We start from the raw sequence: 144,179 nt of genomic DNA, 5'->3' as shown, positions 1-144,179 counted from the left end.
ATCAATGTTCTAAAAACTCATTGGTTGACCTTGAAATAATTATTTTTTAGGAATAAACAATTTTTAACAATTATGGACACACCTTATAGTATCAAGCAACCTTTCCTCCCAAAAGAAAGATAAAAAAGGCCCAAAATTCGTTGGTAGTTAGACAATTTTTCCCAACTTTATAATTAATATTTAATCATTCTTGGGAATCGTTCACAGCTAGGAAAGAGCGAATTATTGTTCAACCAATCAACGTTCTATACACTGATTACAGGGGCGTCCACAAAATTTATTTATTATTTTTTGGTGGGGGGTAATTTTTTTTTTAATTAAAAAATCCTATTAAAAAAAAATGAAATTTTTGGAGAAAAATTTAAAAGATCTATAGCTATGGACAGAAAATTAACTTCTTTTTAAAAAAATGTCAAAAATTAAATTTCGAATATTTATTTTTTTGAGAAAAAAAATTCAAATTTATTTACAGGAAATTAAAACTTTAAAAAAAAAAAAAATCCATTGCTATTCACATAAACTTAAATTTTTTTGGAAAAAAATTTGAAAACTAAGTTAAATTTCAAATATTAAACTTTTTGAAAAAAAAAATCAAATATTAAATTTTCTAGTAAAAGCAGAAATTCCTTAATTTGGGTTGGGGCTACAGCCCCTCTAGTCCTCCTCTGCAGACGCCCCTGGATTAGGGGAAAAGAAATAAAAACATCTATAGGTGACAACAAGATATACTGTATATTTTGTTTTAGCGATATGTCATCTGTTTTTGGCTATCAGCTGTCAATGTTTCATTTTCTTTTCCTCTAATCAGTATTTTAAATATTGATTGATTGAATACAAATTAATTCTTACTAAGAAATGAACTACTATCATCTCTTATTAAATAACCATTCCATAGTTCGAAGAATTGTCCAACTTTCAACTTGTAACGAGCTAACGCCGTGTTTTTTGGTGTTGTGACTAATTCCGAACAATTAATGAATAATAATTCGGTATTTAGGAATAAGTGACCCAGAATTTAAAACAATAAAAGACAATAAAAGTAGCAATGTGTCAAATCAATTAAAGAATTGAAATCAGTTTACGTCATTCAGTACGTTCGAAGTAGGAAAAATCTCTATTTAATTCATATTATATAGATAATTAACTTATTGATATAGTAATAGATAGAGTTATTGTATATTCACTTATCACATTTCATTAGTCACCTCAACGTGTTCTCTATCGATCTATAGCTAGGATAAAACAAACATTATCTCATTAATAAGCATACTAGGAAATAAATGACTCTATAACCCAATCAATATTATGTATAATCTTTGGATTTGATTAATAGCATGTATCATTTTAAATCTTATCTCCAATACTTTGATACGGACTTGTCAAAAAAAAAATGTGATAAAGGACATTCGGAATTCAATACAAGGATAAAATGTTTTTCTTGACCTAATTTCTAAATAACTCACTTCCCATTAATTTCAACTGTATTATGTATGTATTTGGGTTCTGTACAAGGTATGGCTATTTTTATATACCATACAGTCCCTATAGGTCAATGTTACTATTTTTTAAACAACTAGCTATAGACTCTCACAGCACCTTGGAGATAATATATATTTTTTAATTTGCTAATACCTTATTACTGATGTATTTATGACAAGATGACTTCATCCTATGTCGCTTTGTTTACAAACCAATATAAGTATAAAACAATCATGCCACATTGATTGATGATTTTATATTATTGAATCACATATGTATCAATTATAAGTTTAGACGTAGTGTTGTGTCGACTTGATATAAGTCAAGTCGATAAGGGTTGACCCGAGTCAACAAATTAGAAAAGAAAAGAGAAGAAGAAAAAAAAATTAGCAACACATGCCCACTGTGTATTTATTCATTTACATTCAATGAAATACTTTGATTAAAACATATGAGATCTTACAATTCCTTATCAAAACATCCATATACACTATACAGTGGGTCCCCACATAACGCGGTTTCAAACACCACGGATTTCCCATAATGCCCCATAGTGTTTGAAATTATTGTGACTCTCCGTAGAGTAGGGTATATTCCCCTCATATCGCGTTTTTTTATATTATCAAATACATTGAGATAAACAAGAATTTTTGTGGTTGTTGATGACTTCATTCATATTATGCCTATCCTACATATTATTAAAATAATTTATGTATGTGTTTGATGTACGTCCTGCGTGGGAAAACAATGATAAAAACACAATTATTTCAAAAAAGGAGACAAATGCAGACTTTATACAAAAAATAAAAGTTGTTCAGAATTCTGAGTTACGTGCGTAAGTGTATCTTTCATCATTCTGATCAAACAAGACTCCTGAGCTCTGGAGGGCAAGTTTGTTTTTTTGCAAATAACTTTCTTCTTTTTTTTTTTCATAAAACAAGATCGATTCCCCGTGCATCAAAGTTGTTTTTTTTTAACCAATGACGATAGACGATTCGAAAATGAACCAAAAAATTAGTATAAAAAACAAATTATTGTACTAACAGAAAATAAGAGGGTGAAGAGGATTAGCGAGTTAGTCTTAGTATGTATCTTTATTATGGTTGAAGAAAGAACATCTTATATTATAATTGTATTTATTCCAAGAATCACCCTTACTTCTGGTGGCGATGAGATTCTATTTTCACTTTTAAGTTCCCAATTAAGTTAGCAATAGCAAAGACAATAAATAAATCACAAGGTCAAACATTTGAAAGATATTTATCAAAATTAGTATTTTGATATGGTCAATTATATGTTGCATTTTCAAGAGTGTCAGAAAGGGGGTGCAGATTTGATTATATTTATATCAAGTGGACCCAAAAGTATACAAAGAGGTTTTACAATAGAAATTTACCTATATTGTTTTTATTGTTTAAAGTATTTAAGCTTATAATTTTAATATAAGAATACAAAATATAAATAAAATCTTTTTAATTTTTCATTGGATATCTTTAATTTAGCGTGTTCGAGCTGGTATATTCATATAATACTAGTGTATAACTTTGCATAAGGGAGAGTGTCCTTTAAGTATTGGATATGCTAACTAGAACTTTTGCTTAACTTTTTATTACGCTAACTTGCAATTAAATAGTTACTGGATAAATATTGGTTAAGTTCCGATTATGTACATTTTACAGTATTGAAATGACCGGATTAAAAATCAAATAAATGCCCAATCACTATTAAATTTCACAACTATTGTACAAGTATCTCGTCTGGCATAGATTATTTTAAATCATTTATGATTAATAAAATTTTTTTGTTCTCTTAACCATAATAAACAAACAAAGGAAAAATAGTAAAAAGTAGACTTTGAAAAAATAACTACTACAAATTTTATGAGTTCTTGTACTAAAAAAAAGTCCCCGTACCACGCAGATTTCATATAATGAGATTTTCCTTGTTCCTTAAAACCGCAATAAGTGGGGAACACCTGTATGTCCATATTGTACGCTCAGTTATTAGAATAATCTCACTAATAATTAGGAATTGCAATTGACTAGAAAATCACTAAGGACAGCAGATCAATCCAAAAAAATAAAAATAAAAAACGAGGTTTCGTGATAAAAATCAAGCTGACTCAATAAAATATCAAATCAACTCACTATTTGAGTCGAGTAAAAAAAAACATCGTCTAAAGTCGAGTCAATGATTGTTGGAGTTGGCGCGACATCATTTAAGAATCATATCTATATTAATAACGTAAAGTTTGTTTATTTGCCTGAGGAGGAATCTTTTTTTTTTAAAGCGAGTGTGTGTAGATTTAGCTGAGCGACTCATTTTAAAAAGAAAAGAAAAGGGAAGAGCATATGCTTAGAGTTGTATATCCTAATCATTTTTAACGTGTGCTTTAAAAAAAAATCAACCTGAACCATGTTTTTATATAATTTATCAAGCTGGTTTTATTATTATTTCGTTCATATAGAGAGAATATCTAAATATTGAGTAACTAAAAGTGAGTGTGCTCATGAAAAACAGAGGGTACATTTACAATTGTAGCAACTACAAAAAGACGGGCTCTTTTCCATTATAGTATCATTTTCATATATGATGAGGACAGCTTTTTTAAATAACAAATATGTTCATGTAGAATATATAAAAAGAGCGTGATATTCAAATTTTATATTTTTTTAACCTTTGTCTCTGGGGTAATGTGAAAGGGTTGGGTGATACATCTGCCAAGGAAGTTGCACAGAGATTATGTTTTTGCCTCTGTTTGTTTGTTAGATACCAGGATTACGCACAAAAGTTAACGATCAATTTTGACCAAACTTGGTACGAAGATTATATATGGTCACAGTAAGAGACTATTAAATTTTGAGAGGTAAAGGTAACACAAAACTTAAAAAATGCCTAATCGACAATAACTTTGGAGAATTGATTTTAGGCGGAGGTTTTGCACTCCACCAAGTGGCCCTTCTAGTTGAACTATTTGCTAATTACTAAATTGAATACTGTTATGCAAGGCGTTAGTGAGCACCACTCAAAATTCTTGAGCGAGAGTGGGAGCGCACTCATTGTTTTGAATAACGAGCGAGAGCGCACTCATTGTTTTGAATAACGAGCGAGAGCAGGAGTACGCTCACTATTTTAGAAGAACAAAAAAAATATGCTTCAATTTTGGCTCATTTAAATAAATTAGTATTACTTTTTCCGTTTTCTGCATGCTATGAGATAATATCAAAAAATTGCAGAGTTATCGAACCATTTTAAAGATTGGAAAGACAGTTAAATGTCTCAAGAAAAACTAAAATATTTTTTCTATGCTCTATTTGTGGCTCTTGCTGTCTTCGGTTAATGAGTTTGCATCTCATGTAGCTGGTGGCATGTAGTCTAAGAAGACTCAGGCATCACACATATTTTAATTAAACCAATTATTTGGATTATAATAAGCTATTCCAAATAATGTATGGTACTCACAAATCGTACGGCACACTTGAACTGACCTCAAGACACTCTGTTTGGGAACCTCTCTCCATTAGCACTTAAAATTATCTTATTTCCATGTGGTAATATGAATTGTATCAATTGAATAATTGTTATTCAAAGGTATTTTAATATTTGGCAGACTTGTCGTTAGATCTAATCAAGCGTGAATGTTACCATCTGATTCATCCATTGCTGTCCCCAGCTACCGTTGAGAAAGTATTTTCTACAGGGGGTCAATTATTTAAGGATAGATACCAGAGTTTAAAAGATGAAAACTTTGACAATAAATAACTTTTGTCAATGAGTCAAATATTGAATTGATCATTGTAGATCTTTAAGTTTTATTAATTTCTCTTCATTTTGTGGAATAAATAATATATATATATATTTAGGGAAATTAATTGCAATCATAAAGAGTTGCCAAATTTAAATACTCCTATACGAGCTAAAAATGAGCACCGCTCATTTTTAATTGAGCAGGAGCGCGCTCATTGCTTTAAAAAACTAGCAGGAGCGAGAGAGCGCTCACAATATTAGTATCTGAGTGGGAGAGAGTGCAGGATTTCTTGACCGGACTTATGCTCTGTTGTTATGACACCTTTCAGAACACCACAGAACCCGAAGACAGGGAGATAAAAAAGTTCATTTATTTGTCATTTCTACATTTTAGGACGGATCAAGATCGATTATTTTGTGTAGACGGAATTTAATAGCTCAGAAAGATCTAAGATTTTCAGATTTTTACAAATTATAAATAGCCTAAAGAGCTACTTGATACAAAGTACAAACCAATTGATTGATCTAGTACTTCATATTGATTTTTAGTTGGGTCATAGTTGTTTATTTTAAAAGCAATTGCTAGAAACGACGATTAACAAAACAAATGTTAACCTATGGTATAAAGAGAACGGAATTCAGATATCTTAATATCATATTTTGTATAAATAAATTTGCATAGAAATAAGGAAGAAAAACATATAATACTAACGTCCCACCATCACAATGAGAGTTGTACAAAAAAGCTGTCAATAGACAATAATAATAAATACTACAACTCACCATCAGTCAGTACATTGTAAGGTAAGGCGGATTATTTGGCGTGCAGTGACTGAAGGAGAGGGGAGAGAGGAAAAAAGAGAGAGAGGCGGAGGAGGAATAAATTTAATATAAAGAAAGATACAAAAGAAAAGGAATTCAAATCTTTCGAGTGCAGCCAGAAACTTCTTTCCTTCAGTACGATATCACAAGTGATTGGGGTAGGGCCTACCTCCTTCCTTCTTTCATTTAGAACTATTTTTTTCCCTCTCTATTCGCGTGTTCTGCATGCTATTTTTGGGATAAAATTCAACATGGTGACTAGGTGAAACCCATTTACTTCAATTGACTTTTATTTTTTGGCCGAGGAGTGTTAATTCCAATTTTTAACATCGATATATTTTGGATCCTTCAAACATAAAAACATTCATTTAATATCCTCATAATAATCATCACTATGAATTCTTCGAGCGATAACGACAAAAGTGGGTCCAAATGCGGCAACATCAACACCATTGACGGAAAGTCTCAAAGTTGGTCTCGACTCTCACGATCTGACAATTGGTTCTTTTCTCATCAGCCCTCTAACACCTTTTCTTCATCATCACCCATGAGGATCTCCTCCAAATTGTCCCTTCAGAGTGAAAATTCAAAATTCTTTAGAGAGCTCAATATATGGGCCCCAACTCAGTATTAATTCATTTTTTATTATTATATATCTGAATATATATAAAATATTCAATTGTTTGTTTTATTATTTATTTTACTATAAGAAAAAAAATCTCTTAATCTGTGATTTCATCATTTTAAACATACAGAACGTATATATCAAAATACTTATTCTCACAATGTATTATTTTATTTGCTATTTAAGAAGAAGACTCCCTCAAAAAAAAGGGAGTCTTAATTTTTTACTATTACATATTTGAAGAAAAAAAAACCACCAATTCAATACACCTAATATAATCATGTAAAGTATCACTTTTTAAAAAATACGTGTATCCGAAAACAACACAGAATTAAAAATCCTTTCCTTTCGACATTTTAATCAATTGTATTATTTATTTATTTTCTAGCGACTTCCATTAGTTCTCCTGTTAAAAGTTCATATCTCACTTCATCAAGTATGGAATACTCTCGTTTTATTTTATTTCAGAAATTGCTCATTCATACATCCACGAGCAAGGACAGCGCATCAGCGGGTATAGGTTAAAAAAATATGTAAATGCAGACTTTGTAATTGCAAATCTGAAGATGATTTTTTGTTTCCAAAGCGTGTATTGTCTGTCCTTATTAATTCGGTCCAGTTCATCCTTATAGCGTCCCATTAGTCCTTGGGATGGGTCGATAGGACTATTAGTACTAGAACTGATATAAGGAAAAAAAGTTGCGTGACGTTATCAACGACCGAACTTTATTAGTTCTATAACTGGTAGGACTGTCGACTTCAGTCTTAAACAAGGACCTATCCAACACTATATATCAATCATTATTCTTGAAGAGATAACAAATTGCATATTGTAATTACTACTGCGTTAAAGACGAAGTGTAACTAAGGATTTGTTGGACTCTTATTTAAATTCGGGATTGGGATCGGAGTAATAGGAACCTATATCATGGCTGACTGGATTTGTCTTTATTTCTCTCACCTTATAGCTATTCGCAGTTAATCCAATGAAACGTCATGACAGCTATGCTGATCTCCTTCCAAACATTCTTCATATAGAATTTTTGGGTTCGGGTTAGATTCTGTTCTGTACATAATTTTTTTTCTTTTTTTTATTACATTTTCTTTTTTCAGGTTACATTAAGCCCTCTCAGTGATTTAAGAAAATGTCTTTTTTTCACCTTGGTTTCCTTAACCTACATAGATCAGAAAGAATAAAAGAATAGAGACGTTATTTTTATTGAGAAGGTTGTTATTGATTCGAGATGACGTCAGCTGTTGTCGGGGTATTTATGCTACAATAATCAATATTTGTTTTCCTTAATTTTCAGTGAATATACCGGGTGGTACAATGAAATTTGAACACTTACCAATTCAAAAATTTATTAAGGGTGAAGATTGAAATTAATTCATATTTCGATATATTATAGAATTATAGTATAGTATTATTGTACTATATAGCTTGCAACTTATTTTTGACTCACAAAACCTATATACCCTAGTACGTTCGACTTTGAATTCCATAACGCAGCTGTCAGCAGAAGGAGAGAGGTTTTGGGAAGTGATGAGTTGGAACTGCATGGAAAAACATTTCATTCATGGTCATTTGGATGGATCTCTCATATGTAGCAATTGGATATATGGATCAACATCCATCTATCCTTTCCGTTTATAGGAATATCCAATTCACATGCCTTCTGATCTCGACTCTTAAGGGGAGATCTCTTGACTAAACAATTGCTTCACTCCTTGGATTTCATCTGATGTAATGGAAGGATCGTTAATTGTGCAAGTGCATCTTAATGTCATGGTCAATGATAGTGACTTCTGATCTTGTGAATCATTGTCTGTATACATAAATTCCTCAAGATCTTCTACGAAATGATCGTATACTTCTACATATAAGAACTAAGGAGTTCCATAAAACGACAGAAATACCTAGTTAGGATCCAAGAGAGAGAGAGAGTTATCTTCCTCAATCCACATCTCCTTTCAAATTCTTGAAAGTCAACTCTGCTTCGTCTCCTACTCTAAGAAAACTATTTCATTAATAAGAATCCTTAAGTGCTTTTGATTTATATAACGGAGAAATCACTCATCTCAATCACATTTATATCAATTTCATTTTTAAACTGGACTTTGTGATATATGGTCTATACTGATAATTATATAAGCTGGACACTTCAATCTCACGCCTGATTTCTGTATTACTACTGAGTCTCTTTTGTCATTGGAAAACAAGTGCAAGAAGATTTTAGACTCGTAAAGATAATGTGCTTCTCTTTTCTCGATATTTTGTTCCACAAAGCATATTCCATTCTGATATTACACATAAATAGTTTTTTTGGAACTGGAGTGGTCTACTAAAATAAATAATTCCCTAATTAATTAATCAGTGATGAAAAAAAGAGTTATCATTTCTAATCAACTTCTCCTTCGTTGAAATTCTTGAAGTCTGTTCCTTTCAAAGTCGTCTTTTGTTTCGTCTCTTATTCAGGGAAAAATATTTTCTGTCCGTTTCCTTCATGTATATATGGCAAAAATCCCTTGGGCAGGACAGGGCTACTTCTCTTCTCAACACATAGAAGATTATTCAACCTCTCATTTTAATAATAGGATTATTCCAAATAATATAAAAACAGCCAAGACAGAAAGGAGACTGTGTATTATTATATTTATCAAAATCCAAAAATCATGGTACTGTATATGATTTGTTTATTTTATTTTTCATTAAATGGGATATTAATTAAAGCATTCAGAACCTCATATTATTTATAATATATCCAGGATCAATATTGAAATCTTATGCAACTATTTTGATTATAGTCCAGTTCTCCTCGTCCTAGCAGTAGAAACATGAAGGATGTGCAAAAGGTGTGGTTTTGTCCAACTAAATTATATACTAATGCCACATAACTCAAAATTACATTTCATCTCAATTTTAAAACTGGTAAATGGATGACATTGTTTAGAATATGATCTTAATGAAATTATATATATATATATCACATGTCGACAAAGATAACAACAGCAAAGATGACGATAGTAGTGATAAAAATAATGAGGAAATGTAAAAAAAGGGTCTACAAAAGTAATTGCTAATTTGATCTACTGAAGTGTAGTAGTAACATCATTTCTTCTCAAGGAAACAAAGATACTGTACATTTTCATCTATTGATTTTACAATATTTACAAAAACGAATCAGCCTCAATTCATTTACCAGAGTCATGGAATATTACAGTTAATTTAAATGCAATATTTGTGGATAGTACTATAAATTTGCACAAATGAAATGGATCAAATTGACACACTTTTTGGGCACTACTTAGGAGTCGTATTATTGGGACCATGGAATATAAAAGCCCATTTAATTTATGCATAACCGTTTAAAAGGAATTAAACTTTGAACGATGAAATAGATCAAACCAGCATGTTATTTGTGCGCTATGTTCAGAAGACTACCATGATTACAATTGTAGTAACACAAATCATCTTGCAGCCTCAGTTTTCAGATAATCACTTTTTATGCATGTATCATAATAAACAAGTGCTTCTGTAGCGAACATGCTCCATCACCAAATATTGTCTTCCTCCCTTCGTTTTTTTTATCAATTAAACCCTTTTATTATTAAGACGGGAGGATTTTAAAGAACTGTATAAATATAAAGAATTACTATAAAAGGTCATATGTAAATAAATTAAGAAACATAAATAAATACATTATCAAACTTATTAGATTCACCACTATTGGTTTATTTCCTTGTCCTCACACGTACTAAACTTCTATTGTATTTTTTAGTTTTTGATGATCACTAATTGTCAAAACTGATTCAGGAAACAAAATTTTCCATCTAAAAAATATTTAGTGATTGATGGAATTTAATGAAACATTGGCAGTGAATATACAAAACACTAAAGTTTACTAGATCCAGCCTGTTAATGACTGTGGATATCCAGAACTTGGAGAAAATCAACTTTTTGGAAAGAAAAGAAAAATCCGCTTAATACAGTGGTACTCAAATGGGCGTATGTGTACCCCTTGAGATACTTCAGGGGGTAAAAGATTTTGAAAACATATTTTACAACTGATACATTACTAAAGCTAAAAATATTTTTCACTGATTAGGAGGTACATATGAAATCATGGAAATATAAAATATTTTAAAAGGGGTACATCACTGAAAGAAGTTTGAGAATCCCTGCTCTAATACAATCATAATCGACTTTTTAAACAGAGTTTTGTGCTTACAAAAAAGTGTATTCGTAGATAAATGTATTATTTATTATCATCAACTATCTAAATTTGTAATTAAGAAACAAAACTTTGCAACTCCAATAATGTTTGCTATAATTTTATAAAATTTTGCCAGTTTATAAACAAAAGCCTATAGTTTCCCAGATCCTACACGTAATTTTTTATTTTTCTATCTTGTTAAAAGATATAAGTAAAATGCTATAAAAATAAAATTCATTTGTCGATAGAGTTCATGAAACGCACTATCAACTCCTCCAATTCAACTAGAATCGTGATTTCTTTAAATCTGCAGTTGTAGATTAGCCAAATAATTTTAGCAAGTGTTGCCTCCACTTTATATTCGGGTTTCACTCCAATCGAGGGAGAGACAAACAGTCTGTGGACGAGAGTTTCTTTCCATACTTTTCTGAGATGAGATTGTCAACCATTTTTATACTAGGAATCATTTTTTGACAATAGTAGTGAAGATGAAATGAGGTTTTTATGAGGTCTTGCAAAAGAATCTGAGAATGTTTTCACTGTTTGATTTGCTCGTATATAGAGAGGAGGTTGCAACTTTGCTTGACTATGTCTAACACATTTTTGTGGTCAAGTTGTGTAGGGGTTGACATGAATGATTTGAAGACATATTTCTTGTGAAATATAACTGAGCTTTTCCAGTCGTCTCTTCACTAATCTTGCAGGTACCATCCTTATCTTTGTTCGAATTAAGAAATGATCTTACCCTTTATTTACCGAAGATGTCCAAAAGGTGACAAAAATTAACTTCTTTTTTTTAAATTCGAACTTTCAAAAGTCGATTTTAAATGTATTAGAGTGATTGAAACTAAACAATTTACATAGAGCTGTAGCTGGGTTAATGAAGAATTGTTAGCTAAGAAAAATAATTATTAAATTTGCAGAGTAAGTAGCGGTAGAATACGTCTCTTCATATAATTTTTTTAGAAAAACTTATTAAAGTAAGTATGATAACTTTATTGTATCTGTGTTTGTAACACGATTTCCACGGTTTATTAAAAAGATGCATACATGTTTATACTTAAATGTGAGTTTTTTTGTTTAATGAAAACTGGAATTACTGGAGGTGTGACGGAGATAAAAAAATGTGTGTAAGTTGCTCGGGTCATATGACATATTTATCAAAAAAATTAATGATGTTTTACGCCTCTTGTCTAATAAATGTAGATCTTCTTTATTTTTTGGTCATTATCTTCAAGTTGTGTGCGTAATAATAAAGTCCCATGATGAGATGCGACATCAACAACTTGTTTATAAAAGTAAATTTTGTAAACAAAACATATCAACTTTGTTTCGCGTACTCTTGCAAGATTTTTTTAGTATGATGCAATACGCATAAACTGTTGAAAATGAAAGAGATATGAAAATTGCTAATGTGATTTTTAATTCATTAAATAAGTAAATAAGAGAGATATATTTTTGATTCCCATTTGACAGTAAGCAAGTCCTTATTTTTACCTAAATCTTTGGCTGGCTCTCAGGAGAGTCTATATCTGCCTGTTACCATTGCCTCTACAGAAACGAGCTTTTCCATGCTCAAATAGATTAAAACAGGAAGAGAAAACGTTGTTTCAAAAAAGGATTGCTTTTGTACATAAACAGTCACCTTTAGTATATCTACGTACCAGGAAAATTATTTGATTTGATAAAAGATTATAGGTAATAATCTAATTAATTATTGAACTTACCGACTTTTTATTTGTGAATCTATTTCAATCAATGTATAGAATTATCAAAGAACAATCTAACTTTGATAGTACATAGAATCAAAATGTGAAAACGGTCAGAATTTTAACAATTTCTCGGACATTATATCTTACAAAATGTTTAACTTGTTTGTGAAAAATTGTATATCAGAAATTAACAGCAAAGCGCATTCTTCAAAGAAAATAATCTTTTTAAAAAAATATGGCAAAAAATAAAAAAGCTAAAATCAAATTAACAGTGAATATTTATTGAGTTTCTTATACTTATAGTTATAAACGAAATACAAATATTAAAATCATATGATAATAAAAACATACTAATAATTTAATTATGTTTTAAAATGACCCAGTATTTAGAAATATATATAATGACTACAATTTTTGTATGTTGCACGAATATTATTCTCTTTATGTATTTTTTTTTTTTTTTAATAATATTAAGAACATAATCCTGGCACATATCCTTAAATGAAGAAAAAAGTTATTATGCAGTTGGGACTTTATCGAACATACCTTTAATTCATCATCCATCAGTATCACAGTAAGGTCATTGATTAATTCATGAATAGTTTCAAGTCTATATTATATTCATTCACTTGAGACTTGAAAGATCACGATACAAAACGATATGAGCTCTTCTATATCTTCGTGACTCAGTCCATGGTTACTAAAGAGGAATACTCCGAGGGTTGAGCTTCTTTACAATCATCATCTACAACATTAAATGGGGAGGAGAGCCAGTTGAACGTAATTTAGGAGTTCTTCATGAATAAAGAAGCAAACAGAGATGAGGAGATGGATTCCTCTGGGGAAACGAACATGAATCCATGAGATAGATTCACAAATTAAATATGGATATGTTTAATAATTAATAAGATAATTACGTATAATATTTTATAAAATAAAAAAGTGTTCCTTGCACGTAGATATACTAAAGATGATTGTTTATATCAACCTATTTTATAAAAAAAAGTACATTCTCAATGTATATAATGCTAGTGCTCCCTGGCTTGTAGCATGAATTGGATTGAAGTTTTGACATATCCCAAATGTCATAATTTTATCATATTGTAGTGACAAGTGATGAAGTCAAAAGAAGTCCGGTACATCAGTAATATCCAGGCTTGTGAACGGAACACAAAATTGAACAGCGTTCTATGGTACGTGCGTTCAGTGAAGCGAACTGATTTTTTTTATAACGCTAAAAAGGAGATTTTAGCGTTCCTTTCCAATAGGTCATAGTAATTTCGGAAGGGGTATATCCTAGAAATACAACTATGCAAATTTTTGAAATTGTGGAGGGGTCTAAAGCATCCTCCGCTGCAGACGCCCCTGATATTAATATTTATGTAGATGTAAATTAACCACTCTAAAAAGTACATAATTATTATTTATGTCTCCTTTTATGCAGTAATTATTTTATTAATCTTATACTCAATGAAACAAATTATCACGCTCATAATTTCAGAGTACTTTTACAGCCCTAAATAATCAAACGCACACAACATTTTTGTATGGATTTAAAGTACATTGAGTGGATATTTGAGTTAGATATTTTGTTTAACATTACTAGCTGCAATCAATTTTAGAAGTATTTCTAATAATCTTTGCTGCATTGTATTTTTTCTATGTCGCCTTCAAGGTCGGGGCTTAGTTAAAAAAACTATTTATTTTTATGAAAAATACACAAATTATATAGTCATATATTCAAAGGTTCAATAATTTATATTTATAAAATGACAGGCAATTTTTAGAGCTATATTACAGTAAGTTATAGGCATTGAATTCAAATTTCTGGGATGAATTGATATACCTGAGAGTATTAACTGTAGCTTAAAACCTTTGGTTTACCTATTTGACTTAATTTGGCCCCAAGATTGTCTTAGAAATGTAATTGAATAATTAATTAATTCTATAAATGTGGGAGTGAATTTTGGCCACTTTAAGTACAATTTGTGGTGTTTCCAAAAAGATTAATTAGAATCATTTGTTCATTGAAATGAACTAAAATTTGTTAAAAATTGTATTCCATGTTCAATTTTGAGAAAAATTATTCCAGCTTCCTTTTGCGTTGACGTGATACAAATATGCAATTTTATTACAATGACTCAGTACTATTAAGAGTTGGTCATAAGTTATATAATAGACTCTAATAATTAATTATGACTTAATTCATCTATATTTACATAAGGGATTAAAAGGAACTCGATATGAATCAAAACGAACAAAGCTATTCTACTTCTGTAAAAAATAAAATTTTGTTATTTTTAGTATACTATTGATGTTTTGAACCTTAGAGTTTCATTAATTTACTTTATGACTCACATAGACATTTCAGACAAAAAAAAAGGCTTGGTGCCCCAGACATACATGAAAACATGTTCATTTTTCTACGTTCAATGTAATTTAGCAATCTCATTGGAGTATCTGACTTATTATGCCTCAAAAGCTATACAACTTCATTCAACGAGCGCATTAGTGTATGATTTATGAATGTATAATGTAATATACAAGCTTGGTACTACCTTATGATTGGAACGCTGAATGAAAAAAAAAATTGAACGATACGCTTACAAGCCTGGTAATACATAAACAATTAAGTTGATTCAATGGATTCTTTCATTGGTTGAACTAATAATTATGTTTGTATGGTTATTAAAAGATTGAATGTTTGGTTATATGGTTGCTATTTATTGTACTAGGGGGTAAAATGCAGGGGATAGATGGCTCAGGGAGTGAAATTTTAGGGTATAAAAGGATGGAGGAGCAAGAGCCCCAGGGTAATGGGTGGAAGATGGAATGATTGATGGACGACCTGGTATTATGGTGTTTATGGATGAAAAATGACTTCATCATAAGTATTTAATACTTAGTGGGAATTGAATCCGTGGATTATTCATTAGTATATTAGAAAGAAGAAGTAAATCTCGGTATTGCCCTTCAAAATGGGAATGAAACGTCTGGGAATGAATTTTGGAGGAAATTAATTTACTAGGAATGTATTTAGCCGTCATGGTTTTATGATTTATTTGTAATGATGAATAATTATGACTAAAAAAGAGCCAGATGGAAGCGAAAAGTGGCTTTTAAATCCCATCAGTTAGTTGACCTTCAGAGTCCTAGTATTGTACATAGTACATATAATAATGAATCCAACTTGATGCAACAACCTTCCTTTTCTAACTTATGAAAGAGAAAATTACCTAATGGAAGGAACAGGAGTTACCATATATTTCGTTCCATATTTTCTCTTTCTTTACCTGCTTTCTAATATTTAACAGGGCCTCTCTAAGAGGCCCTGTTAAATATTAAGCTTAAGAACAAAATGATTCGAGAGAAATAAAATTTAAACTATTAATAATTCTAATAATCATAATATACCTGATGAGAGCTTAAATACATGTATGTATATAAAAAAGGCAATACATAACATATAACATGCCTGGCTAATAGTGATGCCCGGGTGTATATTTTCAACCCATAGTTTTAACAGTAACCAGATCGTTCTTCACTTAGTCGTTAAGTTTTTTAAAGTTTTAGATGTTATGTTTCTTATTGAACTAAATTGTCCCCATTCTAAAGCTCATAAGTTTCACACAATATGCTCACGCAAAAATATCCTCTTTCATGCTTTTTTAGCACACATTTTTTTAAACATAGAAAATGTTAACTTTTTTGTGAAACTAACATTGAATTTGAAGTGAAATTATTAGTATATTACAAAATTTCGTGCTATAATATCTTCAAAAATTTTAAAGCAAATGATCCTTTTCCACCAGCAAAATACGTATCCTTCTCTCTTGTCTGTCCTTGGGGACGTGTTCACGTGGACTTCTTACCCTTCATAGGGAAGGATTTCCTAATGATTTTCGATGCTGGCTCCAAATGGATCTTGGTCGCATCCATGTCGAATACCTCTACGTCTCACACACTGCAACAACCATTATACTGGTTCTCTAGATTTGGATTTACTAAATGGTTGCACTCTGACAAGGGTCATCAGTTACGAACAACAGCTTCAAATCTAAGATGGGGGGGGGGTGAAGGTGTCTCTTTCTACCATCTGGAATCTAACAGACAAGCAGAAAGGGCTAGTTCAGATTTTGAAAGACTTGATGAAGAATAATCATGGAATCTCTGTAGATTAACTACTTTTTTTTTGTTCTGCTTCTTAAAGGACTTGCTAAACTCCCTTTTGTTCATAATATAGGTACTCGTCTTAATGGTTTACTTCCTAACAAAAGCACCCCCAATGAAAGAGCCAATCAGATAAAGCACCATTGTTTGGTGTAAAACTTTTTAAGTCTCGCCAGCCTAAATGGATCCCAGGCGTTAATGTCGTGAAAATCTCTACTTCTATCAAGGGTGCTCACATTGATGGTGAACTTCAAGCCAGACATCTGAATCAACTTGGCTCTCGCGGAATGGTTGATGGGGATGATGTTGTGACTGGTCTATCCCTACCGGTTTATATGTTTGTACATACTCTTTGTGTAAAATTATATTATTTGTAGTTTGTTAGTTGCACATTAATAAAGACCCTGAATACACCTTTCCACTCACTTGGTACTACGCTCCTGTCGAATCTAGTGGTCGATTCGGGCAACGAGTCTGGATATCTAATTACACATTATATAAGTAGGTATCTATAAATAACATTAAGATCCGTAGGATCAAGAACAACTAAATAAATAACAATGTTCAAGAAGTCTCGCATCTTTGTGCCTCTCTCCATAGATATCATTTCCGTCAATGGAAGGATCCTTCATGGAGCAAATAATCCTTCACATCAAGGTTTCAGACAATATCAATTATTGTATCTATGTTAAAGAGTAGATATATTCCCACAGATCTTATACAGAATCGTAGTATATATCTTAAATGAGAAATAATCATTTCCATAAAAAGATCGAATAATCCGGTGAAACAGAAAGAGGTCTCATCCTCCATCGACAGCTCATTAATTGAAATTTTTAGTCAACTTCTCTAAATCTGAATGTTGTCGTGAATGATTTCCGAAAGATAACCTTCTGATATCCTAGATGAAGAATATATTCTTACATTCTGGTGTCAAGAAACGAAAAGTCAATGCATATTGCAAAATTCCCTATCTCCAGCACCAATTGCTACGCGTTAGGGAATTTGGTTATAAGCGAGGTACGAGGGTCGTAGTATGGGTTATCATAATACTCGTTAGTGGACCTTTCATGTTGTAAAAGGAGCGTTTGCATTGAAAAAATTTGAAGAAAAAAAGTGGCAATGTATGTTCTCCAAATTATTAAAAACTATCGCAAAAGTAACACGTAATTGTAACACCCCTTAATTTTAGCTGTAGCACTATTATTTTATCGTATGTAATTGAGACTTCAGAGAGGAAATGTACTTGATTTCTATACTGAGTTACAAGTAAAATCCGTGTTTGAGTATCAAAGGGATAGTATGAAATTTGAAAAAAATAATTTAAATTAATGCTATGGTGAAAGGAATAGGAGCTATTAGTATTGGAGCCATTAATATAGGCTTTAGCATACAATTCCTCAATTACTACATCTATGTCATCACTAGAAAAATTCTGTTTCAACAAAGACATTTCCTCCACCAAGAGGAATAAAGGTGGCATCCTCCACAGTCACTCTTTTGAAAATCATTTGAGGGATCCATAGTTTTTTTTTGTTTTTGTTTTTTCGAATATATATTTGACTTGCTGCAATATTAAATTGAACTCTAGTCCCGGATCATACCTTGTTAGGGTTATTCCAAAATTAGTAGTTGATTGAATTCAAGTGAAACATTAATCGAAGGCTTGTCTTTGAATTTACTTCATAGGCTGAGGGAGGAAATTCTTTCTGGTACAAGGATGTTTCAACTTTTGTACATTTTTTTTTTTTTCAACTTCATAATTTAAGCAGTACGTGTTTCCATCACAGATTTTATTGGAAGATTTTTATTTTTTTATCTTTCATTATCACATTTAAACTTTTTGCTCTTACACTGAAAACACAATTGTGAGTGTGATTTAAAGGTGACAGAAATGTGTCGTTAATTTCGTTCAACAAATTATTATTATGAGTTCTAAATTGCAATTAAAAGTAGCAAAAATCAATTTTCACTATAAAATAATCATTGATAAATTTTATTTAAAAGAGCCATATTGGTGAACAATTAATGGGGGAGGAGTGCTGTTTACTTCTCCAGGCCCCTCCGTCTAAAATGCAACACTTTTTAAATGGTGTGCCTTGATCCTATTTTTTATATTTCGATATTTAACCCTAAATGACTCTATGGAAAGAGCGGTTAAGGGAAAAATAAACAATTCAATCTAAAAATAAGGAAGACTATATTCCTAACACCGACCTATAATATCTTTTTATTGTTGCGACGTAGTCGCCCTTATTCTTCCCTATTCACTAGGGGGAGACAGCCTGTTCAAACTGCCTGGCTTGCCTGGAGGAACATTTAGCAGCTTCTAATTTTAAGCCAATCAGAATTGAGAACTACTAAATTGTAACTTTTTTGCATTGAGCGTCCACTCTTTCACTAGAGTCCTTTAGTTAACCCTAATAACTGGTTGTAAACAATTGTCTAAAGAAAACTTCTATACAAAGTTCTGCACCAGGGTGGAACTGGAAATTACGGTAAAAGGCGGCTATATTGATTGATAAAGTAAATAAGGTGTAAATAAGTTTGTATTTATGAATCCGTTCAACTTCGCTGCGAAGGGTATAAAAGTAGTCCCTATACGGGTATCGAGTTCGTCGTTGGTTTTCACATATATCTAAACTTTTTATCGATTTATAATATTATTACTATGCCAAGGAGTGTGTTAGAAAAATGTTTTTTATAGGTATGTCGCGACCCAAAAGTGGGCCGCAGATCATTTATAGGTAGGTCATAGAGAGCTAATGAAGAATGTAAATAATATGTCTTATGATCCCCCCAAAAAATGATGACTTTATTAATCTAATTTGGATTTTTGAAGGATTCTATGAATTTTATTTTGTATTTATGTGATTCTGAAGTTTCTATTAAAATAATCATTTTTTAATTTATACACAAATTAAAATATATAAGCTAATAACATAATTTTGTAATAATTTTATGGGTGACGTCATTTGATCAAATCACTATGAAAGTCAGATTTTATTCAAGCTGTGCGAAAAAACATTTGTTACCTCAAACAACGAAGTTGAACCAAGGTTTTATTTTTGCTTCTGTTTGTTTGTTTGTTAGTCATAAAGATTATGGTAAAAGTTACATATTGATTTTGATCAAATTTAGTACGAAGATTATACAGATGTGCGCGTCTAAAACTGAACTCTCTTTTAAATTTTACGCCATGCACATATTCGTGATTTTATTGAGTTGAAACCGATTTATACTTCGAGGTAAGGGTCTTGACTAGTTATAAACAAAACTCCACCAAAATCTAAGTAGCAACAGTGAAACAACAGCCGATAATATGTAGAGACGTTGAGTCGCAATTTTGGAACTTTCCGCGCGGGGAAAAACTCCCACTGAAATTGCAAGGTTCTGAACTGCAGCCGCACCACCGTTTACGATGCAGCAAGTTCCGGTCCAGGCTGGAGTTGGTAGTGGAGAACATGGGCGGCCATATTTAATAGACATGTGTCTAAGACTCTCATCTTTCATGTTAAATATATTAATTCGTCGACCACTTTCAAAATTATATAATTATTTAACTATTTTTTTAAATTTCAGAGTGTTCAGTTTTAGACACGCTGATGATGGTGTGACTTGCATTGGACCTCTTGAGCCTAGAGAGTATAGTCTTGCAATGGGCCAACCTGACCTCCTTCTGCTTCTCAGTTAACAGATGACGTACATACAACTTGTAAGAGGTCATACCAAGCTCCTCCCAATGCCTTTTGGATGGTGCTGCGAGCCTCGCCCTTCCTCCTGGCCAGTGCTGTCTAATTCAAGGATGGATCTGAGGTCACTGTCCTCTTCAGTCCTACCAGAAACCTAGGAGGGACTTTACCATCACTTCTGGCGCTAAGTGGGGATCTTTCCTGAAAAAATGATGATGCGTCCAGATGAGCTCTTGATATCATTCAAGATTTTCTGGCACGCTCAAGTCTGACTTCTCGCTGACGTTCAGTTAGCAGAGGGCGTTCAGTACGCCTCAGGGACGTTCCTCCAGCCCTTTTCAATGCCCTTGAAACAGTTGATCTCGACGTTCCCATCTTTCTGGCCATGTCGGCAATGGACCTGTTGGGAGTCCTCTTGAACACTGCCTTTACTTGCCTTGTTGAGACAGTGGGCTTCCTGCCAGCCCCAGGGGAAGGCTTGAGATCACCCCCAGCCTCCAAGCGCTTGGAAACGTTGTAAATTGTCTTCAATGAGGCCCCAACCTGTTCCTTAATGTTGTTATGAGGCTCTCCCGCTCGGAGGAGGGCTGCAATTTCGAAATTCTTTGTTTCCTGATTGGACATGGTCTCACGTGTGGAAGTTGTTACGCTCTCACAGGAAGGATTTACGTTTATTTTAACAGTAAAAATACGAAACAATCAGATTGGTTGCCACAAAACCTCTTAAAAAGAATATTTACATCATCGGTAAATAATTTTGCACGGCCAGGTATATAGCTATATAATTTATTCTATTATACATACAGGGAGTACTATAGAGATGGAGAACGTACTTTTTTTTGTTTACTACGTTAGCAGATCCACGTTGTTTTTCCTTTTTATTTAGTTATTAAAAGTATCCTGAGGTTTTCAATTGAAGTGATTCGATTATAATTGAAGGAGAGGGGTAAGATTTTAATTATTATGTCAAGTTCTTTCGCATCAGACAATAGGTCAACTTCAAGCTCCAGGACCGGATAACCGGCGTCCAGGATCCCCATAGTGTAGGGGGAGAAGAATGCTAGAGCTTTTCAGAAATTCCTCTGTGGAGTTTGGGGGGACGTTGGACCTATTAAGCACTTTTTGTAGTAAGTACAGCGTTGGCTCTAGGGTTTCATCCTTTTTAGTCATTATGATCAATCCTGTCATGGTGTCCTTTTATTTACTACTACAATTACGAAGTATCATCGAATGTTTGCAATGATAACTATTTTTGATAATTGAGTCACACTTTACTAGTTATTACATGGCTGTTGAGTCTTATGATGTTTTTATAACAACGACTACACAACCCTAAATGTATTATATTTATTCATGATATATATTAGTTATTACTATCAATTTTTACTTTTTAGATCTAGCAAAATGTACTGCTGCTGTCCGGGTTTCATTCTTAGTAATACCATATAAACTGTACGACAGCAAATCGCAACTTTCACTTTGATAGTGTCAGGGAGCCCTCATTTGAGAACTAGGTTTCACGATTTTTTAACATAATAATATAGTAAATATTAGCGTTCAAATGAGCTACAACTGATTGAAATCGGAGCCTCAGACGGAAGAGGATGCCCCCGTACTGGTTTCCGAAAGCCCTGAAAATCGCAGGTGGTTTTGCCCTGGGTGAAGTCCACCTACCTAGAAGAAAACTATGTGTTTTAGCAGGATTCTGCTCAGCGGGTACAAGTTCGGGACAATGCAGCAATGGCTCGAGGAAGATTTTTCCGATTTCTGGGCTCCCTCCTCACCCGACATGAATCATCTTGACTATGGTGTCTGGAGCTATGTCGAAATTAGGTAATGTGCCGTCCCTCATCCCAGCTATGACGCACTAAAGACCTTCGCCGAGAAGCAGTGGGCGTCCATGTCCAAGGGCCGCGTTGTCAAGGTGTGTGCAGCCTTCAGGCCCAGACTGAAGCCAATGTAGGTGCAGAGAGCGGCCATTTCGAGAAATAAGTTTGTAATTATTGTTCTTTTGAATAATATATAGCCCACTCGTTCAACAGTATGTTGTTCTTGATGAACTACGCATAAAGTAGGTATTTTACAGAAAAAAATCAAATTCAACCTGTTTTATCTAATAGATAATGGTAAAAAAAGACATTCTATCTTTTGATATCAAAATCATGTCTCTAGCTTCAATATTAAGGAAGTTATGACCAGTTTGTCATCGAAATTTAACGCCTTTTTCGTACTGTTTATGTTATAACCTACACTAAAATCTGTCATCTAAGATAATATAATATTTAAATAAAACAATACAACTTTCTTAAACATCAAGAGAATTGAATGAAATTTTCAGGAATTACGGAGTACAGTATTGTGCAAAAGTTGCATAATACTTTTAAATACCTATAATATAAATTTCGAGTATATTTACCCACACTCTCCAGAGAATCAATAATTATTATAGAAAAAAAGAGAGGTTAAATGTCCGTGTTATGGCAAACAACAAATCCGACTTTATATTGACAAATAATTTTGCCCTGCTCAATTGTTTTGCCTTCAGAAAAAAAAATCAAAAGACTCACCAGCATTTTATCCATGGAAGCAGGAATAGATAACTCAACATCTTATTATTTGAGTTGTAAAATAGCTTCGCTCGATGCTAAGGACAGAATGTCTCTATCATCACATAGACGAAGTGTATTCTCCTCAAAGTGTTGAATTTTTGGGCGGAAAGTTTTACGGATGTGAGGATAATGGATCGGCCTAAACAATCTTGTGTTTTATGGTTAAAAGTATCCTAGGTAGGTACAACGACGTAGTTGCAATGGATCTTCTATCGAGAATCGATTCAAAAGTCATGAAAAAATGTTTTTTTAAAGTTCTCAAACTTTTTACTAACGCTGGATTTAGAACAGTCTTGACTGATGGACATTCGGTCAACCATAAATTTTTTTAAGAACGAATTAAGAAATGGGTTTACCCTACTGTATATTGAAAATCCGTTCTCCATCTCTCAAGAAAAGATATTATTATTATTTGATTCCGTCCATATTTTCAAAAATTTCTACAATTACTTTGTATATAGGAAACATTTATTTTTTCCATCTTTTCAGAACCAGGATGAACACTTGGAAGCTCATTATCACCATGTTGTCAAAATTTATCAACAAGAAATGGGCCTAGGAATAAAATATGGACATCAATTCTCTCACCAAGTCTTATTTCCTCAACCTATTGAAAAAAATAAAGTCAGTTTATCATTGAAGTTATATCATGATTCTACTATAGAAGCCTTGAAACATTATGAAAGTAGCAATGACTTCAAGAAAGCCTATTTGGAAACTGCAATGCTCTTTAAAATATTCCGTAAATTTTGGAATTGCGTCAATGTTAATTCTTTGATTTCTAGCATCAAGTTGAGAGACGAAAGAATGCCCCCAATCACTCATGAGAATAGGGAACAGATCGATTTCTTATTATCGTTGTATAATTGGCTTAAATCACAGCAAGATATGTCTCTTCACAAGAAAGGACTGTCTTCCGAAACATTTTTGGCTGCCTTACAAACATCAAGGGGACTGGATGAACTATCCAATTATCTTTTAAATGAGACAGAAGCCAAGTATATTTTATTACGGAAGATCTATTCTGACCCACTTTAGAGGCGCTTTGAATGGTATAATCAGCTTGGGGGGAGGGAACTATTTCTTAAGTTGTCGACAATTTCTTGAAAGTGAATAGAAAATCAGAATCAACTCTTTATTGGTGACTAGCATCCATTCCTTCACTTCTCTCCGCAATACTTTATTGAACAACAAAATGGTGGTAGACTCAAATAATATTCAAGTTGATAAAACAGAATTTCTTCGCATGATATCAAATTTTGAATTGTCAAATTGTAGTCAAGTTGAAGGTGTGGAAAATATACTCTGCTATATTGGTGGATATATCTCATATGCGATATTCAAAAAAGGAGTAAATGAATGTTGTAGGGATTTGCTTAGCTCTTCTATTGATCTTACTATCTTAATCTATGAAAATGGTAGCTCTTAAATTATTGATTCTTTTTTTAATGAACTTAATAGCGGTGGACTTGTGAGACCGAGTGATTTTATGTTTCTGACTGTAGTTCATATTTATAACTTACAAAAGTTTATATTTGATTGTGATATTATAAAAAATTGTCTTTTTTCTTATAAACATCCAAGAAATGTATTTATATCTTGTCTAAAAGAATTGCTGATGTGTCAAGACCATGCGACATGGATAATCCAGAGCATGTGTGCCAATGGACAGGAATTTTTAACTTTTTTGAATTTTGTTGCTTCTAAATTGTTTGAAAAAACCAAGAAATAATTAATCTGGGAAAAGAATTAAAAAAGTAAGTGCATTGTTGTAATTTTTGTATTTTGTATGGGTTTCTATGTAATGTATGGACATAAATAAAGTTATAATTACAATGGTGTATTGTGTTTTTATCTTTATTGATTCAGGGGTTGGGGTATCGAATGAATTGAATCAATCTTAGAATTCGAAAACTATCTATATCGTAAGGTTTAACAGTTAGTATGTTTCTACAGCAGAAATTTTACTAATTATTCAAATGGGCATAAAATTTGAAAATAATTTTATTTTGTGACATGGTGGATTTTTAAACGGCGTATATATAATGGGAATGTCTACTTGTGTATAAAAAAAGCATGTAGAAAAAAGTGCACTCTCCATCTCTATGTATTCCCCTGGAGATTCCCATCTCCCTGGAATAAGTAACTTATTACTAAAAGTTATTATATAGTTTATTTATCAAAAAGAATAAATTATAAAATAGCCATGACGTATCAACCGAGACGAGGGAATCAACAGGTGACAACAAAATACATGGGGTATTTTTGTGTTAGTGAGGTAACGCCGTGATTTTAGAGCTCCGCTTTTTATTTAATAAAAATAATTTAGTTTTAAACAAAAGGGCTCACACCAAGGAATACTGAAACAAGTTTGATTATTCCTTGCCTCACACATGTATCTTTGTCCCAGACTCCGCCCATGCTAAAACCGACCCTGGGGAAATAGATGGTTCTATTTAATAACGTTCTATTTAGAAGGTGATTTCATCATAAAACAACTTTTATAAACATGAGTTACAAGGTTTATGGCAATTTTGTAAATAAACTTAAAAATTACAATGAAATACATTAAATTAAAATGCATTGGATTGTATGAATAGATATGCAGGGGGAAATATAATTACATAATATGTGTTTTTTGACATTTTCTTTGTAGTCAAATTAGATACAATATTGTGGGTTAGGTTACAGAATTAAAAAACGTTGAACTCGTGGGCTTTAAAAAGTCATATACTGGGTATTTTACAAAATGCCGATCATCGTTTACAAAATACCGTATTCTGTAATTACTGAAAATTTCATTCAATTCTCTTTATGTTTAAGAAAGTTGTGTTACTGGCATATATCATTAGAATACCGATTTTGATATAAGTTATAACACGTACACGGACATATTGACGAAAACCACTTTGCCGAACAGTCAGTTTCCCGAATGACCACTTTGCCGAATTATATAATAAATATATTTGTTGATGATTCATGTTCCAATACTATGTAATTATGATTCTCATTCTTGCTAGTCCAAAATGAAAAGATAAAATGTTTAATTCTTTGTCACAAATTGCAAAAATTAAGTGTTCATTAATTGATTCCCTTAATAATGATGATGCTTCAAAAGTTGGTTCAAACCACAATTAGAACCGTTTTATCAAAAATCATGACGACCGTCCAATAAATGAATTAGAAAGAGAAAATATGTTTAAAGAAAAGAGGGAGTTCAGTGTGGATTAAGATTAATCAGAAAATATATCAACTAAAGGCATATTCATATTTCCAGTCTAGTTTCCTATGCTAAATCCTTTTTTAATCTGTAAAGTCTATCCGAACTGACTCACTTCAAATATCTCTTTATAAAGTATTGGCATCTCTTGGAGGGTTATACCTTACGAAATAAAAACATTACTCTTTTCTTGGTTAATTATATTTACTGCTCCTTAGTCCAGGGTCTCTCAAACTGTCAGAGAACCCATAAAAACCGCGTGGAGTATCCCTAGGGGAAGGGGATATTGAAATAATCAAAAGTGTACCACATTTAAGTACCTAGTAATTCTGAGTCCGAAATCCAGCATTATTTATCTACATTTCCGAAAAAACCAATACCTGCTGAAACTAAATTATTCCAACAAATGATATATTTACATGATTTATTTTTATAACCTTTTTTTAAATATAATGAAAGCAAAAAAGTACTTAACAAAATATAATATTTAACATAAATAATGCTTAACGATGAATAAATCTTAAAGGTATGAAAATTCCAAGCTATGTTTAAGATATTCCATCTTTTCATCTGGATTACAATTAAGAGTAATGTTGTAGATCCTTTTATTTATACTTGAATATTTTTTAGATATCGGGATTACTTAACTCCAGTCTAAATCACTTTTTCCTTCTTGCTAAGCTCTCTTCCTTCTTAAGAGCGTATATTACTTTCCATATGTTGGGATGAATGCGACTAACTGAGCTTTTTAAAGCTTTGTGAAATCCTTTTACACTATTATTCGTTCAAATCGGCATAGCTTGAGTCCTTTCGTATATGATTCAAATTTGAATAGGAAATTATGGTTGTACTCACCGTCGGTTTTCTCTTCAACTTTGTTCTTCTCCAATTCGTTTCAAAGTAGAAACAAATTCTTGCGGTATATCATCGTCGTTGGTTAGTTCTATAAACCTATTAATTACATCAATGACTGGGAGAAATTCCAATGCTGTAAAGTACTTGACTTTATTATTAAAATTTGAATCGGTTAGATATCTAACTTTTAAGTCCACATCTACAATGTGCCGATACAAATTTTTGGACATATAAAAAAGACAACCACTGATGTTAGAAGTCGGGGAAAGTTTCACTGAATGCATATAATATTGCCTTTTCGAAATAAACCATTAATGTTTGTGGATTCTATATTGGGGGAAGACTCTTTAAGATGTTAAAAAACTTGTAGATAAATATCTTTAGCAATAAAACGAACAAACGTGGTATACTAGTCTCATTAATGACAATATGCAGGGTGAACAATTCATAAAATATTTATGGACTAAATTTGAATGTCCCATAACATCCCAGTTTTTTCACTCTTGCAAGGTCTTCTAGGCCACTTTGTGTTCCAAATACAATAATTCTATTGACATACATTTTATTGCTGTACATATCTACTGCAATTGACCAAATTAGATATTTACAAGAAGTGTCGAATATTTTTTTTAAAGACGTTTCTATAGTAATTAAATATGTTTATATGTACATTTATTCGATTAATTAGTAAACTGATGGAAATTAACACTCATAAAGGACAATTATTGAACCCTACTAAGAAAATACACTCAAAAATTTGCTGAAAGAGCCTATAAGTTATAACTTATAAGTCACTTGTTATGGTTCTCATAACTTGGCTTGAGATCCAATGAAGGTATACAGTCACAATAGGTATGTTAAAAGGACTACAAGCCCCTCGGATTTAGTCTCAGTAGGAGAGGAGGGAAAGAGTATGATTTTTTGAAAATAATTTCACGATTGAAATTACTAATAGGCTATTAGTTATAGCCTTATAGGTATTAAACTCTCCTTTTCCTTAAGATATTTTATTTTGAATGCTTTTATTATTCTTAAAGGTTTCATCTATCATCTGAAGAATAACACGAAGCTGGGATAAACCATATATGCGGTATCTAACAGAAATTGTAGCTGAGAAGAGGTAAACGAAATATCTGTAGAAAACATCAAATTACTCCGTTTCTATCGAATAAATATTGACATAACTGAAATTAGGCGAAAAAGTTGCATCAAATAAAGTCAATTATCGCCTTCAGATCTATATTTTTTGAAATCCTTTAACATACATACATTCACAGTCTTAGATACACAACTCCGAGGATTCGAGTCCCTTGAGTGACTGTGACAGTCTGTTTCGTACTCTTTGTGTAAGAAAGAATGTTCACGAAGAAACAGAACTGTCGTTCATATCTTTCTATTCAGATTTCCTCCAATTGTACTATTTACATGTACAATTATATTTTTCCTCGCTTACGTATCTCATTTCTTCGTGCTCTCCTACGACCCGACCTTTGAGTGCCTCCCCAGATCCTCTAAGTGGCTTTCTTCTCTACAGCTAACCTTCTCTTCTTCCCAAAACGTCCTGTATCATAAAGAAGTATCCATGGCATATTTGTAATGGAAAGTTTCAAAATACTGACTTATATGCGTATCATTTTTGATGATGAAATCTAAATGGTAAACTCATATGAATTTTGTACAACTATAAGATTATAATATTTGGCGTTGTTGAAATTTTTTCTCAAAATCACATGGTATTTTAAGCAATTATTCCATTTTTTTATATCTAATTCCCCATAATTAATAATGAGGGCTAATGAGTTATTTACTCACGGAGTTGGTTTGGAACAAAGAAAATATGCATATTTATCTATGATTTGGAGTCGCAAATTTTAAAATACCAGCAGATTTAGAGCCGAAATCTCTAAATAGGATAAATCCAACCTCAATAAACTATTGGAATCATACTCTAGAAATTAAATTGAACTTTTTAGTCCCTAAATAATAAATCAATTTAAACAAGTTTATTAGAAATACACACATCCAATAATAAATTATACTCAATTTATGATTGTAATAATATTTTTTGATCTTGGTATTGAATCCCTAAATTTCAATTATGTAACTCTAAATACATTTAACTAATTGTGTAAATATACTGACTTTATGAATTAATCACATTAGTATTGAAAGATCAACATAAGAAGAATATTTCATAATTAGTCATTTGAATGAAACTTACAACATAATGATCTTGTAAAAACACAAACTGAAGTTGATTCTCTATTTTTGAAGGACAAATTCATCAATTTAAATAATTAATTCAATAATTGATTTCAGTAAAAATATTATTTAACTCTGAATACAGTAATGAAATGCACATTTACTTACTAGAATATTATAGATACAATTATAATATTAAATATAATAATTTTTGGATTTAGACACATACATTTGACAGTTTATTACTCATCTATTTGACCAAGGATCACTATGTCTCTTGCGTTTTCTATTTTCTTGCTCATTAACAAAGTGACTTTTTAACTATGAAATTAGACGTTTTCTAAGCTATTAATTCAATCAATTTAAAAATCATCTTATAATTTTAATACGCACATAGAACTTAAAAACAAGGTCCATTGTATATTTTAGTCCTCCACCACCCTTATTGATGGTGAAGATCAAAAATTGCAAATTTTAACTTATTGGTATACAAGACATTAGAAGAAATCAATTCCTCAATTTTCGTAATCATCTTCTTTGGTTCCACATTGACATTGTATTTCTACCTTTCAAATAAGCTATGACGTTATGAATTCCATCAACAATCTTCACTTTATTTGACCTCACAATTTACACAACCTTTCAAACTGTAACCTTCTTACGATCTAGTTGAGGATAAAAAGTCAGCTCTTGCTCTAAAAAAAATCTTAATTGGATATCTGATAAATTAATGAGTCGTTTGAATGAGTGAAACGCGTCTATTTGTTCATTTAATAATTTCAATGATTTCCTGTGTCTTGCTTCTGAAGATACCCAATTCTTATTTCACCTTTAGCAAGATTAAGGAGTGTATTTCGGGTACAAATATTGATGGAACTACATTTATCTTTTTTAGTTTGCATCTTTTTATTAGATCATGACGTGTAAAACGATATGAATTGTTTTTGCATAGGTTCTTCTTCAAAGTCCTTATTCAAAAAGGTTATGAGCCCACACTTGAATTCTAGTAGGGGTCTAATAATTTCTACATATACCTTTAACCCATAGCTTCCAAAGATTTCTCAATGTTGTTTCCACTTCTGCAGTTTACAATAGAGCATTAATCAGAGTTGGGACAAAGCCCTTATATTGCAAGTCAACATAAAATATCAAGTCATGTCCAAGTCCTTCATCGAATCCTCAGATTTCATTCAAGGTCATTTCAAGTCCATAATTATAATACGGGGTTAAGGCTTTTCTCGAGAGCACAATATACTAGCTTTGGAGTCCGGTCTAGTTGCAAGACCTCGATATGGAGTCTAAGTCAAGTCTCGAGTCTTTGATTGTGAGATCATTTTCAAAATATGGACTCAACTCCAAGTGGAGTCCAAGTTCCCACCTCTGGCAATAATTGACCATTGTAACTTAAATTGTACATATATTATTATACTATTAATATTATAATAACAATTAATAAATCATAAATAAATGTATTGTTAATTAAAAACTCCTCTTTAATTCTCAAGAGGTCACAGGTGATCAGGTCAAGAGAAGTCCGAAATATCACTAATACTTACGTCATGAAGTTATGTCAATGAATTACGTTTTGTATAGTTGTTAGAAGATAGAATATTTGGTCGTATGGTTGCTATTTATTGCATAGGGGGTAAAATGCTGGGAGATAGATGGCTCGGCGGTGAATTGCAATGGGGGTAAAATGAGTTAATTGGTGGTGGGGGGCGGGGGGGAGGTGAAAAGACAGGGGATAAGAGCCTACACCCGCTACTGTCACAATGATCAATAATAAATATTAACTTTTAAAGCATCCTCATAATTAAATGAATCAATAAATTATTGATTAATGAACACTTAATTATTGGAATTTGTGAAAAATAAGTAAACATATTATCGTTTAATTTTGGAGTAGCATGAATGGGAATCATAATTACATAGTTTTGGAGCATGAATCATCATCAAATATTTGTATTATATAATTTGGCAGAAAGTGGTCCTTCGGCAATATATCGTTATAACATAAACAGTACGAAAAAAAGGCATGAAATTCCTATGATAAATTGGTCATAAGTCATAACTTCCTTAATGTTGAAGCTAGAAACATGATTTTGGTATCTTTTTTAACAATTATCTAATAGATAAAACAGGTTTAAAAAAAAGGAATTAGAAATTTATTGTAATACACTACATCTACGAAATTCAATTAGGTGTATTGGATTATTCTAGTTCTCCTTATTTTGATATGTGCAAGTGTAGAAGCATTTGCCAAATACTGCTTTAAGCATGCATAAAATAAATACTTACTTGCAAAAATAATAATTTGCTATTTTTCATGTATATAATAATTTTACCTTCTTAGTAACAAAATTTATTTCCCTTCGAATCACTTAAGACTTATTCGCAGTGCGTAATTTAAAAGTGAGTAATAATAAGCTTTCTAAATTAAAAATTGATATATTATTAATTAATTATAAATACCATCACTACAAATTACTTTTATTTTTCTGAGTGTGAATATATCTTTGGATTGATGATGAAGCGATAAAAATTGTATTCATGTAAACCCTTGACGTCAACTCAAGAACAATAGTTTTGCTTTCTCTTGTAAATTATATCCATGCAAATATTGTAAATAAGTAGAAAATGTGGCCAATTCCTGAGCATAATATATACTTTATTTTTCCCAATACTTTCATTCCCCAACTCGTCAATTTATCAGGTGGTAGTACACGAAAGAATGAGTGCCTTTCACAGAGTGGATTTTGGAGAAATTGTAAGGAATAGACTTCCGAAAAAGGATGGAGATAGTCCCACCTATAAAATTTTCAACATTTCACTTTCGTCTCAAATCAAGACGCAACTGGAGTCATCTCCTCTCAAAGGTGCTAAATATCCATTATTAGTATCTTAATGACATTATAATTCTTTTTAGGATTAGAGAACTTTGCATATCAATTAAAGTTTACAAACCTCATAAGCCCAGAGAATGCAAAAGATAAAAGAATTGAAAAAGTGTTTAATTTACCTCTTCCTCCACAGAGATGGACAGAAGGAGCACTCAGAACATTCAGCAATATAACTGACAACACAATTTCCCTCTTGGACTATCCAAGTCCTTTGCACTACTACGCCCGTTCACTCATTGCTGCATATGTGATATACAAGGTTCTTCGAAAGCAGGGAGCAGCAATTGCCACTTCTGAGGGAGAACTCCTCTCTATATCTCCAGAAGGAAATCTTGAAATAAACATTGATAAAATGTTAAAAGACTTGAACTTATACAAGATATTCGACTACGTAGAGTTCAATATACATGGGGACTCAAATTCTCAAATGAGTTCATGATATGAAGACTTACATCCGTTTCGACGGTTTGGGATAGCACAATGTAGCATATGTACGAACAATCAATATTTATTATGTCACGTAATGTTCAAAAATGAAGTTTTTGTATATAATAAAGAGAACTAACTATATTTAAATATATATATATATATTTCGGAAAATATAACGATCACATCACTAAAAGCTCATGGAAACTATCACAGAATACTTTCATGATCATTTATGTAAATATAAAATGAAATGGTTGGCAAAAACGTAGTAAAAACAATATAGAGAGCAAACCTTACTGTTCTTGAATGCAAAATATTTGACGATAAAAAGCTGAAATCATGTAATAATAAAGCGTGCAAACTTGATGTAAAATTATAAGGATCAAGTTTCAGCGGAAATAAGTTAACTTTTTAATGAAGATTTAAATTACCAATATATGCATATTATTGGTATAAGAACTAAATAGAAAAATACAATGATCTATAACGATATGTAATCAACAAGTCATAATAATAATAATATTAACTAATGATTCATTCTTTTCAAACTTTACCTATATAAGAGATAAAAAGAGAAGGGACATACCAAATTAGATATGCATCTCATCGAGGACTAAATATTTCACAAAATTAAACTCTTAAAAAACCTTCTACAAATAACAGCTTTCTCTTCTGGGACTTCATCGGACTTGAAAATATACTTTTGATATGTAGGCCTTAATTGATTGAGGGTATTCCTATAAATCCTGTCAAAAGCTACATAATTGACGTTATCGCAACCATTTGCTGCACAAGTTAAAAACAATATATCTCTATACATAGACATTCCTCTCTTCCGACCTTTCACCGATTTACAATGAATTCTTTCCTCGAAAAACAATCTCATTGGCTAAAAAAATAAAAATAAAGTTATAGCTAGAATACTCAAGGAACGACGAGGACAACAAACTCACCTCGACTAATTTATCACTTTTAACACCTTCAATGATTTTTTTTATTCTGACACGAGAGGACAGTTGACTACCGTCCAATAGTAACGAATGTATGAGAGGACTAGCGCTGAGGACTGATGAGGAATATTGCATGTACAAATATGATAAATACTTTTTATGAATATCTGGATTATCCCAAAGACACTTGACAAATATATTGTGAACGGTAGCACAGTCCCATGAAGGATGAATAGTCATTGAGTCTCGACTGAGAGATTTTGCTATTAAACAAAATCCAGGAATGTGCGACTTGACACCAATTCGATCAAAATACCAAACCAAATTCCAGTAAATGATCGGATGGTCATCTACAATATTAGGGTCATTGAGACATTGATCGCCCTCTCTATCTAAAATACATTCCAATTCTTTTCGAAGTACTAGGGGACTTAAATAAGGTACTCGTATATTATCAAAAACCTCTGGTTGAGGCAAGGATCGTTTTCGTTCTTTACTTTCGCAGCAACTTAGAGATTCAGATCGAAAAATTGATCTTCTATTTTTTTTACTCATCTTACGCGGTCGTGTTGATCGCACAAACTTACTTCTTGGTGCTGGTATATTAGAAGTGATGAACATCAGGGCTGAAGATATACAACGATAATCGTTGACTCGAACCGATAAAGAAGGAACAAAATATTTAGAACAAAAGGCACATTTGGTATTCAAGTTAGAGTCTTCAGCTGTCCAACCTGCCATGATTTCTTCATCATATACAGCAGAGTCACAGACTATGCATCGAGTTACTGAACTAATTTCTATTGCTAGAGCAACAGGATGCACGGAACTTCGAGGAATATTGCCGTAATGTTTTTCAAAGTTATCACATATTGTTGAAAGTTTCGGAGTGTCTGAAACGACAGGTGTGTTTGAATAGCCCATCCACTTTTCCCAAAAAGTTCCAGCCAATGAGCTCCATAATTCAACATCGCCATTGCTAACTCCTGGTAAAGTTGCAGATACTTCAGAAGCTCGTCGTGAATCATTTGAGCCCAGACTAATCTTATCTGAATGTTCATCATTTAGTGAAGTAGCCGTTTCTAAATACTTCGTTTTAATATGAGTAGCGGCGGAACTTACATTCGAACGGATATTAGTCAAAACCTCGTGTGTTGTCTTTGTATTTGGGCTTAAACTGTTGAGCAAATAAGTGGAACCTAACTTCAACCGATTTGTGACGCTACTCTTCGAAAAGTTTTTAAGAGAAAATGGAGATATAGATGCTGTTTTTCCAGCTTCTTCATATAAACTTCTTGGAAGAGTTGAAGATCTTGCCAGGGAGCCACCGTCACTAATTAAGTCCTTTGTACTAGAAAAGGGTTCCCCAAGAACATTATCATCTAAGTGTCTGGAATTGAGCGTACTGAATGAATTAGACACCTTTACTCCTCCTTCCATCTTTTTATCTAAATTGGTAATAGGTAATAAGGCACCAAGGGGGTCATTTGAAGTTACTGGAGTTCCAACCATAGGTGATACAAAAGACGAACCTCCACTCATTTTTTCAACAACTGGCTCAAGAGAGCCTGAGTTAAGAGTTGGAGGGATACCAGTCATGTCACTTTCAACAGATTGAGATCGACTCTTAGAGCTAGAGTGAGGTGGTGGACTATAGGAGCCTTCATAGTAATCCCGTACACCTGCTGCCAAATCTTCACTATCACTTCTTACAAATAATGCTCTTTGAACTCCCTTTTTTGTTTGAGACTTTTGGAGATGCGACACATTTAAGGATTTATCATAATTATCTTTATGGATGGAGTCAGATTCCATTGATAATGTTTCCCTTTCTAAAATGAAATAAAATATAAATAAGATTGGAAGGACAAAAATGAGATTTGTAACATACTTGCAATACCACAACCACCGTTGATGACTCCATTGGAATCCAATGCCATAATTCCATTCTCATTCATAGATGAATATCCAACATCATAGTTACTCGAATGACCGCCCTCTTGGACATCTTCTTTTATTAAATTTGATGAAGATTCTTGAGATACTCCACTTTCTTCTGAAGATGCCCTTGAGATATTGTCACTTTCTGTTGGTTTAGGGATTGGAGTAGTAGATGAATTTCCATTCTGAATTTGATGTCTCACAAGTCTCATTTCTTTTATTTCTAGAAAATGTCGAATTGCCAATAAAGTATTCCTAAGCTTATTCCAATAAACCTGTCCTTTAGTGATTGGACCAGAAGACCAAGTACACTCAAGAACAGCTTTATTATAGTACCCGTATGTGACTGCATTGGGATGATGAGAACAGTCTTTCATCTCCATAAGAATGGACACTGCAAGAGATGGATTTTGATAGGCACCACAAAGTTGCATCATGACTCTATAGCAAATCTCATCCGCAGGATTAAGACGAAGATTTCTCATTCTCCGCAACATAGAATATCCTGCTTTGAGACTTGTTTTCCTCCCACTTTCGTGTAAGACATACGATGGTAAATGAATAAACCAAAGGGAATAAGATGTATTTATTAAACATTTTGCCCATAAGTATGGCTTTTGATGTACTATTTGAGCAGACTTTTGAGCAGAGCGTATCTCCTGCTTCGTTCGTTTAGCTAAAGGTGTTGATAGAGAATCATTGATATCTGATTCATTATGAACATCAGTCGCTACATCAATAACTTTTTTTCTTGGTCCCGTAAACAAATCCGAATTCAAATTCTCTATCTTATCATAATCGTAATTCTGTCCATGTAGTAAATCTGATGCATCAGGAGGAAGAATATACACTGTTCTCACACTCTCAACATCATCTAACTCCAAGAAATTGGATTGTCCCCCTCTGTCATATTTATCCATGCACTCATCAAAAAAAGCCAAGTATGCATTCACATCGGACACAAAGCTTCTCTCTTCAATGAACTTTGTGAACATTTGTGTTTTCATCAAGAGATGATAAAACTTATGGTAGTAATGATCACGAGACTTGATAAAAGCTGCAGAATGGAATAGATTAGTGACATCTGTAGCGCCAATTGTAGGTGCTTTCGTTAAGGGTAATAAGTAGTTATGGTACCCAGAAAGAATAGACACCATAAATTTTAAAAAGGCATCACGTATCTCCAACTCCAAGAGGATCTCTCGACGTTTAATAATAAACTCAAAATCCAATTCACCATCATTTTGAGCTTCTAACTTAATTGCGTTTGCTTCATTATCATTGCACTTTTCAAAGAGAATCACTAAGCTCGCCCGAAGAGTTCGCGCAGCACGTTTAGGTAAAAGTTTTTCTGATAGCAAGGGAGAGCTTAACGTTATGGTTTTAGTATCCAAATCAACAGCATTAACATCAGACGGTTGATCATACATGTCAAAGAAACGAGAGTCTAAACCTATGATGAAAGGTAATGGAGCAGCAAGATAATCTGACATTCCAATAGGACATAGTGGTATATACGGACATTGCCAGTGAAATGGGAAGATGATTTGCTTTAGAGCTTCAGCAACTGAAGTCAAAACGTCTGGCCGAAAGGAATGCAATAGTATTTTTTGTTCAGTCAATGCAAGCAGTAAAACAAGCAAACAGTTATCAGGACCAAGCGAAACTAACAAGTTTCCAAAGGAAGCTCCTGATCGAGGAAGGGGTAATTCCTCAGGTTGGAGAAAAGGTATTCGGCACTCAGCATTAAGTTGATATAGAATTCTTGGTCTTGTTGGTGAGGGAAAAGGTAACTCGTACAAAAACTGATGAATGTAGCGTTCCAAAGGTACTTCATTTTGTCCATTTCTATGATTCTGATATAGGAAAAATAGAAATTTTTCAAAGGCTTCGAAAAAAGGCCAATGACTTAATATACAAATGCATTTATTCGTGAATATTTTTCTACTCAAAGGATTTCGATATCTCCTCAAATAGAGACCTTCTCTTTGTTCTTCACTAAGATCCTCTTCATTTGTATATTCTTCATAAAAAGTTATTGCAGAACCGTATATTTTTTCTGAGCTTGTAGGAGATAAAACAAATTTTGAGGTCATGACAGAAGGTAAAGCCCTATTTGCTGGCAAACATTCTAAATTTGCTCCCATAGGTAAACAGAATAAGGCAACATTATCATCCATTTTAAAACTGCATTCGTCATTATTTGCATTTTTTTCTTCCTCGCTGTTCGTCTTAAACGGATACTGAGCAAGAACTGCAGGCTTGTATGATATCAAATCAGTTTGATTTATAGACTTTTTATAACAAATGTACACATCTGAGCTCATAATCCCTTTATTTAAAGTTTTATCGATTTTCATAAAGGAATGGGGTGGAACTTCACCCTTTGATGCCAAAATAACACAAATATCCATAACCACAAGTTCATTAGACGGAGAATTCTCTGTGGCTCTTTTATAGGTTAAATACGTTGCTGAATTTGCAGTGTTATTCACGTTTGCATTATGATTATTAGGGGAACATTCGAGAATCTAAAAATAAAAGTAATAACAAATGTATATTAAGTTCACTAATAATACAGTACCTGTGTGTCAGGTAAAGGTTGATCTTTTCCACGATAGAAAACACCAATTTCTATCAATGGCTGAACGTGCCTTCCTCGACGATAACAAAGATACACATCATTAGCTCGAAATGATCCATGGTTAAGATTGGCACAATGTCCACAAGGTGTAACTTCGACCATTTGATAATGATCGGGAACAGTTTCTCCAAGCCTTGGAAAGATCACCTATTTGATGAGAAGAATTTGTTACTTTGATAAACTAATACCATTCAAAAAGAATCATTTTGTAACGTGAATTCAAAAATACATCAAATGAAGCAAAAAATAAAAATAAAACTCATAATGGGACACCACTATTGAAATTCTTAATATTTGATTTTTCATCCTCGACATTTATATGGAATAAAAACTAGAAATGTAATTAATTTTTTTAAATATAACTCAAGAAATAACTAATGAGATTGCATAATCACAACGTTTATTGACATTAAAATTTCTTACTAATATATTTGTACATAATTAGGCTATCAGTGTTAAGATGAGCAATCAAATCCAAAATGAAATGATAGGGGTATAAATATTTTGTTTTAAGAAGTTAATAACATGTAGGCATTGAAGATTAATAAATCATTTATAAGTGAAGCGCATAATAATCGTTTATAAGTGAAGCGTAAATAAATTAAAAAGATTGAAGCATTACTATGCCGATCAAGGATTCAATCAGGACTTGTAACAATATGGAGTATAGCTGTAATACACATTTCAAAAAGAAAATGAATCGTATGACTAATTAAATATGTTCAAGTTTGGAAGAGTATTAGTTATTCATGAAGATATATTCTTCAGTTCATAAGAAAAACGAATGAATTCAAAACATATATGCATTTCCTAATTTTAATACAATATCCAACACTAATCTTATTTTTGAACTCTTTAATGCGTTTTATCTTCTGTATATTAATATCATTTCTATCATATAATTGAATTGCTTAAAAAAATGTTGATGGCATATAAAAATATAAGGTACATTAGATAAAAGATAAGATATCAACGTTTTTTAATTAAAAATGTAATAACTAATATTGATCTACAACTTAACTTGCATACTTCAAATAATGTGTATAAACAAAGAATTAATTTGAACCAAAAACAAGAAAAAAAAATACGTTCATTCTAACATAAAGAAAAACCCCTGTATTTTCCCTGGATGAAATCATATTATCATACCGTAATATCAGTAATGGGATCTTGGTAGGAGGAGTTCTTCAAACTAACTTCCAAATTACTATCAGCCAGAAGTTGAGGACGTTCTTTTGGAAGTCCAGCCACCACAAAATAATCGGCAATGCGTTTTTCTTCCTCTGCCATGATGCTTCACTTCTAAACCTTTGAGACCCGTTGCGTAGTTTAAGCTTGAAGGCGTTGCATCAAGTTTTGTAAATGATTAAATTCATCAAATATGTTTACGAATGCTCTGTTCATTATGGCATGTCCTCACCATGTTGTTAATCTTCTTCCGTAGTTGATTCGAAAAAGAATGAAGAGCTGAAAAAGTGAAGAAAATGATCAGTAGATTCTACTTTATATTCATTAAAATGCGTTCTGTATACAAATTAATAGAATATGTTATAAATTGATATTCAAATATACTTATTTAAAGGAAACATTCAGTAGCTTCGAGTGACAATGAAAAATAAATTGAAAATTTGCTTCTATTGAGGAAAATTTATATACTGATGTAGGCGGATATTACTCTCAACTCCTCCTCAAGTATTTTCACATACGCAATATACTAAATATATTTATCCTCTTAAGGAAAAATAATGTGTTTTCTTATGTTTCCTTTAAAAATGCCAATCTAATAATTATACACCACTCCACATGTGATATTACAAGTTTTAACTTATTTATCTAAGATTATTTTCCCCCCTGGAGATTATAATTAGAGAGAATGGTTCATATTTTTATTATTACAATATTAGCATAATGGGGTCCATGATCTTGTCACATATTGACGTTCCTTTTCATGTATTTGGTATCTCAAATAGAGGATTGATTATGAATACTGTATGTACAAAATAACCTAAGTAATAAGAAGCTTGACACAGGAAAGCCCTATGATAAAACAAATGATCATTATGTACATATTTGACGACTATTAACGAACTTATTATTTATTTCCCTTATCCACGTCAAGTATTGTTGGCAATAGGACGACGTAGATATAAGGAAAGGGGGGTAGAAAAATTGAAGAAGTAAAACAAATAGTTTGAAAAATGTATTATTTTAAAATTCACTGCGTACAGGCTTTCCATATTCGATCGGAATAATAATGTCTACTATAAAGTGAGCCAACATCAAATGTGCCCTGTTTTCATTGCTTTAAAAATACAATTATTATGTAAAGACGAATGGATTAGACATGAGTAATGACTTATAGCAAAGGATCCCTCCGTTTGAAGATACATATTGAAATAATTTAATAATTAGGGAAGGCATGAGTCGAGTTAGAAATTAATCCTTATTATTTTTTTTATTATAAAAAAAGACATCCCTTCATTTTATGAGTAAGTTATGAATGGATGAACTTATCTATGGCTTCAGACACAACACAACCTACAAGGAATTTGTGTGGATTCAAAAAAAAAAAAAAAAAAAAAAAATGTGCGCGTCAACATAAAAACAAGCTTGATCAAAAATGAGGAAGAGGAAAAAATCCCTATTTAATGTTTGCTTCATATATACATACAGTCAATAAATGCTTTATATTCAAATATGTGGGATGAGTCTGGATAACCAAAAAATTTAACTATAGTTTAGACCGATCATTTGATTTAAGAGACTTATATTGGCCCCGATATGGCCTTACATACAAAATCAATTCATTTATTGAGGCAATCCTTTTTGAGTGGTTTAAGTCCAGATAGAGGTTATAATAGGAGTAATTTGTTGATGGGATTGATGATAGTTCGCGGAAGAATATAAATATAATACTAATCAATGTTGTATTTTGAGAGTAATCTTTCTAGCTTGCATTTGTGTTGATGGGCCACATATAGAGGTTTGAGGCCAGAGGAAGGGTGTAATAAATAGGACTTGGGAGTGAATAAATGGAGTGCATGACAGAACTGACGCTAATATAATTATTAATTAGACATTACAATTAAGTCATTTGGACCAGTAAGGAGAGGAGAAAAGACTCTTGGAATCTGTTTAAAACAATGATTCACGCTAATGGAGTTGTTCTAGATAGTCCCAAAGGGGGATTCTGGATTCAATATTATATGACTAAGTGTTTAAAGTTATTACATCGTTGTGAATTATGTTCATCTCTGGGTGCGTCCTTGATGAGTCATCCACACCGGGGACTTACAACACTTTCCTCGTACCTTCAAATCTAAAAAAAAAAGCAGTCTCAGGTAAAGGGAATGAATCCATACTTCTTTTTTACCTCCAAAACTAAACCTCTCTCTCTCTCTCTTTAAGTTTTACTCACCTCTTTTCACGAAAAATTAAAACATTTCTTTAGAAATGAAATAGACTCAATGGTAGAACAGTGTCATAGAATGAAACAGGGGCCAGGAATTCGTAAACAGCTCTAATAAGATATAGAACGCAGAACGTATGACACACTTACACAACACACGAGGCACAATTTATAACTGAAGTTAAAAGAACAGCCAATATAATAATAATAGTTTAAAAAATATAATTTATATATCTATTAGGAAATGAATACAGAAATTATGAAGGAAGACTGAAGACGAGTGAAGAGGTAGGTAGCTATACTCCATGGACTGGAATACAACCGGCGTGCTTCTTTCTTTCTTTCTCTCTCTCTCTCTCTCTCTCTCCACAACAACAACAACATTTACATACAATTCCTTCTTGCACTTTCTGCCTTCTATTAAACCCCCAACTATTCCTCTTTCTTCTTTATTATTATTTATTTATAATAATGACTGAAAATGAAAAATATTATACAATTGAACCTTAGCAATTTGATTTACTGTAATTTAGCATACTAGTAATAACGTGTGTAGCCTACGAATACATACTTTGATTACGTCATATCATATAATCAAATATGTCAATAAATTAAAGTATATACTGACAATACTTATACACCTATAAATTCGAATTTATAATAAATACAAAATTATGTATACCTACTAATATATTATACTATAATAACAATAAAGGATAAAACGTGAGATGATCCTAGTTTTTAGGTGGGCAACACAATAGTGGCTCCAATTAAAATCTACAATGAGGAAACCAATAATGAGGGACCTTGGTGTGACCAGCATATTCTCTTTTATAACGCAGTTTATCCCGCCTTAACGTCCAATGGCGCTCACCATCATACACTTCAATCCTGTTGTCCCCATAGTTTCCTCCTGTAGCTACGATGAGCTGCCCATTAACTAAACCTATAGCGGGTTTCCACTTTCTATCTTCTGTAAGAGGGCCCATCCATTCCCAGTGTCGAGGTCCATCTAGTGGCCAGTACATCGTTGAAAATCCATTATAGTAGCCTCCAACGAGCATGAATCCAACTTCATTCTTGTTTTAAAATTGTAAAGGGGTAGTTTTTTTAGGTTATACAGAATATATGACAAGATAAAAGTCAGCCAATCGACATACATACCCCTTTATGAATAACCTCACATGAATGCCACATCCGTGGTCCTAAAATTGGAGGAACAATATCGTCTCTCCAGGTGTTATTCACTAAGACCCATACTCTTCCCGGATCATCACTGTACTGATACATCCCGTTGGAACCTCCAATTATTATCACCCTACTTCCATACGTAAATACACAGGCATCTGCGATGGCATAGGGTAGTGGTGGGTAGGGATGAATCCAAAGTTTGCTCTCAGAGTCCCACACTTGAATATCTTTTAAATAATCCCAACTGCCCGTTCCATAATTGAATCTTCGTCCTCCTATCAATACAAGACGATTCTGAAAGCTCACTGCACCCGAAAAAATAAGAGCTTTTCCCAAACGTGGACCCATTAGCCAACGTTGTATTTCAGGAATATATTCAAAGCATTCAGTTCTATAAATAGTAAAGATGGGTGATCCAATCCTTGTGGACAGGAATAATTGTCAATGGATACCTCTCGTATATATAAAATCCTCCGCATGCAAATACTGAATTACCTACTCTTACCACGGATAAACTGAAGAACTTAAAGTTACTTTTGAAAGATGAACATTAATTGAGTGTTACCTTTGTCGTGGCTCAGGGAGCGGACTTATTTCACATGAACCAGTAGGACCTACGATTTCCACAGAGCTACACAAGGCAAGAAATATTAATATACATGAATTCAAACTGCAACATACATGGTTTTGACCTCAGAGGTACATTTAACTGAGTCGTCAAGTTTCTATAGACTCCACCCGCAATTAAAAGTACATCAATGGCTAATAAAGGCTTATTAAGAAGAATCACAATACAGAAATGAATGAAACATGACTTTCCCATATCGAAACGAGACTCGTTTAGAACTGAAATATATTTCCTTCGCGAGTAGATAATATTTATATATGCTGCAAATAGATGCAATATAAATTTGACGCAATTTGTTGCTGCCTTCAATTTGAGAGTTAACAGAACAGTCGTAGTAATAATAATGCTCACAAATCTATATTTGTATAAATAATAAGTTATATTGTGTGTTCAATTCATAATGATACAATATATATATTCATATTTGTTCATTTGAGTGTCCTTCAAGAAATCCGCTCAACGTTTTTTTCTATCCGAACCCATGATGAAAATATTAATAGTATACATAAATGATCAAATTTAGATTCTTAAGAAACAGGTGAGAGCGAGAAACAAGAGTGAGTAAACAAAGAACAAGTTGAGTCTCGCACACTTATTTTATTTGTATATAATTTAGGTTTATCTAATTTACATAAAAAAGGATCTATTAAAAACGAAGTTAGAAATCGAATTGTAAATTGCAAGCCCTAGATTTTTTTTGGTTAGATAGGTAGAGAGAAAGAAAGAAAGAGAGGAAGAATAAAAGTAAAATTAAAATCAAATGGGAGAATGCAATTTTTGTTTACTACAATCAGTTTTTTTTTCCTTTTTAAATATATAAGGTGATTGTAATATTTTTTTTTTCTTCAGTATGAATATTTACGTAACATATTCTTAAGTTAAATTAATTGTATTAATTGAAATAACATCTCACTTAGCAAGTTAACATGGAAACATATAAATATGCAATTTTCACACACTGCCTTAATCTAAAACAAAAACTATTGTAAATAATTTTTATTACTTCGAACACATCAGGCATCTATGTCTTCTTATATAAGACATACCGTACAAAAATATTTAAGTCTCAATCAACAAAAAACTGCTTAATTATTTTTTCTTTGAAGGTTCAACAAATATTATTATTTTTAAGATAGAGGAAAAAAGCTATATGATGAGGCGTAAATTGCACATCCAACACAATTTTACGTTTTTTTTACTTTGATTTCTGAAGAAGGCGAAAACAAATCCAAGTCCTGATTGGATCCAACAACACGTGCTATTTTAACGGATGGACTCGTTGATCGAACTTCTGAGGATGCCCGATGCCTTTTCTTCGTTTCAGAGGACTGAGAAGGTTTCAAAGAGATTTTAAGCGGATCTACTTTAGGAAGAGACTCACTACTCTGAGGAGGAATGGGTTTAATTTTGAGTTTTATACCAGGTGGTTTCTGAACAGAAGAATCGTTACTGTTGGTATTATGATGAACAGCTGACGATGATGAAGAGGAGGAGTGATGATGGTGATGATGCTTGGACAAACCATCCTTACTCTTATCTTTATCCTTGTGTTTGTGTTTATGAGATTTCTCCTTAGACCGATCCTTCTTCTCCTTTTTCTCTTTCTTTTCCTTTTTACTCTTCTTTTCCTTTTTATGTTTCTTTCTTCCGCTATCTGTAATATCATCTGTGTGTTTATCCTCAACATGGACAATCTCTGAAGGAGGTTTAACGTTGGCTTGATTTGATGTTTTTACGTCCTCCCTGGGAATTTGAATAGATGTATAACCGTCACGTAATTTTTCATATCCGGGAGTTTCTTCCAATTTCGGCAACTTAACGCTCATTTCCTCATTGCTCGACTGAGAGCAATTACTCAAAGACCTATTTCTCTGATTCAAATGAGGCGGTGCTATCGATGAGGATGTTGAAGAAGGAGGAGAAAATAGTGAAGCTGTCTTATCTAACCGTTGTCTTTTGTTGGGGGAGACTGACTTCTCCTTTCTAGAAATTGGTGAGACCTTATTATTATCAGGTTTTATCAAGCTATGCAAGGGCACTATAGGATCTAACATGATATTAAGTAGCCCATTGCCTGAAGTAGGATTAGGAAGTGCTGATGCGTTTGAAGAGGGTAGAGAAGAAGGCGGGTGGAGTGAAGACTCTTGTTGCTGCTTATTTGGTGGAATGGGCTGTGGGGGAGACTCGTCAATATCAAATATGGACTTTTTAGGCTGTTGGGAAGGAATGGTTTGCTTCCTTTCAGACTTTTGAATTTGATGCTGAGAAGAACCGCTCGGATAGCCTGAATGATGTCTTGCATGTTGTGGTGGAGGAGGTTGCTGCTGTTGTTGGGGAGGAGGGGGAGGGAGAGGCGTCTTATGGTGTCGATTTGGATCAGCTGTTGTTGCTGTTGGCTTAGATGATGATTTATGAGACCAATGACTGGACTGTTGTGTTACAGAGGCTTGTTGATGTCGACTGGACTGCTGCTGTTGTTGAGGAGGTGGTGGTCCATTGTGCTTGTGATGCTTTTGTTGATGGGGCATATTTTGAGATGCAGACGTGGGTCTTTGCGACGTCACTGGCTGCTGGTGAGATGGAGGTGGTACTCCAGGTTGAGACGGACGCGTAGCAGACATATGCCGATGTTGGCCAGGCGCAGAAGAAGATAATCGAGATGATTGTCCTTGATTTGATTGCTGTTGTTGCTTTTGTTTTTTATATTCATCATACGTTGCTCGAGACGGATCATTCGGCTTTGAGGGTTTATCTGTCTGAGGTTGACCAGGAAGGGCAACATTAGAACGGTGAGGAGGATAATGATGCGGCTTTTCTGAAAAAATAATCAAATTAGGAATATGCATATATATACATTCTCAAATTGAGTAATTATATTATGGGAAATCATACCATTTCGAGATCCATGATGACCCGATGAGCTCCTAGTAGAAGGCTGTTGGGAAGACTGTCCCGATGATTTCCCCATGGGAATAGATGGATGCTTTGATGAAGAAGAAGGTAATTCTTGACGTCGACTATAATCTGGAGTATAATGGCTTGCAGGTATATCATTACTGGCACGACGTTCCTCTTCCTCTTTCGTCTAAATAAAAGAAATATGAATAATACTCAATAAATCAAGTTGGAGCCAAAACTCGTCTTACAGCTTGAGCAGTAGCCATAATTTTCTTTTTTAATCGAGACGGACATCTATCAAAAATGGTTAGGAACTCATCCGTTAGCTTATTGAGCAACTCCAATGACGTATTAGGATCTACATATAAAAACCATTCCTTCCCACGACTTGACAATGGAATTTTATAGTTTGTCCATTTGCATGCTAAGTGAATGCATACGCAGGCAACAATTGTCGGGGTATGGCGAAGACACATTGTAGTAAGGTGAAGACTAGATAAAAAATAATATTGCTATTAATGGACCTCTGTGATGTGAAAAGGACTTTTCTACGTACCTATTCGTCGCCATAAAGTAAGAAGTTTGAGCGAGATCTTTGGATGCTTTGACTAATTGACAGCATCTAACAACGTGAGTGTGGGGATGATCAATGGCCACGTCGAAGCCCAGTGTTTGAAGAAGTATATTTTCATTGGTCACAAGTTCTTGAGCTTGCTCAATGTATTGCTAAAGAGAGAAAAGGAAGGAGTAAGAGGGTGGAGAGGATGGGAGGACAAGGACTTACTTCGGACCTGGTGTCTAGAGGCGGCTGCTCCCTGTGGAGACAGATGTGCGCCACTTTGATCACGTGCTCCAACTTGCGCGGCTGTTCCTCCACCTTGGCAGCCAGAAAGAGTGCGGCGGCCGCAATGGTGTTGCGATGGAAGCGCGTGAAGGAGTGGAACATGTAGAAGCGTTGCATGTAGACGATGGCCGTGTTGATGCAGAGCTGCGGTCTAAAATACAAAGAGAGAGTCCTCAGGAAAGTGAACAAGACATGCCCAAGGCACTTACACATGCAGGCGTTGACCCATGTCCTGGATAAAGTTCGCAGCCTGCTGCCGATACCCCAACTCCTTCTCGGATGTGATGTTGTGTCGCCGGGAGGGCGTCATGTGCAGGCTCTCCGCACTAAAATACCACCTCCCCTGACCCGTCGTTGTCATCATGTTCATGTTGGGAGGAGCAGGGGCGCTGCTACTCCCGCTACTACTCGTATGCGCTCCGCTAGACACCGTCCCGGCTGCACACGCATTCGAACTCGCTCGATTCACGATATTCATCCTTCACACTCGGACTTTTCTCCGTGCAATTCTCTAATTACTCATCATTCTCGTTCTCGTCGTCGTCCTCGCTTCCAGCTTAAAAGATGCCCACCTCAACTTCACTTACTTCTTCACTTACACTCTTCTCTTCTCTTCTTTCTCCTTCTCTCCAGTCACAGTTCTCAATGTAGTCCCTATTCTATTCCAGACTAAACCCACTCGCCCACCTGCCAACTCTCTTCCTTCCTTCCTCTTCTCTCTCATTGGTGGATCCACAGTACCTCCTTATTCCTCTTTTCCCTTCCCATTATGTAGCTAAGAAAATAGCTACATAATACCTTGGCGGGAACTTTCTAGCCCTCAACAAATTAGCTTGCTAAAAACGTATGTAAGAAAAATTGCTACATCATTTCATTAACTAACCTCAGTCCGGCCATCTCATTGAGTCATTATTCCATTTCAAGACTTGATATGAATATAAATACGTCACTCTATGACGTCATGTATATGCCCCCCAGCTATCAATACTTGTGAACTGTTTGTCCGCAGAATTATTCGTTAAATATTCGTTATCCGTGACTTTATTATTAAGAAGATGAATATATATTCTATGATGAATACTTTATTATATGTAATTCTACCTATAAAAAAATATATGAATGAATGAGTGGAAGTGAGTAGATTTCTGTTTTTGTGTCTATCCAGCTGCGTGTGACAATATTTGCAGCCCTCGCTGCCGCCTTCTACATCGACAGTCTCCTCTCTCTCTTTCTTTCTCCTTTTGGTTCCTCTAAAGGTTTGTAGTGACTGTGTGTGCAACACTCGCACCACAAGTCGATCCTATCACGGAAGCACAGAATTGACGGTTATCATTAGGATTCAGTCATTGCCAGGACATTGTCACTGTGTCTATAAGAATAAGAAAGATCTTGGAAGAGGATGAGTGGTGGGGACAATGAAGGAGGAAGCCATCTCTGTAGTTACTCTGGCTATTTATGCCATAGGGAGAAGTTGAAAAGCTATGACTATTGCTTACGACATATTTTGGAGGATAAAACGGCTCCCTTCAAACAATGCTCCTATAACATCAAGTCACAAAAGAGATGTCTTCGTCCTGCACCCAGAGCAGACAAGAAAGACGGGTAAATTAAAATATTTAATAGGGAGTTTATATGGTAGCCCTGACCTAGTGTTGGATCCCTCTACAAGGACTGCAGTCCGGTCCGAATTCAATTGGCTATCTAGACAATATATACGATCTAGCTATCATTCATTCTTTTCTTCAATCCCAAATAAAAAGAATGAAAGGGGTGGGCGGAAAAAGACTGTCCTAGGGAGGATCCAACACTGCTGTTGGGGTTTTCTCGTGAGATGCAGTGAGAAAGGGTTGCGTGACTCTGAGAGGGACGCCATTTTAGTTTCCGGGCGCGTAAGGGGAAGTTGGGCACGCTCTGCTCTTGCTCCTTGATTGAGGGCTTCTTTTATGAGAGAATGAAAAGTGAAAGAAATCATTCTCTCTCGAGATGCTGGACCGCGAACCTATATCAGCTCCCCTGTACTTTTCCGCTCCTCTAGGTACTGTGCGGAGCATGCTCGGAAAACTCAGATGAATCGCCATAAACTGTTGGCCAAGAAAGGACATTTGGAGCTGTATACACGTTGCCTGGAGGACCTGAGGCACTATGAGGGATCGGAAGCACTGGACGCCTGCTCTCCTCCTAAGGTGATTCGATGGGATGGAATGGGAGAGGAGGTGAAGAAAGAAGAAGCTGTGAAGGAGATGAATCCCCATGGTGAGTAGCTCTTGATTGAGTGGTGTCGAGTATTTGCACGTGATGAGAAGGAAATGCGGAGGATGGGATCCCATCGATGTGGGGTGGGGGCCGAAAGGAAGGATGGAGCTGCAAGTCTAGACTTGGGGGCAGTCATGTCCTCGGGAAGGTCTGAGAGAAGAGCTGTTGTACGCCCTAGAAGGGCGTTTTCCTCATTACAGGAAAGGGGAGAGATCAGAAAAAAGACTCTGGGACTCTGTCCATGGCTTAAGAGAGAAGGTTTCTTCTGGAGGCTGAGGGCCGGAGTTCCTGGGATGAAAGCTCTCCTGGCTGGCGAAGGTAGCTTAATGTCTAGAATGATAATCCTATCATAACTCAATTCAGACTACTCTGCAGCTCCTATCTTCTTCGGTTCTCCATGTCATGTCTGGGAGGCTCTGTCCAAAGATCCAAGATTATGAGAGCTGATATTCCAATAATACTAATTGAATATCATCCGTCTTTATTTTGAAATATTGATAGTGTCTCTTTTCTTTCTTAAATGTAGAATTACTATCCAAGGTGAGGCACGTTTCCTGTGTCGTCGAGGGGGGTGAAGAAGTGAGTGAGGAAGAGGAGGATGTTCGTGTGGATCAAGCATGGAAAGGAGATGGGGATTCAGATGCAGAGTCTATGGATTCGGATCTAGATAACCCCCTGAGGTATATATATATATATGCATTCACTTCTTTCCAATATATATATATATATTTTAGACATGCTGGTATATATGCTGCGGAAGAAGTTGTCCGCATAATGCGGGACAAACTAATCTGCTTGCAAAAGAACTACATCGATCAATTTCAACGACTGCAGGTTTGTTTTAATTTCTAGTTACCTCCAGTATATCTTAACAAATTCTATATTTTAGTATCTACTACGGGAAGAACGTCGTCGTTACAAGCACGGTATCCAGAAGGAGAAAGAAACGCTCATGTCTATTCATAAACAGCCCAAGGATGGTGAGACTGAACGCTCTGCATATCGCCTGATTAAGTCTCTTAATCATTACAATCTTCGCCAGGGTAAAGACGCTATATTTGCCGCTAAGGTAAAGGAGAAGCGTCTTAAAGCGAGCGAAGAAAGTTATTCTAAAGTTAATGTACATAAATGTACTTTCCATATTACATCACATATGAAATGCGCTGAACCCTGTATTCCACTCTCTAAGTTTTGTCTTAAACACATCTTTCAAGATAGGTCTCAGGTCTTATTCCGTCGTTGTGGCTTTATTACTCCAGCCGATGACGAACCTTGTGAAACTCCAATTCCCAACACTTTTGACGAAAGTACATGTGTTTATCATGCCTATCTTCCCTCTCTTTATTTCAAGGTACGTTTCAATTTTAAGGGTATCATCAAAATATTTCGCAGATGATGTAAGCTTATATATCAAGGAAAAGTCCAAATTTGTGCTTTATGTTGAAAGTGAACTCGAGTTGATTTTGGTTATAAGCCTAGATTTAGGGGCATTTTGTCCTTGGGAAGGTCTGAGAGAAGAGCCGCATATACCCTAGCAGGGTACTTTCTTTGTTATAAGGAAGAGAAGGGATCAGAAACAAGGTCAAAGTGAGTATGCATAACTGTTGATATAAGTATTTTCAACTTATTGAGGTTCTGTGCTTTTCTTTGAATGAAAACTCTTCTGGCTGGCAAATGTAGCAAGATGTCTAGGGTGATTTTTTAAAATCATAACTCAATTCAGACTATTCTGTGACCATAATCTCTGGGATCTCTAGTAAACTTTGAAGTCTTTGGAAGTGTTTCCGATGAAATTCGATTATGAGATCTGATTTATTATTAGAGCTCAGTTCTACAATCATATTTAATCTTTGTACTAATAAATTATCGTTCGTAGCAGGAAAGCTTAAATTGCAATCACACAAACTCTAGGAAGGAACAGTCTGTGCAATCTATAAAAGTCAAGGTGGAGCCCATTTCTAACCAAGAAGAAGATATTAAACCCGATAACTTAGTTAATCACATCGTAGTTGGAGATAAAAATACTAATGGGCCAATTATACCTCAAGAAATCTTAGAGATGGTGCCAACACTTGGAACCTTTAGTGAGAGGTCTCAGGATATTACATACTTAACAACGTTGGAAAAAACACTCAATTTATAAAACTAACTCTGAATGATTACTTAATGTTAGATATGTTCTATACCAAAGCTTTTTTACAATTTGAAATATATGTGATATAAATTTGCAAATCCTATGCAATTAGTCAGTTTTTATTTTGGAAAGAGTTAATCATGATGTAATAATGTTTCTTGAGGGTCGCCGCATGTATATCAACTTAAGTTAGGTTCTTGGTTTTCCTTTATAAATTTTGTATTGGAAGAATTGTTTTGACGCTGAGTTAGTGATTTAAAAAAAGAAGTTCGATGTATTCCAAATATCTTAAGGAATAATTGTATAAAGTGGTACCCTGGAGTTATGAATTTAAAAAATCGAAGAGAAGAACCGCATCATTTCTTTAATATTTGTATATATGTTCATTCCAATGAATACAAGAACAGTTAAGATAATTGATGAATCTAATTATTTTTTTAGTTGCCTATTTAAAAAAATTGCGTCGTAATTATTGTGGTGCGATATGCATATAATATAAGTTACTTCCCTATAATCTTTGTCAGAGCCAATGACTAATGAGTTGAACATTAAATTGTGCGTTTATAGCTATATAATTAATAATTATATAGCTACTAACACCACCTTTAGTATGTACAAAAGAAAGTATGACAGAATTACCTTTCATTTCCTTCTTTTATAATATTGTTTTAAGGAACTCTGGAGTGGTTGTTGTACTTTACGTCATAAACTAAAGATGAAGGATCATTGGAGTCTCGTTGCTTCCATCCTTTGTGTCCTTGCTTTTGCAAGCTCCGTGGTAAGGTCATTCATATGCTCTTGAGGGAATAATAACTGTATTTTTGTTTTTCAATTCCCTCTGTTGTAGGATTCCAAATTAGAAACTCGGGTAATGAAGGATCATTAATAATTAATTATGGGCATGTTTTGTTCGTAATTGAACGTCTTAATATTATCTTTAATATTTTTATTATTTTCATGGCGTAGTTAGGCATTTTGGAGACATCCGGCGGTGATTATTATTGCATATCTTATATTCCGTCATTGTCTAAGATCCCTTCAAAGTCGGATTCTCAGACATTTCAAATAAGTAGGTTAATCAACTTCACTCATGTGGACACATGCAATCCCAATGACGAGAGTGTCGTGACTGACTCCAAAAACAAAATCCCCTTCATATCGGGAAATAATGATCTGGACAATTGCTCCATTGCTGAACGGGCCAAAAATCTGCAGGTAACGTCGAATAAGGGTAATTTGGAAATATTTGTTTTGTACAAGAAGTATTTTTTAGGATTCTGGAGCTTTGGGTATTTTATCTGACGGAACAGTGCATGGAGAGTTTACTCCAACTCAATTTAAAATTACTATTCCTGTTATAAGTGCCATGAAGAATGACATTTATAAGCTAAGCACTACAGAATCTTCAGAAAGTACCTTTCGCATATACCACTTGGATCATAGCTTTTTGTTCGATCCTGCGATACTTGCTTTATTTTTAATGGCAACTGGCACGGTATTGCTTGGATCCTTTTTATCCGGATATTTTTCCAAGTGAGCTCCTATAACTTCCGTTCTATTGCCTTGACTAATGATATTCTAATAATATTCTAGAAATAAACGAAAAGGCTTCGTTTCTGGAGAGTCTGGAGATCATACTGCGGCTCAATCTCAAACTTTACAACCACAAAGTATTACCAATATTCAAGATGAGGATGCTTCTGTGTCAATTACGCCATTAAAAGTCATTATTTATGTTATATTCATGAGCTGCTTCTTAGTTACCATTTATTTCTTTAGTTCCTATATCAGTGAGTCTGTCCCATCGGAAATAAGTTGAGATCTTTGAATTAAATGTATTTTTATTACACTTTCAGTTTATGGACTTATCGGACTCTACATCCTTTTATCGATTACTTCTACATATTCCATTTTTGAGCCATTAGTAATGTGTTCCTACTCTAAATGTTCAGGGCTACCCACTTGCTTCTTTCCTAAATGGAAATGTATGGAATTTAGACAAATATTGTTGTTAGTGTTCTGCATCGCTCTCTCTGTAGTATGGTTTATATATCGGAAGGAGCCTTGGATTTGGATCATTCAAGATTTTCTAGGGATTCTGATTTGGTAACATCATTTTCTCCGGCCATTCTTGTTCATTTCAATTAATGACTTTTAACTTTTTTTAATGTAGCTTGCTCCTCATGCGGGATGTTCGTTTACCCTCTCTGAAAATTTGCACTCTTTTGCTATCTTTGCTATTATTTTATGATATTTTTTTTGTATTTATTACACCTTATTTTACAAAAGATGGTGAGTCAGTAATGGTTGATGTTGCCTTGGGAGGGGATTCGGGAGAAACGTTTCCAATTGTTCTCATTGTACCCCGGATGCTCTCTTTAAAAAAAATATGTTATTCCAATGTTATGATGCTTGGACTTGGTGATATTGCACTACCTGGACTTTTAGTTAGTTATTGTTATTCTTTTGATGTCCATATGGAAAAACCTTGCAAAATCTACTGGATATGTGCCAATATTGGTGAGTCTTTCATTTTAAGTGATTGTACATTATTATTCTTGTTATTTCATCTTAAGTCATAAGTACAATGTACATGCGTGTATATGAAGACGTAATGTGGCTCTCATAAGTTTTTTTTGTTTTTTTTTGCATTTCTAGAATTGTAAATAAATAATAGTTATATATATATAAATCTTGCCTTCGTGTTTATCACATCTTGTAACCCATAAAATAGGTCATAAACTCATTTTTTCAACACATGTGTCTCAAATAATGATGTTAATAAATTAGTTATTTAAAATTAATTATATTATATGTATTTTCTAGGTTATATCATAGGATTAATCATCACAGACGTGTCCTTACTACTAAGTGGAGCTGCTCAGCCCGCTCTTCTCTACTTGGTTCCTTGTACCTTAGTACCAACATTTTTAGTTGCTTTGTGTAGAGGGGAATTTAAAACTATATGGAATGGAGGTCCGTTTGTAAGTACATTTTTTTATTCACCTGGACTTCTTCCTAATGAATTATCATTATTACATCTTTCCTCTCTCTTTGATTCCCTTAGCCTTCTCTGGAACTTAATCATTCATGATAGTCTTGTTTGAAAATTAATCAGAATTCATCTCCGTTAAAAATAAAATGTGTACATTTTTTATTATTATTTGTTATATAATGAGTCCATTTTAATTTCTACATGTGCAAAATTTGTCCTTGAAGATTCAATTTGTTGAGCATTTGATGTGAAGAATATCAAGTATCAATTTCAAGGCTATATATTCATTGGGATAATGTGATAATTGTGAATTTTATGAATAAAAAAATATATATTGATTGATAAAAATACTTGTTATTATTATATTTTTTTATGAGGCACGAACTTTCATAATGACCATTTAAATGGGCAAGAATTCATTACAAGTCCTTAGAAATGGTCCTCGGGATTATTTAGTGTTATCTCTTCATATAATTACATATAGACATATCACTGTACAAATACATTTTTATCTCAAGATCAACAACAGCACAGATGTCGATGCAAGAATTGCTGAATTTAAAAAAGAAAAAAAAATCATGGAACGGGTTTTTTTTTTAACATATCGATATATTTAATCTTATTGCAAATTTTATTTTACTAAATTTAAAAAAAATAATGTTCGTACAATATATGGAATCCTTGTGAGACATACATAAAGTCTTTTTTTAGTACTATTGTCATCATAACGGATTTTATAATCCATGATTGATTGATTTACAAAAATCCATCATTACCTCGCTGGAAAGTCTACTCAATGAAGAATTTATTCACGACAAAGCATTAATGGAACTATTCCATGGGACATACGAACTAAAAGATTTGCCTCAATCTGTTTCTCATTGTCCCTTAAGGACGATGAATCCGTCAACATGTTGACTTATGAAAACATATGTATTTATTTTAAGAATTATTGCCAAGATGAATATTAATATAGAATATTCCACAGCTCTAATTTTATACACATATTCAATTATTCCTCTTTTATAGCGTTAATAGAGAACATAAATATACAAACAGTGGTTTTACAGATCTAATCCCATGTTTATAACAAAGGCAAAGATAATTTTTTTGTAGGGCCACACATTTTGCCTCAATATTTTTATATCTATTTTTTAATGTTCCTTCAATTAGTCAGATGGAGTTACATTAATTAAGTATAAGTAAAATCCATCTAACCTAGCCTTGCCATTGCCTTTCAAGTCCATACACATCATGAGGTGGGGTGAGTACCAAATTGTCGTAACACAAATGTTTACTTTAAAGAGTTAAGTTTGAAAACGGAATTATTTCATTATAAATAATGATGTTTTCAAATTTTACAGTAAAAATAATCTGAGAGATTCATTTCAATAGTCTGAATTTCTCTGTTCTTAAATATCAGACTTCTTGGATGACATTTAGGCAATAACACAAATATTTGAATTTTTCGACTTATAACAATTTGGCACTCAATCCTCTATGTGTATTTCCTTCTCTAGGACCGACTGTGAATAAAACAAACACATATTGAGTGAAAGAGAGTCATTCCTCCCAAGCACGTTGTTCACTGAGCTATGTTGCTTCAATTTAATATTTAGGACTGACATTAGAAAACATTTTTATTACTTTTTTATAGGGTTGTAAATCCTAAGCATTTTTTAGTGTGCGAGTTTTATTGTTGCCAACCTAAAAAGTGTTTTTATTTTATAAAGCTGTTATCATTATTATTCCATTCTTGAGGAGATAACAACTGAGTATACAGTGTAAATACTAGTGTGTGTGTACATGAATGACTGAGATTAAGGCTGAAGATTTGTTGGACTCAAAGTAGAATTGAAGTCGGAAAACTGCCTACGTTCTTGCTTGACATGGAGATGATTTTTTTTAAATTTCTCTTATATCTGCTTGGAGCTAATTAAATGAAATTTTATGACAACTAAGCAGCTCTGTTCCTAAATATTCTTCAAATTGTAAGAGTTACCATGTTACTTTTCGGTTTTCCTTTTTTTACAAGTCCCAAATGCTTACTATTTACAAACCCAATCATCTTAATTGCCGCCGAATATTGCTCATTTTCCACTAAATTGGGGGAGCGGGAGATTGCCCACTTCCGTCGAATAATTTGGATGCAAGACAATTTTTTGGTCAAAAAATGAATACATGTTGTAAAAATGTAAGTATTTGAAATTAAAAATACACTGTTATTAACTTTTTTTTTATAAAAGACTTAAAAACCTCTGTTTATCAAAAATCTATCTATTTATAACCTAGTTTCATATATATCTCAGCCTAAAATGTATTAAAAATATGTTATTACATCGTTATACAATATTATTTCCTTGTTGTAGATAAAAAAGAATTATTATAATGGAAAAATAAAATATCTTAGAAATTTACAAATTTAGAAAAAAAAAAACTCGATTGAACTCAATCAAATGGTTTTAAGAATAAATAAGGTCTTAAAATCTGCATTAAAACTACCTGATGGGAATGATAAACACTGATATTTGAATTAAACCAAAGTAATATGTACTAAAAATGGCTAAAATATATACTTTTTGTTTTGATCGATTAAAGACAAGGAAAATAGGATGATTAGTGAAAAATATATTGTTCCTTCCATTGTAGTAGTTAATTTTTACCTACACTGTAGAAATAAGATTGAATAACGATGTAATAACATATTTTTAATACATTTTAAAGCAATTTATATATAAATATAAGACTGTACCGAAATGACAAAAGTTGGGATTTTGGTATCGCCAATAAGACACCCTATTTTACAAATATATAATTCATGATTGAAGTAGCATCCCAATTGAGGTTTGTGGAAGTGAGTTGAAAGATATCAGTGTAGGGATATACTGTTCACCAAACCTCAATTTGGATGCTACTTCATTAACCATTAATATCCAGGAATGGAACAACGCCCTTGAACCTTTTATCACAGTTGTCATTCCTAAAAGTCAACTGATTATTTTTATCGAAAAAAAAAAGAAATTAAATATTAAAAATATCAAACTTATGGAATATTATACAAATTTGCTATAAAAAAAAATCAAACCCAGAAATTAAGGAACAATAAATAAAAGGTCGTATTTTTAAGAGTTTATTAGACAGTTTTTGTAGTTTAAAATTATAAATTCGTAAAATAGGGTGTCTTATTTGTCATAAATGAACAACGATAGTATATTTGCCACTGTTGTATTAAACACTTGCTTTCAAAATATGAGATTTTAGTAATAAAAATGAAGAGAAACATTAAAATACATGCGCGTATAAGCAGTACCAATAGAGGAGAATATTTTATTTATTGCCAACATGTTTAGAAAGTAAAATACTCATAACATGAGGCAAGCTAGAATTAGAATGGTAATATATTGTTCAAAAATATACGTTTCATCTATAATATTTAATAAAATAAAAATCATCTAACTTGATTCATATCGATAATTTTCTAGAATATAACAGCAAAATTTCATTTTTTTCGATATTTTACAGATTTTCAAATCAAAACGCGTCCATGAAGGACCATTTTTTTTGGAAGTTTGATGGTTTTTTTCTTTTTTAGAGGAATAAAATGCAAAATAAAAAAATATCCAGCGATACAAAATTCCCAACTTCTGTTCTTACGGTACACCCTAATATATGTTTATTAATAAAGCAAAGTCTGCTTGTCTTTATGAACAGCATGTTATGTATATATGAAAATGAATGACCGGGTGCACTGTATATAATGCTCATGATGCATATCATTAACATATTTTGATATAAAAAATAACAATGTAGTCGGGTTAGGGGAGAGTGGCCTGTATCTTAACCGTTTGGCTATTTAATAGTGAACCATATATACTACCTACATATAAACAGAAAATTTTGGGTTCAAATCATAAGTTTTACTGTGTGTCAACGTCTCATACATCGAATAGACATTAAAAAAAATGTAATGAGTGATAAATAAAAGAAACAGGGTGGGGATTTAAAATTCGAAAAATTGAAGGATAATGTATATTACAATAACTAACCAAAATTAATTCAGCAATTCACAAATATTTAAATGTTACATGACAGAGTCTATAGTGAAGTCAATCACTCAAACCAACCACCTTCAGCTTCAACTATAAATACACTCAAAAAAGCTCTAAACTTGGCATATAGGTTGATGAGGAACTCTTTGTCCATGTTGGCCACTCCCCCGTAATTGAAGTCGGCGAGGAGTTAACCGTATTATTTGCACTTTTATTGGGCTCTCTTTACAAGACAGCTCCCACATAGTAGTACAAGGGGTTCAGATCCAGTTAGCTAGGAGGACCATTTCCTTTGCCCAAAACATAAAGATGTTAAAAATTTCCAGAATAAATCCGTTTCCAATTACCCAGTTTAGACAAATCGCACCAATTTAAAGTTTTAGCTTGTGATTGGATCTGTTAACATCAATTTAAGCTCTCTACCATCCTTATCTATGGAATTATTTGCATCCTAGGGCTTGAGCTCGACACAGATGCACATAATAATGACAGCACAGCGTTTGTATCCGAAAGAAATCTAATTGATTTTGTATTTTTACAATCCAATTTTGTCAGCTAAATCTGATCAGCAGACTTTCATAACCATAAATCTCAGGTTGGCTGAGGTATTCAGCTCAAAACTTGTTCCGGATTTAAAATCCCTAGCCTATATTACTTTTTTTCTGTACTCCCAAAAACTACTTTTAAAACAAAATTATCTCTATACTAGTCTGAAAATAATCCATTATTTGTAGTATTCTGGGCAAACATTTTTCACAGGGCTAGTAAAAAAAAATTCTAAATTTTAACTAGTGTCGAGCCTTAATTTTTATATTTATGTTGGGCACTCGTTATTCATGTGTTGTGATTCTATGGGGTAATACAAGGGCTCTAAAAATGGGACGATATGGTTTTAATAAGGCAAGTGAAATATTATGATAACTTTACATTATGGATTTTTCATTTCTATTATAATAACAAAGAGAGAATATGGATTCCATGGCTAATCGTTCTGTTATTGAGCTTTACAATTTGTCATGACGTGCGAAATGTACTCATATTTCTATTTCATGTGGGAATATATATTATGTATTTATTTGTGTGTTTCTAATGATGACAAGTTGCTTTGAAGGGAGGATTGGAGTGAGTGCGGGGGAGCATCAATCAAATTTGTTGCTCTCCCGAGCGATTATCTCATTTATGTATAATGTAAACCATATGTGACTAAATCTTGTGCTACTTACTTCTAACAAGCATAAGTTGTTTTCTTGAAAAGATTGATATTAATTCCAAACTCTTGATGGAAGACAGTTGCCTGTTTTCTTTACAAGGAAAAAGTTGTTCATTGAAATTGTCAGTCGCTAGCCAGCACTCTCAAAGGTAACATTGACTTGATTCATCCTTGTGTATACAATGTAGTAGTGACTTAAAGTGTATCCCACTTCCACTTTCAACATGGTAGTTAGTTGCTGTAAATACTTGAATACGAATCATTTTCCTTTCTGAATCAAATCCCGTCTTTTTCACTTTCTTACATTTTCAATTAAAAAGTTTAACAACTAAACATTCACCATATCATTATTATAGTCAAATAACTTTTATTCAGAACATTGTAATAATCTAGAGTGGAATTTTCAGGCTAGCATCCACTGTCCGTGGATATGCTGGATCCATGTTACGTAAAATACATAGGTGATTAACCTCACCAAGTTCATCAACATTCAAACAACAGAGCTAACGAACTGCCAACCTAAAGATGATTTTCAAAATTCAAAGTATTGGAGCGTCCTACACGCACCTGGGAATACTTGCTATGTTACTAGTCTTAGCATCAAAAGAATCAAGAGCAGGCCCGGATCCAAAGCCTGGACCCCAAGATCCAAGTGAAGCATACCCATATGAAGACTACGACGGCGCTTATGGAACTGATTATGGAGAATACGGTAGGTTCAGGATTTTTATAAACTTTTATTTCTTGCATGTGATTTAAATTTAAAATAAATTATATTGTTCATCTCTAGGATCATATCCAGACACTTTGGATGAGCAAAATCCACCAGATGAAAATCTTACCCCTACTCGGGATTCATACGATAGAAGCGCGAACAGTCAAGATGAATGCGCTGGAGTTGTGTGTCCTGAAATGAATTGTGATTCTCCACCTTATATACCACTTGGAGAATGTTGTCCTGTCTGTCCAGGAGGAGGAGCTCCAAATGGAGATAATAGTTATAATCAACCCCCATCAGAACAAACAACTACAAACCCACCACCGTTATCGGTAATTTCTAATTTCAGTAATAAAATGATCATCAAAATATTGTTAACTTCTCTTCTCCCTAAAGAACCAAGGAGCCAGAGGAGATTCGGGAAGATCGGGAAGTCCAGGAACACCAGGATTGCCTGGAACTCCTGGCGTACCAGGAATGCCTGGACCCCCTGGACCTCAACCGGATATTCAACCATTCCTCAATCAAGTTCAAGAATCTCAAGGAGGACAAAAAGGACCTTCTCCAGATCCTTTTTCATACATGCAAGCTCAAGTTGGACCTGTCGGACCTAGAGGAGCGCCAGGTATATAACTAATGAAATGTAAACTTACATTTTCTCATATAACTATCTTTAAAAAATGAATAGGTGGGCAAGGACCTCCTGGACCGCAAGGTTTCATGGGGCCTCAGGGAGAGGGCGGTGATCCAGGTATTCGTGGATCTGCAGGACCTCCTGGTCCAAGAGGGTTACCGGGCTTAACCGGTAAAGAGGGGGAAGGAGGACAAGATGGCGAACCAGGACCAATGGGACCAAGTGGTCCACCTGGTAAGCGAGGCTTACCGGGAATGCCTGGATTGCCAGGTCCTAAAGGACATAGAGGATTTCCAGGTTTAGATGGAGCAAAAGGTGAGTTCTTATCAATCATCATGATAAAAAATATGTACTACATACTATTTTTTCTTAATTTTAAGGAAATGTTGGATCATCCGGAGAAAAAGGAGAAGATGGAGCACCAGGACCCATGGGACCATCAGGGCCTATGGGTCCTGCAGGCCCTCGGGGAGAAAGAGGAAGAGAAGGTCCTCCAGGAGCACCAGGTCTTAGAGGTATTGATGGTATAACTGGACCTCCAGGAGAACCAGGTTCTATTGGAAAAAGTGGTCCACCTGGATTCCCTGGTATTCCTGGAGCAAAGGGTGACATGGGTTCTGTTGGTCCTAAAGGTAGCCCTGGTTTACAGGGACCAAGAGGTGAATCTGGAAAACCAGGTGGTCCTGGCCAATCTGGAAAAATGGGACCTCCTGGAAAAGATGGAGTAAATGGAGAAAAGGGAAGCCCAGGATCGCCTGGTGCTCATGGACCTCCAGGATTCCCAGGACCTAGAGGAAAACCAGGTCTCAATGGAAGCCCTGGTCCACCAGGTCCAAAAGGATTAAGTGTAAGTTTCAATCATAAACTATAAATATATACATGATTTAATTTGTCAGTGAGATTCAATAGCTCGTATCTACATGATGTTGATAATAAAGTCATTATGGGGATATGATATATTGAACTTCATAGTACTTGAGCAGGTCTTTTACTTGTTAAACTAAACTAAGAATAATTATATATTAAAAAAAAAAATAGAAAATAAAGAATTGAGAATTTTACTTTTGATGTTCTTGAAAAGTTAAAATGAGGAAAAAAGATACAATTTTTAAATATATCTTCGTTTAGGGTTCACCTGGATCTGATGGACCAAAGGGAGAATCTGGAATGAAGGGTGAAATGGGTCAAATGGGTCCTAGAGGCCTACCAGGACCTACTGGTCCCGCTGGAAGAAGAGGAAGTAGAGGTATCAGAGGACCATCTGGACCACCTGGTCCTCTTGGAGAGCCTGGTCCACCTGGTGGCAGAGGTATTTTTTCAAATTTTATCATTATTTACTCATTTTTGACAAATATTACCTCTAGGATTACCTGGATCTGATGGACCTGCTGGGCCTAAAGGTCAATCAGGAGATAGAGGATCTCCAGGACCTTTGGGACCAAAGGGAAAACATGGAGATATTGGCAGGCCAGGAGCAGTTGGTCTACAAGGTTTACGAGGAGCCCCAGGAAGAAGAGGCCCGATTGGAAGACCTGGATCACCTGGAAAAAGAGGTGACCCAGGTGCAGATGGAAAGAACGGTGATATCGGTCCTCAAGGTTTGCAAGGTTTACCTGGACCCCCAGGTAATATGGGAGACAAAGGTCCTCGTGGTGAACCAGGACAAGAAGGAAATCCTGGAATGCATGGACCTCCTGGTCCCAGAGGAGATGCTGGAAAAGATGGTCTTGAAGGACCTCAGGGTCCCATAGGACATGCTGGGTCACCAGGAGAGAGAGGATCTCCAGGTCCTTCAGGAAGTAGGGGTTTTCAAGGTATTCCTGGGGAACCCGGAAAACCAGGGCAACCAGGGAAAGATGGAGAGGCTGGATTACCTGGTCCATCAGGAATGATGGGAGATCAAGGAAAACAGGGAGCTAGAGGCTTTCCAGGAGAGAGAGGATCATTAGGACCGCCTGGTCCACCTGGAGTTAGAGGAGAAACTGGAGGAACAGGATCCGATGGACCTCCGGTAATTATTAAAAAAAAAGAATGTGGATATAATTTGTTCATTTTTAATAATCCATAATTTTTTAGGGTATAAATGGACCTAAAGGCTCACCTGGAAGGAAAGGTCCCCCTGGTCTCGTTGGATTACCAGGAAAAAGAGGAATATCAGGACCTGCTGGAGTAAAAGGTGAAAGAGGAAGTCCAGGAAAACCTGGACCTGAAGGCCCCCAAGGGAAAATTGGAGATAGAGGACCTCAAGGTACAATTGGTCCTATTGGACGTCCAGGAGAAGTTGGAAGCCCTGGTGAGTTAATTTATTTAAAATAATTTAGCAATTAAATATTTTAACAAGAATAATAAATCGATAGGTGATCATGGGCCTCCTGGACCTGCTGGAGAACCTGGAGCCACTGGAATGATGGGAGAAAGAGGACCATCTGGTCCTCAAGGTTTGGCAGGATTTCCTGGACCTCCGGGAATTCCTGGACCATCAGGATCAAAGGGTTCTAGAGGATTCCCTGGAGGAAAAGGACTTCAAGGGAATCCTGGACCTGCAGGTGGACCTGGAGAACCAGGACCTCCAGGATTAACTGGTTTAATGGGAGCCAAAGGTTCAAGAGGAGAGTCTGGACCAAGAGGAGAGTCAGGAATGATGGGACCTCCTGGAAGACCTGGACAAGCAGGATTAAATGTAAAATAAAATTATGATGAATTATTTTCTTTAGATTTATAAATTAACTTCTTAAGGGCGAACCTGGTAGACAAGGTACTTCTGGACCTCCAGGACTTCATGGAATTAAAGGTTCATCAGGATCTAGAGGAGCTGAAGGAAAGCGAGGCAACCCTGGAGCACCAGGAATGCCTGGCCCCGAAGGACAAAAAGGAGGAGTCGGAGCTGATGGACCACCAGGTCCATCTGGACCCCCCGGACCAGGTGGACCTCCAGGTGATAGAGGATCACCTGGCTTACCTGGACCAACAGGGCCAATTGGAGCTAGAGGACCACAAGGATCTCAAGGAGAAAGAGGCGAGTCTGGAAAGCCTGGAAAGGAAGGGCCAATTGGACCTCAAGGATTGCTTGGACCTCCTGGACCATCAGGAGAGCGTGGGGAACGAGGTGAAGAAGGCCCAATGGGCAAACCTGGAGCACCAGGTATTGGCGGAAGACCCGGTGATAAGGGTCCTCCTGGCTCAGCTGGTCTAATGGGATCTCCCGGCGGACCGGGTATTCCTGTAAGTCAACTATTTTTTGAAAATGAGTTTTTAATCTAAATAATTTTTAAATCTACAAATTAAGGGACCTCCTGGTAAAACAGGACCATCTGGACCAACTGGAGAGAGAGGAGAAAGAGGTAGTATTGGGCCTGCTGGTGTTATTGGACCACCTGGTATGATTGGAAAAACTGGGCCTCCTGGATTACAAGGACCCCCTGGATTGGATGGAGGCAGTGGTGCTAAAGGATCAAAGGGTCACAGAGGTCTAATTGGTCTACAAGGTTTAACTGGACCGAGTGGTCCTCCTGGAGACAAAGGACCTCGGGGAGAGTCAGGAACAAATGGAAAGCCAGGTGAACCTGGACCACGTGGACCACCTGGTTTAGATGGTGCTATTGGGCCTCCTGGTTAGAATTAAATTATTAATCTTGTGAAGTTGTTCATAATTGACTATTAATCTACCTTTAGGTCTTTTGGGAGCTCCTGGTCCAAGAGGTTCTCAAGGTGAGGAGGGAAAACGAGGTCTTCCTGGAGAAAGAGGAGGTCCTGGACCTCCAGGTCCCCCTGGTGAAAGTTCTGGATATGATGCAGCTGCATTGACTGCCTTATTAGGTCAAACTTCATCTAAGGGCCCAGATCCTCTGAGTAGTGATGAGCCTGTTCGAATGTTCGGTGGAGATATTTCCCATGCTGATCAAAAGAAGTTGGTCATTTCTGCATATAAGAAGTTGAAGGAATCTTTTGAAAAGTTTGCAACACCTGATGGAGGAAAAGAAACACCAGCCAAAACCTGTAGAGATCTTAAGATTGCACACCCTGATAAACCTAGTGGAGAGGTAAGATACACTAAATCATTGTTTCTCAATTGGGAGGGGGGTAGTTCTACCATACTAGAGTGTTTGTTCTACAAAACATATTAGAGGGGAGGGGGTGAAAGCCCAGTAAAATATGAAAACTCTAAAGGAAAAGCAAATTTTGTAAATATGTAGTCTTGGGGTGATAATATTTATACATGGCTGAAAGTCTCGACTAATAATTAATAGTTATGGTTAGGTGAAGTTCGATATAATACTAGGTTTCTGGTATTATATGGGTGGTGTGGCACTCACGGAAAGAAGGTTGAGAACCCCTACACTAAATGAATCTTCCGTAGTATGATTTTTATAATTTATGCATTTCAGTATTGGATCGATCCTAACTCTGGGGATCCCAAAGATTCGATTCTTGTTCATTGTGATATGGAGACATCTTCCTCTTGTATTTATCCAAAACCGGAAATGAGTGAGGAAATGTGGCATATTACGACTGAAAGAGAGACTTGGTTTTCAGAGATACCAAAATTGGGATTTGGACTAACTTATAAAGCAGATAGTAATCAACTTAACTTTTTGCAAATGTTGTCCTCATCTGCAGTTCAGAACGTCACGTATCATTGTTCCAATTCAGTGGCTTACTATAACGCCAAAAGAAATAACTACAGAAAGGCTGTTGCACTCATGACCTGGAACGATCTTGAGCTTCGTCATAGGGGCAGATTTAAGTATGATGTTCCCATTGATGAATGTAAACATGACAGGAAAGATTGGGCTTTCACCACCTTTACTGTCAGAACCAACAAACCAGCACGTCTTCCTATAGTGGATGTAGCCATAAGGGACATTGGTAACGAAAATAAGAAGTTCAAACTGGAGGTCGGACCAGTTTGTTTCTCTTAAGTTACTTATGCACCTGATTTAATATCGAAAAGATAACATCGGGATATGAGGAACTCTGTATGCTCATATCCTCAAGGAACGAAGGGGTATAACCTCAAAAGTTGGAAGATTGGCAAATATCATAATTTACAAACCTTAACTCCTTCGTTTCTTTCTTATCTTTGGGGCACTTCATCAAAATGAATCATAGACTCTCAAATAACCGGGCAAGGAATGTTATGAACATTGTGTGTCTTGTGATTGACATTATCTTGAGCGTTTTCCTTTTATCAAGGATGGAGAGATAGGAATGGTACTAATTTTTGACTCGAAGTGACCCATCAAAATATCCTCTTTGCACAGATGAGGAGATTTAAAATTAAAGACTGTGAAAAATCATATATTTCATCATCTCTTACTATATATTATAATAATTAAAAAAAAACAAAAAAAAACCACTGCCAAGATATTTTTTATAGTAAATTGTATTGAGTATTTGTACATCAAGAGCTGTGACGTACAAGTATTTTTTTTCTGATGCAAAATTATAAAATTATCTAATAGGAGATTTTAAATTAAATTAGTATTTAAGGTTATTTTTTGATTTATTGATTGACTAGAATTTGTATATTTGTTATCACGTGTTTGTTATTCGTCGATTTATTTAAAAATTTGTAACTAAAGATGGAGCTGTTATTTATATAAATGCATTTTTTATATATTTTTTGTTTTACAATTTTCTAATGTATCATAAATTTAAAAAATGTTTTCATTGTTGAAGAATATTAAAAAAACCCATATATATATATATACCTATAACTTAAAAGATAAGCAAGTTTTTTCATATTATTTGAATAAATTTTAATATCAATTAATAAAAAATTACTATTAAAAAAAATATATATATAACCATGAGTTCTCATGGGCAATGTCGAAAATGTCCAGGCATTATATAAAATGTTTTTATTTTACATTTTATAACCTACGGATTTGAGCTTAATATATAATTTCTAATGTTCCGTCAACATATGAACATTGGGCGGGGGCTTCCTATATCGTGCTATGCTGCACCGCTGATGTTCTTTACAGTCTGTGGACCTGTGGTTCGCTTAGGATTTTAAAAATTGCCCTTTAACGGGTCTGTATACAGCAGCAAATATCTGTATCATGTTATGGCGCCCTGCTGATGCTATTTACGACCCTTTCGTTTAGGATAATTAAGATAGACTGTCAGCAGATATATATTTGGTGGCAGTTCCCTACCTCATGTTTTACCACTCCGCATTTTTCAAATTGCCCAATAGAGCGGTCATTTTACATAATGCCCGGAATATTTGACAAAAACCCGTAACATAAATATAACGTACTCAATCCTAAAGAAGAACATGGTAAATTATGTTAAATATTGTTGTTTAATGTACTGAACGGTTTATGAGTAATTTGCAAATTCGCAATTTTATTTCTAGCATCCTCTTGCGCTCTGGCAAAAAATCGATCTACTTCTTCAAGTCTCGAAGAAGGACACATATTTTCCTTCTTGGACGCTGAGGAGCATTCGGATATGCCATTTAAAAATTCATCCTCAGCAGGAGAGTCAAGCGGCCTTTTTTCCTTATCCAAAGAAGTGATTTTCTCCAATTCCAAATAAAAATGATCCTTCATTTCCATTAGCTCAATTTCGATCTTTGAACATAATAAAAATGGAAAAAAACATTTACTAAAGACAAGTTAGACCATATATTACTTAACATGTTAAGTAATCCATGGTTAGACATACAAGGGTTTTTTGTACCTGTTGCTCTTTAGTATTGTAGGCATTTTCCATTTTACTTTTTAGAGTAAATAACATGGACTTGTACTCATTTTCCATTCGTTTTATTTCATCTTGAAAATGTTTCTCCTTTCTTTGGCAGTGATCCTGATAGGCTTTCACCTTTCTTTTCAGTGTTAAATACTTGTTGGTAACTCTACTTAATTCTTCAGTAAGATTCTTCACTTTTTCAGTGAATTCTTCTGTTCCTTGTGACTTATTACTATTTAGTTGTAGGGGCTCAGTCTTGAGAGATGCGAGTTTTCTTTGAAGCTTGGATATCTCCATATCACGCAATCTTACATCATTTGATGATTTTTGAAGAGCTGCTTGAATTTGAGGATCAGGTTCTTGAGCAGAACTTTGTAAAGCTAAGGCTTCAAAGTGCTGAGCTTTCATCTTAAAAAAAAAAGAAGATTTATGCAGCTAAGCGAAAATGTGAAGGTATAAAACTTACTTCAATTGCGTTAGTGTTGACACGAAGCTCCTCGTTTTCCTTTTGAAGTGACTTTAATGTCATCTCTGCAATTTTGATGTCATTTTCTAGTTGTTTGGTAGATATTTTTTCGGAAATCAGCTCTGATACTCGTTTTTGATTTTCATCTAATCGTGCTTTAAGTTTAGTAATAACTTCTGACTTTTGCTGCAAAATATGGGAATGCGTTTCTTCTTTTTCTTTTAACTTCCTGCTTAAATTCTCAATTCTCAAATTTCTTTCTCGTACCCTTTCTTCCATTTCTCTGGAAGGTTCCACCAAATCCTTTTGAATGATTTTGGTCCTTAAATCACTGACCTCTGCCTCCTAAACAATATTAAACAAAACTCATATTTTCTCATAAAAAAAAAAAAAAAAAAAATCAACAAACCTGTCTTCTAACTTGAGAGTACAACTTATCAATTTCTTCTTGAAGATTATAAATTTGAGTTTCGTGTCGTTCCTTCAGAGATCTTACAATTGCATCATGTTGCTGACGTGCCTTTAACAAGGCATCACTTTTTTGGAGTTGCTGGACTTGCGTTTGCAAGTTTCTAACCATGTACTCAGAATTTTCGAATTTATCTGACATCTACATTGATACACCAAAATTAAATCATTATTATTACAATTAAAATACAATCAAACCAACAGTAAGACTTTGGACATTTAAACAAATTAATTATTTACCTCTCTATTACGTTGAAGATCAATATCTTTCTCAGATTTGAAGGAATTAATTTCCTCCCTCAGGGCTCGGTTTTCCTCAGTGCCTCCCCTAAGAAGTTCATTAAGTTGCTCAACATTCGTCATTAGATTGTTTTTATCAGCTTCAAGAATATTTAGTTTATGTCTACAAATGCGGAGCTCTGCGTCTTTAGATGTACTTAAAGCTTGAATCTCCTCATTCAATCGATTGATTTCTTTACCTCTAGCTTCATATAAAATCTTTAATTCCTCATTTCGATTACCTAAAAATAACTTTTATATCATAGTCAACAAGTAAAAAAGATTTTCATACCAGCTTTAATATAGTGTTCTTCTCCATAAATCGGAGTTGACTGCATGGGAGAATTTTCTGGTACTAATTTCCGAAACTCTCTCATAGGAGGAGTATCACAGGGATTAGAGCCTAGGTTAAACCTATTCGACTGTATTTGTTGAACAGGAGTTTGACTATCTTCTTCTTCTTCTTCTTCGTCATCATCACCTAAATTTGAGTCCAGGTCATCAAATGCTTGTGATAATCCTTGATCGATCTATAATAAACAAAATAAATTGATTTCTTTATAAAAAAATAATCCAATATCAATAAAAATCGTGTATCACAATTTATTTCTTAAGGGTAAACTGATCGGCCTTACATTTGGCAAGCGACTAATTAACTGCATCCTTGGTAATCGAGATTGAGTTAAATACAATTTACATTTTTTTTGTTGCAATAAATCCTTAAAATATCAATAAATATTTTTTTTTTGACCTTCTTATTTTTTGAAGCAATTTTTTATATTAAATAATGAATAGATAATTATAGATCTAATAAACCATCCTCTGTAGATCCAAATAACTCGAAGGATGCTGTTATAGGTCAAAATATGTTATACTGCAATATTCATCATTTTTTACATGAAAAGTAAAGCTGTGAAGAGTTCAAGCAACTTTTTTCTCTTTCATTAATTGACTTGGGGGCCTTTTAATTTTATATCCTCAAAGTTACAAAACAAAGTTAAACTTTAATAAATTTGAAGAAGTTGTAATAACTCTACTAGTAACTAATAAAACTCACCTGTTGTTCTATTTGAAGCGCCTCATTTGCATCCTCTTGTTCTTCCTCAGCTTCGGCTTCATGAAGAATATTTAATTGATCAGGGTTAAACAATGAGATCCCAGGCCGATCCATTTAATATAGGAATATTTGTATAATACGAGGAAGGAACAGGTAAAGATGATCTTTGTTCTCTTTAGCAGGAGAAAGAGATGCTATTAAAGGAGATTAATAAGAAAGCAGATGATGATACATTGATTAGTTGTTTGAAAATGTGGAACAATGCAAAGTCTGATTTTTTTTTGTTCTAAGTACTGTTTTTGAAAGGCACTGAGCATGGAAAGAAAGAATGAAAAAAGAAATATTAGTTATGACTCATACAAAATGAATAATCCCTCCTTAGGATAAACAATTTCCTAAAATATTAATGAGTTATCAATTTAATTATTTCTAATTTTCATTAAAATGATTAGTCAAATTAATATACATTTTAATAAATTCAATTATGAATCTTTGAGGCTTAGTTAAGTAATTATCTAATTTGTTGTGAATAACCCTTATAGTTAATTTATGCTAAATGATATATTGACATACTTCAACATAAATTAATTATAAGGGTTAATTTATCAACGTTGAATGGTATATTGGCATACTTCAAATTAAATAATTCATCTTCGTCCGAGGATCAAAATTGTACATTTTTTAGTTAATATATAGATCGTTTTCACTGATGTTCGAAATTGCATCATAATTGAAGGAGACGCCATCTTGGGGTCTCAAAGTTGATATTTTTTATTTTTACTACATGAAATGGACAAATTTCTAATAAATCTTCCTGAAACTTCCTCAAATGGTTTTATGAATAATAATAATTAAAAAAAACTTAACATCTGCATTGAATACTACATGATGCAAATGATAAACACGGTTATTTGAATTAAATCAAAGTATTATGTACTGAAAATCTCTTTCAAATGGCTAGATATATATACTATTTTTTTGATATTTATTAGAGACGAGAAAAGTAGGATAATTAGATAAAAGTATCTTATGTTTTTCTATTGTAATAGTTAATTTATTGTTTACAATATGGAAATAATATTTTATAACATAGTTTTAATAGATTCAAGAATCAGATATATAATAGAAATTTTTGATAGACAGTAAGGTTGAAGTCCTTTTATATGTGTTGTCCCCATTTTGACATTCAATACTCCACTTTTTGCCTTAATAGCGGATTAAAAAAGGGTTACCATTATTTAGCCCCCAAAATGGACGACATCAAAATTGTGACGACACGTGAAAATGTTCTATATTTAAAAAAAGACTTCCTACCTTTCCCCTTTCCAAGAGTTCACATTGACAAATTTGAATAAAAATTTAAGAAATCAATATTTATTTTTTCATTTTCAGATTTATCGTTAATAATAAGTGAAATTGCAGGGGCTTGTATTTAGAAAAACTAAATTTTAAAAGCGTGTGAATTAAAAATATGCTTTTATGATTAAATTTTGACTCTGATATTGTGATAAATTTTATATTGAGTATTTTTCTAATGTGGACTAATAGTTTGGGACGAAAAAAGTCGGTGAAGGTGAAATATATTTTTATTTTATAAATTATGTGCATAGAAATGACATTATAATAAAAAAATGATTTTATAAACAACACGACTTCACAATGTATCCAATTAATTATCGCTTTTATCCACAATATTACATGAATCAACCAAAATTATCAATTTATAATCGGAAATTAAATTCAGAATTTGTAATTCATTTCACGAGTACCTCTTAATATATAAAGTTAAGGAAATTATACAATAACATTAAAAATTAACGTAGTCTATATAGAAAATGAAGTAAATACTTCTTTTTTTACCCACCTAGGACTCAAAACAACCTCCATGTATCGAAATCCGTGATGTTTTCGTCAATTTGGCGCTTTATTTTGATAGAGAGATGACGTCATACAAACGTCAAATGAAATAACCAATAAGCGACTCGACTCAATACTTTTATTTTCAACAGAAAAACAAATCACCTTTCTCGCTCTTTTTATTTTTTTCTATCTTTAGCCATGGAATTCTAGAACTCCATGCTCTAGCTTAGGAGCACTATTTTTAACTTTTATGATTATGAGTACTATTTTGGCTACATATGTGTAGGGAAGACCAGGGTAAACCTATGAATTATGATGATAAAGGCTGGTTTTAAAGAAAATTTGTTTATGCCTCAAAACTCTCAAAGTATATTTATTATTTTTGGGATCCGGATTCCATCGACATGATTGGTGATCAATATCCATCAAAACATTTAATGAGAAATATTTTTATTGTTCCTTGAAAATTTTTGTTAGCCTAAGAAATATAACACACATCACAAACATTCTTAAATCTTGGTTATAATTTTGGATGCAAGGGTACAATATATTTTAGACTGTGTGTAATGTCTAACAAAAATACTAACATGCTATTTTTCCATATTGACCATGATCCATATAATGTGTCATTTTCCCCAGAAGGAGTACAGTCTCTTAAAATTAATACAAGTGAAATAGTAAGCCACATGGTACCACGATGCATCCAAGTTGTCTTTAAAAAGTCTTTAATAGGGATATCAGCCATTTTTAAGATATGTTTTAATTTCTGCCAGTAAGAAAGGTTAAATTAGTTATATGAAATAATAGTCATAGGAAAAAAGTATGGAACAACTTACTCCGGTCTCCCCTATCGTATTTAATATTTTTCAAAACCTTAAAAGAAGTCTGGTATGTCGTAATATATATAAAAGTGTATATAAAATATACAAGCTAATAAACGTAAAAGTTAGTGGTTTACTCAGTATTCAGAAAGGATTGTTATGATTTCTCTCAAGGAAACTGGTAAAACCACTTTTTAAGCTTATTTTCTTCAGAGGCTGAATTCGATTCAAAATAATTTGTCTAGCGACTATTAAGTATTATACACTTAAATATCAATATGTTTTTGTTTTTACTTATTGACGATCATAATTAATACATAAGTAACTCAAAGGTATATATTCAAGGTAAAATGACTCTAGGCTGACGTGCAGACATGTGGATGTCTTGAACTGAGGGAAGGCGCGTATTTTATACAAATTAAACGATATAATATAGGTAGCGGAGTTTTGTTGGAGGTTCTCTCAAAGTTAGTTTACCAATAATATTTTACTTGTGGTAAATGCAGAAGCGAGTTCTAAATTAATATTATGCATATGGCAATGGTATAAAAGTAATTAATAATTATAATTAAATTCCAAAGTGATCCTAGGGTAAGAAAAGAATATGACTATGATATATAAACATTTAATATATAAGTTCTGTGATTAAAAAGTAGTTGTCAGCCGCGAATAAAAATAATAATTAATCAATGTTTCAGTTTGTGAGACAAAAATTAATTATTGTAAAATCTAATCCTACCAATAGTCAATGTACTAACATATAGTCTGTTTTTTCCCCCTAAAAACCGAAGCAAAAGGTCTCTATAAATCTATTGATCCTGGGTATTGAAGAAGAAAAAATCGTTGCCCACACGTAGATTTAATAGAATCTCTTATATTAATATTTGCTTAATGTTGTTAAAAGAGAATTTTTATGGTTGGACGCAAGGAACCCGTTTGGTTTGTTCCAACAAATAGATACGAATAAGTTGATACAATTAATCTTATGCATATTCTTTAACCTGATTACAACCGTTTAAACATACTTTTTTAAGTATCAAAAAAATATATTTTTAACGTTGTTCGATGGAGTTTATGTATATGGTTATTAGTAACATGTTATACTTAAACTATCTAAAAATTATTATGCATATTTCTTCTTTATTTATTTAATGTTGTTCCCATAATTTAAGTATATTATTCTTTTTTCTTAATAAAATAAACTGTCCTCAATTCTTAATAATTAACTGTTTTTTTACGAATGAATTGTAAGATAACATGCAATATACTAGCAGCTAATTTAAAGCTACAATGGCTTTATAATGATTAATTATAATCATGTACATTGCATAATGATAATACATATTACTTGTTGTCTTTCCATTTTAATAACTTATCTTAAAATCTAATTCCTTTGAGTGGAAAGTACCACATCAATTCTAAAAGAAGTATTCAATAAATCCATCCTTCAACATGGGATTTTCTATAATTTTGTAACAGTAATTCAAGGAAACCCATTTAAATGATTGTAGAATTAATATTACTGGATGTCCATGTATGTATGTCAATGGAATAGTCCTAATCACATCCAGGCACTCCTTTTATTATTAATAATGTATAATACAAAAAAAGTGGATCGTATTCCTTAGAAACTTAAGATTCACAACGTTTTACTTTATGTATGTTAAAGTAGAATTTAAATGTTGAATGATAATATTTATAATTTATATGCATAACATAAAACATTGAGGGAAAATATATTCTTCCATACTGGGAATTACCTGTACTCTGATAGTTTTATATGTGTACTTATACACTGACATATCTATTAAGAGCTATCTCACTCAGGCTTGATTTTTTTTAACTCAAACTATCATTTACAAAGCTCTCTTTTACGCCTTTTTGCTCGACTCTCGTGTTTTACTGATGCCTTCTTTTTTGTAACATTTTTAGGAGCTTCGAGAATACAAGTGTGCTTATAGTTTATTGTTTTTATCTGTCAAGTGATAAAAGTCAGTGTCTCCTGAAGAAAAATAAATAGTGAATCCAACAACAGAAACGAATCATGGCTGCCTGGACTAGTTTATCGGGTAAGAATTGACTGATACCTTTTTAATATACGAGGGATCATATATGAGTTATCCTCGAATTAGAAGTATTGTGGTTTAAAATTATCTTTATCAATTATGAATTAAATACATAAGGAGTGTATTTCAAACTCTATATACATTTATTTGTTTAGCCTTTAAAGTCCTTATTTTTTTTTATTTTTTTTTGATAAGAGTGATCAAATTAAAGCTTGTTTCGTCAAATAAGCCTGAGTGGTAATTATTGTCATGTTTTACTCGCTATATTGGATTTTAATAAATAATATTTATCAAACCATTTCTTAGGAATACTGCAAAGTGAGCTGAAAGGTATTAAGAACGAAGTTCTTGTGACCCTGGATAACAAATCTGAGAAAGAAACTAGTAAAACTGACATGGATAAAGAGATAAATGAGAATAAGAATGCCAAGGCTGAGAAGAAAAGAGCAAAGTAATAAATACATAATCACACTCATATAATCAATTAGTGTCCTAATGATTAATGTTTTACTTCTAGGGAAGAGGCCAGATATCAAAAAGAACGTCAAAAATCCAGAATAGATGGACAATATAAACGAGAAAAATTAAGGGAGGAAATGCGTCAAAAGTATGGGTTATCCAAACCCTCGTCAGATTGTACCGACTACAAGGCTGTTGAGGTATGTAAGCGCATATGAAATAATATATTAATTTGTGTATTTTCATACATAATTTAGTCGGTTCAAAAAAGACTATAAAATGTCAGAGAAAGAGTGTGCTGAACTAGAGAGGCGAATGCATGAACAACTAATGGAGAAGAAAGCGGTGGATCGAAAGGTCGAAAAGAAGCTTGATAAAAGAAAGAAGAAAAAAGATCTCAAAGAAAATGTCAAAGGTGTATGTACTACTCAATAGAATCCCTTTAGATCATAAACGGTGATTCACGAACGACACATTTTTATGTTACTTCTCATATGAAAAGCGACATAATTCCAGATTCATACCTCTTGAAATGTATTTATTTATATTCTCTCATTCATTTCCTATTTAATCCAACAATGATTGCAAAAAATATTAACTTTTATTTAAATGATTTGTATGACTTGATTCATAACTAAATATATATATAGACTTTTCTTATTAAAATATTTAAGACATAAATGTATGTATAACAAAATTGATTGCACTAACAAACGATTGTTTATTCTAAAAGTCATCTACTCCTAATTTGAGCGTAAGCCAATCCTTGATTGACTCTTCGTGGAGTTGTCTCCATCGTATATTGATTCGAATCTCCTCTATACTTTGTTCTAATGCGCGTATACCGGACCCAACGTTTCTTTTTCTGAAGAAGTTATACACCTATCAAAAATATGAGATGGAAGTTTAATGATAATTTATAAATTTATTATGTATGCTCATCAAAAGGACTAACCGAATTATAATCAAATTCAGTTGAAAAGTGTGAAATCGTGGACTCAATAATTCCAACCATGGGGAATGATCCTTTCCTGAACATTTTTTGAAATTGAGGAAAATGAAATTGGAAATGTCTCCAGACTAAGTGGGATCCAGTAGGATTGTGAGCTACACTGCCTAAAATTTTTCTTACGTCCTGAAGCCGGATTCTTGTTCGATCAAGAGTTGCATCTAAATACCTTTGTAATATATAGGTAGATGTTGACTCAGCAAGGGAATTCATCCATAGAGACTTCTCAGAAGGAACCTGCTATATAGAAATTAGAAACATATAAATATATGTAAAAATAATCTCACATATATGTTTATGAGCAAACCTGTATCTTATTGAATTTTTCCCAAGCAAAAAGCCAATCATCCAGCTTTCCAAACTTGACTCCAGCTATGTAAGCAACAGCTCTAAGATTAGGTGGTATTGAAATGTTCTTATTTTTATAGTTCAGAAAAAGTTCCTCCCCGCGTCTCTCAGCATCAGAATACTCAGCAGTAAGAGCTGTCATTAATGCAAATTTGCGAAGAAGCCTATGATAAAATTGTTAAAATTCAAGAATGCAGCTCAATATCACAACCTAATATTTACTTTTTTTTCATGACTTCCCTTATCTTCCCATCCAAGCTTGTTGTACAAGGGTAAAATTAACTGAAGAATGAATCGGTTTATATTAGGAACGACATTTGTTTCACGAAGAATGAGTTTCCAATGATTCAAATGCTGCATTGCAACTGACCAAGGAACAATTTGTTCCTCTAAAATCAAGTAAGTACATAGTTCTAAAGGTATTGTTGCTGGCAAAAGCCCCGCTCTAATTTGAATGATGAAAATAATTTTTGTAAAAAAAACTTTTTCTAATGCTTAAACAATCTTACTGTGACAGAGAAAATGCATCATTAATGAGTTGAGCTCGATCCGAAGCAGTTAAAAGCGTATGATCGGACCGTAAAAGTTTAACCAATGCCTTCCAATTTTCAATAGGATAGTTCACTCTGTAAAAACCTGTACCATTTATATTTGCTTTAAACCATTCCACATCCGCAGGGAACTCAATTTCTATATCTATTAAGTGAAAAGCATAAAATATACTCGTACTTATTATGATTTAATTATGCCTTACTGTGAGTTTTATTGAGGAGTAAACGAAGAGGGTTTTGATAGACACTACTATGATATGTTAATGGAACGAACCATTTAAAGTCAAAGTCGGATGTTTGTGATTGAATGGCAGGGTCATTAAGAGCAAGAGCCTTAATAAATCTGGATTGTTTGATAGTATATATATTAGACCGATTTTGTTGTTCAAAAGTCACGATAGGATATCCCATTTGCAAAGTCCATGTATCCATTAGTTCAGGAATGCTGATTTCTTCATTCACAAAAGAAGAGGCGTGAAAGTCATTTATATCCGTTGTTAAAGGAGCCGTCACCCTTTTCGTATCCTTCCATGCTTCAGACATAGCATTCCAAAGATCATATGTCACAGCATTACTGAATTTATGTCGACTTAGAAAAATGCGTAACCCCTTTCGTAATGCTGTTGGACCAATAAAATCCTCCAGCATATGAATTATGGCTGCTCCCTAAAAGTAAAATTATTTATTTAAATGAAAATTTTAGAACTTATAGTTTTACTTTTTTGTACGATATGGAGTCAAAAATAGCTTCTATTTCTCTTGGATCATGAACAGGAACAGATACAGGATGAGATGTTGATAACGAGTCCAAAGAGAGAGCTGGAACAATTATCTCCATAAAAAATTGATCTTCCATTCTCCATGAGGGCTAATAAATTATATATAGTAAGGATATTATATATATATATATACAAAAATAAAAATTGGAATTAAATTACCATAATATGATCAACTCCTTGATATTCTAACCATGATGCGAAGCCTTCGTTAAGCCAAAGATCATTCCACCATTTCATTGTCACTAAATTTCCAAACCATTGGTGCCCCAATTCATGAGCTAAAAGCACAGTAATGTCTTGCTTTGCTTGAACAGAAGTTTCTTCTTCAGAGTACATCAAATTTAACTCTCGGAACGTTATCAATCCCCAATTTTCCATGGCTTCTCCTCCAAAATCTGGAAGTCCAATCAAATCCTGCTTTGATAATGGATACGGTAATCCAAAAAAGTCATGATAATAGTCCATAATATTCACTGCTGCCTCTAAGGCAAACCCCGATTCATCGATAATATCGCTTGCGGCAATAACAGATACATTAACACGATGAGCTGTCATTTTACTTTTGACTTCAAAATCGCAGATGACGAAGGCTACCAAGTATGTGCTCATCTCTACTGTTTCCTCAAATTCATCACGGATCTTGAATAGAAATCATTAAAATAATAATTTTAGATTCGGATATGTATAAACTGTTATATAGAATTATTACTACTTGTTATAAAATTTTAGGGATACGAAAATAAAATACTCAAATTATGAAGAATAAAATTCATATATACATATATGTATTATATGTACCTAAGCTCCTCCTTACCTGATCGGGTTTCCCTCGAACATTTGATATTTCCTTTTTGGGTGTATTAAAATATGCATCAAGGCTTCTATCATGAGTAATTGTCATAAGAAACTTTGCCTTAAGTTGAGGTTCATCGAAGCAAGGAAAGGCTTGTCGAGCATAAGTTGGCTCAAAATGTGTTGTACCAAGTTTTCTAGAATATATTAAACTCATTACAAAGAATTCTAGATTTTCAAAGAAATATGAGTAAAATTTTCATGAAATTATAATTACTTGCTAAAAGTTTAAGAGATATGACAAGGAATTATAATACTTGAGATTATAATATGTAGGTGGATTTTACTTATAGAAGCAAAGTACTCTGCATGAAATCCCTTAAAATCAGGGCTTATAGACCTTTTTTCTGTTAGTGTTTCCATACCCAACTTTAGTTATTTTATCTTGCCGAATAGATAACTAGGTCCATTTTACAAAAATACAGTAGTTCTCATGTTAATTAGATGGAGGAGACTGGGGACAGTTGCGATACTGTTTGACTTCGGCTCGATTACTGGCAGCTTGTTTCCGTGATCTTGACATTTGGGTTTGAATAACTTAAAAACATTAAGAAAAAATGAACTCAAAATTTGCAGAATTATATACAAAAGAACCTCCTGTATATAATTCCACATAATGCGGTTTCAAAGACCATAAATTTCGCGTAACGTGGTATTTGGCACTATTCAGACTCTTTTTATAGTCCAATACAGGGGTGTTGGTAACTTTAACTATTTGGGAGTTAGGGGCCTTAGTTTCGAAAATCATCAACACCTTTATAAAATTACTTATATATATATATATATATATAAGCAAAGTGTTACCTAGCATTGCTTGGGCCAAGGAGGGTGCCGAAATGGTGAATGTTATTTTATTTAGAACCCTTCAGTGCAGGTGAGCATTATAATTTATTGGTATTGTATAAAGCAGGGGTCAGCAACCTATGGCATGCGTGCCACTTTTGGGACACGGAGGCATATTCACTGGCACGCGCAAATTAGAAAATATTTCTGTAGTTTGCGTTTGTTTTACCATTATTGTTGATAGTGGCACAACCATTGATTAGAAATGTTGAAGTTTGCACTCTATGTCTCAAAGGTTGCCTACCCCTGGTATAAAGGAACACAAACCTACCAAAATTTTCTTCATACTTGCAAAACCAAAAAAAAATATGGAGAATAATGTCGTCGATAAAATAACCTGGTTAATTTTTGCTAATACTGCAAAAGTTATTTAGTTAAATGTTAGGAAATTAAAAATACTACATTTACAATAGATTTTTTTCAATAGAGTTAGGGCATAGAATTTCATGTCCAAAATGCATGGTTTTGTGGGATTTCTTCTTAAAAATTGAAAATGGACATTTAATGAAAGAAATTAAAAAAAAAAAATTTATAAAAATATTCCGAAAATGACAGATATTTAAGTTATTGTTTATGTGTCAAATTTATATACAAACGAATTTCCAGACAAATTTCAACCAACTTTATTTTATCTACGAATCCAATATTCTTTTCGAAATTCACTTTTTTTTTTTTGCACCTGGAAAAAACGAAAGTTCAAGCTTTCTATGTCTTACGGGATGTGCACCCATAAGGGCCACAACCATTAACTCTATTATATATATATACAGGATCGTTCAGGTAAATCTGGACCATCTTTCAATTTCAATTTTAAAGTGAAAAGTTGAATATTAGCTTTAAGTTACTTGCGCAACTTTTAATTCAAAAGAAGTATTTACGATGGAGGATACCTGGAGGTGCACCATTATCAAATTGGCTTGCGCGGGACCAGTGTACATCAAAAAGATGCTCGGGTATCTAAACAGCACAGTATGAGTTTTACAACCGCTGGAAGGAGGAGGGGAATATAAGAGAAAAGTCCTGAGACTCCGATTAACGTTCTTGCCAAAAAGGGCAAATAAGCCTTGCAACAGTCTACAAGGCCATAAATACTGACTTGTGGATGAAGTCATGCCGCTTCTTCAAAAGAAATATCCTTATAGACAAAATGAAGGCCACCCGGGCTACTCACGGAAGAAAATTACTGAACAATTTGAAGTCTCATGGTGACCGAATCACCTTTAATTCGGATTAGAAACAATTCACTATAGAAAGTCCAACAAGATTAAGAACGATAGATAGTTGGCCATAAAGAGAGTTAATGTCTTTAAAACCTTTTGGTCATTGGAAACAACATCAGTGTCATGTCCCCTCTTCTTTGATCCAAAAGAGAGGGTGGGTGCAGACAGGTATTGTGAACTTCTGTATGACCAAGTGATACCTTCAATGAAAGCTAAGGCTAATGGTGTCGATTTCCGGGTTCATCAAGATTTTTTACCCTCTCACAAGATCTGCAAACCCCAAAACTTGTTAAAAGAAGAGAAAGTACCCTTTTGGGACTCCCAGACCTATCCCTCTAACTCCCCTGATATGAATTTCTATAATTGAAGTGTATAATTTTTCATAGGGGAGAGGGGGGAGTGTCCTTTAAGTATTTTATTTGATACCTGGCTAGTCTTAAAACTTTTGGTTAACTTAGTATACAAACTTGTGATTAAAAAGATCGGTGAATATATTGGTTGTATTCTGATCATTTACATTTTATAGTATTGAAATGACCGAAATAAAGTAAATACTCGATCAAGATTAAATTATTTTCTAACCATACAAAAAAAAAAAAAAAAGGTAAAAGGTGGACTTTGAAAAATAATTTCTCACATTTAAAGATTTTAGTACTAAAAAGTCCCTACAAAGCGTATTTTTCTTATTCCGAAAAACTGGAATAAGTGGGGGCTCCTTCTATTGAAACTGTTATATATGAGAAAAATAATTGGGTAGGTTTAATAAAGAGAACAGATCAATAGGGGCCAAAAAATACCAAAATATCGGAAGATTTTACTTTTAAGTCTTCAAACCTTACACTATTCAATTTATATTTGTAAATGTATTTCTATTAACCTTGGTATAAATAAAGAAATGTTTCGAAAATTAAAACTAAATTTTTCCGACATTTGGATACATTTTGGGTCCATTTTTATCTATTTCCGTCCGTGTGCAGACACATTAACAAAAACCTTATTGCCGAATTCCACTTTGCAGAATAAAATAATAAATATATTTGATGATGAGTCATGCTCCCATACAATGTAATTATGATTCCCATTCATAATACTCCAAAATTAAAAGAAAAAATGTTTAACTATTTGTAACAAATTGCATAATTAAGTGTTCATTAATTAATAATTAAAACTTCTTTAAATATGTTTTCTCTTTCTAATTCATTTATTAGGGGGGTCATGATTTTTGATACAACGGTTCTAATTGGGGTTCATACAAACTTTTGAAGCACCTTCATAATTAAACGAATCAACTAATTATTGCAATTTGTGATTAATAATTAAACCTTTTTTCTTTTAATTTTGGAGTAAGATGAAAGGGAAACTTTCTATAGCCTCGGCTACTATAGACATATGTATATATTGCTTGAAGGCGCTGGTGTCTCCTCTATGTAATAATTATCATTCAGGGAGTTGTAGTATTTTATCTTATTATGGCACCACTCTCTGTCGCCTTATTTACAAACTAATATAAGTAAACAACGTTCATGTCCCATACAAAGAGACGCCATCTGTGGGGATCAAAATTGATATTTTTACTATATAAAAGAGACAAATTTCCTATAAATCTTGATTGAACTCTATCAAATTGGTTCATGAATTAATAAAAAAAGACTTAACACTTGCATTGAATACTATTGATGCAAATGATAAGCACTGAAATTTGAATATAATCAAGTAATGTGAACTGGAAATCCCTATAATGGTTAGATTTGTACTATTTCTTTTTGATCGATTAGGGACAAGAAAAATAAAACACTTATAGAAAATATCTTATTCTTTCCATTATGATAGTTAATTTGAATATACAACATGGAAATAAGATTGTACAATTATTTAATAACATATTTTTAATACATTTTACGGTCAGATATATAATAAAACTAGGCAACAGAGTGATAAGATTTTGATGGTTTTTAACCTCCAATAGTGAACTGTTTTGCTTAATATTAATGAAAAGAGTAATAAAAATTGGTTGTTTAGAACCCCGAAATGACCTACATTATCAATGCTGACGTCACGCAAAAACGCTCTATAGATTTAAAACTTAACTATTCTTATTTTTTAAGCAAAATTAAAATTCTGTCGAAAAAGTAATGGGAATTGTTAATTTAAATTGCCCGCGCTGAAGGGATTGAAAAACTTTTTTTTCTAGGTCGGCAGCACTGTTTTCCATTACAAACACGATCTGTAAACCAGTTTGCTTGCAACAGATAGATAAGTCAGTCTACCTCACTAGTGCTCCCCTATTTTTACAATGAACGAAATTATTGAACAAAGACTTTGCCTGAAATTTTGTGTTTGGAACAAAATTTCATGTGCTGATGCGTTGAAAATGTTAGAAAAAACTTTTCGGGAATCATTTTTATTAAAAAAACCAGGAATATGAGTGGTACAAAGCATTTAAGGAGGTATGCCGCGTTCTGGACGACCTTTGTCTTCTACCACCAAATCGAACAACGACACAGAGAAGGAAATTGTGTTGGAAATCGCTATACCAGCTTATGGGAGTTATCACATTGCCTTAATATCTCTCACGAGTAAGTTCGTACCATTCTGACGTGGATTTTATACGACGATAGCGCGCATCGCACAGAGCCACGATTGTGAGCGAATTCAAAGCCAAACACGCAAAAAATACTATCGATCAACCACCATATTCACCCGATTTAGCTCGATTTTGACTTTCTTTTTGTTCTCCAAACTTTAATTGACACTCTGTGGAACCTGTTTTGAGTGTATCGAATCCATAAAACAAAATTAATGGAGGAGCTAAAGGCCATGCCAAAAATAATTGCCAATAAAAATGTTTCGAGGACTGGAAAAAACGTTGGCATATGTGTATTTTAATCCAATGAAGATTATTTTAAAGACGAAAAAATAAATTTTAATGGTTAAATGTGAAATTGGTATTTTCTTTAACAATTCCCTGTAATTTTTTGACAGAATTTACTTTAAAAATAATCAAATTCTGAGATATAAGTGTCAAATTTATAAAGATTTTATTAATTTCAGATTAAGAAAATGAATTTTAAAAATAGTTTTTGTAAATAGAAATTAAACTTATTTTCAAAAATCGCATATCAATAAAAACTCAGGGGCTAAATTGCAAATGGTTTAATTTCAATAAAATATTCCGTCCAACCATTTTTGGCTATATTTATTTTGACGGCAAACTCAAGTTCCTCACTACTCCAACACATGATAGCAACTGACTGTATTTCCATGAAAATTTTAGAATCTTGCACTAGAATGAGATCACGTCCACCTCGTTACTACTTTTTCAGCCTGATTGTCACGTATGATATATTTAAAAAAAAAAGTTAAGTTACAACACGCTGAATGCATTGCCATTCCAGACTTTAAAGATTTGATATCTCATAACGAGATCATAAACTCAGTATCTTTTAATCTTTCGTCAGTACGTTTATGAAAAAATACATAGAATGATGATTTTTACGGGATACGTTTCTAACAAGGTAAAAATGAATCCCCGTTTCTCTCGATAACAGAGAATCATAAATCAACTTCAAATAGCATAAATGAATATAAAATAATTCGGCAAATAATTTTTCATACTTTTTTCCAAACTTTACCTTTCAATACCGTTGATGTCTTTATAACTAGACAAATAGAATCCAGTAAGTCTTTCAATGAGCGGGTACTCAAATTTAATGCGTATAGCATATGTGATCCCTGGTCTCATGTAGTTATTAGTTTCTAAGTAGATTTGTTCACGCTCTTGGCACTCTAGTAAACGTTCGACTGAAATTTGAAAATAAAATTTACATAATCCTCTAATGCACACATGATTTTGTCTATGAATTATTTACCTTTTAGTCTTTCATTAATGGTTCGACTCGTTAGTGTTATGTTTTTGGAATGAAAAACGATGAACTGAGTTTCCTCTGTGACTGTGAAAATGAGTTTTTCAATTCCTTTCACCCAAAGTGTTGTTAAGTTCGGTGTCATCTCAATGTCATAGCGAACGGGTCTGATAAACATTGGAAGGCGAATATCATCCCATGGAAATTCTTCTCCGTTAGTTGCTACGGGAGAGGAGGAAGAAACATCTTCATCGAGGATAATGAAATCCTCAGAATCACAGTCTATTAAATAATTAGAAAGTAAATTAGATATATATATAAGTAATAATTGAGGGATTAAATCAATGAGTATGCTAATTAGTAATTACTATTGAATGGACGTATAAAAGCCACTACGAGGGAGGTAAGGAATATCGAGGTAAATATGAATATTGTTAATCCAACAGCTTGTGCCTTGGAACAGGTTGCAGCAGGTCCCCTTTCATATAGATCCCTTTTGTCGACTCCATACAGTCCATTTCGACTGTCACCTTTAAGACAAAAATACAAACAAAAAATGAGCTAAAAATTCGTCTCAATAATACGTATCTACAATAAAAAGTTACCTCGATAAAGTTTTTAAAACCTTAACTTGAAAAAAATTACTGAAAGAATTATACATACAACTTTTTAAACAATATCATCATTCGATAACAAATATGGTATACAACTATTATTATCAAATTTGATCTTACAGTTACATTAGGGGATGTCAAAAAGGTTAGTAGATCGATACAAATTAATGATATAATTATGAACTACGTTAAATTGGATCAGATTTATTAATAATGATTTTATAAAATAAACTAATTAGAACAAAATCTACATACAAGCAAAACAATCGCACACTTGCCTCGCCTGTACATTAATAAATCGTTTAGAGTCCTTTTGATTTGTTCCAAAACATGTTTTTTCAAGGTTGATGGATTGTGTCACAAATTATATATTTGAAGATGGTAGTCTTTGTAAATGACTCAAGCCATAACTGCTCAGGAATTAAAATGAAGACAAATTAGGCTTTCATGTTGTACATATCAAAGGTTCAATTATCTACTAAGTATAACAAGTGCATGGAAAATGATGTATCACATCTCTTATGGGAATTGTCAATTCAGAAGAAAGCAGTAATTGCCCTTAATGTATAGCTGCTTCCACCTTTTACATAGAACAAAGAAGTTGGTGGAGTATATGTCACTTTTATTGTATCACACAACCTTTCCTCGGAAAAGAAACAGAAAAAAGGCCCAAATTTTTTTTGTTAGCTAGCCAATTCTGGGCCAATTCTTTCCAATTGATAACATCAAAATGGGACCACCAAATAGAAGGACTTTAATCTTACTGTCTATAAAATTTTTATTTTCAATTCCCCTGTTTATTATTATTATAGGTATATATATATGACTTTAAAATGTATTATAAATATGTTATTAGATCGTTATACAATCTTATTTCCATCTTGTAAATAGAGAATAACTATTATAAAGGAAAGAAAAAGATATTTTTCTCCAACTATCCTACTTTTCTTGTCCCAAACTAATCGATCAATTTTTAGAGGTTTTCACTTTAATTATACCTATTCAAATATAAGTGTTTATGATTGTCATAGATTAGTATTCAATGCATATTTTAAGTATTTTACATTCATAAAGCCCTTTGAAGGAGTTCTTTCAAGATTTATTAGATATTTATCCGTTTTACGTTGTAAAAGTATCAACTTTGAGTTCCCATTAGTTTTAAAACCATTTTTAGTAGAATAAGTGATGGATTTAGTTAAAAATGAGCCTAATTAAAATGAAATAATTTTGAATTGAGAGTCGGGTCAATTGAAAGGAAGGGCACTTTGAATCACAAAAGTCAATAATATATTAAATGATTAAATGATACCCTTTTATTCTGAAAAACATAAATATGATATTCAAACACTAACAAAATATTGAAATAAGACTTAATTACACAACAAAAGTCAATAGGGCATGAGCAAATTACAAAAATATACGGGGTAGGGCAGCAAAACATGGACTCTTAATGAACGTGTATTTTCTCATTACTATGAAAAGGTTCAGTGATTATTTTTGATATTCTGTTTCTGCCGTCCTTTTTATACAAACAAATGGTACTAATCATTTAGACATTTCATCATCATGAGCGAGCAACAAGTAAAAAAAAAAAACAAAAAAAAACAGTGCATCTCAGATATCCTAGATGCTGCAGTTGATGTGATGAAGATTACGTACATTGTTAAGTGTTCTAGGTGCCTGGTTTTTCATTTGGCCAAAATTAAAAAGACCTCTCCAGGATGTCAAGAAGAGGATGGCATAATTTAAAGGGGGATACAGAGTTCTTATTAAGTTTGGAGAAAAATATAACGAGGATCCCATTAAGTCGATGAATCGCCTCACCAACGTCTTCTCTGTGGCTCCTAGGACCATCAGGAGGGCTATAAGGGACAACTTGGGATTAGTTTCTTTCACAAGGACCCCATAACACCATCTTACAAAGGCATGGAAGGAAGGAGGCTCGAGAGGTGCAAGAAAATCCTCACATGGATCAAGGTAAATGGGTCAATTGTGAAAAAAAATTCGGGAAAGAACATTTTCACATTTGATCAATTCTACAAACGCTGAAACAACCACTAGCTGGCAGAAAAAAAAAAGTCCAAAGGTTATACTACACCAAATATTCGGCCCAAACAATGTTCCTCGACATTATGGTCTCTGATAGAAAGATGATGCCTAACTTATTTTTCAAGGCTGGTCAAAATATCGGCCAGCCTTGAAAAATGATACCAGATTTGAAACCATTAGACTTTTCTAAATGGAGCATTGGAAGAAGGAAGCCGAGAGGACCTCACACCCAAATGTGGACTCACTGAAGTCCTCCATAGTTTTTTTCTACATGTTTCGTTAACATTATTTTTTTTACTTATCTTTGGGAATTTAAATTTATTGATGTATTTCTAAATCCATCTCTCGAATCCACATTTTGATTAGGTGATGTGACAGTCTATAGCTTGGGGACGTAATATAACTTTTTTTAAACGCCCTCTATCTGAGTAACATACGAGTATTTAATTTGAAATAATATAATCATTCAGCTATTTGTACTATGTTCCTGCCAGACAGCGCCAATCTCTGCTGCTTTATATACAAGCTAATATAAGTTAAAAAACGTCGGTGTCCAATTGTAAGTTAACTGTAAGAAGCAGGAAATTTATAAAAACAATTAAACTTTATCATCATAAAATCTCATATTTTTTTGGAAGCAAAAAAATCTAATAAAAAGCCAAAATTCCTTAATTTGGGGGGGGGGCTACAGCGCCTCCATGGATCTGTGGACGCTTTTTCTGTCTTTCCTTATCCTCCCTTTTGAAATGTGACAGTCTATAGCTTGTGTGCGCCGAAAATTAACATGTTGTGGAGGTGATTAGTTATGACAAAGGTCATTGGCAAGAATGACTCCGATATCGATCCTTAATTCTACTCTGAGTCCAGCAAGGACTCCCAATAATAGTTCTTTTTTTAAAAATGGCGCCTGCTGAGATGGCTTTTCACAGCGTCGTCTATGTGAGTAACATACACCCATATTTGTATGAAATAAAATTATCATTTAGGGAGCTGAATTATTATACCACGAGATGGTGCCACTCTCTGTCGTCCATACTCCATTGGCATAAACTTACAGGGCTGCCTGAATCATTTCTGTTTGGTATGGCAGCACACAAGTGTAGAAAGGTCTATCTCAGAAGTGGGGCTCTACCTCACAAAATTGAAGCTCTTCTTTCTGAACGTTTTGCAAATAGTAGTTTATGTTTTCTGATATCAGACTTCCTACACGAAAAATAATTTATTTATTACTTGTGTTTGAGTAAATTTATAGAATTAACCTGCTTGTACTTCAGTTTTAAAGATATATTTATTTTAATTTTCAGTTAATGATTGAAGGTAATGTTATACATTAAAGAATAAGAATTTATATTTGGATTAAAAAAATATATAACTCTATATTTTCCCCTAATTAAAAATGTATTATCTGCAAGGTGGTGTGAGAGTCTGTAGCTTGTTGTTAAAAAAATGTCGCATGCTCAGAAGAATTTTCACAGCGCCAACTACCTTAGAAACATACACTTATAATACTTTACATTAAATAATAATATTATAATTTAGGGAGTTGTATTATGTTTCCACGAGACGGCGACACTCTCTGTCCCCTGATTTCAAAGTCATATAAGAAAACAGCGCTTATGCCCTTTTTGCAGAATAATTTATTTGAATACTTTTAAAAAAAATACATTAACTTGAGCTACTAAAAAGTGAAAATGGAATACAGACAAAAAACTAGAGATGGAGCTCCAATAAATCATAAACTATATCGATTAAAAAATTTAGGGATGATGTAATAATATATCAGGATAAGGGATATTAACAACCAGAATTAGGGCATTTTATACATTTCCTTAGTGTCAATTATAATAAAAATCAACAATAAAAAAAAGGTATTACTTTATCTTAACTATACATATATATAAAGCATTCATTTTCAACATGAGCAACCTAAAAATACCCGAAATTTTATGGATCATAAAAAATATCTGAGGAATTTGCCGGATCACCAATAAGCACATAGTATTGCTTAAATACTTGGCTCTCGGGTTGTGCATGTGAACTGCTTGGCTCCAAGGGAGGATAAGTTATACCTCTGCTGAACCGCTCATGAACGTTAACACCTCTTTAATACGTCCGACGATTCATAACTTACCATAGTTGAGTATATTTTGATAAGAAAACCGAAATAAATCAACAAATTACGTACTAACCGCTATATCTATGTATGTACACAGACCTACACATGATCCTCTTTTATTCCGATCATCATTAAATATTTTTGGTTATGATGATTAATGGATTGATACTGCTGTAGCGTGGTGTCATTTTAACTTATTCGCGGGTTATTGTTTATTAATTTTGATTTACATAATATTATAATAGCACAATTACTATGTATCTATTAAGGACTGACTGTTTTTTTAATAATTAATAATGAATACATACCCACATATTTTTCTAAGTACATATAGAAATGTCTATTAAACATCTCATAAACATTTAAATTTAGAAAATTGTAAAAAAATGATAAATATAAATTTCCAACTAAATAAAATATATCTTTTTTAAAATAATATTTATCCTTACAATATTTTGTGTAAAATAAAAAAGTAAATCTAAAAACTTAAATTATGGGCAACACTTCTATAAGAGTCCAGTATTTTATCTTGATTATTGAAATCATTAACAATTTTTTGGATCCTAAGAGCGGTATCTTTATATTTTGTTTCTTTCTTGTAGAAATTTATCCTCCCGCTACATACTGCTCGGTCAGTGATTCATTTTTTCAGGATGTCTAAAAACATCCGAATAGTGGGGTGGGAGGTTCTTACGATCTCGTTCAAGGAGTGGTGACATCCTTCGGATGAGTTGTTCGTTTTGGAACCACTCTCCTTAGCTGCATCATAGCAATTCCAAAGGGCATGACTGAAGTACGTGGGCCGTCTGTTAATGTTTCCTGTCGGTCTTCTAATCTAGGTATCTTCAAGATAGTCTAGAACTGGTAGAGATTATTCTAGATAATCATTGTAAGTGATGAGATGCTCAAAGTATTAGTCCAAAAACATTGGGGAACAAACCCCAGAAATGCGGTTTTCAAAGTAAAGTTAGGACCATTTTCGTAAATGGATTGAAGACCCTTATACTGTATCAATTTGAAAATACAATAAGAAAAAAAAAAATAAAAAAAATCCATCCCTTTTGGGAAGAATTGGGGAAAACTTTAATGAAGGAATATATGGCTGCACGTTCAAAATCAGTCATTATTTCAAGAGGAGCTAGACTCAGCTCCCATTCCTTCAGTATATTGAGAAGTCTTGTGTAACTTATTTCAGATTTTGCGGCCATTAAAGTATACACTAAGGGTATCACGTCCCTATTCACCAAACCATGTGTGGTATAAAGTTGGTGAAATAACAGGGGTACAACTTTAAACGTTCCATTTGCATACCAAGTCGAAGACTGAGCCAAAAAATAAAATAAAAAACTAGGCATCTAAAACGAAACTGTGATTATGGGACCATAATTAGGCTTGTGTTAGTCCTTATTTATTTGGTCAAGTCCGTTCTTCGGACCGGTCTTATCATTCCTTGAAATCGTTCCTTAAGACTGTCCATCCTTCGGACTGTTAGAACTGATTAAAAAAAAACGAGAAATAAAGTTAAGGACCAAGCTTTATACGTTTTAGAAATGATATGCAGGACTGAAACGGACTGCACCAAGACTGAAATGGACGCAACTATAACTATAATATAGGATTTGAGTTATACACTGAGCCCAATAATTTTATGAAAATTAATTTTATGGCCCTAAAAGTTCAAACTAAGTTCGAAATTAAACGCAGTGTAACATGTACGCCAAATAGGAATGCCATATAAAACAAGGCACAATATACACAAGTATCAATCCGCTTAAAACAAAGATCAAACGTTCCATGCATCAAATAAGCATTCGAGTAAGATTGCATGAAAAAATTAAGGAATGCTTATAAATCACCAATCAAGCAATGTAATTTTTCGATTTGAACAAAAGTGATTCGTTTAATGGTGTGCCTCCACATTAAATGAGTTTGTTTTCAAGTATATTTATATATTTCTTCATCTCCAAATATCGTTTCAGAAACCCACCCTACATATGTAAAATTGTAATCAAAGAATTGGAATACAATATCCTCAAAAACCTTACCGGATTAAGGATGTTCATTTGGTAAAGCGCGAGGAAAAGGCTGGAGGGAGACGTATGGTAGTACTGTATTTATACTTTTGTTAGCATCAGCTGCCTGATATATGATTTTCGTGGGATAAAATATCTTAATACTATTGAGAAGAGGTATTTAAAAATTTGAAATAGCAATTTCATTGTAAGATATTATTGTCGTGTATAATTTCATTGCAATTATATTATATCTACGAAATCAAGCTATTGAAGGAACAAAATATACTACAAGTAGTTGATAATTGTTGTGGTCCCTTACTAAACCAGAAAAAAAAATCAATCAGATAATGAAATATGGTATCTATCTCTAAGTGATTAAAATCTATATCGATTGAAAATAGAAATTATTCAAATTTGTTAAACAATATCTGTATTGTTTATGTCATGCAATAAAATGAAATTAATCAAATATGTTTAGTACTAAATGTACTAACACAAGATATTGTCCAATCCTCGTCAAATTTTGAAGAGTTTCTTTAAAGTTTAAGTTTCAAGACCAGAACAAAAGGGAATCATATCCCATTAGTTATTGAAAACAATAGGGCAGAGCGATCAAAATGTCCTTATCAAAGATGACAAATTACAAAAATCAGCTAACTATTCAACGTGGAAAAAAGTCCAAAAATATGTAAATACTAACATCAAATTAATTAATAAATATTTATAGGATGTCCTTGAATGGCAGTACATCTGTTCAAAAAAAAATGTCTTAAAGATGATGAAATTTGAGATATTGTAAAAAATCGCAACTAGGCTATTGGCCATTAAGTATGTAAACTACACTACTACTTATGACAATTTAATTATTTACATGAACACGTGTTTACTTAAAATAATGCATATGAATCAAGGATCCGAAGATCATTAAATGGAGAAGTATACATATAATTGTACAAATTATCTTTAAAAAGTCATTTACCTACATAAGAATTTTCCATTCTTACCTTGTAATACTTATCTTCATAATTATTTATGTATTTTATGAGTTGAGATCTGACGATACACACAAGGAGAACACGATGTTATCCACTAAGACAAAAATCTACATTACTTTTGTTGTCAGCTGTCCAGTTTGTCTGATTCTTTTCTCGTTATCAGTGTTCTAAATACTGATTGTTTGAATTATAATTACATTCTTGTAGGTTGTGAACAATGAACAACGGTTATTCAATAATTGGGAAGAATTAGCTAACTACCAACTAATTTTGGGCCTTTATCGAGTATAACGCCATTATTCTCTATAACTTTTTTTTTTTTGTTGACCGAGCAACAAGTAACTATTAAAGATATGTTATTACATCGTTATATAATCAAAGGTTAATAGAAATACAAAGTTATACCATAACACGTGTACGACTGATGTTTGACTTCCACCAAGATTTTTTATATTGATGTCATAGTGTATGATTGCTTGCGTGTTTTGTCAAAATCTGTCTATCTTGCGCAGCAGTCGGTACGATACATCAAATTGAAAATTCTATCATGCCCGATTACATTTTGTTATGGGCCTGTATTTGATAATATCTTACTTTTTTTATTGTAGTAAAAAATTAACAACTACATTCGAAAGAAGGAGATGTTTTTCTCTAAATATCATAGTTTTCTCGTTCTAATCGACCAAAAAATAAAAAAATTGTACAAATCTAGCTATTTCTAGAGATTTTTAGTATATATTACTATGATTGTATACGTAATTGTGTTTATCATTGACATTAAGTAGTATTCAATGCAAGATAATTATTTCTATATACATGAAACAATGTTACTTTTTAGATACTTTTTCACGATAATTAGAAAGATTATTTTTCAAAAGAACATGTATTTCATTAAATTCAGTCAAATTGTATCAATTCAATGAATACTCAAATTGCATCTCATTGCCACATAATGAAATGACTTAATTTCCTTAATGGGACATCCTTTAAGATTGAAGGAAGCAAGAGTTAATGTTACTATAAATACCCAGGTCCTCAATTTTGTTTTATTAATAAAGATTACATTCTAATACCAATAACTTCAATACCAAGCGCCTAGAAGAGCCCCCATTTGGGGGGGGGGCGTCATACAAGGGGGTTCATTCTATACCCAAACACAAAAACTTTTTTTTGGAGGTCAAGGAGACTAGATAAGGGGTTGAGTTATAAATCAAAAAGTGATTGGCGTTTAAAAAAACAACTATACGATTAACGATATTTTCTAAATATATTCAAAATCAAAAAAGTTATGGGAAAAAAAATAGGTGAAAATTGCAGTTTCGTTTTTTCAAGTGCTAAAAAATGCAGCAAGATGCTGGAATACGTGATTTGTAGATCAAATAAAGTGAGTGTGTATAGATTTGACACATAAAATTGATGTTTGATTGAAATATCAGTCATTTTCTGAATAATTTTTCATTTGTTCTATTATTTAATTATCAAACGTCATTTTTAAATTTTTAAAAAGAAATGCTCGAAACAATGTATTTTGGACATGAAAATTAAAACCCTAATATTAAAATGACAATAAAGTATTCTTAATTTCCAGAACTTTGTATCAAATTAATCATAGGAATATTTGCACAAATGATCCAGCTATTGATGGTTTTTTTATCGACGACATTATTCTCCAAGTCTTTTTTGGTCTTGAAAGCTTTAAAAAATCTTGTCTTTTAGGTTCGACTTTATAATACTAATAAAGGCTATTTTTGACTTTTTCATAAAATTAGTGGAATATAGTTTTTTACAATTTTCTTCGTGAATTTCGATTTGGCAATTTTTTTACATATATAAAAGATGAACTTGTCATCTAGACAATTTTTTTTATGCGTATATGTTGGTATGTTTTTAAACTATTTTTCACACATTTTTTTAAAAATTTATAATAATACATATATATTTATAGAGACAGGCGCCCCAATTATTATAATGCTCACCCACACCGAAGGGTTCTAAACATTAAGAAGAAAAAAATATTGATTATAGTAAATATGATTTCCACTCCTTGGCCCGAGCAATGTCGGGTAACCCTTTGCGGGTATATGATAATATATATATCAACCCAAATCAAATATTGTAATTCCTAAGGACATTTAATACAAGATTGTTTAAATTCATTTTCCAACTATTCACATTTAAAAATCCCTCTTAGTTGCTCAAAAAAAAAAAAAAAAGACGTTTGTCCCACGTATAGATTATTCACTGAGCTAGTTCATCAAATTTAAATAGTGAACGTGTTAAGCTTGAAAGCGATTCTGATTCATGGATTCATATGTTAATAAGTAGTGATTGATGTGTGTTCCCTCGATTATGAATAGCTAAATGGGCACTCTGTAGAGTGCAAAACTCCGCCTATGGTCATTTTTCCTAAATTTGATTTTTAGGTATAATAAGTATCTTTAGTAAACCCGCATAAATACACCAATTACAGCTCTGTACCTCAATAGGTTCATAAGTTATGGTCGATTTAAGATTTTTTTTTAAATCTATTGATTTGTTTATTCTCTCTTTCCTTGGAAAAGCTAACTACTAAAAATTAAATTTAAGATATAACTGATGAAAGTGTAACATGTGAGGATTTTTTGTGCATCACCTATTTGATGCTTATTGGTAGTATTTCAAACATGTTAAAAAAGAAACTGAAAATCAATATGCTAAACCTTGCAATTTAAAGAAAGTTCTGAAGGAAAGTAGCTTAGTTGGCATGACGTTTCATTAGAACAGCTACAATCAGCTGTGGCAAGAGAGGAGGGGAAGAAGGAAATACACAAGGACATAGGGAAGAACTACTCCGATGTCGATCCTCGACGTCGATGTCGGATTCCAACAAGTACTTACAATTATAACTCTGCTACAAATCCTTGAGGTTACTCTACGTCTCTTATTAGCATACACAAATGTATCTTTGCAGAAAAGGAAGTTGATTCATCAGGATTAAACAATAATTATAATAACTTATGCAAAGAAAATTCACTCTCCATATTATCAACTCCAAAAAACAGGGAAGCTGACAAATGCAACCGATTAGCATTACTGTTTAGTGTTTATATGTGGGGATAGGCATTTCAAAGAGTGTGAGGAGAAGACGAAATCGAGACTTATGGTATTCCTGAATTGAAATCCCTGTTAACATCAACTGCATATTTTATGAATTTTGAAGCAGAAAATGGATTACTTCTATAAAGAAGAGAACTTGACATATTTAAAATAACATATGGGGAGATAAAATATTGTAAAATTACAATAAAAAATATATATTATTATGGATTTAAAACACCGAAAGTAGGCTTTAGTTCATCGTCCAGAATAAGATGTTAATGATCTATTATAGAATGAACAAAAAAAGAACGATAGCATCAACCGTTTTTCCTTTTCTAATGACAAAACTGTTATTAAGATACAAGAAAACGACTAATTGTATATTTAGAATTAGCGTTCAAATATAAATTATACGTATTAAACTGAGTTATTACTTAGTATTAAATTAGAGTTTAGTCCCAATAATATGATGTCAATTCAAAAAGTGTATATGTGTACAAACGCATTATTGATGCATTGTAGAGTTTTCTAATGAAATCACAAAAGAAACAGCACGTAGAAACACAGTTTGATATTCGGTTAACCCATTAATTAATCAATCAACAACCTACTTAATTAATTTTCTTCCTAGAACGAGCTTAATAAAGGTGTTTAAGTGACAGTATTGGAAAAGTATTAGGAAATCGATAAGGATTTAATTTGAGTAGAAATTTTGCAAATAGTTTTATTCAAACTAATATAAATTTGCTGGCATGATATGATTCAGAGTGTCGTTAAGTGATACTTATGCCTAACCAATAACATGTCTTAATTGCAACATGCACATTGAGCTGTATCATTTCAAGGCTCCATAGAAAATAAAGTTATAGCTAATGAAACTGATCCTATTAATCTTTAGGAAATCTTAATGAAAATCTAACTATGGAAAAATATAAATACTTTATTTTAATTTTAAACATACTTATATAAAATGAATATCAAAATTTTCTTTGAAGATATGAAAAAACCTTCTTTAGTTTACTTTGAAATATATAAGCATGAAACACGAATAACGCCCTCAATTTTCATTAATTATATTCTTTATTGCACACTATGATTAAAGTAATATAATTTCAAAATAAGTGAAATAAAAATTGATAAAGAGGCTTTTGTCTTTTCCACCTACCCTAGAATCAAAATAAATATAAGTACTACACTTTATCAGTGCAAACTAAATTTAAAATGCTAAATGAGTATAAATTTTGGTCAAGGGGCAAAAAAAATCTCATTTACCGGACGCAGATAAAAACGCAACATCATCTCCATCATTATCCATGAGCATTGGATTCCTTGAGTTCCACATAGTTCTAGAGGCATGGATGCTAATTCAGTTGTCGTCTCCAGGCGGATTGAAGTACCATCTCCCAAGAAAATGATGTTAAGGGTGAGATTGGTGAAGATTCAACTAGGGAACACTGGAGAAGAAGAGGAACAACGAGAAAGAAGAGGAAGAAGGAGAGAGCCTCCCTGCCATACAATATGAATTATGAAAGACTTGTGCTCTGAAGCGATAAGAAAGGGAGGGATTATGAAATCGAGAGAAGGAAGCAAAAAAAGAGAAGAAGAAGAGAGGGGGATTTAAAAGAGGAAGAAGAGAGAAGGATATCGATTTTATCTCCCTGAATCTTTACATCATCCCTCGTCATGATGATTCCCCGGAATAACGTTAACCTTGCATACTCCACACACAATATGATATGGGAAAAGAATACTAATTTTAAAGAGGGACCTAAATCTTAATATACATATTTAGGCAAACTATTTTGAATACTTACTCAATGATAAATAAGCTTTTTTTTTGTTTGAGATGGTTCATTTTGTTGTGAATTCCTTGCCTTCGCAACTCCTTTACCAACACGATAACGAGTGGTGTAGTTAAGGCATATATGTCATATAAGAAACATGTAAGCTAAGTCTCAAGCAGACTTGCTACAAATGAGGTAGAAGAATTTCTGAGATATTACAACAATGATTTTTTTGTAAGATCGTGAGGAGAAGGCTGGAGCGAGGCATATGGATTGCTGAATCAAGACCATTGTTAATGATTTTAGGAATAGAAAATGAATCACTCGTATAAAGAGAAGAACCTTTCTACATTTAAGATAACATTAGTGGAGTGAAAATATTATAATTGTATTTAATTTCATATATATTTATTTTATGATTTATTTTCAAATCAATTTACACCAAAGATAGGGGATAATTTTTCTTTTAGAGGAAGATGTTAACACACTCACGACTTCAATAACTAGAAGTAGTACCCAGCATTGTTTGGAGTAATTAGGTGTTTACCAGAATGCAATTTTTCTTTGATGAAATGGAATATTTCATCAATACAACTACATTTTTATTTGTTATATCTGAAATATTTATATGGTTTACATCAGAGAAAACTATGTTCAGTGCACCCGGTGGCTCGTTTACATATATTCATACTGACCGAAAGATATAAATGAACAAAAAAGAAGAAAGAGCACATCCATTAACCGTTTTTCCTTTTCTTAGTTAACTTAGTTTTTTCTTTACACATATGTACTCTTTACACATAATCAATTATGTAAATCCGGTGTGTTTTTTAGCTGGTATGTTAATTTGTAATTGGTAGTATAAAGAAGGATTTTTCCCCTTAGCACTTGTCATTCCTGAGTAGTGAATATCCTTTCCTAAATAGATTCATTCATATTCAGAACCTAATTGAACTTTCATGTGTGCTCTTCTTTTCAGCCCCTATACTCGACGCACGATAATTCACGATTGAATGGTCCTACCGCAATAGTGCTTACTAAGCGTTTTCAGTATACACTTATAACTTTTCAACGTTTTATCGTATGATTCGATGTTCCCAATAATAAACAAGATATAGTTTGTTTAAAAAAGGCAGAAATACGAAATTTATTTTTCACTAACCTAATTTAACAAAGTAATTAAAAAAAAGTTAAAACAACTTCAATGACATCACGAGTGATTGATTTTACCTTCTTTCAGGATAAAAAAAGGGGACTGGAGTGCGGTCCTCGGTCCTAAATAAGGACCAATAAAAAAATACTGTCCACATCCCCTCGAAGTCAATGGGCTGGTCATTTTATGAATAAGAAGTTTTCAAATAGTGAAGAATTGTTTTATCTTATTAAGACGTGCGTGTGTTTTTGTTTAAATTCTGAGTACGGCGTTACCTCAATTAGATACAAAATTAGTCAGTTTTTTGTTTTCAACTATCCATATCTGCTTGCTTTCCCTTTATCTTTATTATTAGCGTCGATTCAACGTGCTTAAATTTGATTTTTTTAGGGGTAGCTGAGAGGGGGGAGAATATAATTATATTCTATACCCAAAACACAAAAAATATTTTTTAGAGATTGTAATGTATTCGTGATTCCTTCCCCCTTGTTCTCTTCTCTTATTTTCTTGTATATATATATATATGTAAAGTACATTCTTTTACCTCGTTTTAAGTGTAAATAGTCTTGTTATTTTATGTATTTATCAGAGTAGGTTTTTGTACTAATAAGAATACAGATGTTCTTATAAACAAACCGTTGTTTTATTCCTTCACACCTTTCCTTCTCCTCACTTCTCTCGGTCGTCGTGGATCTCTCCCCCTTTAAATAGTTTGTGTCTCCTCAACCTTGTCAAGACACAACAGAGATCAAGGAGACTGGATGGGCAGTTGAATTATAAAATAAAAAGTTACTGGTTTTGTAAAAAAACAATAACTATACCAATAACATCGTTTGCTATATTTATCCAAAATCAAAAAAGTCATGCGCAAAATAAGAAATCCTTGAAAATTTAACTATCATTTTTTTTTTTTTGGTGCAAAAAATGTAAGAAGATGAAAATAAAGTTTGTAGAAATTTGTCTGTAGATTCGGTTGGGGTTAAATTTGACAAATCAAAATTGATGTTTAACTGAAATATCTTTTATTTTCTTAATAATTATACATTTTTTCCCCTCTTTTTTACATGCAACGTCAATTTTCAAGGAAAGAAATGCTCTAAAACCATGCATTTTTTACATAAAATTTTAGAATTAATATTTAATATTGTATTTACAATTTTTTAAACATTTTATTTAATAATTTTTGCAATACATGCAAAAAGTTAACTAGTTATCAAGGGTTTTTTTTCGACAAAATTATTCTTTATAACTTTTTTTTTGCATGTATTAAAAAAATATCGTTAAGATTGTGTACCACATTACAATACTAATAAATGATTTTACTACTTTTTTTTGCAAAACAGTGCAAAAAAGTTTTTGCAAATTTCTTTACGAATTTCGATTTGGTAAAAATAAAATACGGACTTCTAATCTAGACAAATTTTTTCATTCATTTTTAGAAAATTCATAAAAATACATTTCACATAACATGCAGCCGTTATATTTTAATGATTATATAATACCCTAACGCTTGCCTGCAGCGAAGGGTTCTAAACATTAAAAAAATTGTATTGACCATTGTAAATGTGATTTTCCGCTCTCTGCTACTTGGTCCGAGCAACGGCGGGTAACCATTTGCTAGTAATTCCATATTAGAAGAATTGGTTTACTACCAACCAGTAGTACCGGAATCATAGGGGTCATTGCCCTCCACCAACCCCTGGAAAAAATCCTTTGTACGCCCATGATGACGTCCAAATTATATAATGGTCCCCCCTTTAAAATACATTATTTATTATTTTTGAAGGGGTTATCAATTTCTGTATTTTAAATTTCAAAATTGAGTATACATAAATAGGTATTTGTGATAGAATACATAAACACTCATGCACACTAGTTTAGGATAATTATAATTGAGCAGTAATTTCCCGGTTCAACTTAAATGTGAAGCTCTTTATGTGATGCAATTACAATGAAAAGATCACTAATTCAACCATAAGTAATTTTCGAGATATTGAAGACATACTTGGAACTCAATCATGGTAGGGAAAAAACAACTCAAAGATTAAAGGAGAGGCCTCTTTATTAATGGTTTAATGGATCATACATCGTCTCAATTACATGTAAGAGACATTTGAAATTCTGCCAATTTTAAATCCTTTTGTTCCTTGAAGACAGAAAAAAAAATCCCTATTATGATGATTAGAACCTGTTAAAAGTATGTATTTATTCAACTACAAAGTATATACAATTACATGCATAACGCCTGCAAGATTTGAATTATATAGCTACATTGTTATTTCTTATTTCAAAAATATGAATATGATATTCATTAGGGCAGTGGTTCGCAAAGCGTGGTCGTGGGACACAATTGAGGTGTCGTAAAATGATTTCCAAAAATGAAGAATATATTTTAAATTTACATTACTTTGAGAGGCATCAAAACTTAAATAATGATTTATATACATATTTTTTATAAGTATCTTCTGGATCATTTAAAAAAGTATATTCCTGAGGAAAGTGCTCCACAAAAACATAACTGGATACGCCCCCTTTACTGCCAAAGCTAATCATCTGGGTCATGTAAGTTGGGCTTAGCAAGCTTTCATGTGACAGAGTACAACAAACAGATTTTGACTCTAAAAAACTTGACGAATTCTGGATTTCTGTTATGAATGAGTACCAACTACTGGCTAAAGCAAATTTGGATTTCCTTATAGAATTTAGCTGAACTTATTATTTGTGAGAAGACATTTTCCATATTAACTAACTATATACGTGCTTTGCTCAAGGTACATCCGTCAAATTAAGACCTTGGTTCGTTTGTGAGCCTATTTGGAATCCACAGTCTGTAATGTTATTTGTTTGTAAGTGCAAATTTTGACTTTACTTACAGCAAAAAAGAAAATGGATAGTTTAGAAATGATTCCCAGTATAACATATTTCACTGATTCTATATTTACAATGAATTCGATTATATCTGCGTTATATATTTCTTTTTTTTTTCTTCAATATATTAAGAATTAAAATCTTATTGAATTAGGGAACGCTAAACACAGTGCATCATATATACACGCTCGATGCTACATGCAAAACGCCTCCCAGATTTCATTAATATATTTAGGTTGTTATTTCTTGGATCCAAAACGGTAGTTTTTTCATTCTAACATACAGACAAACTTTGCTTTATTTATATAGATTCTAGAGAAGTGAGCTTCCTTTTCTACAACATACAAGCTATCATTGATATATACGAAACCGGATTAAACATAAAAGACGGACATTGGTTGAGGATTTGTTTTGGAGTTAAATTCTTAAGTCTTTGTTGGACTCAGAGTGGAATTGATTATCGATATAAGATCATTTTTGGATTATGTTTTTACTTATTTCTTTCTCCCCTCATCCTTCGTTACAGTTGCTTATAGCTGGTCTTATGAAACGTCATAACAGCTAAGCTGCTCTCCTTTTTTCGTTCCCACACCATTGAACCTTGGAGGCTTAACTTTTGCATTGGTACCTCTTTTGAGCTTGGACAAGCTATAACGGGGGTGTCGATTTTTGGAGAGGTCATATAAGGGGGGTTTATGCTATACCCAAAAAACCGGGTTTTTTTGCAGCTCAAGGAGACTAAATAAGGGGTTGAGTTATTTTTTAATAATTGATTGGTATTTTGAAAACAAATATACGAATATCTACGTTTTCTAAATTTATTCAAAAGCAAAAAAATTATGGGCTAAAAAACAAATCAGTGAAAATTTTAATTTTATTTATTTCAGATGCAAAAAAATGAACTTCCAATGGAATATGATATTAGTCAATGAAATAAAGTTTGTTGAAATTTGTCTGGAGATTCGTTTGCATATAAATTTGCAAAATAAAAATCCATGTATTTCTGAAATATTTGTCATTTTCTGAATAATTTTCAATTTCTTCTCTCTTTTTTTCCATTTTTCCACCAAACGTCAATTTTCAGTTTTTTAAGAAAAAATGCCACAAGACGATGCTTTTTGCGCAAAAAAAAAGCCGTCGTAACATCTGTACAGTATTTTCAATTTCCGGAACATTCTATTATTTAAATTTTTGCAATATTTGTAAAAATGAACCAGTTATCGAGTGTTATTTTTTCGACAACATTATTTTTCATAACTTTTTTGTTTTTGCAAGTACGAAAAAAATATTGCTAGGTTCGTGTTTCTTTTACAATTCAAATAAATACTATTAACTATTTATTTTGAAAAAATTAGTGCAAATTAGGTTTTTTTTCGCATTTGTCTTTGCGAATTTCGATTTGGGAATTTTTTGAAGTAAATAAAAAATGGACTTTTCATCTAGACAATTCTTTAGATGCATATATGTTGGTATGTTATAACACATTATTTCTTTTATATTCATATAATACGGCTAAGGTTACAATAGGCAATAATAAAAGTATAAATGGGGGGGGGATTTGCAATGATGAGACTTTGTAGATTATGTAACTTAACCGGATTGATATAGTGTGATAGTATATACATAATATAATTGTCAGTAAATGTAGTATATAGAAGTATTTCCCGAATAATTTTTTAATTTTCTCAATTAATTTGACCATTTTCAAAATGATTTCCCTCTCCCTCCTTGTCCTGAGCAACACCGGGGAAACCTTTGCTAGTCTTTTATATTGTTATACGAAAGTATGCCTGTTAGTTGACGCCTAATAACTCTGAGGTATGCAGATCGGACCAGTCTTAAGACCGGACTCCACCAAATAAATATGGATCAACACAACACTACATACAATTATATTTCTTTCATTGTGAAATGATATAATATATCATTTTATTGTTCCATTTTGAGATTGTGGAAAAATATCATGTTACTATTCGATTAATTAGGCCATTGTTAAGAAATAAATAAACCAAATTTATTATTTTTTTATAACTTCATACATTCCTTTTGAATTTACGAATAATAAATACTAAGGACATAAGTCAATTAGATTTGGTTTTATGCTCTAATAACTTCATATACTTAAATACATTTTGTTCATATTTCAATATCACCATTTTTTACGTACACTTATTTATAATTATAAAGCAAAGATTGTCTGTATATTTGTATCTGTTCTTTTTTTAAAGTTTTTTTTAGTGCATTTTAGGACTGCATTGATACTTGATCGTAGACAAGAGTATGATTTGAGGACTAATTTGTTAACAATGAGCTCAGCCAAAAACCACTTTATATAATTAAAACAAAGTCTGTTCGTCGGAGGCAAACTCATTTTTAATAGCGAGCTCATTAAGAAAAAGAAAAGAAGAGTGAAGACATTTATAAAATAGAAATTAATAAATGTGAACATGAATGAAAATATTATTATACATAATGGAAGAGGGAGCAGTTTTTTTATAGTTGCTCCCTGAATAGATGTAAGTATTATTCTTAAAGAAACAACATATACGAATTCAGTAATCACTAATGATTGAAAGACGAAAAGTAACTCTGAGGATTTGTTGTAGTCTTATGTGAGCATCAGTTATTGTTGTACTCAGAATAGAATTGAGGATCGACATGGTTGTAATACTTTCCGTATTATTCCAAATGGGGTTTGTGTTTAATTTACCTCATAGCTCCTCTCAGATAATTAAATGATCTCAAAATTGATCTCCTCCCAAACATTGTTCTAATTGTCAATGCCAATGTTTGGGTTATTTAATTTTTACTTACAGACGGCTATATTAATTTCATCTATGAATGTGACTTTACATGAGGTTTAGCAACAAATGTGTTTGGGTAAAGTACAGACAGTGAGCGCTATAGAGACTAAATTACTTGTTGGCGCATCACGTCTTATTTTTTTTTTCTCAAACTGCTATTATTAATGTTTCATCCTTGAAGAAAGAAACGCTATGTATTGAGTAGCTAGGTGTGAGTGTATTCATGAAAAAGGGAGTAAAATTGAGGATTTTTGGGGAGTTACACCCTAACATTAAGAAAGACTCTGGGCAATGCTGGGTATTACTGCTAATATGCATATTAATACAAAACTTAGGGCATACCAACAATCCCTACTATCGAATATATTTTGTCATTTGGATGCAGTGTTAATGTCGCTTTGTCTTCATCACATTTTGTCAAGAAGTAATAGTATTTGTAACACCCCCCTTCCGATTTAAATCAAACGAAACATACAAAAAAGTAGTTATTTACTACTTCTAGAAATTGAATTGTTGTTTTTTTTAATTCTAATTTGATTATTGTTGTTAAATAATTTTCAGGCGGTATGAAACTCACTTGAATGTCGCATGTTGAGAATCCCTGTCTTAGAAAATTCCATCTTTTTTCAAAAGTTATTTTCCAAATTAAGTATGAGGAGAAGTAGATCTATATTTTTAAATATCTCACGATGACGACTGATGTGAGTTTTAAATTACATAAAAGTTGTATCTAATCAAAATATTATTGAATATTCTACAAATTTTTTCAAGAATTATATTTCTACCAAACTTTTTCATCACTCAACAACAGTTTTAATTGAAATGGATTGAGGTATTTAAAAAAGGGGTTACTCCCAGGAGGAGATGAGATCATTATTATTTATAGATTCATTGAACTTTTGAAATTTACTGCATAAAACTTTGACCTTATCGATAATAAAAAAGAATGATTTATGTACATATTCATTAATAACAGAAAACTCAGTTTCATATTATTTGTATTACAGTTCAATCATTTCGATTTGTTGAAGTACTCAAATAACAATCCCTCACCTAATGCTTCATTATTATTTGAAATAAAAATAAACCTGATTTATACATAACATAATATATTCTACGACAAGACATAATCCAAGGAATATATACTCTACAGAGTCGAACATATAAATATAAATTTTGACTTCACCTAGATAAATAACGCGGGTATTACAGTCGAGTTAACGGCCATGTATGATAGGTTAATAGTCTTAGCAAGGATAAGGTTCCGATTTTTCTGCAAAAATATCAACAACAACAGTAGAAGCGACGCAAAGGCCTATTATTACTGAATGAACTTCCGCAGGAAACGACACTAGGGCTACAATAATCTCAATCAAGTACCCCAGAACGAGTATCTATGCTGTTCTAAAGCCGTTGAATGAGTTGGACTTCGTCACCAAGAGGCCTCCAAAGCCTCAAAAAGAGGCCCTTAACATTCCTGGTTGGCCCAAAGAGTTCAATTTGAGGCAAATCTAACAAAGCCCATGTCGAAGCTGACTGAGAACCACTCTGTGAGCATCCTAGCTCTGCTGGCATGAACTCCTTTGACTTTGATGTCTAGATAGAGTAAGAGCCTATGTTGTATCTAGTTATGAAAATCCGGTGCATTTTTTAGCTCTCCCGTTGTTTTGGAATTGGTAATCTGAAGAATAAATTTTCTTTTTATTATTTAACTCCTGAGTTGTCAACTTTGTCGAACATTTTTGTGTGCTCATAAGGAACTCTGAGGATTTGTTGAGGAGTTATAATTGTAAGTCCTTATTTGACTCTGAGTAGAATTAAAGATCCACATCGGAGTCATCTCCTTCTCCTCCCTCGTCAAACGGATATAGCATATCTAATGAAATGCCATGATAGTTAAGCTTCTCCCCTTCTAAACATTAGGCAAATTGCCATTGTTACCATTTTGATTTTTGGTTTCTTTTTTTTTTTAACATTCCCAAAATACACACAATTTTCCTCCCTAGTCATGTCCCACCCTCCATGACGGCCATTATCATGCATGAGGGCAAAAAAAGTGGATATTGGTCACGTCATTAATCCCTGTACCAACTACAGGTATATCATTGACGCTTGGTAGTGGCTGAGGGAGGCCGAATCGAAGAAAATGTTATTTCTATGCTTATTTTGTTAAATAAAGGCCTTATACTTAGACTATGTTACTCTCGTTCATAATATTGATGAAGTCAAACTTTGTCCGGATTGATCTGTTAGACTTTGTGTAAGTACTTGAAACGCACATTCACCCTCTTAAGGCTATTTCTCTATTAATAAAATAAGTATGAAATGATAGAAAGAATGAAAACAATCGTATTTTCAATGTAACTTTATTTATTAAAAATTAGTCAGATAACCTAAAATAAATAGATCCACCAAAAACATATTTTAATTTTTTAAGTAATTCATTATGTAATCATTGTAGTTTTAATAAACTAATTCAATTATTTCTTTCACTTTATAACTATTCTAATCATAATAAAATATAGCCATTAGTTGGTCAAAAAAAAAAAAAATTGGAAAAGTGTGCGTTTCATGTATAAAGTATTCCTTGCATTATCTAACTACTAACGATGAATCTTAGTAATTATAGATATAAAATTGTATTAATAAATGTCACTTGACTGAACTCGATAGTCTGATAGACATTGCCATGACTAGGATTTTCTACAATTTTGACATATTTTTTTTAGAATTGCCAAATTTGAAAAATGAAATCTTAAAAGTGTGACAAAAGGTAAAAATTTGCAAATAAAAATCAATAAAACGTACCCAAAATCAGTTGGTACTTGGTAGAACGCCAATTATTCCTTACTATGGAGTTACTATTCAATATTTCTTGAATATTGTTCAAGGCTTAACATGAGCGAATTCGAATTCAACCAATCAACGTTAAAACACTGACAAGAGGAAAATAATAAGAAAAATCGACAACTGACAATAAAAGACAATGCACAGTATTGTTTTTGTGCGGTAATGCCGGGCTCTAAGATAGTATCTTACACCTGTTTTTATTAACCCAGTGTCCTTATATTACATAAGTCCAACTCCCTTCTCCGATGATCCCCCGTTTTTTCTAATCTTCTTAAATTCAAGGATATAATATATGTAGGACACCTAATCATCTGGAATCATCATAAGTCTAAGAAACATGAGCTAGTGGATGAAGAGAAGGACTCAAGGCCCTTTGCTTAATATATTAATATTATTAACAGTATCCTACAGCACATGTTATTTATAATCTCTTTTCATACTTGGGTGCAACAAGAAAGAGGGTATTTGTGGAGTCCAGTAGCTGAATTGTGACTTGGCATAGTAATATAAATTACAAATTATAGCATGACTACTTATTATCTTGAACAAAAAAAAAAAAAATAATAATAATAACAAGTATTATCTTCATCAATAATAAAGCACCTTAAAGCATGGAACATTACTCTATAATAATGAAGAAGCATGTTTTATATTTTTATCTATGTACTGAACATAATATTTTATATTATTATGTTTGTAGAAGGTACAGAAAATAATTGCAAGTAATTTATAGCGGAATGATAATTAAAAAAATCTTCGTTTTCTATCTTTGTTGTCATTGTATATCGCTTCAAAAATACTTTATAACATTATTTCAAGTATAATGAGACTAAAAAGAAGCAACAGTGAAGTTAAGTTAGATTGCTTACGAGAAAATAAGTATGATTTCATTCTTTATTTTCACGATTAATTGATGAAATAATAAAGAATTCATCATTGACCATATTAACAAGAAGAAGAAACATGGAACAGAAGAAAACTGAGACGGTGCCGTTTATCTATCATTCCGCATTCGATATCATAATTCATAATACATATTATAATAATATAAAAACATGGGATTGAAATATGAGAACAGTTATTTAGTTAGCTTTTAGTGAGCATAGAACGTTTATGTTGAGTGTAGGAGTCGTGGACAGTCGTAGATATGAATGGATGATTATGATGATCCAAGATACTCTAACTAAGTAATATTAAAAAAGGATTGCAGATGAAAAGAAGATAATTATATCCCCACCATCTTGTCTCATGACTGAGTACTAATCACTAATTATGCTCATCATGAAGGGAGGAAATAAGGACTTCCCAGCCTATAACTCCGCACATGTCACCGGCGCGCCTCCGCCTCTACAACCCTCTCTGATCTCTGAATAATATGTACTAGGCTATTTCGCCTATCATCGTCCAATTTACAGTAGTAAAGGAGTAGAAGAGAAGAAGAAAAAAAAAACATAGTATGAAATATATGTAGTCTTATTTGTTCAATAGTTAGCTTCAAGTTCTCGTCCTGTTGTGTCAGGGCTTGTGATTGTGTCACTTATCGAGGAGTTGTTCCCTTCTCACGTTACTTGTGTTGTTGCTCAGTCTCTTTATTTCCTCTCCTACTGCTCTCCTTTCTGTCGAAAACTTCTTTAAATACATAATATTAATAGTACTACACCTTCAAAACACACATTTGGTCTCTAACTACTCTACTCTACTTGCAACTTCACTATGGAATGTGATCCATGTTGATGTAGTTTCATAAGAGAGCTCTTTCATTTCTCGTTGTTGTGCATAGGTAAGAAAAATAAGAATTTAAATGTTTTCCCCCAATGAATGAATATTGAAATCCCTGTATATGAGAGACTTAGCCAAGTACTTGACTGACGCCTGCTGCTATTTTGTAGTTAGTTGTAGAAAATGAAATATAAAAGATCCCTTCTTAAAGACTGTTACGTCACGATCCCTCAAGCCCATTTCCAGATTATGACAATGATTAGAATTCTTAATATTTAGCAGATGGCATTTGTTAGAGAGTTTCTCCGCTCCATATTTTACATCCGGTCTCTTTCCCCTTTATTCGTGTGTTGGATAACATGCGTCAATGCTTTAGGAGGAAGAGTGTCTTCAAACTCTTCATAAAGTAGGGGTGACCCCTCTCCCCTTCCCTTCCTTCAACTTCGTGTCATTTTCATTATATTATAATTATCTTGCGGTGTTCCTCATCATAACTCTTGATGGCATGGATATGCCAACAGAAATTGCACAAATATGACGTCAAATAAAATAAACATCTGCATGGAATCAATATAATTAATATCAACCTTAGCCCGGCTTAAATGATTACAAGTTCAAGTTTGTCGGAAGTTAAAGTACATACAATATACAGGATTTTGAATGATCCTGCTTTTCATTTCTCCTTATCCTTTCCGGTTCTTATGAACCTTGTAGGTTTCTATTAATCTGATTCAAATGATATACATTATACATACATTTAACTCATTATATCCACGTGTTGTGTAAATAAACATATTATTTGCAAAAAGGTTTTTTTACTTCTATTTTTGCAGGTGTGTTATTGAATTTATTTATATGTTAGGTGTACATGTATATGTTAAGTCTGTCTATACTTAACGTCGGTATATGATGTATATTGTAGACTAAAAAGGATTGATTTTGCAATTGAGATAATATTGTCTTAAATCCTACCTACAACGAATCTGGTTGGTCCCTCTATTATATGCTGTACAAAAAATATCTTAATATGTACACTTCTAACCCTTATTGGAAAACCAGGACTATGAATTCTATGTGAGTTGTATTTTAGCTTCTCTTATTCCAAATAACTTATAATATGAAACTCTGAGTACTCCGCTATTATTAATGACTCCTTTGGTTACTTTTTCAAGAGTTATTACTCCTAATATTTAGATATATGTTTATATAATTATAAGAGGAGAGAAAAGTTAAATAGAGGTGGGACATTTCCATACTTTTTTTCCCTCCAACCTTCTTCAATACCCAAAATCCTTTAAATTTTAACTACTATTGTGGTATTTCTCTTTGATACTCTCTTTTTAGAAAGGGCCTTAAAGTATCCAGGCTTTTCCTTTACTCTCCCTCTCTCTCGATTACTCTTTTTATGCGTATACATAAATTGGTATTGCATAGAGTTCTCTCCTTCATCTCGTTCATATATATATATATATTCAAATATTGCGGAATTGTTTCCATGAGAAACGTCAAGAAATAGGCATTCACAATATGCCCGTGGTAGAGAGTAGACACTACTAAATATTTTCACTACTCTCTCTCCTGGCTACAACCACGACTTCTCACATTTCCTTTTTTATTCCTTCCGACAGGATAACGCATCCTTTTCGTCGATCAAGGAATGCTGGATACTAGTAAGTGCCAAAGACCAGAAAGAAAAATGAAATTCCCAGGCATACGAAGTTCAAAATTCCGACATGTCTATGGCTCACCAGCCAAAAAGGCTCTCACTTACGAAAACATCAAAATCACACGTAATGCCCATGACTCCAATTACTGTGCCGTCAATCCAAAGTTCCTTGCTGTTGTTGTGGAGGTTGGGGGTGGAGGAAGCTTTTTGGTGATTCCGTTGGACCGTACAGGAAGACAGAGTCATACTGCTTCTAAAGTGAGTGGGCACAAAAGACCCGTTTTGGATATCAAATGGAATCCTTTTAATGACAACATTATTGCTTCGAGTTCAGAGGATTGCACTGTCAAATTGTGGTACATTCCTGATGGAGGACTAGTGGAAGAACTAAGAGATCATCTGATTGAGCTTCAAGGCCATACGTAAGAATGAATGAATAATGAATTGACGTCTATTCATACAATCTTATATAATATACAATTTATACATATATATTGTGTATTATATAGCTTTTGAATTTATTAATAAGCGAGTTTTTATATTTCGAGCTATTCATACAAACTCTGCCTTACTCCTTTTCTAGAAGAAGAGTTTTACTGTTAGAGTGGCATCCCACGGCTGAGAATATTCTTTTAAGTGCTGGATTTGATCATGTCATATTGATTTGGAATATTGCAAAGGGAATGGTAGTGAATAGTATCAATTGTCATACAGACAACATTTATTCCATGTCTTTTAACAGGTATTGTATAAATTAACGAATGAAAATGGGGGGGATTTTATTAACTTTTTTTTCATCTAGGAATGGGTCTCTTTTAGCCACAACATGCAAGGATAAAAAACTTCGTATTATCGATCCCCGCTCTACAGAAGTTCTAAGAATTGGAGATAGTCATACGGGGAGCAAAACTAGTAAAGTATGTTCATCATTTAATATAAATACATGTTTTTTGATGGGCTTAAGTTATTAAATTGATGCAAAACATAGCTGTTTTTTTGCATGCAATGTAGTGAGAGGATGTGTTTTTTGAGGAAATTAAATTGCTATGGCGAAAACAATTATTACATATAACAATAATAATGCGAACTATTATTACTAATATCAAAAACGGATTTCAAGGCTTTTGATTGGATTTCAGCAGTGTCCTACTTACATAAGCATTCATTTTCTTATACCTTCAGGTATTTATGTAATATAATGCAATGAAGCAATACTATTTTTCAGCAGCATAACATAAATATATCTAATGTTATTGTGCCAATAAAGAAGCGTTTAGAAGGACTTGACTTGAAATGTAAGATAAATTTTTATGTACATTACACTTATACCTTAAGAACGAAAGGGATTTGCATTTTGTCTTATGGATGACGCAATTGCTAATAATTGTGTTGTGTTTTTTTTTTTGGCTTCTTTTTCTCAACCTCTCATATTGTATTAGGATATTTACAAAAAAACATTCCCAATATCCTTGATCTCAAGCTTCATCGTAGGAGTATCTTTAAGAATGTAAACTATGTTTGTTTATTTTATAGGTTGTGTATTTGGGGGATACAGGTCGGTTATTAACTACAGGATTCTCAAAGTCATCTGATCGTCAATATGCAATCTGGTCTCAAAACGACTTATCACAACCTCAAAAGTCTGAGAACATTGATTCATCCTCCGGTTCGTTACACATTTGTGATACTAATAAAATGCATGGCTTAAATATCTTAATAACTCCCTTCATTTTGCTAGGAGTCCTGTTTCCCTTCTATGATCATGACACTCGTATGGTTTATATTGCTGGGAAAGGAGATGGGATAGTACGGTATTACGAAATTATAGATGAACCACCCTGGATTTGTTTCTTATCTCAATTCATATCTGGAGCACCTCAAAGAGCATTCGGAACAGTACCCAAGAGAGGTTGTGACACTTCACAATGTGAGATATTTCGTTTTTACAAGCTTCATGCTACCAAAGATGTGATTGAGCCCATTTCAATGATTGTACCCCGAAAGTCAGAGATGTTTCAAGATGACATTTATCCCGAAACGACTGCACCTGCTCCATCATTAAGTGGTAAGATATCTTTGAATCAAGGATACCTGAAAATATATGAAAAACGTATTTTTCTTTTTACCACCTATATGATTTTTAGCCGAGGAGTGGTTGAGCGGGAAGAATGGTCATCCTATTTTAATGTCTATGAAGTCAGGTACAAAAGTCCGTACATACAAACCCGTAGTCTACAAGCCAAATGAAAACGTCATTGCCGTGTCTGAGAAAAATAATGATAAAAAATTTATGTTTTTGTCTGAAGAAACAAAGCCAGACTATCGTCCCTTGAACAATCGGACTGAAATTCGACCAAGTCCTCAAATGGATCATAGACCTCTGGGCGCAGAGACCTATAATAAAAAGGTGGTATGTTTGTGATGATTGAAGAATTCTAGTCAACAGTACAGTCATTTACAATTTTTCGAATAAGAAAATATACATAAATATTTTAGTAAAATCACGTATTTTGAATTTAGGACTTTATTTTCATTTTCTGAAAAATAGATATGAATATTGTACTGTATTATTTATTTATTTCATTTCCCTATGTTTATCAATTCCCAAATGATTGAATGTCTCTTAAATGATGAAAAAATAATAAATATACAAATAACTTTGTAACGACAGAACCTCAATTTATTTTTTTACTTCTTTAGTTATTAACCATTGATACTGGATCCTCCTCCAAATTAGCAAAAACATCACGCAACCTGGGCACCAAATTCCAAGATGTTCAAAAGAAATGGACAGCAAGCATACCAAATAGTCCCTTAACCCCTACCACTCCCACAGAGGATATTTTCGATCAAATCTACAAAACTGCACCCATTTCAGGCTCAACAACTGTAAAGGAATTAAAGTCCATGTTTGACCCTAGCTACCATGGTATTTATCTTAATAACCAGCTACATGGTTCAGAGTCGGATATACGAAAAATATATTTGATTTGAAGCAAGAGGTCGAGTTTTTGAAGAATCAAATCGTTACGCGAGATAGAACAATCCAATTCCTGGAAGATGAGTTAAAAAAGAGCCATAGAAGATCATTTGCTTGAGCAAACTGCAAATACCCTGCTTTAAGCAATAACGTATTTACAAAATTCTAGTTTTTATCCTTTTTTTTGTACTGTTACTGGAGATTGGTTCTCGTTAACTAAATAATAATTGAAATAGTGGATAGTGAATGCATTTGAGACCAATGTCTAGTCTTTTTGCCTTTGATGAAGAACGGTTGTGCTTCATCTCTATGAAAATTAATGTATATTTTCATTTATATATAATTATGATATATATTTCTTGTGAATTTTATATATTTGGCCTTCTATGCATTTGAGTTATGTTTCATCGCATTATACCTTTGTAATCCGTTCCCTCCACAACTGATAAATACTTTCAAACACTTAAAGTGTTTGTCATTTTGTATTCCCTTAAAGAAACTACTTCCATATCATTCGAAATTAACTAAGTTTAATAATAATATTTATAAATCTATTGAATATTTTTTTTCTTTGGAAATGATGGAAAGAATTTATTCCGTGTCAGAGACTGTGTACAATAATTTTGTATGATCTAGAAAAATCCATTGTATGGAAGCTTATTTATTACGTCATATATTATTTTTTTTGTCCCTGTATATTTTTAAATATATTCTTTTTTCACCCATGATCTGTTCTACTTATTTATACAATCAATTGCAATACCTAGGAGTAGTGTTGGGTCAGTACTTATTTATTCGGTTCAGTCCTGACCTAGGGTCGGTCCTTCGGGTCTTTTAGGACTGATATTCAGGAATAGACCGGACGGAACTGTAGTCTTCAGTCCTAAATAAGGGCTGACACTATGTATCAATCCTTATTTATTTGGTTCAGTCCAAGGACAATAGAAATACAAGGTTGTACTGTCCATAACGCGTGGAACGACTGATATTTGATTTCCACCACGCTGTTAATATTGACGTCATAGTAGATGATTAGTTGCGCGTTTCGTCAAAATCTGTTTTCTTGTCCAGAAGTCAGTACAAAATTTTACCAAGCCCGATTACAAGATGGTCTAACTTTGTATTTCTATTAAACTTAGCTCAGTTCAAACTTAGGACTGAACCTTTAAGACCGTCAGTCCTTCGAATTGTCAGTACTAGAACTAGTTTAGGATCGGTCTAAAGAGAATGCAGTATGATCCAAAAATTTATGTCCTAGGATCGGCCTTATCGGTCGTTTATGGTAACTACAAGGTGAAAACCTTTCATCCAAGAAGAAAAGGCCCAAAATCATCTGGTAGTTAGCTGAATATGTCGTTCACACCAAGGTTAGTAGAAATACAAGGTTATATCATAATTCGTGTACGACTGATGTTTGACTTCCACCACGCTTTTAATATTGACGTCATAGTAGATGAGTGGTTGTGTGTTTTTTCAAAATCTGTCTTTTTTCCCCAGCGTAAGGTACGATACATTAAATTGAAAATTCTAGTGATAGTGATCCTATAGACTTTAAGTGGTTGCACGTTTTGTCAAAATCTGCCTGTCTTACCCAGAAGTCGGTACAATACATCAGATTGAAAGTTCTAACCAGCCCATTACATGATGGTCTAACTTTTTATTTCTATTAAAATTGGTTCATACCACCTGCTTTTATTTCTTAACTACTTCCAGACTATCATTGTCATATTATTGCTATATTATTTTTAAAATGAATTACGTAGATGTATTTCTTAATATTGAATTCTTACATAATATTTTATTCGATACTGTATTATAATATTTTATTAAAAAAAACATTGATAAACATACATTTGTATCTCTATTATATAGCCAAAATTCTTCATCGAAATAAAAAAATGGCCAATATATATGTGGTGTATATACGATAAGGGATGAGCAAGAAATTGTATTCATGTCATTTTAGAAACAGAACATAAGTATTAAAACTTATTACTTCGTTTACTTTTCAAAAAGAATAAATTATGAAATAGCCATGATGTATAAAGTCAGAGGAAGGAATAGACAGCAGACAGAAAAATACATAGGCTATTTTTGTGTTAGCGTGGTTACGCCGTATTTCATCATAGTGATAAAATACATTGAGTGATGACTGATGATGAAAAGAAGTAGTTGACGGCGTCAAGAAAGAAAAAAATAGTTGACCAAAAATGTTAAAAATATAAAATGCACTTGAAATATGTTTATTTAAAAAAATAAAATACTAATAAAATGTCAATAGGTTAATAAAGTATGTTTTAACAGTTTATTTTATGAACAAGATTAATATTTCATTCCAATTTTTAAATTTCAATATAATTTTATTTAGCATTTCAAAATATTAATGATACATTTGTGAGATTATTCGGACAGTAATTCATTTTAAGAATGAATTATTATAGATTCTAAAATTGAATAAGATTCGTGAGGACGCTCCAAACTTTGATCCCTTTAATCCTTTCACGTTCAAGTTTTCCTAAATGATACATTTTAATACCTGTAGAACATTTTGAAATATATTTAATTAGTGTGAATATATGGTTTAATTCCGGAGATTAATCAAATACATTATGATTAATAGATTCAAAGGCCTAATTATATTTCTTAAAACTAATATTTTTTGATGATGGAGCTAATAGCGGGAAGTACTATGTTTTCGATTCTTTTGGTCAACTATCTTTTTCTCTCGTATGCTATCGCGACGTCAAAGAATTTCCCATACTATTGCCCAGTATCATCAGTCATCACTCATCTCTCAATGTACTTTATCTCTGTGGTTTTTTAAGTTTTAGGACTGACTTAGACTGAACTGGATGGGCTGCAGTCTTGAGGAGTCTTAAATAAGGACCAACACAACACAAATATTGTGGGCCTCAAATACATTTGTATTTATTTTCAATTTGAGAGTTGAATTTCTTACCTCGAAGGATCTTTGTGTAGGTCATTCATATTTTCGCTTCTTGGATAATTGCCATGGGAAATGTATTTATCAAAAAAAGCTTTGGATTGAGAGTATAAAAATTACTAATTTGCGAGGCCGTTTAAACTGAGACCTCAGTTAACGCTTTAGTGAATAGAGACAAGTTGCAGTCACGATCAATATACTTCGTACCTTTTGATAAGATAACCACTTATTTTATAAGGTCATGTCTATTCATTAGAAACCCTAGTCAAAGTAATAAGAAATGCTTTACGGTTAGCTTCATTTCCTGCCACAGCATTGAACATGTGTTCTCGCTATGAAAAAATGGCTTAACATTACGCCTTAGGTAAATTTATATTGAATACTATTTTGAGAAGATTGTACTTGATTAGTAATATCTTGCGATGTAAGTGTACCAATATAAGAGCTATTTAAGATACGAGCTGAATTTGAGCTCAACCAGAGTTGGAAATGGGGCGTGAGAACATTTTCAAGTGCAATCATTACAGTTATCTCTTATTGAATAAATTGCTTTAACTTACGAGCTCCGTCCAGAAACAAACTCGTTTGTCAAGGGATTGTATTATACCTAGCATCTACCTATATCTCGAATATAATGATTTCTTGGATCTATATATATTATTGCCTATTGTCAGTATTTCTTAATTTCAAGTCAATGATGTTAGTGTCCAAATCTTGTTTTAAGTATTCAAGTTAACAACTTCAATTATCATCTCTGTTTGAATTAAGACTAATACTCCGACACGGATAATGAAAGTAAGTTATGGAATTAGTAACCTGCATAATTGAGTTGATTTAAACATTAGTCCATAGATGAAAATAATATGATCATGGAAGAGGATCCTGCTTTTTTTTAGTGGTTAAAATAATAATAATCTTTTTTTAAAATTTTAATACAGTTGGTATCCTTATTCTTGAAGAGAAAACATAAAAGTATAAATAATCACTAGTGTGTCAAAGACAAAGAGTAACACTGAGGATTTTTTGTGGGTTTTATAAGTGTGAGTCCTTATTGGACTCGGAGTAGAATTGAAGATCGATATAGGAGTAATTCCTACCTATATCATTTCTAGATACGGAGTGGTGTTTTTAATGAAACGGCATGATAGTTTTTCTCTAAAAAATTCTTCCAATTGTCATGATTACCACGTTCATTTTCAGCGTTTTTGAAGCATTTATTATTTTCAATTATGATAATTACTGTTTCCTCTACAATCTATAAAAATCTGTAAATTCATAAAATAATGTTATGAAGAACCCTTTGCGTGTATTTTTTTTTTTTACTTATCTAAGCATGACTGACTCCAAGTACTATATAGGTATGACTAAATTATTTCTATTTGTATAAAATCCAACAAGACTTGAATGTTGTTTGTCTCATCTTAAAAAAGAAGGATCTTGTTCAGGAATTTAGTAATTATGTAAAAGGTAACTTGTATCTATGTATGTATGGCAAGACATGGATTACTCCTTTGTCCTTATCAAGCCACTCCTACTACAAACTAAATATTGTTAAATACCTTTTTATTGAAAACAAAAGGTGTGTGTTGTAACTGATATTAAGATTCTATTCTCCTTCTCAATCACTAGATAATTATATTATGTATTTTATATTTACATATCCCATGTAGATACACCATCCGGCTTCCATGAATTGCAAAAAAATATATATAACATAATAGGAACTCATCTACATGTGATAACGTATATTATTGGAGCTTATCCTTCATTAATATATTTGTACATACTACATTAGTATGTCTGACGGTTATATGCACTGTCTTAGTCCTTTATTTTGCCTATATGTATCGAATTTCCATGGTAACAGCTCATTAAAGCTCTCTAGTTGATGAAAGTGCACCACCACCGCTTCTAGTTCTTCTACCTTCCCTTCTACATACTTAAGTAAAAACATAAATCAATACATTATATACATAGTATACTTGAGTAATTTTCAATATTTTTCATAAAAAGTTTGACATAAAAGCAAGCCTGAATGATTTTTCTCAAAATGTAATTGTGATTATAACAATAAATTGGGTTTTTACAATAGATGTCTCCAGTAATGTGTATCTCATGTTGCATAAGCGCGATCGGTTTACACTAGATGGTGTAAGAAAGATAATATTTTGTACTAAAAAAAATTTACAGACAGTTTTGCCATTGTTTGACTCAGGGTTGTCTTAGTGGTCGTCAAAGATGGACACCTGCAAAAAAAAAAATAGTTGCCATATTTTGCTGTTTTTATTCGAACAAGGCAAAAACGCAAGCCACGCGGCGTAAAATATGAATAGTGTTTATGGCCCTGTTATTGTAAAAGCATATTGTGCGGTATTGTGGTTTCGTCGATTCCGTTCCGGTATTTCGGATACAAGGATGCTATGGAAGGCCAATCGTCGAAAATGTGGATAGAATAATGGAAATCGTCGAGTATAAATAGTATTGTGCCAGTCCTTATTTATTTGGCCAAGTCCAGTGATAGGACCGGTCCTATCAATCCTTGGTAATGGTCCTATCAGTAATTGGTACCTTTACTTAAGATCGTTGGTCCTTAGGACTGTAAGTAATAGAACTGATTAAAACAGAATAATAAAGGGAGCTGTATTTGCATTATTTAGCATACTATCACAAATGTACGGTATGATATTTTAATTTATAAATTTACTAGTAATCACAGGCAAAGTGATAATAATTAGTTTTTGATTTTTCTTCGTTTAATATATCATATTTATGACTTAAAGGGAAGGAATTAAGGATATCTCAATATTGGTAGACCCATATTTTCATAAGTTTCACGAAGTAAATCAAGTATTTCAACTATTCAAATATTAACTCTCTTTTAGTGATATTTAAAATATCCCTAAACAAAAACACGTCATATTATATCCTCCAAAACCACAACATCATAGGCAAGGGATTTTTAAAAAGAAACTTTAATAAATGGTACCATATGTTTTACTCCCGACCTCTCGTCGCACTCATACGTATGCCCAGTCCTACGGATGGGTGACGCCCCTATTGTCCATACACAGAATATACCGAACTTTGGTATTTTAATGCCCCGTGATTTGCTCATTTTTTTGTTTCTCTTTAAATGATTTTTCATGGAGAAGATTTAGAGGGATAATTATTTTATACAAATTGATGCAAAAATGAAGTAACAAAATATTTTAATTTGAAGCTGTGGATGATTAGTCACCACATAATTAGTTTTTGGCGATTTAGCAAATCTCTTAAATATGTTGATTTTTTTCGGAATGAATCCGGGTTTGATTTGGAATCTGATTTGGAAAAATTGCACCAATTAAGAATTTTAGCATGACATGAAATTTAATGGCATCCATTTTAGCTCTATAGCATCATAATCCGGGGGAGTTATTTGCATTCAATATAAATGATCATGATTGGCTATCATTCGATCAAAGGCACAGAACAATTAATTCCGAGTCCAGACTGGAGTAAAAAACCTCTGCCAAGCATAAGTGTAGCTACGTGATCAGGGACCAGGCCCCTTTACTTGACTATATGAACATGTATATTTTATACATATACTAGGAGAAAGTATGAAAATGAATATAAATTGCCCCCCCTCAAAATCTATTGGTACTTAGCCAATTCTTCCAAACATAGAATTAGTGTTCATTGTTCACAGCTTAACAAGAGCTAGTTATAATAAAGCCAATCAATGTTTAGAACACAGATTAGGATAAAAGAAACAGAAACATGGTCAGCTGACAACAAAATACACCAAATACTTTTGTGTTATATCGTGAACTACAAATATATACTTATCGTTCATGTGTAAAAGAGACTTATGTGGAAGTAAGACACACTCGGACCCTTAGAAAGGATCAGGGATTCTTATTACGACGACAAATCGGTTTAGAATGAATTTAGGAACATGCTAGAAAACATTTTATTTTTAGTTGACGGTGTTATGATAGTTTTTAATAAGTAACTGTCATTATTATTCAGAAAATACTCTCTCAACGGTAGCTGAGGACATCACTGTGTAAATCAGAAAGTAAAATTTGTATTTGATGGTATCTAACGGCAATTCTGCCAAATATTCAAATTACTTTTAATAAAAAATATTAAATTGACCACATGCAAATCAGATAATTTTATGTGTTAATGGGTAGTGGTTCCCAAACAAGGTGTATTGAGACAAGTTCAACTGTGACGTACTATTTGTGACAACCATACATTATTTGCAATAACTTATAATAATCCAATTAATTCGTTTCATTAAAATAGGTCTGTCAAGAAATGTTTATTTGTCTTTTGGTGTGCCTTGGGTACACACAAAGTTTGGGAACCACTGTTTAAGGGGACATGTGATGACGAGGTTTCGTGCACTATCATCCAGTTAAGCCTGATAATTAGTTTGAGATTAAATATAGAATTCTCGAGCTTTTGAACTTATGCTTGTGAAAGATTTTGAGATCTTATGTGAATTTACTACATAAAAATATAAGAAAATCGTATTTCAGTTGGGAAAATTCTTTTACAAAAAAGAAAGATTTATCATCCAACGTAATCTCCAACCACGAAGGAGATGGTAGTGTCTTTGAGGGAACTGATGTCCGAGTCTTCTTAGAGTGGCCAGCTGCATGAGAGGCAAACTCGTTAACTAAAGACAGCAGAGAGGCAAAGATACACCATAGAAAAACAAGATTCTAGCTTATCTCGAGACATAACTTCAGTCTTCTTTTCCTGCAATCTTTAATACGTTATTCTTCAACTCGCTAATTTTTAGTTGTTATCTCATATGAGGTAAAAACGGAAAAAACAATACAAATTTATAGAAATTATCAGTGATTTTATCGCTCTTCGGAAATGGTGAGGGCGCTCTCGATAGTAATTCAAAACAATGAACGTCTCCCGCTCTCACTCAGGAATCTTGATCAGCACTCAATTGAGTGCTGCTCACAAATGCTTTGAGAAGAGTTGACGAACTGCTACACGGTACGGTTGTTAATGTTGCCCAGGTTCATCATTTTAATCAAGTATCATCCAATCGCCCGGTCAGAACTACACAAATTGGCCTACCCAGACTGTCTTTCGTTTCATCAATGGACACGAGCAAGATCTTGACCTTCAGCTGCTCCTTGATTTGAAAACGATCTCCATACTTTTTCTCCATTTTCCTAGTCACGGTGGTGGTTCTTGATGATTGTCTTAGTACTCCTTGTTGTCGATCTTGGGCAGGGGGATGCTTGCAGAGACCAAGGCCATCACCAGGTCAGGGATAATGATGTCATCCATGTTTTTGTTGGAAGAGATGACGTTGAACAGCTTCTGTGTAGCCTTGTCCCACTTCATGTGCAACTCAACAATCTTTTTGTCCCTGGTATACTATCCATGCTACTCTAATACATACTTCCTTTTGGCCTGGGCGGTGTAGCTGCAAAGCTTGGAGAGCAGTTATTTTTTCTTTGGCTCATAGGTCCGTATCTTGGTGGCACCGAGCTCTTTAATGAGGACTGAGGGGTCCACAATCTTTGCCATAGTCATATACTGTACATTGTAATACTTAATATTTAATACAACACAGTATAAAAGCTAAGTGTTTTCCAGTAGAGTTATTTATCCGTAATAAAAAGAAAAATGGATACATTTAATATTTCTAGAGGAAAAATTGATTATAAAAACCTCAATGGCTTTGGCGGCAAGATGGATAGGATGAACAGGGGTGGGGAGCATAAGATATACATAGAGATCTCTTGTTTTGGAGGGGAAAACTTATAATAAGGCTGTTACTATGGAACGATTGCACTAGTATACATTTTCTACTTAAAAATCCAAAAAAACAAAACAAACAAAAAAGTAAATAAAAGCTAAAAATGCAAATACATCTTAACAACACATAATTTGGACACTACTATTGATCATATCGAATGATACATCAATTAATTGTTCAATCAATTAAACTTTCATAAGTAATCAATTTGCTCTTAAAATGCAATCTAGTATTTAAACTGACTTGAACATGTTGTCTGAATACTTCTGGCCACCCCTGGATATAACTAATGAATGCTTTAAATAAATCAACACTTGGGTGACTTACGTTCATTTATTTCTTGACTTAGAGCTGCGATGGTTGCGATGCGCAGATCTTGTGGATCCAGTATAAATTCTGAGACATAGGGATTGTCAAAGCTATAATTGCTAGCGGTGTTTTTTCGAGATCCATCCGACACTTTCCCATTGTTTTTTGTCTTCATTTTCTTATCCTGAGATCTTTTGATCTTTGACAATAATCTGAAATTTGAAGAGAGATTTGAATTATGTAGATCAAGATAAATTATTATTTTATTCGTAACATTGTATGTGGATATGTAATATGTGTTTATATAAATCTAGATCCCTTATAAGCCATTTTGATGCGTCAATGTGTATATACCTCCTTTTAGCAATACTTATTTTGAATTATTGTTGATGCAGAAACGACTTGTATAAATATATAGCGGAAAGGACTGACATAGTGATATACCTACAGGGCGCGACAACATAACTTCCTTTTTTCAAAAGACAATTAAACAAGTTTTATCCATTAGAAATGTTTTATTGTTCGTTTAATAATGATAGTATATATTTAAAGTTTTGTCTGAAATAGTTTTAAAAATAGTATAAAATTGTTGAATATACTGAACTTTGGTATTTTAATAACCGGAGAGTTTTTAATTTTTTGTTTCTCTTTAAATATCTTTTTACAAATATATTTTAAAGAGATATTTATTCTATAAAAAAAGGTGCCAATTATTTAATTGGCATCATACCCTATCTTATAATTGTGAATGAATAGTTGATTAGATTATTATTTTTAGGCGATTTTGCAAAGTTTTAAAAAATATTGGTTATTCCTGAATAAATCCGATTCTAATTAATGTGATTTGGACAGACTATTTTTGTAAATTTTGAATTTGATAAAACCAATTTTAATTCTCTAGCATTGTTATCTGGGGAGTTAATTGTGTTCCAAAAATTTCCCAAATTTCAAATTATGAGAATGAATTAAAAAATCGTTTTTTTCTGAATGGGAAATGGAAGTAATTATCTCACTTCATAAATCGATTAAAAATATTCTCAGGAGCTTAATTGCAATAAGTAAAATATTATGTCAATCTAATTTTGGACAATATTTATTTTGTCTGCAAATACACGGTCCTCATCACTCCAACGCATGAACACGACTGACTATATTTTCAAAAAAAGCTTTAAAATCTCACCTCTATAATGAAACCAGGGTTAGCTTGCTATTACTTCTACTGCCAAATTGCCACGCCTTATAAAAAAGGGTATTATGCTGTCACACCCTCTACTTAAATTTGCATGAATATATAACATAATTTTTGGGGCTTTAAAATCCCAAATCGCTCCAAAACTTTTTTAATCTGCTTTATAATCCTTGATGTCAACATTTAAGGATTTTGAAAATTTAAGAATGCTTATCATTTTTTTTTTTTTTTGGTGGTGGGGGGGGATCGATATTTTATCTCCAATTTTTCATTTTTTTATTGACTCAAAAAATTATCGCAACTTAGAAAAAGGGACGACACTCTTCAGTTGGTCAGTGAGGTAAATATGTTTTTCAATTGCATCAATAAAGTTTTTTTTGCTATAAAAATGTGGAGCTGCTCAAAAAAAAAAAAAAAAAAAAGATTTCAAAACTCATGTATTGTACGTATGGTAGGTATTATATGCACCGTCCCTACTGAGAGTCTTATAATGACATACACACAGATTTGTTCAGAGTCATCAATTAATAGTAATCGAGAGTATTTTTTAGCTCACCCGGTTTTTTTTTTAGATTTATCCCTCAAGGCTAAAGGATTCAAGTCCTTTCATTTATATTATCTAAGCCTATCTAGCAGAAGGGTCCCTTTGACTTTAAATGAAAATATTTCTTGATAATTTCTGCGTCGTCACCTAATTAGTGATTAATTTCTGATTTGAATTTAAAAGTAGTATTGACCAACAACCCCGCCTAACACCCATGATATTGATTTATGATTGGGCCTTCTATCGTGTATTAGCTCTACTTCTCAATAATAATTATAAAAAAAGATCGGGGTAAAGGGTTCGGGGGATAGATGGCTCGGAGAGTGAAATCATTGCGGTAAAAGGTCAGGGGGTAAAATGGTACTGTTCTCAATAGAATTACATACAACAATGGATTAAACCTTTTCTGTGCTTATGATAGATGGAGAGGAACAGTGATGATTGTCTGTTTCCTCTATGTGATAATGATAATTATCATTCAGGGAGTTGTATTATTTTGTTACAATACGGTGTCACTCTCTGACGCCTGATTTACAAACTAATATAAGTAAACAACGCTCATGCCCTATTGCAAGTCCTTGTTGGACTCCAAGTAGAATTGAGGATCTACATCGGACCAATTCTTGCCTAAGTCCTTCTGTATTCCCTTCTCCTCCACGTCACAGCTGCTTGTAGCTGATCTAATGAAATGTCATGACAGCTAAGCGCCTCTCTTTCAAAACATTCTGCAAAACCATCTTGTTTTTTTTAAACACCCCTAAAATACTCCCGATGGATTTTCATACCTATCCATTACGCTATACAATTTTATCTGTTATAATAGGTTGGTATGTTAAAGATCCAAGTGTCTTTAATGAAGTTGTATCCTCATATGTATATAATAAGTAAGATGATATTCTTTGACATATAAATTAGACAAGGTCAAAATATTCAAAAGGCTTACGCAATATAATATGTAGTATAATTGTCATGGCATTTTTATCATTATCATTTTTTTTTGCAATATAAGCCATTATGAATATAATGTATATTACCTAAGGCTAATTCCTACTTATTTTCCCCTACTTGTCTTTGCATGAAAATAAATGTGAAGAAATCTCATTTCTTTTAACCATGCATTTTTATATTATGCTATAGCTACAGAATGTTTTAGTTTAAAAATTTATTAATTAACATAAAATTTTGTGATAGTGATCAAATTGTAATATAAGTTAATTGAAAAAAAACCCACAATTTTTGTTCGAAATAGCCACTCTTAGCCCGGATTATATGGCTGAGAGATTCTGAAGGATTAACCACATAGAAAAGTTCATGGGATTCTGGTCAAAGCTGCCAGGAAAACTTATATTTTCCCCCTAAAACCCTTAAAATGTGCTTTTAACCAGTTCAAGACACTTTCTCAAGTGTTAGAGGTGCCCTGTCATTGATGAAAATGTAAGGGTCCCCAACATATGTGTCCTGATGCCGGGGAAGGATCTTGTCGACCAACAAAGCCTTGTGAACGTGTTAGTTAAACTTTACACATTCCTTCATGAAAACAAGGGGCATATTCTTCCCGTCTGACATAATACCGGCCCAGACTGGGCGGCATATTGCACCTGGTGATAATACAGTGCTCCTAAGGGATTGCGTCAATGTTCTTTCCTAAAACACGGTCATTTTGGGCGATGTGGATGGCATCAAAGGTGAACAATTTGGCAGATCCGTGCTTCCTCTCCACAAGTGTATCTTAATTCCCCCATGTAATCTGAGCAAAGGGTGGTGGTGATTTTGAAAAAAGGTTTTTTTAAACTAATTTATATTAGAATGTAATCATTTTTATTAAAGTTCAAGCTAATTCGTAAATTGATATTGGATTTATAAACCAAAATATCTCTTTACCTTGTATGTACATATTGAGAGAGAAAAGAAACAATATTCTTATGTCGTAAATGAATAAAAAAGTGAAGGAAAACCACTTTTGAGGGAGGAATTGATTATTTCTTATCAAAGCAATGACAGTTAATGAGTAAGGACAAAAATAAATATATATATATACACACTAATTTACTTTGGAAGAAATAATAATAATGAAACCATGCTTCTTTAGAGAGAAAGTCGAACCACTCCCAAGAGTAGCTCCTATTCTAAGCAAATCATTTGCTTAGAATAGGGGGCGAGAAGAATAAAAATATATTAATTTGTCTTTCAAGTGAGTTTTCTTAATTTTCCGAATTAGGAATTGGGACTTTCTTGTTGGAGTAGGTACCTAATTTCTCTATTCATATTCATAAGAAAGGTAAAAAGGATATTATACAATTTTATTAATTCAGTCCATTAACTTCTTCACTTACTACCTTGTTATCGGATAAAAAGAATACTAATGTGTAGCTAATTTGTATAATTTATACGAAATGTTTCACATATGTAGATAGGTGATAACCGAGAATAACAATGGAATTATTGGGTGTTGTATGGAAATATGGACACTCCTGTTCACTCCTCTAACTTGAAGTTGTTGCGTTAAGCAATTTTAAAGCTAGAAATTGAGTCAGAAACGCCTGAGTGTATTTTTTTTTCTGGATTGCACGTCACTCTCAATGTGTAAAAATGAGCGCAGAACGATACATTCGAATCACATTCTAGGCGGTACTAACTCCCACAGATATTTTGACCCTCCCAAGGTGTCCAGTGACACAGTACACCACGTGAAGCAGTTGCTTCTCAGCAATTAGAACAAAGAAGAAGCTCTCGAACGTTAAATGATTGTTTAATCAGTTTCAGTAAGCGACGTCATCTCAAGGATGAAGCACCATGAGGCATCAAATGGGGTCGCTCTTCCCCTTATCTGCTTTCCTGGGGATAACCACCTTACTGCGGCTCATAATATTGGCCAGCCGGCAAACAAACTCATCTTCAGGGTCGAGAACACTTTCCTCGGTCGTGTAGTTGTCCTCCTGTATGACTGCGCTCCTACTCATATGACAAACACCATACAGAAGTTCTTCTATGAAAACGGCAAAAGGTTGGACTCCAGTGACTGATGTACAAGATTAGCCCGTAGAGCGCTCTCTATCCAATCAAAACCTGACATGATCTCAAATTATAAAAAATAAGAGGAAGTTAAATTTGCATAATTTTCTTGTGATATGAACTTTGCGTATAGCTTTGATTATGTAGATTTCATAATGTTTTCAGTCATCATTATCATTTAAAATTATGTTGAGTTTTTCTGCGATACTAGCACGGACCAAGGTTAATAGAAATACAATGTTTGACCGTCATGTATGTATTCGGGCTTGCTAGAATTTTCAATCTGATGTATCGTACCGACTGCTGGACAAAACACACAACCACTCATAGCCTATAACGTCACTATTGGTAGAATTTTCAATTTAATGTATCGTACCTGCTACAGGGCAAGAAAGAAAGATTTTGACATAACACGCAACCACTCATACACTATGCCGTCAATATTAAAAACAGTGGACAAGTCGTGCCGAATGTTAAACAACCCCTATATATTCTCTATAACCACTGTAGACAATACAGAATTTAATACATATGAATTTGCTATATATAAAGGGTGATTCAAAACGAGCGGTTTTTGGATTGTAGAAATAAAACACATAAAATATTATATTATGGTCAAAACTTTATTATAAACCGAAAAAACAATCCTTGACAATTATTTCTAGAAAAGAATCCCTTTCATATGTTGTTCGCAACTGGCCTTTAAATGGTCCAATCTTTCGCGCCAATTTTCGATGACGCGTTCCAGCATTGTGACCAAAATCTCACGAATAACTAGCTCAATATTTGCTTCCAATGCTTCAATTGTCGCTGGTTTATCCACAAAGACTTTTGCTTTTACGTAGCCCCAAAGAAAAAGGTCCAAAGGTCACACACGATCTTGGTGGCCAATTCACCGGGGCAAAAAATTAATTGCTCACCAAAATCATGTCCCAATAAGTCCATTGTTACGGGCGGTGTGTGGCAAGTGACACCGTCTTGTTGGAACCAAATATCATGGAGACCATGTGCTTCAATTTGAGGTATCAAAAAGTATGTTACCATGGCGTGATAACGTTTGCCGTTGACGGTAACGGCTTCGGCTACACTCTTGGCTACGGCCGCAATATTTTCTACACTGCGAGCTGTACGTGGGCTACCAGACGACGGGACATCCCAGCAGGTTGCTGCCCCTTCAAATTTTTCGATTATTCTGGGAATTGTGTGGACCATAAGTTGGGATTAATTTTCAAAAAACTTCTTTCACACAACGCTGATTTTCATAGTACAATTGAACAGTTTGCACACGTTGTCGTGGCGTATATCTTTCCATGAAGAATTGTAAAACAGTTTTGAGTAAAAATGACGTATAAATTTGATAGAACTCACGCGCGTTTGTCAAAAAATCCCTCCTGGAAAAAACCGCTTGTTTTGAATCACCCTTTACAACGAAAAGTGTTTTATCGGTTGCTCATATGGAACTTAAAATCAGTCTTCCCTCCCGTTCTGGTCCTGTCCCTGTTGTCGGTCTGTGAAAAAGTATGAAATTTAAAGTACCCTCTACTGATTATTCAAAGCATCATTATCTCTAATATGCTAGTAAAGTACTTTAGTTTACCAACGGGCTTGAATGTTATATGCCCGAGGATAGTTGCGCTACTTTGCGTATATTATTGTTTATTGGTAAGTTGTATACTTATTTGCTTATTACTATTACTCTAAGAAAAGAGGCGAGAAACATATTAATGAAAATAAAATAATCTCCTTGAATACTTACACTTTATATTGTGTCAGTCTTTCTAAAGTAATGAAGACTTCAGTCCTATCCAGTTCAGTTCTGCATATCAGTAAAAAAGGGGTAAGTCAATTTTAATTCTTCTTGTTTATTCAGATCTAGTACTGACAGTTTGAAGGACCGGTCTCAAGGACTGATGGGTCTGCTTCTAAGACTGCACTGGACCGAATAAAAAGGACTGACACAACACTACTGATAAGTGCAGGCGCTATTCTCAAATCTTCTGAGAGTTTCGCCTTCATTCTTCTTCTTTTTTTTTTTTTTGCGTTTTTGGTATTGTTCTGGTAAAAAGTGAAGAGTGGATTCGAACCTATACTAATAGAAATCCTTTCACTATATGTTTATACTAAGATAATAAATTGGAATCACAAATTCAAATAATATAAATATTGATTCATTCTATTCCACTTGAAATTATGGGGAATTATCACATCTTCCTCTCAACATGTATGCTACTTCAGATGAATCATACTTCTCTCGAGTAGTCGGAATATGTCCATAACGCGTGTAGGTGCATAATGTCCAGGATGTGTGTTTGCTATATAATTATTTTTCTCTCGCCTACTATATTTTTAGATTGTTTAAGCCTTAGGGAAATGAATAAAAGCAACATAAATGTCCTTGCATGACAGTTCAATAATTGAGAGCAACTCCAAACTGTGAGGAAAGTGGCAAACAGAGCTTCACGGAATGTCAGGATTCAATGTTATTTTTATTGAGGAATTAAATTGTTTGCTTGTTCGTAATTATACATTACATAGATTTTACATAAATATAATCTATTATAATTTATATCAAAACGTTTCCTGCTTACAGTTTATAGAAATCTTCTAAATGTTTTTGTAAATCACAACAATCATCAAATATGCAGTGGAATTAAATTTCCATCATTTAACTTTGTGTTCTTTAATTTAAATCATTTATAAACAATTGCCTCTGTTTATCACTTTCCTTACACATTTGAGCTCTTCACAATCATTGGAATGTCTTGGAAGGACTTTTATCGATAGAACATATTGGACTAATTTAGCAGCAAAATTCTAATGGTAATAAAATTTTACAGAGCTTTCGAAATATTGTATTGCTATCACTTTTTCGTGAAACGGGTGCTACGTGTCATTAAAAGTATTTATAGATTTATAATATATTAAATTTACAAGTTGCCATGAAGGAAATTAAAATGGCTCATAGCGGATTATTCTGCTGTTTATAACTTTTTTTTATTGTATTTTTATTTACTTAATTTGTTGTTACATGTTAACTTTTTGGGGTTTCACTCAGTCGGTTAGAAATGGCTTTCATGAAAAATTTGACAAGTCTATATATTGAAAATATTTAAATATATATATATATAACACAAAGCATTTGTTAAAAATTATAATTTGTAAAATAAAAAAAACGCTATGTGTTACCGTTTGGAGATCTTTTGAGTAATAATTTGAGTTTGAATAATATGAGATTGCTCATTATATATTTGACAAAGGGATGACTTTTCAAATGTGTTTGAAATTAAGATCAAAGATAAAATCATTTAAAAGTTAATTTGTTGTAATATGTGTATAATTAAGTCGGTAGTCAGGATTGAGTGAGTTCTGGACCAAACTCAATTTTCCATCTGAATAAATCAATAACTTAGAACATCTTTATGGATCATGCTTTAAATGGGGTATGAGCATTGTTTAATTATATTAGTTTGCAAACAAAGCAGTAGTGAGTTGTGCCGTCTTCCAGCAAAATTATACAACCCCTTTCATGATAATATAGTTTAATCTATATTAATGAAGCAAAGTTTGTCTGTCTGTCGGAATGTATGATTATACGAAAAAGAGTCACGCGGTGCACTGTATATAGTGCTCCATGATGTATATTACAAACATACTTTGATTGAAGAAATAACAATGTGGTTGTACTAACGAAGTGTATATGTGTGTCCATATATAATCGAACGTGAACACAGGGTGGACTGTAGATATTTATAAATATATATGTTACGGGCAATGTGGAAAATTGGAAATTTTGCAAAATACCTGTTAGTCAGGGCAATTTGCAAAATCCCCGGGCATTCTATAAAATTTCCAATAGAGTTGTCATTTTACATTCTGATAATCTAGTGTAGGGATGTCCAACCTGCAAATCATGCCCCACTACTCATTCTCACTTTAAGTTGTATTTTTTAGCAAAATTGTTGCAATATCATCAAAACGCGTAGACCACAATACAGGGAAGGGATGGCGGTGAGTAATGATCCACCTTTTGGACCAGAGGTTTACCTGCATAAACCTGTGGGTCGGGTGTATGATAGGATATTAGAAAGTGTCAATGATACACAGGATAGGGGTGGCTATAGGTTTAGATCCCTCTTCTGTAACCCATGGGCCAGGGTGTATTATAATATATCAGAAAGGGTCCTTGATACTCAGGATAGTAGTAGGATATATTTTGATCCCCCGTAGGGAAGAGTTCTACACCTTCTCAACCTATTGGCCGAATTATAATTTGCAAAAGAAGATGAATTCTCTCATAACAATTTCTTATCATACAATAATTTGATTGTCTGAATACAATATTAATTTCATTGAAAATACACTAGATTACTCATTGCTTTCAATGAAATTGTATCATAATCAAATTGCTTGCAATGAAATTATATAATAATCAAACCTTTAATTATCAAATTGCTTATTTTGAACTGTTTCATAATCAAATTACCCACAATCATTTTACCTGACATTGTAAAAGAACGTAAAATCACCACCCTATTGGAAATTTTAAAGATTGCCCGTACATTTTGGGCATTGCCCGCTTTAACAGGCATTTTGTACATTGCCCACTTTAACGGAAATTTTGTACGTTGCCCGTAGCATATACATATATGTGTATAAATTATATAATTTTTTTTGATATAATAAATAATAATGTATTTATATTAATGAAATATTGCAGGCACATACTGTATACAAGGAATACTGTTTTTTTGTTGTTATTGGTCTCTTATTGAGATTATTCATAATTCTTTAGCACTTTTAGTGTACGTTAAGATTTGAATTAAATACGCTGGTATCCTAAAATGAATTTTGTTTGTTTCTATCTTTCTATTCTATTATTTTTTTTTCTCAGACTCTTATTATTATTCTTTCAATCTTGTGGAGAGAACCCATAATGTGAATTGACATAATTATTATTGTATTTAGTAATTATGTGTGGGTTTGCAACTGAAAAAATGGAGGATACCACTGATGATTTTTTACGGTGTTATCTTCTATATTATTAAAAGAAAATTTGTTTATTAACCGACCCCTAATTACTCCTGGCAATGCTGAGTACTACCCCTAACATAAAATAAACGGATGCTACTCACATAGAGCTACAAACTGTCACAAAACCTTGTATATGTTAATTTTTTTTGATGTTCTATTATGATACACATTGATTGGAAAGGATTATTCTTATAGGCAGGCTAATCTATACTGCAGCAGAGGTACACAATCTTTTTTGAGCCACAGAACCCCTTAATAATGTGGCTATAGTTATTTACTCCCTAAAAAATACATAATAATATATTTTTTCAAACATGGATAATGAATTGTCTGGCACCCAAAGAGATGCGTGTACGTGTATCAAGGACCTCTTCAAAATCCTAGCTACTACCCTTTGTATAATGATTAATGTTAGGCATGGATTCAAATAAAATGAAACATCGACTGTAGAAAGAAAGAAACCGATAATGAGGGTGGTCAAAGAATGTTTGGAAGGAAACCAGCTCAACTGTCATTACGTTTCATTCGAGAGGCTGCAAGCAGCCATGAGATGAAATAAATCAACACAAATTCTACTCCATATTTAAGCAAGAATTACTCCAATGGCTATCCTCAATTTTACTCTGAGTAGAACAAGGACTTCCCCATATAACTCTGCAAGAAACCCTAAGTCTTACTTTGAGTCTTTCACGCACTTGTGGTTATTTTAATCTTATGGGTTTCTCTTCAAGAGTATAAAAATAATGATATCAGGCTTCGAAAATAAAAGATCATCTTCAGATTGCAAGTATCTTCAATTTTCATATTTTTGTTACCTATAACGATAAATGATAGATAGACCTGCCTACTTTTTTTTCACTCTTTTTTTTTCATGAATATCGATTTTGGGAGTTTAAAGTTAGCAGAAACTCCCTCATGACTGATCTGACAGATTTATAAAAAAATTGCTATTTTGAGGTTTTTTAAAAGTTAAAGAAGAATAAAAACAATTGTTAAACTCTCATGATATGGAAATTAAGATTAAAATTTGATCACGTCTAAATAATAATGTTTTATATTATTGTAACTCGTAAACACAAAACATAAAAAGGTTAATTAAAGAAAAGAGATTAGGCAATGCGCAAATTTATCTTTTCTAGCATATTTTTCTTTATTTTTGTGTAATACGACTATTTGTAAGAACTGCTTGAAATCATTCTTTGAGAATCTTCCCAGCCATAAAAGATGCCACTATACGTCCATGAAAGTAAAAATGGGTCAAACGTAGAAATTAATTTAATTATTTACCTGTTCTTGACAGATCCATCAATTTCTATGACATTTGCTGCCCTCATTTGTAACACTATATCTAGTTATAATAATGTTAATATAACAAAAATTATAATAGGTTTATTAAAAAAAAAATCTGTCATTTTCAATTGGTATTTTTTTTTTACTTTTAAATTTATTTATTTATTAATGTTTATCTCCTTGGCAATCAAAACAGTACTTGTATGACGGTCGGACTCGAAGATTTCTATTATTTTATCCACATTTTCGACAATTGGCCTTGCATCATTGATATCAAAATTACCAAAAAAAAAAAAAAAATTGAAATGGCTGTTACAGTATCAAAATAATAAACACTATTCACATTTTCAAGCCAGATGGCTTGTGTTTTCCCCTTGGTCGAAGAAAAACTGTCAAATATGGACTATTTTCTCTTTGATGATATCCATTTTTGACGACCGCTCAAACAATACTGAGTTAAACAATCAAAAAATTAAACAAGATGTTTTTTAGTACAAAATCTTATCTTTCTTAAGCCAACTAGTGAAATCCCATTTTCCTTCTCTCTTTCTATATCTGTCTATGTTTCTTCCCCCTTCTCTTCTTCTTCTGTAACTTTATATATCCCTCTCTCTCTTTCTTTTCTTTTCTTCTACCTTCATTCTTTGTTTCTATTCATCTCTGCAACGCAGGCACACTCTGATGATAATTATAAAAAAATACACCTATTTATATACGAAATTATGTAACGTTGTTACTATTTTTTGGAGCTAGCACCCCCCCCCAATGACGAACTCTAGAGACGCACTTCGTCCTTAGGACTGTCAAGAACTGATTAAAAAAGAAAAAATAGAGTTGATTAAGGACAGAACTCCATAATTATCTAGGATTGATAGGATTTAGGGACTGGACGGGACACCACTTTACTCTTCACTCCTAAATAAGGACCGACACAACACTATGTCTTATATTAATCAATTTAAAGATGTTTAATTATTCAAGGGAAAAAATGAAAGAAAAAAATATCCTTAATTTTCCAGTTTTCTCGAATGATAATTGAAAATGACCTTTTTTTTTTAAAAGGATACAAGTATCTTGCGAAATTAGTATAAATTTAGAAAGGCCAGTATTCGAATAATGTTTATTTGATTAACAACACTAATTAATTGTAATTTATATCGTGTGGAATTTGGAAGAAACCTTTAAATAATTAATGAATGCCTATGTTATTTTGATATTTGTTGTTATATTTGTACACATTTATATAAATAGGTACGTAATTAAAAATGAATCAGCCTGAATCCCCTCTTATTCACCTTCAATTAGTTTATATTTTTCTCCTAACTACATCTACATTCAAATAGAGATTAAATAATCGATCAAACCCCCTAAAATCGACAATGATCTGTTCAAAGGAGACTTAGAAAAGAGGCTAGAAGCCTATCAATGGAAGAAAAAAATTATCACTTCTAATACTCTTATGCAATGATACATGGCCGATGGGATTTCTGTAAGTGTGCGAGGAGAAAGGGGGAACGAGACATATTGTGTAACTGAATGAAAACTAAAAAAGAGTTTATTTATATTTAACATATTTATATTATAATTCTAAACTAAAACGAATTACTATAAAGTATAATTATATAACTTCTGTAAATTTCTATTGTAAAACCTCCTTGTATACTACATTTTTTGTTGTTTCTCTCCATTTGATGTAAATATAATCAAACCTGCACTCCCTTTTGGCACACTTGAAAATACACCATGTAAAAATACTGATTTTGGGGAAAATAAAGCAACTTTTTTAAATGTTTGACCCTGTGATTTATTTATTGCTATTACCATTGCTAACTTACATTGTTCATTCATCAACCATAACGAATACTGACGATACATACTAAAATTAATTAACTCGTCCCCTTCTGAATTTCCTTTTTAATTCGTACATAATATATGTTCTGTTAGTACAATAATTCATTTTTTGGATTTTTTTTACTGTACATTTTCGAATATACAGCCCATACCTTAATAAAACTCTGAGACGCAGGGAATGGATCTTGTTTTTTGATAAAAATCAAGATATTTGCAAAAAATCAATCCCTCCCTCCATAGGCCTGGAATCTGGTCTGATCAGAATTAAACATGGCTTAACGTACGCAACTCAGCATTCTGAACAATTTTTATTTCATGTTTAATGTCTATATTTTTCTCCGTTTTAAAATACACGCGTTTCTATCATTGTTTTTCTAAGTGGGACATACATCACATACAAAAACACATAAATTATTTTAATACAACGTAGGATTTAAATCATATGTATTTATTTTATTATTCATTTTTAAATCAATTTACACTAAATGTAGGCTAGAATTCTTCTTTTAGAGGGATATGTTAACACCGCCAAGGCTGATAAAATATTGAACAAAAAAGAAGAAAAAGCACACGCATCAATCGTTTTTCTTTTTCTAATCATGTAACCAAGCTTTTTCTTTCATCAGATCCTGTCTTTAGAGATGGGATCTCTAAGAGCGCGAGGAGAAGGCGGGAGCGAGAAATAAGGTATTATTGAATTAAAACCCTTTTTAACTGCAGTTGTCTTTTATATGATTTTAAGGTGCGAAAATAAATAACTGCTATGAAGAGGAGAACCTTCTATATTTAAAATAAAAATACTGCAGGAAAAATATAATCGTCACATTGTTTTGTAGCTTTGATTTTAGCTTAGAGTTGAGAGGGAGTAACTCAATCTGATTGGTTAGAATCAATAACTAAAATATAGAAAACCTTATATTTCCCTACTCTACCTCCCAACTCTAATTTGTAAACAAATATTTTTACCTTTTAAGGCTTTGATGAAATATGATACAATATCAACTCAATATGATTTACAAACGTTATTCGAATAAATAGTTTTATAAAATGAGTCATTATTTAACGTATAAGATGTTATTGAAGGAAAATAGCAGACGAAAGGGAATACAAACAATGAAAGAGAAAGCTCTGAATAATAATCCTCTTAATTTAAGCCATTAGTTAAAAAAAGAGAATCAAATGGTTTTAACCGAGAAAAACAAAAATAAATACTGGGTTTTTGATGTATACCTTTAATCTTATGATATATAAAAGGATTATTCAATGTTCAAATATCAATATATATATAATTGAAAATTCTTGATTTAAAAGAAAATTTACTTTTTTATTTATCCGTCTTTATCATATATTTTCCTTGAAGGGATTTCCTTTTTTCTAACAAATTCTTACTATAGTTTTCATTATACATCAAATCTAAAAGGAATTAAGTTATATTCCCTATTAAGTGATTACATGCATGTACCAGCGATAACTCAGTATATCCTTGTAATTACTATAATAAATAATGCTCTTTTTAAAATGTAGAGTGATAACTTACACTATATTTGTGTCAGTCGTTATTTATTTGATTATGTCCAGTCCAGTCTTTGGATTGGTCCTTAGGACTACAAGTACAACAACTGAGTAAAAAAGAGCAAATAAAGTTGATTGACGTCATCAAGGATCTAGCTTTATAAGTTATTAGGATTAGGATGGAACCCAACCGAGACGGAATTGGATGGGACTACAGTCTTTAGTCCTTAACAAAATACTACCTTAGACTACATCTTTTTGCAAGAAGTAGTCAGTGACAAGAAATGACATAGAGCTTGCTTCTTTGAGTAAATTAACTACCATTGAAAAACGATATATCTAGAACTGAACCGTTCAATAAATTTCTTAACAAATGTTTCCCGAACAAAGAATGTAAAAAGCAGAGAGGCAGGTTGGGTTTAGGGATGTGTGACATCCCTCATAAATTATAAGGGTCTGAAAAAAGGGGATGTCAGCATGAAAGTTTGGATTATTTATGCATTGACTTGAAAGAAAATTTGGACTTTTTTAGTATTGCATAAAAATATCAGATTTCTAAAAAAAGGCATTAAATGAAATATTGACATAGTCTAGAAAAAAAGACCCTCAAAAAGGCTTGGACTTTATAATAAAATATCATTCAAAAAATAAAGTAAAGGATAAAAAAAGAAATCCTTTGATAAACTTGAACAAAATATTAGACATAAAAAGGCTTTTCATCTTTTTGGGGAAAGTGGTACGATGTGGGATATGTTTATTTCCTTCCCCTCGCAGCTGCTTACAACTGGTTAAATAAAACGTCCCAACGTCTAAACTGCTCTTCTTCCAAACATTCTTCAAATTGTTAGGATGACCACATTTATTTTTACATACCGGTACGACATATATTATGCATAACTGCCAATCACACTCATTAACCAAGGGGTCATTCCATGTCAAATGGACCAAAATAAATAAAAAATGTCACCCACTCTCTCAGATTTGTATGATTGAGTCGTTCATGAGATGTAGATACTCATCTCAGACCAAAATTTTCAAATGTTTCTTTAATGTCTTATTAGCGGATTTTATCGTATATTTTTTGATCAAAAAGAGCTAATCTCTTGAAATTTGGTAATTGACTATTTTGTAGTGTGAGGACTCAAAAAGTTAATTCAAAAACAGAAAATTTAAATTACCCATAAGCTCAATTTTGATTGATACACTAGCAAGTTCTTGCTCAAGAATAAAAATGCCCAACTCTCATGAATATGAAACTTTCCCAACATGTTTTATACATATGTAGGATATCATGGCGCTAAAAACCGTGTTGGCTTTTTTATCATAGCTCCCAGGATGGGATCTCAAAGTTGTGTTACTTTTCCCCGGAAATTTGGTCAATGGTACATCACTTCTTTATAAAGTTGGACATAGTTTTAAAATATTTTGTTCATTCTTTTTCGAGACTTTGAACTTCGTTATTATTGCACAATGACATCGTTAGCCCCTTATTAGGGGTTTAAAGCCCCCAAATGTTTCAAAATTCAAAATGTTTAAGTATCAAATTTCAAAAGGTTAGCTCTTTTGGATAAAAAAGTTACAAGAAAATCCGGTATTAGGACATTAAAGCGACATTTGAAAATTTTGGTCTGATACGAGTAAATATACCTCATGATCGACTCAGAATTATGCGTTGAAATTGAGCACACTAAATCTACTCGTTAATTTAAGCTTGTGTGCCAAAAATCATACAAATCCGAGAGGGTTGGTTGATTTGACATGGAATGACCCAAGTGTACATAAATCTTCTCATATTTGAAGTTATAAATATAGGGATATGAGGACATTACATGGAACCAATTGAACACTCAAAGGGATCTAATTCAACTTGTCTTTTATTTTTATTTTAGCTATGCTCAACGTCCATTACAATCACGCTATGCTCTTAAGTAAATACAAGTATCCCATTAATGCAAAAATAAGGCAGTAGAAGAATAGCCCCCTTGGTGCTAAGCATGCAAGGAGCTAATCATGTATGAAAATTATACCCTCACACAATAAGTGACCTTAGTCTCTTTACTATGAATGTATGCACGTCTAATTAGGCTATTACATTCTTTTAGTATTAACTCTTTCACTGGAAAGAACAAACAAGTTGCATGGAACATTTACACAAAAACTATGAGTTAGTTTTATTCCTTTATATTTTGAGTATTTCATTCATAGAATTTGGGTAACCAAGTAGTATCGTTTTTTTATAGTAAGATTTAAATCAATTTCAACAAGAACAACATGTATATACATATTATCGGGAGTATTTATTTATTATAGTTAGACTTTATAAACCAACAATAATTTCCCGCAATTTCATCCTTCTATAGCCCCCATGGCCTCTAGTCTGAGCCTGAAGGTCTTCACACCTTGATGACGCAGTAATTGTACATATCCGCCCGTTCCTTCTCAACGGAGGCCTTCATGGAATCAACATTGGGTTGGGTGACATTTCAGGACTGGCTCTCCACGAATCCCCATATTCCATAGTCCAGGGGCGAGCAGCTCGATTATGAAGAGCCACAAGTTTTGAGGCCAGAAATCGGTGAGATTATCCTTGCACTAAGATTGACTCATTATGACCTTGTGCAGAGTTTCGCTGCCGAGGTTCGGGATAGTTGGCACCCAACTAGGGCTTTACAACCTCTTTCCTCACCTCCTAGTATTCCTTGGTTTAAATTTCAAAGACTACAATGGTCAAGAAGTCTTCAGTGACAATCTTGTGGTCTCCTTTACTTCTTGTCTTCCTGAAGAGGCTCTTGCCGTAATTGTATATACAATAAACGATAAATACGATATTATTTGAGGGGAGGGCTACAACACCTTCATGCCACCTATGTGGCCACTCCTGGAAATGTAAAAAATATATACAGTGATGTAGTGTATTTATAAACATTTTATGGTGTAACTGATTTGGAGTGGCAGTCCGTAGTTTATTATTGAAGAAATGAGGCATACTAAGAAGAATTTTAAGAGTGCCCTCTATGTGAGAAACAAACGTAAAATTATGTCATTTTTTATTAAATAATATTATTATTCAAGGAGTTGTAGTATTTTGCCACAAAACGGGGACACTCTCTTTAGGATAAACGAATAAAAGTAGACAACGCTCATGCTCCCATTAGGGAAATCCAAATCTATTTGTCGTTTATCAATATTTATTTACTAATCTACCATTACTATTTTTTATATTTATACAAGTCCTTCAATCCTTTAGGCAATGGTCAGTCATATACGACGAAGGACACGATGGCTCTTTTATAATTTTACAAAAATATGCTTCATTGACTAGCCGAATGCACATTTCATATGTATTTATATCCTTATATTGATATTTTTTTTGTCGCAGTGGTGGAAAAGCCTTTGAAGAAGGTCACTGGTGTGATTATGTTTTTATGAGCATTTACGCATTTATATTTGCATACCATGGAATCAAATATGTATACTTTCTTCTAAGGTATGTACTCATTTATTCTAAAAATACGACTTATTTTGACATGCTTAATATGTATATACTCCAATTGTTCGAGACTTTATCAAAACAAGGTTATTGCATTGATATATTAATATTGAGCGATCTTTGACCAAATATAATTTTGGCTAAGTTTATGTGATTTTGATAGACCTAGCTGGATCGATATTTTAATTGTTACGAAATAAGCTTAAATCTTAGGAGGAATTAAAATATTTAACTCCGGGTCACCCAAAAATCAAAATAAGTGTTGGTATCAGAAGTGGGTATTCTGCTAATAACTTAAGCTACTTAGAGATTTAATATATTCAAACTTCCTGAGTAGAAGATTGACATATTAATAGATTAGTAATTAGTAGAGAGCTTTAATAATAAAACAGAGTTTTCATTCAGTTCTTCTTACTTACTTGGAGATCTACTGGTTTTTGAAGATTTGATTTTTCAGCCTATAGTTATAGTAAAGGATTTGACTTTGCTTTTAATGGACTAAAAAATCCACATGGTAGGGGTGGGGTGTCCCCCTGAATATTCATAATTCCTCCCTTGTTGGAAACCTCTGACTTAGACTGATTCTTGGTAATCAGGGGGTCATTTTGACAGACCTTTACATTTAAAGAAAATTAACAGATTATCGTTTAATGAAATAACAAAAAGTCTCCCCTCCTGTAGTTTAAAAAAAAAGTAGTATTGAAATTTCAATTTATAAAAGTATTGTAATAGCTCAGGCGAGTATTGGTAATCCCTCAACTAACACAACTTAACAACGTCGTGAATTAGAAATAGTTCAAATAAAATCATTTTTCAACTTAATTCTGCGAAAAAAGCTTAAAATGTGGTACTATGATTCAAAAAGCGGTTAAAAAGGTAATTTACATGATTTAAACACTAATTTCCAACTAAAACATATATACATATTACATTTTTGAACAGGATATGAAGTTTTTAGGCCTTTTACTACCTAATTTTGGTTTAAAAAAGCTTAAGATGCGATATTTTCCGAGGTAAAATAGTTCAAAATCTACTAAAAATGGTATATTTAATGATTGAAACATTAGTTCCATACTAAAATCAAATTTTTGAACCAAATATGCACTTCTTAAACCCTTTCTGAACCTAATTATCCCGAAAAAGCATAAATGGTGGTTTTTTCTGTGGTAGCATAGTTCGAAATGCGGTCAAAAATGGTAAAGTAATTAGTTGAAAAATTTAGTTTCACATACAAAGATGACACTCCCACTAGATGGAGATAAAAAATTGAAAAATCTACTGAAGCCTCAGAATAGAAACCACACCGAAGAAAGGTGAGGGTCAACCTAAACAAGTTCCTGCTCCCCTTTCTACTAAACCTCTTATTAATAATGATATAAATGGGAATATAAAGAATCAAAATCTTATATTATTTAAAAGAGGAAATGCTATATCAAGAGCTCCCAATATTAAAATGACAATCAATCTCTAAACCTCCAATCGACAGGGGTCTTATTGAGTATTAATGGATTTAGGTATGGTTAAAAAATATAGATTTTATTATGTAAATATTCTTCAAGTATTCGAACTCATTCAGTTCTCCCATACTCCTTAAAATATTAGAAGGCGCTTCATACCTATTTAGTCATTTTAATTTCACAAAAGGTCCTTTATTACCTCCGCCAACAAAATTGAACAAAGTTCATATTATTACCCCTGTTTGTTTGTTAGTCACCAGGATTACGGCAAAAGTTACAAATGGATATTGATGAAAATGTGTATGAAGTTTATATATGATCACAGTAAGAAGCTTTTAAATTTTGAGAAGTCAAAGTGAAGGTAACACAAAAAGAAAAAAAAAGTATGGTCGGCCATTACTTTAGAACAAATTGAAATACATAGCTAAATTTGATTTCAGGCCTGGGGTTTGCACTCTAGAGAGTTCCCATTCTACCTGATAAATCTATAATCAGGGTTTGTATCCATCAAATTGAATGCCAAACAGATTAGGTAGAGTCATAAATAATTTGAGAGTGCTATAACTTTTCCCCCATAAACTCTGCATGAAAAATTATGTAATTTTAATTATTACAGCCCGTAGTTTAAGAAAGGTTTTTTGTTTAATATGATTATTAAGTGTCAAGGTACATGTGTGTCAAATATTTAAGTTAGTCATTTCACCACTGCACGATGAAAATATTTGTTTTTGTAGTAGTTTTCAAGATTCCTTGGGCAACCCCAAGCATAGACAACATCACCCGTGTTCATAACCTGATCGACTCCAACCCTTCGGCTGAGCACTCAAAAAGTTGCAACAGATGTATGTCTTCCCCAAATAACCGTTCATCGGATTCTGACCGACGATCTAGGGTACAGACAGATTTTGAGTATCTGGGTACCTTACAAACTATCGGAGAAGGGCGAAAAAGACAGAATGAATACAACACCCCTACAGCCCATAACTAAACCTGAATGACCGTATCTTACTAAGGAATATCAAATATCTGCTCTGAGGGGACGATTTTGGAAGACCTCATAAGGTTGTGTCGAGCGTGCAGTGGAGGATGAAGAAGATGATGAGGATGAGTTCTTGGATTAACTTAAAAAGTTACAAGACTACTGCCACGACGTAATAGTATCACACGGTGACTATATAATATGATTGAATAGTTATTCTAGCCATTTTTTTAATTGATAAAAATCCGAGTGCTTATAGTACACACAAATTATTTTTGACTCAATCTAATATCTAATAAATTGTGTGAGGTTATATTTATTGAGCATGTCTAATCAAAAGTCCAAATCCCCTAACGTATTCAATATATTTTTTTTATAACCAAACAACAAAGGTGCGTATTCTCCTCCTATCATTGAATGAATTATAAAAGCAGACTCAATATGTAATAGTATGTAAAAATTGATAAAAAGTTATGCCCGAATTTTTTTAAAAAGTATTTCAGCTTTCAAAAGCGGTCCTTAAGACTGTTGACCCTTCGGACTGTCAGTACTGGAACTGTTTAAAAAGAAGAATACATAAAGTCGAGTGACGTCATCAATGACCAAAATTTATAAGTCTTAGTACGGATATGCAGGCCTGAACTGTACCTGACCCAGACTTAACTGTACATGACAGTCCTACATACCTATAAGGACGGACACAAAACTAGACAAAGTCCCTCAATAAGTATCCTCAAGTGACTATCCCTTATACTATATTTGTAATGTAATATTTATAAAGTCATACCGTATGTCCTTATCAAACGTGGAAGTCATGACTTCTTAGTTAATGGCATAGTCTAAATACAACTCTTAATTTCATCTATTTCTCAAAGTAATAGTGAATATTTTTTCCTTTTCCAGCATTTTCTCCTCCATTGTGCCTCCAAGCTCCTAGAGAAGAAGTTCTTCATATACTATGTACTTATTTAAAATAACTGACAACGCAACTTCTTCTAACGACGGAGACCTTTCACATTAGAATTTACTCATAAGACTGTCAATATATGTTTGTTTGTGTTTTCTAAGCTTTTTTCCCCCCCTTCGGGACTCTCTCCATACCATTGCTCGCTTCTCCTTCTTCTTACCGATAATGTATTATACACTTATCCAACGAACCTCTGCCTACTCATTTTCTTCTCCTTTCGAATTTAAAGAGTGCTCCTACCCTCTCTTCTAATATTACTAAGATTATACTATTACTGCCTACAAAGAACTGCTCCAGAAAGAATCTATGATCCTCAA

At 33.0% G+C, this 144,179-nt stretch overlaps 11 protein-coding genes and 1 long non-coding RNA gene across 28 annotated transcripts; 7 read left to right on the top strand and 5 right to left on the bottom strand.

The window, feature by feature from the left end:
- The first annotated feature begins 7,544 nt into the window (after positions 1-7,544).
- On the top strand, positions 7,545-10,385 carry LOC139905411 (uncharacterized). Its single transcript, XR_011780120.1, has 2 exons — positions 7,545-7,726; positions 7,787-10,385. It is a non-coding gene; the product is annotated as an uncharacterized lncRNA (long non-coding RNA).
- Positions 10,386-31,620: 21,235 nt separating this feature from the next.
- LOC121119056 (uncharacterized) lies at positions 31,621-32,823 on the top strand. Of its 2 annotated transcripts, XM_040713689.2 has the most exons (4): positions 31,741-31,759; positions 31,851-31,969; positions 32,061-32,223; positions 32,274-32,823. In XM_040713689.2, the coding sequence occupies exons 3-4, from the start codon at positions 32,079-32,081 to the stop codon at positions 32,684-32,686; spliced, it is 558 nt and encodes a 185-aa protein (XP_040569623.1). In that variant the 5' UTR covers positions 31,741-31,759; positions 31,851-31,969; positions 32,061-32,078; the 3' UTR covers positions 32,687-32,823. The 2 variants fall into 2 exon arrangements, with proteins under 2 accessions (XP_040569615.1, XP_040569623.1); XM_040713681.2 differs by lacking the exon at positions 31,851-31,969 and having other exon boundaries at positions 31,621-31,759.
- Crag (DENN domain-containing protein Crag) lies at positions 32,818-41,899 on the bottom strand. 4 transcript variants are annotated; one of them, XM_040713604.1, is made up of 6 exons: positions 41,771-41,899; positions 39,361-39,678; positions 38,152-38,358; positions 35,518-38,098; positions 33,630-35,458; positions 32,818-33,565 (listed from the first exon to the last, which is right to left on the bottom strand). In XM_040713604.1, exons 2-6 carry the CDS (start codon positions 39,499-39,501, stop codon positions 33,299-33,301), a joined length of 5,025 nt encoding a protein of 1,674 aa, XP_040569538.1. In that variant the 5' UTR covers positions 39,502-39,678; positions 41,771-41,899; the 3' UTR covers positions 32,818-33,298. The 4 variants fall into 4 exon arrangements, with proteins under 4 accessions (XP_040569538.1, XP_040569545.1, XP_040569560.1 ...); XM_040713611.2 differs by having other exon boundaries at positions 41,630-41,772; XM_040713626.2 differs by lacking the exon at positions 41,771-41,899 and adding an exon at positions 41,443-41,594.
- Positions 41,826-43,688, bottom strand: LOC139905395 (uncharacterized). Of its 3 annotated transcripts, none has more exons than XR_011780099.1 (6): positions 43,504-43,678; positions 43,377-43,442; positions 43,264-43,326; positions 42,785-43,202; positions 42,303-42,699; positions 41,966-42,095 (listed from the first exon to the last, which is right to left on the bottom strand). XR_011780099.1 is itself a non-coding variant. In XM_071888512.1 (5 exons), exons 1-5 carry the CDS (start codon positions 43,632-43,634, stop codon positions 42,391-42,393), a joined length of 987 nt encoding a protein of 328 aa, XP_071744613.1. In that variant the 5' UTR covers positions 43,635-43,688; the 3' UTR covers positions 41,826-42,390. The 3 variants fall into 3 exon arrangements, 1 of the variants encoding a protein (XP_071744613.1); XR_011780102.1 differs by having other exon boundaries at positions 42,307-42,699; XM_071888512.1 differs by having other exon boundaries at positions 41,826-42,699; positions 43,504-43,688.
- A 111-nt stretch (positions 43,689-43,799) lies between these two features.
- Positions 43,800-47,954, bottom strand: LOC121119018 (uncharacterized). The gene is made up of 6 exons (XM_040713638.2): positions 47,391-47,954; positions 47,122-47,332; positions 46,894-47,063; positions 46,586-46,829; positions 46,332-46,524; positions 43,800-46,254 (listed from the first exon to the last, which is right to left on the bottom strand). The coding sequence occupies exons 1-6, from the start codon at positions 47,657-47,659 to the stop codon at positions 44,624-44,626; spliced, it is 2,718 nt and encodes a 905-aa protein (XP_040569572.1). The 5' UTR covers positions 47,660-47,954; the 3' UTR covers positions 43,800-44,623.
- Positions 47,955-48,580: 626 nt separating this feature from the next.
- Positions 48,581-51,666, top strand: dgt1 (dim gamma-tubulin 1). Of its 2 annotated transcripts, none has more exons than XM_040713665.2 (6): positions 48,581-48,783; positions 49,217-49,434; positions 49,961-50,114; positions 50,169-50,268; positions 50,324-50,785; positions 51,314-51,666. In XM_040713665.2, exons 1-6 carry the CDS (start codon positions 48,581-48,583, stop codon positions 51,575-51,577), a joined length of 1,401 nt encoding a protein of 466 aa, XP_040569599.1. In that variant the 3' UTR covers positions 51,578-51,666. The 2 variants fall into 2 exon arrangements, with proteins under 2 accessions (XP_040569599.1, XP_040569593.1); XM_040713659.2 differs by having other exon boundaries at positions 51,311-51,666.
- Positions 51,667-52,065: 399 nt separating this feature from the next.
- Positions 52,066-54,911, top strand: LOC121119029 (signal peptide peptidase-like 2B). Of its 2 annotated transcripts, none has more exons than XM_040713648.2 (10): positions 52,066-52,192; positions 52,242-52,346; positions 52,416-52,436; positions 52,535-52,783; positions 52,842-53,101; positions 53,162-53,358; positions 53,425-53,674; positions 53,742-54,088; positions 54,395-54,552; positions 54,636-54,911. In XM_040713648.2, exons 2-10 carry the CDS (start codon positions 52,284-52,286, stop codon positions 54,660-54,662), a joined length of 1,572 nt encoding a protein of 523 aa, XP_040569582.1. In that variant the 5' UTR covers positions 52,066-52,192; positions 52,242-52,283; the 3' UTR covers positions 54,663-54,911. The 2 variants fall into 2 exon arrangements, with proteins under 2 accessions (XP_040569582.1, XP_071744605.1); XM_071888504.1 differs by having other exon boundaries at positions 52,075-52,176.
- Positions 54,912-59,703: 4,792 nt separating this feature from the next.
- Positions 59,704-66,898, top strand: LOC121118897 (uncharacterized). The gene is made up of 14 exons (XM_040713495.2): positions 59,704-59,971; positions 60,230-60,534; positions 60,613-60,872; positions 60,937-61,165; positions 61,229-61,489; positions 61,555-62,021; positions 62,303-62,483; positions 62,539-63,185; positions 63,251-63,467; positions 63,532-63,854; positions 63,911-64,396; positions 64,461-64,785; positions 64,847-65,214; positions 65,560-66,898. The coding sequence occupies exons 2-14, from the start codon at positions 60,348-60,350 to the stop codon at positions 66,091-66,093; spliced, it is 4,485 nt and encodes a 1,494-aa protein (XP_040569429.1). The 5' UTR covers positions 59,704-59,971; positions 60,230-60,347; the 3' UTR covers positions 66,094-66,898.
- LOC121118942 (uncharacterized) lies at positions 66,703-72,158 on the bottom strand. 4 transcript variants are annotated; one of them, XM_071888490.1, is made up of 9 exons: positions 72,008-72,158; positions 70,144-70,452; positions 69,379-69,616; positions 69,048-69,328; positions 68,749-68,949; positions 68,340-68,684; positions 67,865-68,281; positions 67,440-67,755; positions 66,703-66,812 (listed from the first exon to the last, which is right to left on the bottom strand). In XM_071888490.1, exons 2-8 carry the CDS (start codon positions 70,255-70,257, stop codon positions 67,471-67,473), a joined length of 1,881 nt encoding a protein of 626 aa, XP_071744591.1. In that variant the 5' UTR covers positions 70,258-70,452; positions 72,008-72,158; the 3' UTR covers positions 66,703-66,812; positions 67,440-67,470. The 4 variants fall into 4 exon arrangements, with proteins under 4 accessions (XP_071744591.1, XP_071744594.1, XP_040569488.1 ...); XM_071888493.1 differs by having other exon boundaries at positions 70,144-70,337; positions 72,008-72,127; XM_040713554.2 differs by having other exon boundaries at positions 66,703-67,755.
- Positions 72,159-72,986: 828 nt separating this feature from the next.
- On the top strand, positions 72,987-76,030 carry LOC121118979 (uncharacterized). Of its 2 annotated transcripts, none has more exons than XM_071888526.1 (5): positions 72,987-73,005; positions 74,757-74,893; positions 75,197-75,341; positions 75,408-75,549; positions 75,607-76,030. In XM_071888526.1, the coding sequence occupies exons 2-5, from the start codon at positions 74,869-74,871 to the stop codon at positions 75,625-75,627; spliced, it is 333 nt and encodes a 110-aa protein (XP_071744627.1). In that variant the 5' UTR covers positions 72,987-73,005; positions 74,757-74,868; the 3' UTR covers positions 75,628-76,030. The 2 variants fall into 2 exon arrangements, with proteins under 2 accessions (XP_071744627.1, XP_040569527.1); XM_040713593.2 differs by lacking the exon at positions 72,987-73,005 and adding an exon at positions 73,241-73,415.
- Positions 75,977-143,936, bottom strand: LOC121118906 (endoplasmic reticulum aminopeptidase 1). 2 transcript variants are annotated; one of them, XR_011780078.1, is made up of 14 exons: positions 143,683-143,936; positions 122,559-122,752; positions 85,183-85,344; positions 84,821-85,096; positions 84,584-84,752; positions 78,851-79,025; positions 78,196-78,675; positions 77,976-78,125; positions 77,461-77,923; positions 77,216-77,402; positions 76,929-77,151; positions 76,666-76,870; positions 76,305-76,598; positions 75,977-76,231 (listed from the first exon to the last, which is right to left on the bottom strand). XR_011780078.1 is itself a non-coding variant. In XM_071888467.1 (14 exons), the coding sequence occupies exons 1-14, from the start codon at positions 143,709-143,711 to the stop codon at positions 76,076-76,078; spliced, it is 3,171 nt and encodes a 1,056-aa protein (XP_071744568.1). In that variant the 5' UTR covers positions 143,712-143,936; the 3' UTR covers positions 75,977-76,075. The 2 variants fall into 2 exon arrangements, 1 of the variants encoding a protein (XP_071744568.1); XM_071888467.1 differs by having other exon boundaries at positions 76,305-76,595; positions 76,918-77,151.
- LOC121118957 (coronin-2B) lies at positions 108,236-114,231 on the top strand. Of its 4 annotated transcripts, none has more exons than XM_040713582.2 (8): positions 108,236-108,920; positions 110,488-110,947; positions 111,109-111,267; positions 111,328-111,442; positions 112,059-112,191; positions 112,264-112,590; positions 112,670-112,932; positions 113,226-114,231. In XM_040713582.2, the coding sequence occupies exons 2-8, from the start codon at positions 110,517-110,519 to the stop codon at positions 113,517-113,519; spliced, it is 1,722 nt and encodes a 573-aa protein (XP_040569516.1). In that variant the 5' UTR covers positions 108,236-108,920; positions 110,488-110,516; the 3' UTR covers positions 113,520-114,231. The 4 variants fall into 4 exon arrangements, with proteins under 4 accessions (XP_040569516.1, XP_040569502.1, XP_071744539.1 ...); XM_040713568.2 differs by having other exon boundaries at positions 108,537-108,920; positions 112,670-112,935; XM_071888438.1 differs by having other exon boundaries at positions 108,723-109,933.
- Positions 143,937-144,179: the final 243 nt, after the last annotated feature.

Source organism: Lepeophtheirus salmonis, chromosome 1, assembly GCF_016086655.4.
Source record: "Lepeophtheirus salmonis chromosome 1, UVic_Lsal_1.4, whole genome shotgun sequence".
In the NCBI taxonomy this organism is placed as follows: Eukaryota; Metazoa; Arthropoda; class Copepoda; order Siphonostomatoida; family Caligidae; genus Lepeophtheirus; species Lepeophtheirus salmonis.
The sequence above is the reverse complement of the archived record's forward strand: the minus strand, read 5'-3'. Positions and strand labels throughout refer to the sequence as shown.

Excerpts from the sequence above, each read along its gene's own strand:
- LOC121119056 (XM_040713681.2), top strand. The coding sequence starts at position 32,079 with ATGAGTGCCTTTCACAGAGTGGATTTTGGAGAAATTGTAAGGAATAGA. Across the intron at positions 32,224-32,273 it reads GGAGTCATCTCCTCTCAAAG|GATTAGAGAACTTTGCATAT; the intron begins GTGCTAAATATC and ends AATTCTTTTTAG.
- Crag (XM_040713604.1), bottom strand. The coding sequence starts at position 39,501 with ATGGCAGAGGAAGAAAAACGCATTGCCGATTATTTTGTGGTGGCTGGA. Across the intron at positions 38,099-38,151 it reads AACCTTTACCTGACACACAG|ATTCTCGAATGTTCCCCTAA; the intron begins GTACTGTATTAT and ends TTTTATTTTTAG. Across the intron at positions 33,566-33,629 it reads AAAGTGATAAATTAGTCGAG|CCAATGAGATTGTTTTTCGA; the intron begins GTGAGTTTGTTG and ends TTATTTTTTTAG.
- LOC139905395 (XM_071888512.1), bottom strand. The coding sequence starts at position 43,634 with ATGGGAAAGTCATGTTTCATTCATTTCTGTATTGTGATTCTTCTTAAT. Across the intron at positions 43,203-43,263 it reads GGATTTTATATATACGAGAG|AACTGAATGCTTTGAATATA; the intron begins GTATCCATTGAC and ends TACTATTTATAG. Across the intron at positions 42,700-42,784 it reads GTGAGGTTATTCATAAAGGG|AATGAAGTTGGATTCATGCT; the intron begins GTATGTATGTCG and ends TTTTAAAACAAG.
- LOC121119018 (XM_040713638.2), bottom strand. The coding sequence starts at position 47,659 with ATGAATATCGTGAATCGAGCGAGTTCGAATGCGTGTGCAGCCGGGACG. Across the intron at positions 47,064-47,121 it reads CTCTAGACACCAGGTCCGAA|CAATACATTGAGCAAGCTCA; the intron begins GTAAGTCCTTGT and ends TTCTCTCTTTAG. Across the intron at positions 46,830-46,893 it reads TACTTTATGGCGACGAATAG|TCTTCACCTTACTACAATGT; the intron begins GTACGTAGAAAA and ends TTTTTTATCTAG.
- dgt1 (XM_040713659.2), top strand. The coding sequence starts at position 48,581 with ATGAGTGGTGGGGACAATGAAGGAGGAAGCCATCTCTGTAGTTACTCT. Across the intron at positions 49,435-49,960 it reads GAAGGAGATGAATCCCCATG|AATTACTATCCAAGGTGAGG; the intron begins GTGAGTAGCTCT and ends TCTTAAATGTAG. Across the intron at positions 50,786-51,310 it reads TTCCCTCTCTTTATTTCAAG|CAGGAAAGCTTAAATTGCAA; the intron begins GTACGTTTCAAT and ends TATCGTTCGTAG.
- LOC121119029 (XM_040713648.2), top strand. The coding sequence starts at position 52,284 with ATGAAGGATCATTGGAGTCTCGTTGCTTCCATCCTTTGTGTCCTTGCT. Across the intron at positions 52,437-52,534 it reads ATTCCAAATTAGAAACTCGG|TTAGGCATTTTGGAGACATC; the intron begins GTAATGAAGGAT and ends TTCATGGCGTAG. Across the intron at positions 54,089-54,394 it reads CTGGATATGTGCCAATATTG|GTTATATCATAGGATTAATC; the intron begins GTGAGTCTTTCA and ends TGTATTTTCTAG.
- LOC121118897 (XM_040713495.2), top strand. The coding sequence starts at position 60,348 with ATGATTTTCAAAATTCAAAGTATTGGAGCGTCCTACACGCACCTGGGA. Across the intron at positions 60,873-60,936 it reads CAAACCCACCACCGTTATCG|AACCAAGGAGCCAGAGGAGA; the intron begins GTAATTTCTAAT and ends TTCTCCCTAAAG. Across the intron at positions 61,166-61,228 it reads CGGACCTAGAGGAGCGCCAG|GTGGGCAAGGACCTCCTGGA; the intron begins GTATATAACTAA and ends AAAAATGAATAG.
- LOC121118942 (XM_040713554.2), bottom strand. The coding sequence starts at position 70,257 with ATGGATCGGCCTGGGATCTCATTGTTTAACCCTGATCAATTAAATATT. Across the intron at positions 69,329-69,378 it reads AGAACACTATATTAAAGCTG|GTAATCGAAATGAGGAATTA; the intron begins GTATGAAAATCT and ends AGTTATTTTTAG. Across the intron at positions 68,282-68,339 it reads TCAACACTAACGCAATTGAA|ATGAAAGCTCAGCACTTTGA; the intron begins GTAAGTTTTATA and ends TTTTTTTTTAAG.
- LOC121118979 (XM_071888526.1), top strand. The coding sequence starts at position 74,869 with ATGGCTGCCTGGACTAGTTTATCGG. Across the intron at positions 75,342-75,407 it reads GCTGAGAAGAAAAGAGCAAA|GGAAGAGGCCAGATATCAAA; the intron begins GTAATAAATACA and ends TTTTACTTCTAG. Across the intron at positions 75,550-75,606 it reads CCGACTACAAGGCTGTTGAG|TCGGTTCAAAAAAGACTATA; the intron begins GTATGTAAGCGC and ends TACATAATTTAG.
- LOC121118957 (XM_040713568.2), top strand. The coding sequence starts at position 110,517 with ATGCTGGATACTAGTAAGTGCCAAAGACCAGAAAGAAAAATGAAATTC. Across the intron at positions 111,268-111,327 it reads TATTCCATGTCTTTTAACAG|GAATGGGTCTCTTTTAGCCA; the intron begins GTATTGTATAAA and ends TTTTTCATCTAG. Across the intron at positions 111,443-112,058 it reads CGGGGAGCAAAACTAGTAAA|GTTGTGTATTTGGGGGATAC; the intron begins GTATGTTCATCA and ends TTTATTTTATAG.
- LOC121118906 (XM_071888467.1), bottom strand. The coding sequence starts at position 143,711 with ATGACTTCCACGTTTGATAAGGACATACG. Across the intron at positions 122,753-143,682 it reads ACGTTTGATAAGGACATACG|ATTATTGTCAAAGATCAAAA; the intron begins GTATGACTTTAT and ends TTCAAATTTCAG. Across the intron at positions 79,026-84,583 it reads GACATCAACGGTATTGAAAG|AAAACTTGGTACAACACATT; the intron begins GTAAAGTTTGGA and ends AATATATTCTAG.